Source organism: Siphateles boraxobius, unplaced genomic scaffold (genome assembly GCF_051911475.1).
Source record: "Siphateles boraxobius isolate OS27281-9 unplaced genomic scaffold, OSU_SipBor_1 19, whole genome shotgun sequence".
NCBI lineage: Eukaryota > Metazoa > Chordata > Actinopteri > Cypriniformes > Leuciscidae > Siphateles > Siphateles boraxobius.
In genome coordinates, this window is record NW_027508799.1 from 3,334,782 (window position 1) to 3,478,960 (window position 144,179).

General features: G+C 41.9%; 1 protein-coding gene, 1 long non-coding RNA gene and 1 pseudogene across 12 annotated transcripts; 1 reads left to right on the plus strand and 2 right to left on the minus strand.

The window, feature by feature from the left end:
• Positions 1 to 11,963: 11,963 nt before the first annotated feature.
• On the plus strand, positions 11,964 to 21,592 carry LOC143741597 (uncharacterized). Of its 2 annotated transcripts, none has more exons than XM_077233868.1 (5): positions 11,964 to 12,068; positions 12,183 to 12,293; positions 12,409 to 12,519; positions 12,635 to 12,745; positions 20,925 to 21,592. In XM_077233868.1, the coding sequence occupies exons 1-5, from the start codon at positions 11,993 to 11,995 to the stop codon at positions 21,176 to 21,178; spliced, it is 663 nt and encodes a 220-aa protein (XP_077089983.1). In that variant the 5' UTR covers positions 11,964 to 11,992; the 3' UTR covers positions 21,179 to 21,592. The 2 variants fall into 2 exon arrangements, with proteins under 2 accessions (XP_077089983.1, XP_077089982.1); XM_077233867.1 differs by lacking the exons at positions 11,964 to 12,068; positions 12,183 to 12,293; positions 12,409 to 12,519; positions 12,635 to 12,745 and adding exons at positions 12,867 to 12,971; positions 13,087 to 13,197; positions 13,313 to 13,423; positions 13,538 to 13,648.
• A 16,203-nt stretch (positions 21,593 to 37,795) lies between these two features.
• On the minus strand, positions 37,796 to 62,885 carry LOC143741603 (uncharacterized). 9 transcript variants are annotated; one of them, XR_013205153.1, is made up of 5 exons: positions 62,101 to 62,885; positions 61,603 to 61,694; positions 60,893 to 61,071; positions 42,797 to 42,874; positions 37,796 to 38,043 (listed from the first exon to the last, which is right to left on the minus strand). It is a non-coding gene; the product is annotated as an uncharacterized LOC143741603 (long non-coding RNA). The 9 variants fall into 9 exon arrangements; XR_013205151.1 differs by having other exon boundaries at positions 61,598 to 61,694; XR_013205159.1 differs by having other exon boundaries at positions 61,603 to 61,664; positions 62,092 to 62,885.
• A 21,090-nt stretch (positions 62,886 to 83,975) lies between these two features.
• LOC143741605 (uncharacterized) lies at positions 83,976 to 102,474 on the minus strand (annotated as a pseudogene). The gene is made up of 4 exons (XR_013205160.1): positions 102,439 to 102,474; positions 92,667 to 92,842; positions 86,254 to 86,736; positions 83,976 to 86,093 (listed from the first exon to the last, which is right to left on the minus strand). The product of XR_013205160.1 is annotated as an uncharacterized LOC143741605 (transcript).
• Between the last annotated feature and the right edge of the window lie 41,705 nt (positions 102,475 to 144,179).

Below are 144,179 nucleotides of genomic sequence, written 5' to 3' on the forward strand. Positions count from 1 at the left end.
CCATAGTTTGTGTCTGAATGTCCTCATAATCACTGCTTGTGTCATATTGTGTATTGTGAAGGATGGACAGAAGTTCAGTACAGTCAGATTGGACCATAGTCTGTGTCTGAATGTCCTCATAATCACTTTCTAGAGTACAGTCACTACAGAACACAGTGTTTCTCTTACCACAGTACAGTCAGATTGGACCATAGTCTGTGTCTGAATGTCCTCACAATCACTTTCTAGAGTACAGTCACTACAGTACACAGTGTTTTTCTTACCACAGTACAGTCAGATTGGACCATAGTCTGTGTCTGAATGTCCTCATAATCACTTTCTAGAGTACAGTCACTACAGTACACAGTGTTTCTCTTACCACAGTACAGTCAGATTGGACCATAGTCTGTGTCTGAATGTCCTCATAATCACTTTCTAGAGTACAGTCACTACAGTACACAGTGTTTCTCTTACCACAGCACATTCAGATTGGACCATAGTCTGTGTCTGAATGTCCTCATAATCACTGCTTGTGTCATATTGTGTATTGTGAAGGATGGACAGAAGTTCAGTATTCCAGTCAGATTGGACCATAGTTTGTGTCTGAATGTCCTCATAATCACTGGTTGTGTCATATTGTGTATTGTGAAGGATGGACAGAAGTTCAGTATTAGAGTCAGATTGGACCATAGTTTGTGTCTGAATGTCTTCATAATCACTTACTAAAGTACAGTCACTACAGTACACAGTGTTTCTCTTACCACAGTACAGTCAGATTGGACCATAGTTTGTGTAAAAGCATTTGTGCACATTTATGTATTTATAATCAAACTGTTTTCTTTGTTCCTCATAAGAATTCAACTGAGACAGATCCTCAATTGAGACTTAATGACACCGCTCAACAGGTAACTAATGTACTGTTTAAGTTTCGGCAAAATGATGTAGAAGTTCCATACGTTGCATAGTTTGTTTCTTGTAGATAAGATACTGTCCTCACAAAAAGCCATACCAGTGAGGACTGTGTGCTAGTGTACATTCTCACACATATTAATTGTTAATCTATGAATTCACCTGTATTATCTGTTATTCTGAAATTAATCTTTATTAAATCTCTCCCACAAGATCTCTACACCTGATCCTCAGCTTACACTTCATGACCCCTCTCAACAGGTAATGTGTTTACCATTGGAAAAATGCATTTATTTCTAATGTTTTTCAATTGTCAAAGACGTATTGATTTCTGAATCCAATAAGGCTTTTAGAGTAAATGGTTAGTTATAAGAAATGTTTTATTTACTTTTTTTTCATATTTCTCATAAAGCAGTACACATGATTTTCTGCTTATCTGTGTTTACAAATGTTTAAAAATATTTCATAGGGAATATCTGAGACAGAGCAACAGTCCAATGGTTGTGTCAGCTGTGAAGCAGATGATGGATCAGAGAAGGTGATTTGTAATTTGTGTGTGTGAATGTAACCTAGAAAGGGTGTCCCTAAGGTAAGGGAACCCTGCTCCTGGAGCCTCTGGAGCAATTAGGGGTTAAGTGTCTTGCTCAGGGACACATAGGTGTCTCGCAGTGGATTCGAACCCAGGTCTCTCACACCAAAGGCATGTGTCTTATCCACTGCGCCATCACCCCCTCAGATGATAGTACAGTCAGATTGGACCATAGTTTGTGTCTGAATGTCCTCATAATCACTGCTTGTGTCATATTGTGTATTGTGAAGGATGGACAGAAGTTCAGTATTACAGTCATATTGGACCATAGTTTGTGTCTGAATGTCCTCATAATCACTTTCTAGAGTACAGTCACTACAGTACACAGTGTTTCTCTTACCACAGTACTGTCAGATTGGACCATAGTTTGTGTCTGAATGTCCTCATAATCACTTTCTAGAGTACAGTCACTACAGTACACAGTGTTTCTCTTACCACAGTACAGTCAGATTGGACCATAGTTTGTGTCTGAATGTCCTCATAATCACTTTCTAGAGTACAGTCACTACAGTACACAGTGTTTCTCTTACCACAGTATAGTCAGATTGGACCATAGTTTGTGTCTGAATGTCCTCATAATCACTGCTTGTGTCATATTGTGTATTGTGAAGGATGGACAGAAGTTCAGTACAGTCAGATTGGACCATAGTTTGTGTCTGAATGTCCTCATAATCACTTTCTAGAGTACAGTCACTACAGTACACAGTGTTTCTCTTACCACAGTACAGTCAGATTGGACCATAGTTTGTGTCTGAATGTCCTCATAATCACTTTCTAGAGTACAGTCACTACAGTACACAGTGTTTCTCTTACCACAGTATAGTCAGATTGGACCATAGTTTGTGTCTGAATGTCCTCATAATCACTGCTTGTGTCATATTGTGTATTGTGAAGGATGGACAGAAGTTCAGTATTACAGTCAGATTGGACCATAGTTTGTGTCTGAATGTCCTCATAATCACTTTCTTGAGTACAGTCACTACAGAACACAGTGTTTCTCTTGCCACAGTACAGTCAGATTGGACCATAGTTTGTGTCTGAATGTCCTCATAATCACTGCTTGTGTCATATTGTGTATTGTGAAGGATGGACAGAAGTTCAGTATTACAGTCAGATTGGACCATAGTCTGTGTCTGAATGTCCTCATAATCACTTTCTAGAGTACAGTCACTACAGTACACAGTGTTTCTCTTTCCACAGTACTGTCAGATTGGACCATAGTTTGTGTCTGAATGTCCTCATAATCACTTACTAGAGTACAGTCACTACAGTACACAGTGTTTCTCTTACCACAGTACAGTCAGATTGGACCATAGTCTGTGTCTGAATGTCCTCATAATCACTTTCTAGAGTACAGTCACTACAGTACACAGTGTTTCTCTTACCACAGTACAGTCAGATTGGACCATAGTTTGTGTAAAAGCATTTGTGCACATTTATGTATTTATAATCGAACTGTTTTCTTTGTTCCTCATAAGAATTTAACTGAGACAGATCCTCAATTGAGACTTAATGACACCGCTCAACAGGTAACTAATGAACTGTTTAAGTTTTGGCAAAATGATGTAGAATTTCCATACGTTGCATAGTTTGTTTCTTGTAGATAAGATACTGTCCTCACAAAAAGCCATACCAGTGAGGACTGTGTGCTAGTGTACTTTCTCACACATATTAATTGTTAATCTATGAATTCACCTGTATTATCTGTTATTCTGAAATTAATCTTTATTAAATCTCTCCCACAAGATCTCTACACCTGATCCTCAGCTTACACTTCATGACCCCTCTCAACAGGTAATGTGTTTACCATTGGAAAAATGCGTTTATTTCTAATTTTTTTCAATTGTCAAAGACGTATTGATTTCTGAATCCAATAAGGCTTTTAGAGTAAATGGTTAGTTATAAGAAATGTTTTATTTACTTTTTTTTCATATTTCTCATAAAGCAGTACACATGATTTTCTGCTTATCTGTGTTTACAAATGTTTAAAAATATTTCATAGGGAATATCTGAGACAGAGCAACAGTCCAATGGTTGTGTCAGCTGTGAAGCAGATGATGGATCAGAGAAGGTGATTTGTAATTTGTGTGTGTGAATGTAACCTAGAAAGGGTGTCCCTAAGGTAAGGGAACCCTGCTCCTGGAGAGGCTCTGCCCAACAGAGTTTAGGTTCCACCCTAATTTAACACTGCTGTTTGAAATGGTCATGTTCACATTAGCTAGACATGTAATCGTTTCTATGAGCACTCAACCAATATGTACCATGGTATTTAGCGAAGTCTCTGCCGATTTTTATAATAAGGAATTAGGCTGAACTTTGTTTATATAAGTTAAATTCTTTTTTTTTTCAACAGAATTGCAAACATGACATAATCTCCTCGGTAGTATTACCGAGCTTAGATAAATGTAACAGCTGTACTGGACCCTTTTCTCCTTTTAAGTGGATTGGTGTAAGGTGTAAGGGTAAGTATTTTGTTCTTGTAAGTAATTTTTTTTTTTTTTTAAAGAAAGGAAGAAAGAACGAAAATACAAGACACTCCATTTGTCTGCCTGTGTCATACTTTCTCAATGTCTGCCTTAAGTTTTGTTTTATGCTCTAAGTAATCTGTTTAGTGGCATTTCTTGTTCTCTCATCTTTCTTATTTCTTATTGTTACTTTCATTCACACTGATTATACACTCTTATGCCTTAACAAATTTCAAATGACCTTTTTCTTTTCCTGGACCACTTTCTTTTACCCTCAATATATTTGAATCACTCACACCCTCCTGTTTTTCTAGTAACATTCTCTCATTTTTACTCAAAATAAATAAAAGAAAAGATTGACAGTATAGATTATTTCTGTCCATCCATCATAATTTAATTTACACTACCTCTTATACTGCTACTTTAACATTTTCTCTTCTGTCTTTGTCGCACATGCTTTCTCCATTACCTCTAGCTTTTGTCTTCCATCCATCTATCTGTCATACCATCAGTAACATGCTCTGCCTCTATGGACCTATTACTTTCTTTACAACTATCACTTTTTTCCTCTTTCACATTTTGTGCATTCTTCCATTGAGTCTGCAACAGCTTTTCTTAGTGTTTTAAATGCTATTAAAGAAAAGTTTCAAGTGAATCACATCAAACGACCATATGTTTATTTTATCCTCTGTCTAGTTTGCTCTTGCTTTTGGCATAAAAGTTGCTATGATAAGCACGTGAAGCCCAAGCCTGACCCTTTAACACCGGTAAGTGTATTTAATCAAATTCTCTCTAAATGAATTGATCAACCCAAAAATGAATATTTTAGTCATTATTTCCTAACCCATTATACACTCACCTAAAGGATTATTAGGAACAACTGTTCAATTTCTCATTAATGCAATTATCTAATCAACCAATCACATGGAAGTTGCTTCAATGCATTTAGGGGTGTGGTCCTGGTCAGGACAATCTCCTGAACTCCAAACTGAATGTCAGAATGGGAAAGAAAGGTGATTTAAGCAATTTTGAGCGTGGCATGGTTATTGGTGCCAGACGGGCCGGTCTGAGTATTTCACAATCTGCTCAGTTACTGGGATTTTCACGCACAACCATTTCTAGGGTTTACAAAGAATGGTGTGAAAAGGGAAAAACATCCAGTATGCGGCAGTCCTGTGGGCGAAAATGCCTTGTTGATGCTAGAGGTCAGAGGAGAATGGGCCGACTGATTCAAGCTGATAGAAGAGCAACTTTGACTGAAATAACCACTCGTTACAACCGAGGTATGCAGCAAAGCATTTGTGAAGCCACAACACACACAACCTTGAGGCGGATGGGCTACAACAGCAGAAGACCCCACCGGGTACCACTCATCTCCACTACAAATAGGAAAAAGAGGCTACAATTTGCAAGAGCTCACCAAAATTGGACAGTTGAAGACTGGAAAAATGTTGCCTGGTCTGATGAGTCTCGATTTCTGTTGAGACATTCAGATGGTAGAGTCAGAATTTGGCGTAAACAGAATGAGAACATGGATCCATCATGCCTTGTTACTACTGTGCAGGCTGGTGGTGGTGGTGTAATGGTGTGGGGGATGTTTTCTTGGCACACTTTAGGCCCCTTAGTGCCAATTGGGCATCGTTTAAATGCCACGGCCTACCTGAGCATTGTTTCTGACCATGTCCATCCCTTTATGGCCACCATGTACCCATCCTCTGATGGCTACTTCCAGCAGGATAATGCACCATGTCACAAAGCTTGAATCATTTCAAATTGGTTTCTTGAACATGACGACGAGTTCACTGTACTAAAATAGCCCCCACAGTCACCAGATCTCAACCCAATAGAGCATCTTTGGGATGTGGTGGAACAGGAGCTTCGTGGCCTGGATGTGCATCCCACAAATCTCCATCAACTGCAAGATGCTATCCTATCAATATGGGCCAACATTTCTAAAAAATGCTTTCAGCACCTTGTTGAATCAATGCCACGTAGAATTCAGGAGTTCTGAAGGCGAAAGGGAGTCAAACACCGTATTAGTATGGTGTTCCTAATAATCCTTTAGGTGAGTGTAGATGTATATGGCTTTTTTGATGAAAAATAATTTCATGTGCATATTTGATGGCCAGGGATTGATTTAAAAAATTTTTTTTTACTTTTGGGTTAACTTTTCCTTCCTGAAGTTTTTATTTTTTAGATGTGTAAAAAAGATTTCTCTCCCCCCCCCTCTTCAGAGTTCTGAAGAACAGTTTTCCTGTGAGGACTTGTCTGATCAGGACTATATACCTGATTCTTTAGACAGTTCAGAAGAGAGCACAGATTCTTTAGAACTTGAGAATCCTAAACAAATCTTGAACAAACAAGATGTGTACTCCATTGAATCAACTGGAGAAAATGGCAGGCAATGTCAAGAGAACCACATAGTTACACATTCTCTGCTGAAAGGACGGAAACCCAAGAATAAGTATAAACCTGAAGATTATGTTCCTTGCATGTACTGCCATGCCATGTTTCTTCGGAGAGATCTGTGGCGACATATTCGTAATTGCCTTTCCAAACCAGTGGAAGTGGAAGCGGAAACGGATCGTACAGAGCCAGGAAGGACCAGGGTCTTATCATTGGCAACCATGTCTAACGCAGCCCTCTTTCAACCAATATCACAGGGTGTTTGGAAGCTGTTGATTGTAATGAAGGATGATGACATCTCTGCTGCTGTCCGGAGTGACTTCTGCATTCTGCAGCTGGCCCAATCATTTTTTAATAAACATGGACAGGATCCCACTAAATATGAGTATATTCGTCAGAAGCTCCGGGAAGTTGGTAGACTTCTCCTGATAATGCAAAGAGAATTTACAATACAGACGCTTGAGGATGCTGTAAAACCTGCAAATTTGAATGTGCTTATCTGAGCTGTAAAGAAGGTCTCCGGCTTTAATGATGAAAATCACACCTACCAGACTCCAAGCCTTGCTCTCAAGTTGGGCCACTCACTGCAAAAGATCTGTGACATTGTACATTGCAGAGCTTTGATGGCAGAAGACACTGAAGGGATAAGGTCAACCCAGACATTTCAAAAACTGTACCGTGCAAAGTGGGCTGAACTTATTTCCCACTCAGCATTGACTACTTTAAGTGAGGCACATTTCAATAAACCATCCACCATCCCATTCACAGAGAATGTTCAGTGTCTTCACCAGCATCTTGAAAAGGTTTCTGATTCAGCATCTGAGAACCTAAAAAAAACCCAATCAGCACAAGCCTATGGGGAACTTTCCAGAGCAACACTGGCAAAAGTCATTCTTTTCAACCGCAGACGTGGAGGAGAGGTTTCTAAGATGAAACTAAAAAACTTCCTTGAAAGGGACACAGCTCCCCTCCATGCGGATGTCGCTGCTGGCCTAACAAAATTCGAAAAAAAACTCTGTGCGCATTTTAGTCGGGTGGAGATCAGGGGTAAAAGGGGTCGAAAGGTTGCAGTTTTGCTATCGCCAGACATGGTTGATGCCTTAAAACACCTCGTTAGCCGAAGAAAAAAGTGTGGAGTTCCTGAAGAAAATACATTCCTCTTTGGGAGACCAGGTTGTTTGACTCCTTATCGAGGACAAGATTGTTTGAGGATTTACGCCAATGAGTGTGGAGCAAAAAACCCTGAATTCCTCAGATCAACACAACTGCGAAAGCATGTTGCAACTCTGTCTCAGGTGTTAAACTTAAAAAATCACGAGCTCGACCAAGTTGCAGACTTTCTGGGCCATGATATTCGTGTGCACCGAGAGTACTATCGACTTCCAGAGGCCACAACACAGTTAGCCAAGATATCAAAACTGTTACTTGCAATGGAGAAAGGCAACCTTGCAAATCTTCAGGGGAAAACACTGGAAGAAATTGAAATCGAAGGTATGCAGGATAATCCTTTATATGCAGACCTTAGATCAGGGTTCTCTAACCCTGCTCCTGGAGAGCTAATGTCCTGAAGACTGCAGTTCCGAGCCTTCTCCAAAACAGCTGTCTGTAATTATCAAGCAATCCTGAACACCTTGATTTAACTGATTTAGGTGCATTAGATTGAGGTTGGAGCTGAAATCTTCAGGACGGGAGCTCCCTCTGCCTTAAGCCCGGGACACACTGCACGATTTTCGTCTGTCCCAGACAAAAGATTGCCATCGTGAAACTGTCACGATACGCACACAAACAGATATATCCAAGTGCAATTTAATAGGGTAATCCGTAATCATAAGTCATCAAGGCAAAGGGTCAAAATCCATACAAAAGCAGTCCAAAACAAGAAAACAAACAGGAATAGATCTCCGAAGTGCAGCTGACATTAAACAAGGATTCCATAACCGTGAATGGAACGGACAGGGTATAAATAGGCAGATACAAACAATGTGAGTGGGAAAAGCTATGTGCAATGAACAGTAATGAGTACAGACAAAGGATATTGGAAAATGGTGGACCAAAGAGTTCAGGTGGCCATGGCGGTGCAACCTCCATTGTCTTATAAAGGGACCCACTGCCCCTCCCCAAAACTTTCTTCGAAGCGGCTATGGGATCATGGGCAGGAACAGACACCGGCTCAGGAACAGACACCGGCGCAGGAACAGACGCAGGTGCATATGTGGCCATCTTGTCCGACGTCTCTGAATCGGCAGAACTGACGCAAAGAAGCACTGGCTTGATAGGTTGAATCGGTGGAGTCGGAAGGCTGAGGCGCTGGGGCGGTACCGGCAGGGCAAGACGCTAGGATGGTGCCGGCAGGGCGAGGCGCTGGGGCGGCGCCGGAAGGCAGAGGCGATGGGGTGGCGGCGAGGCGCTGAGGCAGGGTGATGCCCTTGGGGATGGCCTCAAGGTCATGTGGAATAGAAGACGTCTTCCTCCTCCGCTTACAAGAGTGCGGCGGTGTTGCAGTCTCTTTGGCCCTGGGGGTGCAACAGGGAGAGTGGACAGCTCTGGAACAACCAAAGTCGGATCCTCCTGGACCACCGGACTTGAGACCCCCGGAGTCGGGTCCTCCTGGACCACCGGACTTGGGACCCCCGGACTTGAGACCTCCGGACTATAGACCCCTGAAGTCAAGTCCTCCCGGACCACTGGACTTGAGACCTCCGACATCGGTCATCCCGGACCACCGGACTTGAGACCCCCGACATCGGGTTCTCCCGGACCACCGGACTTGAGACCCCCCAAATCGGGTCCTCCTGGACCACCGGACTTGAGACCTCCGACATCAGGTCCTCCCGGACCACCGGACTTGAGACCCCCGACATCAGGTCCTCCCGGACCACCGGACTTGAGACCCCCGACATCGGGTCCTCCCGGACCACCGGACTTGAGACCCCCGACATCGGGTCCTCCCGGACCACCGGAATTGAGACCCCCGACATCGGGTTTTCCCGGACCACCGGACTTGAGACCTCCGACATCAGGTCCTCCCGGACCACCGGACTTGAGACCCCCATAGTCGGGTCCTCCCGGACCACCGGACTTGAGACTCCCGACATCGGGTCCTCCCGGACCACCGGACTTGAGACCCCCAAATCGGGTCCTCCTGGACCACCGGACTTGAGACCTCCGACATCAGGTCCTCCCGGACCACCGGACTTGAGACCTCCGACATCGGGTCCTCCCGGACCAGCGGACTTGAGACCCCCGACATCGGGTCCTCCCGGACCAGCGGACTTGAGACCTCCGACATCAGGTCCTCCCGGACCACCGGACTTGAGACCCCCATAGTCGGGTCCTCCAGGACCACCGGACTTGAGACTCCCGACATCGGGTCCTCCCGGACCACCGGACTTGAGACCCCCGACATCGGGTCCTCCCGGACCACTGGACTTGAGACCCCATAGTCGGGTCCTCCCGGACCACCGGACTTGAGACCCCCGAAGTCGGGTCCTCATGGATGATAGCAGGCTGCTCGGGGCCGGTCTCCGGAATGACAGGGGACTGCTCGGGGTCGTCCTCTAGTGGACACCCAGGGAACACCAACCAGACACTGACAGAAACTATCATGGCGATTTCTGTGGTCGTGGCTCCCAATCGGTGGTCCTATGTCATTACAGTGAGAGAGGTTCAAAGATGGTCATTGCCGTAGGCTATCTTTGGTCTCAAGACTGTATCAGAAATTTAGCATGATCACCACACAGTGTGTTTGCTGCTACGACCTACGTCAACTTATCAGCCAATAACGATGCGACATGACATCAGTGCGACATGGTGCTAAAACTTAAAACTGCTTACCTCAAGCTCTTTACCTTCCTCTTACGCCGCTTCCTCTTTTTTTCAGCATACATAAAAACTACAACTGCCAAAGTGTGATCATGGTCTTTTTTTTTTAACCTCAGCTATTGTGAACCGTTTTTTTTTTTGCTTTAGCCACGAGCAATAACACCGCATATGATGCCTGTAGTGCTTTAGCTGATGTTGTGGAGACTTTTCGCATTGTTTCCTGTGATGATCTAAACTCAGCAAGTTTTCTCTTGAAAAATTCTGGTGGCTTTCCGACATGACACTGATGTATGGTGCTGAGATGTCTGGAGGAGCGCCGGTTTCATCGAGATGTTAGCTAGTTTCTCCCCACAGAAAAAAACACAATGCCTGGGAGGGTTGCCGTTTGTTGCCGTGAATCCCATCAAAACATACCCCTCCTGATATTGACGGTATTTTGTTGGCTCCAATTTTGGCTTTCTTTTTTTCTTCATCCTCCCCATTCTTCGCTGTAGTATTGCTACGTTTTAACCAGGATTTCATTTAAATGTCTGTTTGTTTCCAGTAAAGCAACTGGCTTCCCGCTCAACGTGATTCAAATTCTTCTTCTCTGATTTAGGTAGTTTAAAATAGAAACATTTTATGGCTTTTGTGGTTTACATAAACATTTTATTAAACTTATTTTCGTATGATTTTTTTAGTAATTATGGATGATTTTGTATATCTTTTAAATTAATGCATAATTTAAATTTTTATTTTTTTTATTTTATAAATCTCACGTACCCCCTACAGTACCGCAACGTACCCCTAGGGGTATGCGTACCCCCATTTGAGAATCACTGCCTTAGCCTACGAGTCAATAGGTGTCATCATCGTACAGTCTAAATACATGTTGTACCCAAGTTTAATAGATTCATGTCGCACAGTGTGATTTGTATTTATCTTATAGGATTGCTAAAATTGTGCAGTGTATCATGGGCTTTAGATCTTTCACAAGTGTAACATTCATCAAATTTCATTGAACATTATTTAACATTGGCAATGTAAACTTTTTTTATCCTTTTTTTTTGTCAGATAACTTGGACTTTACTGATTCAGAGCAAAGTGAAGACAGTGATGCTGAGACATATCCACAGACAATAACAGAAACGAGTAAAAGCACACAAATATGCAAAGATCGAAACATTAAATTCAACATATGACATCTACCATATAGTGCACCAAGTTTATACAGTAGTTCAGATATGCATAAATGTTACTGAAGTAACATGGTGTTAAAATTTAAAATAACAGTTAATAGGCTGAGTTTGAATTGCTTAATTACACTTATCATAGACCTACCCCAAAAATGAGCTGAATTATACTGTACCTGACAACCAGTTCCACAAAGTTAAGTGGTGACCAAATCACTGCCCAACAAAACAAAATAAAAAGTGCTTACAGTTTTAACTTTTTTTGTTTGTGATGCATATATCTTTCTAGAGATTTGCAGTTTCATCTTAATGTAGAACAGTTTGTTTGTGTGTGAATTTTCTGAACCTGTGACACCAGTATTGAGCTCTACTGTTTAAACCACAGGAACGAAGAGAGCTAGGGGACCTGTTGAGGAACCTTTATGCACCATAGATGGTATGAGCATCTACAATACCTCAGTTCACCAGCATATCATGAGGGAAAAGTCTGGACAACCAGGTAAAAGCCAACAAATACACTGCACTAGGAATAGGTATAGATCAAGAATCAGTTCATGTAGGCAAAGCACAGCTACTGTTTACTTTTTTTTTAAAGTGTTCTTTGTCCATTCACAGATTGTGACTATGCCTTGGGAGACTCTTCTCAAGGTATGACAGGAATATATGACCACACTGGTGGTAAGAAGGACAAAAAGCGCTTCAGGAGGGAAAAGTCTGGACAACCAGGTAAAAGCCAACAAATACACTGCACTAGGAATAGGTATAGATCAAGAATCAGTTCATGTAGGCAAAGCACAGCTACTGTTTACTTTTTTTTAAGTGTTCTTTGTCCATTCACAGATTGTGACTATGCCTTGGGAGACTCTTCTCAAGGTATGACAGAAATATACGACCACACTGGTGGTAAGAAGGACAAAAAGCGCTTCAGGCAGGAAAAGTCTGGACAACCAGGTAAAAGCCAACAAATACACTGCACTAGGAATAGGTATAGATCAAGAATCAGTTCATGTAGGCAAAGCACAGCTACTGTTTACTTTTTTTTAAAGTGTTCTTTGTCCATTCACAGATTGTGACTATGCCTTGGGAGACTCTTCTCAAGGTATGACAGGAATATACGACCACACTGGTGGTAAGAAGGACAAAAAGCGCTTCAGGAGGGAAGAGTCTGGACAACCAGGTAAAAGCCAACAAATACACTGCACTAGGAATAGGTATAGATCAAGAATCAGTTCATGTAGACAAAGCACAGCTACTGTTTACTTTTTTTTTAAGTGTTCTTTGTCCATTCACAGATTGTGACTATGCCTTGGGAGACTCTTCTCAAGGTATGACAGGAATATACGACCACACTGGTGGTAAGAAGGACAAAAAGCGCTTCAGGAGGGAAGAGTCTGGACAACCAGGTAAAAGCCAACAAATACACTGCACTAGGAATAGGTATAGATCAAGAATCAGTTCATGTAGGCAAAGCACAACTACTGTTTACTTTTTTTTTAAGTGTTCTTTGTCCATTCACAGATTGTGACTATGCCTTGGGAGACTCTTGTCAAGGTATGACAGGAATATACGACCACACTGGTGGTAAGAAGGACAAAAAGCGCTTCAGGAGGGAAGAGTCTGAACAACCAGGTAAAAGCCAACAAATACACTGCACTAGAAATAGGTATAGATCAAGAATCAGTTCATGTAGGCAAAGCACAGATACTGTTTACTTTTTTTTTAAGTGTTCTTTGTCCATTCACAGATTGTGACTATGCCTTGGGAGACTCTTCTCAAGGTATGACAGGAATATACGACCACACTGGTGGTAAGAAGGACAAAAAGCGCTTCAGGAGGAAAGAGTCTGAACAACCAGGTAAAAGCCAACAAATACACTGCACTAGGAATAGGTATAGATCAAGAATCAGTCCATGTAGGCAAAGCACAGCTACTGTTTACTTTTTTTTTAAGTGTTCTTTGTCCATTCACAGATTGTGACTATGCCTTGGGAGACTCTTCTCAAGGTATGACAGGAATATACGACCACACTGGTGGTAAGAAGAACAAAAAGCGCTTCAGGAGGGAAAAGTCTGGACAACCAGGTAAAAGCCAACAAATACACTGCACTAGGAATAGGTATAGATCAAGAATCAGTTCATGTAGGCAAAGCACAGCTACTGTTTACTTTTTTTTAAGTGTTCTTTGTCCATTCACAGATTGTGACTATGCCTTGGGAGACTCTTCTCAAGGTATGACAGGAATATACGACCACACTGGTGGTAAGAAGGACAAAAAGCGCTTCAGGAGGGAAGAGTCTGAACAACCAGGTAAAAGCCAACAAATACACTGCACTAGGAATAGGTATAGATCAAGAATCAGTTCATGTAGGCAAAGCACAGCTACTGTTTACTTTTCTCAAGGTATGACAATAATATTTATTTTTTTACTTCTAATCCATTAATATGATTGATTTAATACGATCCATTGATAAATATACATGTAAGGATGTATATTTATGTTAATCAAACAAATTTTGAAGCTACAAGCACTGATGTAAATCCTGTTTTTTACACATTTTGTATTAGATTTTTCATTGTTGTTTGTGTATTTTGTAAGTTATTCAACTACACAATAGCACACAGAACAACAAGCTGAATAGGTGTCCGATATGTTAACCCTCTGGGGTCTAAGGTGTTTTTGGGGCCCTTGAGATGTTTTGACATGCTCTGACATTTGTGCTTATTTCAGTTACTTACAACATACCATTGGCCAACATATAATTATGCTGTATTCAACACAAACTCTGCTGCAATAATATGTGAGCAAAATGGATGTACATGTTTGCATTTTATAGAAAAGAAATATTATGCGTGGTTAGTACGTTTTGGGAAAAAAAATCACCGCAATAAGGCCATTTAACAAATACTGAATAGTTGTCCACAAGACTTTTCAGTTACTATTCTTGTAGGCTAGAATTTTTACTACAAAATGATGTGAAAATCATTCTGACCACTCTTTCACAAACAACGATATAACAATTTAAAATTTGCAAGTCAGTTTTTGTGTCAGCACTGCTGTATGCGTGGGAGTGTCGATGGCTATGAATATTAATGAGATTCACACCAGGGGAGACAAAAGACACCCCCCCCCCCCAATGGCTAATGCCCCATCCAGGTGCTGTGAGCCTGAAGAAAGAATGATGAACTAAGAATGATTCACTGATGAATAAAAAGAACAGCATTTATTCAAAATAGAAATATGTCCTAACAATGTAAAGACATAACGTCATTACTATCACTTAACACATCACAAGAAAAAAAAAAAACTTGTTTTTTTTTATAAGGGTTAGGGTACGGAGAAAACCCTGCTTTGCCGCCAGTAGTCCCTGATGGAGCTGACCTTCACCATTGCCATGTAAAACAGCAGCCCAATGTAGCGGTACATCTCATGGATGCTAACATCTGTCCATTTATATTTGCAGCCTTTTGCAGTTGCCTTGGCAGCCTGAGCATTGGTGTTGTGACCTCTGCGACGTGCTGGCGAATGAGAATGTGATGCAGACACATTCCTAAAAAAATAAAATAAAATAAAAAAAACTGTTAGCATACATTATCCAATTTAAACTGATGGACAATTAATGGGTATGGATGCACAATGTATGTATATATCTGTTGATGGGCCATGGGACAGATAAATATCTATTGATGGGCCGTAGACCGCGTCACCGCGAGTTATCTGTTGATGGGCCATATAGACCGCACGCATTTACTGATACACTCAATGAACGACATCGCGAACGACACATCACTACATGTCAAACATTTACACATGTATTCACAAACATCTGTGCATAAGGCAGTAGGCATGATAAATAGTGTCATAAGTAGTGTCAAAACTGAACATTTATATATCTGTTGATGGGCCATGGGACGGAGAAATATTGATGGGCCGTAAAACGCGTCACCGCGAGTATCTGTTTATGGGCCATATAGACCGCACGCATTTAGGGATACACAATGAACGGATTGTATGTGCATTACACATAAGGCAGTATTTACGCATGATAAGTAGTGTCATAGGCTAACCAAAATTGAACATTCATATATAAAAAATATATTGTATTTAGACAGTATCACATATTTTACCGGAGGCTGAAATATATTTCACTAAATCATTATACAACCTAAGCAGTTATTTGCAAACAAAATACATTACGCATAAGGCAGTATTTTAGCATGATAATCAGTGTCATAAGCTAATTAAAACTGAGTGAAATATATATAATATACAAATGTGTTTAGAGAGTAATATCACATTAAAAAAGTTTACACGAGCGTACACGAATGTTAGGGATATTGTGAGGCAATCTTTCCTGTTAGATGTCAAAAGCTAGCCAAAACAAGGCAAAATATAGTCTGAAAATTCATTTGAGCTCTATATGATCAGAAAAGGAATTATATAACACTAAACAACTTACTCCGAACTTGTATACTCGGCGGGATCAATTCGTTCTTCAAAATGCAGCCGTTCGTCGTCTGAGTTGCAATCTTCCTCTGAGGAAAAGGTGAATTCTTCCTCGCTGTCCAGCATCATCTGAAGGGCCTCTTTGTCGGAGTACCGTGCCATCTTCAAAACGCGATGAACTATCAGTGAATCTGATGAAGAAACTTCGTGTTTGTATGCCATTGATCGGTGGGCGTGTGGTATGCATAACGTTAGATCACCTATTTACATGTGAAAAGCGCTGGGGACGTGGCGGCCTCAGCTCATTAAAGATAATGAACTGAGAACGAAAAAACTGTACCTCTCCTTGGTTTCAAACGGATTACATAAACTGGAAATATTTCTTTTTTTAATAAATTACTTCATTTAAAAGAAGAGAATACAAGCTTTAAAAAGACATATCTCTCGTGTCTCTGCAACAAGTATTGACTGAGTTACAGTTAATTTTTCGGACGCGTTTCAGAATGGACTTAACTGACAGAGAGAACGCAAAACTCGCATCATGTTTATTTTTCTTTATTTGACAAAAAGCACAACACTTTGTTTTTATTGTGAGTATCCACAAAAAAACTACACACTTAACAGGATCTAATGATGTACAACACTTATATGTAAGATCAAAATCAACAGAGTAATTTGAGTCTCTTTTGCACTGATAAGAAAAAAAGTGAGCCCTTCGCGCCGGCGCCACCGCCGACCCCAGAGGGTTAGCGTAACACATTAACAGTTTTTCAGCTACACAATAACATAAAGAACATACCTGGGAGGCTGAATAGGCTAAAATAACATAACAAGCCAGCGAGTCCAACAAGCAAGTTACCGGTAAGCAAGTTCACCAAGCTCCCGAATCTCATTCCACATCACTGAATCCATTGAAATCTTCATCCTCGGTGTCGCTTCTGAAGAACTCCGCCAACTCCGGTGGAAGATGAAGCGCCGTCTCCTCTTCTGCGGGGCTGTCGTCAGACTCGGCATCAGTTCCAGTTATTCCACCCTTTCTGAATCCCGACAGGATGGTTTCGGTTGTCACTGAAGTCCATGCTGTGTCGATCCATCCAAGGACTTGCTGGAAGTTGCATGGCGCATCCTCCCGGTTGCCGTGAAGCTGTGCTCTCCATCCAGCATCCACTTCCCCCACAGGCGACGCAAAACTGCCTTAAAGGTCTGGTTCACTGAGATGTCGAGTGGCTGGAGAACTTTGGTTAAGCCTCAAGGGATGATGACAGGTATAGAGTTGCAAGATTTTATTTTATCTTTGAACTGTGGCGTTATGTGCACTCGCATACTGTTCATCACAAGCCACCCTTTCTCATTTACTGCCACGACAACTGTGGGGAGATTCTTCATTTGGGATGGTTTTCTGTTTGAAAATGACCATCGGTGGCAATTTCGATCCAATCTCCACAACATGCCAGAACCACTGTGAAGTCTGATTTTCCTCATGACCAGTTGACACTATATTCACACTTTTCTGCCCTTTCTCTGCGACACTTCGGCCCATGGGGATGTCAAACGTGAGGGGGACCTCTTCCATGTTGATAATATGATCCGGTGACACGTTGTGTTCAGTTACCTGCTTTTCAATGAACTCACGGAAACTGTCAACCTTGGCTTGGAAGTCTGCTGGCAGTTTCTAACACAACGTTATCCATGCAGAGAGGCGCCCATCTGTGGACTTGTTCCTCCAGCTCTGGCCATCTTGCTTTCAGCCTGCCATTAGCTTTCTTTGTTTTCTTCACTACAGTTACATTAGAGTAACCCCTGCTTTTCACCAGTCCCTCACAAGTTTCTCACTCATTCCAAACTTTCTTCCCGCTGCTTGATTACCGTTTTCGGGCTGCATATTTTACTACCTGCAGTTAGTAATCTGCAGAATAGGATTTTCTTTTTGGGGGCATTTTGTTCGTGTTCAGTCTTTCTCAGCTGTCTTTAAGTTAATGTTTCAGTTAACAGTTTTTCAGTTTTCAGTTAACCCTCTGAGGTCTCGCTTTTTTTCTTATCAGTGCAAAAGAAACTCAAAATACTCTGTTGATTTTGATCTTACATATTAAGTGTTGTACATCATTAGATCCTGATAAGTGTCTATTTTTTTTGTGGATACTCACAATAAAAACAAAGTGTTGTGCTTTTCGCCAAATAAAGAAAAACAAACATGATGCGCGTTCTGCCTTCTCTCTGTCAGTTAAGTCCATTCTGAAACGTGTCCGAAAATTAACTGTAATTCCGCGAATACTTGTCATACAGGCACGAGTGTTTTTCCATAATGAAGCTTGAACTCTCTTCTTTTAAATGAATTAATTTATATAAAAAACAAATATTCTCAGTTTATGTAATCTGTATGAAAAGAGAGAGATGTCAGTATTTTTCTTTCCAGCTCATTATACCTCATTACGCGTTAATGTGCCACGCCCACGGAGAGCGCGCGGTATTCAAACGCAAATGATCTAAGGCAAGCCATGCAAACATGCCAACGCCCACCAGCTGGATTATAAAACACATCGTGTTTAGTAAGTATCTTGTACAGCTGTGTACACAGCGTATCCTTTCGCTGTGAGGAATAATACTATCTAATAACCCTGGAATAGAAGTGCTGGTAGTTTCATTTCGAGGAGCAACGGATCCAGCTGATGTAGTAAGTCATTTATTCTTAAGTGCTTTGTTCTAATCGCGATATTGAATAGTGTCTGACTGTAAACCGCAAAAAGACTGTTTAAATATGAATTGCGTGTCTGTGTGTGGGCTAAATGATGAATGAACGGCATGCAGGCGCGCGCGCTTTGTTTACTACAGTTATACAGCGCGTGTCTGTGCCGTTCATTCACTCTCGCACCTACATTAGTAAACGTTATGTTTACATGAACACATCCAAACTATATTGCTATAGCCTACTAAGATGAGTAAAAATAGACTGAAATATGTTGAAATAAAATGTCTGTATAAGCAACAAGCTGCAAATTCACATGTATATACTAATATATCATACACAATATGTTACAGACTAAATATGAATGTTTAGACAAGATTTTGTGATTAGTTTTGGATAGATTATAAAGTTTTGACTGTAAAAAAAGACTACTGTCACATTAAATAGTTAAGCTTTTGTTCACCAATTTCTGCTCATAGTTAAATATACTATAGTATGATGTTTTGTCAAAAATAAAGTAGGTATATTGAATTATCAACTAAGATGTTATTATAGTGTTTGTTCCAATATTCAAACTAATGAATCCTTACCTTTTTTAATACGTATGATAAAATGTATACTTTTTACAAAGAAATACACTTGAAATATTGTTAAAATTGTAATTGTTGTTGTAATTGTAACCTATTTGTAATTGGTTACAATTTCTAATTGTAAAATATGTATATATAGATAATTTCTTTTGTCCTTGCATTCTTTGGGACCCTGTGACACACCTGTGTGAAAGGGCTAATTAATATGCAGCTCATTATAGGGCTCATTATTCGGCCTTTGTCTTCTCAGGTGTGAACACGCCTCCACGCATATTGCCTTTCCAAACAAAAGGTGTCTTATAAAATTTAAATCAATGTATTGTTTTGTGTAAATGATTAGGCAGGATGATTTTCAGATCATTTTGAAGCAAAAATTCTAGGCAACAACACTCATTAGTCAAAAGTCTTGTGGACACATTTAGTATGTGTTTTGTGGCCTTATTTCAGACACTTTAAGTTTTAGTTTTTTCAATAACCATGCATAAGCAATATTCTCTCAAAAATACAAACATGTACATACATGTTGCTCACATATTACGGTAGCCCCGTTTGTGGAGGGTTAATTTGTTCAGGGGTAGGCTAAAGGAGCACCATAGAGTGTCCTCTCGCGGCTGTAGGTGGTAATGTTTTCTCTTGATTCATGTCAGTCAGTTTGAATTCATTTTGATATATAAGTCGCACCTGACTATAAGTCGCAGGACCAGCCAAACTATGACAAAAACTGTGACTTATAGTTTGGAAAATACGGTAACTTAAATAATATAACAGTTAAATATTTAAAAAACATTTTTTTTAATATTTCCACACAAAGACGCGTGATATAGCCTAAGCCTACCGCTCTGCGCTTTGAGAGGGATCAGGGACGTGGGACTCGAGCAGGAAAGAGACCTCTTTTCTAATATCTTCATGTTTTCTACTTGTTGTAAAAGGTCTGAAGAGCGAATTTTATCTTCCACAAGAGCAAGACATTTAAGCTATGTTTGATTTTGTGTTGCCAGAGAAAGCGAAACTTAAATCACCCGCGAATTTCAAAAAGAATTTGACGTGCAAGTAAAAAGGGTACCCATCTTTCCTACAGCGTTTTGCGAAACAGCGAAAATGGGTGAGACGTGAGTGAAGATTTGGGAAAAGAAACAGATTCCATTGTCCAGTGGAATAACTAATGGAATATTGTTAAATTCGCTGACAATCGGGGGACCAGATCGCAAAACGTAATACAAAGCTTAAATGTATGGGCTCAAGCACAACTCTCTCATTCGTCATGAATCCAAACGTTTCCATGGCTGCGATGTAACATTTAATTGCTAACCTATTATTTATTTTGTAAACAAAGCGTTGTGCTTCACTCCTGTCATAATATTCATGTAAAACAGCATTCACGTACAAAAAACATAGTTTTGGCGGGCCAACGTGGTGGTGCGGTTGTCAAGTTTACCGGGACAGCCCTAGTTTAGATTGCTTTGGTGATTTTCTGTCAGTCTGTCTGTCCGTTCATCCATCTATCCAAATGTTTATTGCATTATGTGCAGTATTTTACATTGAGTAGTCGGTTGCTAACAACAGGAACTTAATGAGTGGAAGCACTTCCCATCTTTAATAGCAATCAATCTGCTCTTGTAATTCAAGCAGAATGATTGATTTTCACCTGACTAATACAGTTAGCTGTTAATTTTGTATCGGGACCAAAAAACTGAAAATTGTTTAATAAAAACAGTAGCCCATCACTCTTGACTCAGATTAGAAATCATCAGTAAACTAGACTGAAGACGAAGGTGAGGAAAGTGTGGTTAGTTGAGAGTTGAGACAGACTGAATATATGTTCTTGCCTTTGTGGTGTTCAACCTAATCTGTTCTTCTCTTTTGTAGTGATTTTTGATGCAGCCAAAACAGATGATGTAAGAAAGAAAGCAAAACAGATATGGGCTCCAACAGAAATTGCTGCAGTTATGAAACATTTCCAGAACCACATTGCAAGGGGTAAACTCGTCAGTAAAGTTCAATGTCAACAGTGCAAGACTGCTGAGCATCCTGCTTTAGCTAGTCGCTCTGTGCAAAACATTAGAGACTTTGTTAGGAATCGGGGCGTGTCACTGAAAAGGAAACGGGTGCAAAATGTTTAAGTATTTTTGTCCCTGCTGTTTTGTTCTAATGTGGGAAAAATGTTTTTGAAGGCTGTAAAATGGATAGTTCACCCAAAATGTTTTAATTGTCATCATTTTCTCACCTTCAAGTTGTTGTAAACCTGTATGAGTTTTTCATTTTAACATAGTAAAATATATTTTAAGGAATGTAACTATCCAAACATTTGACAGTATAAAATAATACTACAGCAGTCAGTGGCTACTTTGGAAATCAATGGCTACTGTCAACTGTTGTACAGGTTTGGAACAGCATGAGGGCGAATAAATGCTGACAATTATTTGTTTTAAGCAGTTTTCGTTACCATGTATGGTTTTGAAAGGTTTTAAATTATCTCTCCTTGCATTGTAATGTGAAAATAAGCACTAATTAAACATTGATTCTTGTTCACTAAATGTGCATACTGTTATATGTCCTCATGTCTTTTAAAAGGTTATGTGGATATCATATCACACAAATATCAGATCCTTGAATGCACCCTATAAAAGACATGGCTGAATCACTATTCAAAATATCAGAATATCATAGTTTTAAATGTTTGGCTCTGTTGTCTGTTGGAGTATGAGTCCACAGGTGAAGGATGTATAAAGTGCATAGTACTGTGTTTTAGTCGAATCGTTTGTCCTCATAAATCAGGTATGTCCTTTTAATGCACAATGCTATCACTTTTGTGTTTGTGTTTAGCCATGTCCCCTTAATTCATGTTTGTCCCTCTAATACACTTTAATGACATTTATATGTGTTGTATAGCCACTGTCCTTATAATTACAGTTAGTCCTTATAACTGTGGTTTGTGTCATGGGCGGAGTTTAGACACCTAATTATATTTGTTCTCGTAATTAAGTATATTTCCAGGTTGTTACATTATAAGTTGTGTTGTGTGTAAACAAACTCTGAAGTGAAATCTGTGTTGTATGGCTCAAAACAGATTTTTTGATACCCTCCTCATCTCAGTAGAGCATGTGGAAAGGGGTGTCCCCCTAATACACCAACAGACTGGTTTGGGCTGAAGTGTCCTTGTAATTCACATAAACCAGTGTGTGTGTGTGTGTGTGTGTGTGTGTGTGTGTGTGTGTGTGTGTGTGTGTGTGTGTGTGTGTGTGTGTGTGTGTGTGTGTGTGTGTGTGTGTGTGTGTGTGTGTGTGTGTGTGTGTGTGTGTGAGTGTGTGTGTGTGTGTGTGTGTGTGTGTGTGTGTGTGTGTGTTTGTGTGTGTGTGTGTGTGTGTGTGTGTGTGTGTGTGTGTTCACATTGCAAGTGCCAAAACCTTTACCAAATTTCGCACCATTCCAATAAAATAAAAAATTCTAAACAAACAAAATGTAAAAATTGTAAATGTAAAAATGTCTTCAGTGCTATGAGTTTGCCATGAGACAAAGTGCTGGGACAGATGGAGACAGTGAGATTCTCAAACAATGCTCGCATTAGATCAGATACAAGCCATTAAAAGCACTTTCAATTCCTTTTGGGATTATGAAACAAAGTCTGTCATTTAAATAATAAAAATTGGATTATTCTCCAGGACCAGCCTTCACATTCTGTTCAACTGAGATAATAAACATAAACGTCATATACATCCATAGGTGTCAGTGTGAAGTCCAAAAAATAAGTGCGCTTCAATGTATTGAATGTGCACTTTGTAGTACATAAGCGTATAAAGAAATCTGTACTTGGAAATGTTTCCTAACACACTTAAGGAACTTAAACTTGAGTAAAGAAATGCACTTTGAAATAATGTAAAATAAAAAGACAATTTTAAATAATGTTTTAATAAAGAAGTGGACTTATTTTGGTAAGTAAGGTTTTACTAACATACTAAAGCACATGCGAAATACTTTTAACTGTAGTGTGTTAATTAAAGTTCATATATTTTAAATGTACTAAATTGCACCTTCATCATTACAAATGTGCAAATACAAATATTTTTAAATACAGGTTTCAATACAAATGACGTTAACATTTAGTTATAATAAATTCTTCTCAGTACATTTGTCAGTAGCCTACACTTATATTTTAAAGACTAGAATCATGCCATTACATATAAAGAGGAACTTCGGAGTCCGGTTTAAGTATGTCAAAAACACTCTAAACTTATTGAATTACATATAAATTTAAACTAATACACTGTATAAAAAAGTCAGTAAAAATAGGGCATTGCATTATTGTGCATTGCATTGTCTTGCATTTTAGTGTTAGTAGAAATTTCCTTAAAATTATTGGATAATGTCCAGTCATTTTTTATTTTTTACAGTGCAATACATTTTAATTTAATTGCAAATACCATGCAATTAAGTGTCCGAACTTACAGTTCCCCTGTAGTCAATAATTGTATACCTTAAAACTCATCTTTGATCATCAAAATGACATATTTAAAAGTTTTTTTCTTAAAAGTTTTTTTTCTCCTTATCCCTTGTCTTAAAGCATATTAAAAACACCACATAGACATATTAACAACATTAAAAGCTGGATTTTCACCACAGGGGGACTTTAATGCATGATACAGAAGTTGCGACAGTCTTTTTTTCTACAGAAATGATCAAATGAAATCAGAATAATTAAAACATAAAATAAAATACAGTGCAAACAGTTGGACGAACAGGGGCACAGTGCTCATTCAGTAAATGCACAGTTAAACAGATGTGTTTTGAGTCTGGATTTGAATGTGACTACTGTAGGAGCACATCTGCCTTTCTGCTGTTATCTCGGGACGCTAGTCCCGAGGTAAATAGCGTTCGTCAGCTCCAGTTTGTATCCAGCCTCTCACGGAGACTTCAGATGCCCCAACGCCTGTGAAGAGACGACTCGACGCCTGTGAAGAGACGACTCAAAGCCGGCGATATGTTATGCCATAAATTAATACTTGATTAACTAACTGTATTTTTCTATGTACATTTCCGGAATGCAATTTCTGTAAAGCTGCTTTGAGACAATGTGTATTGTGAAAAGCGCTATACAAATAAATTTGAATTGAATTGAATTGAATCTGATCTCTTCTGGAAGCTGGTTCCAGCTGCGGCTGGCATAGTAGCTAAAAGCAGACTCGTCATGCTTAGAGTGAACCCTTGGTATTTCTAGCCGATGTGATCCTAATGATCTGAGTGATCTGTTGGGTTTATATTCACTGAGCATATCTGCAATGTATTGAGGTCCTAGGCCATTGAATGATTTATATACCAGTAATAATACTTTAAAATCAATCCTAAATGTAACTGGCAGCCAGTGTAAAGACCTGAGGACTGGTGTGATGTGTTCATATTTTCTGGTTCTGCTCAGAATCCTAGCAGCAGCGTTCTGTATGAGCTGCAACTGTCTTATGGTCTTTTTGGGAAGGCCAGTGTGGAGTCCATTACAGTAATCCACCTACTGGTGATGAAAGCATGCACAAGTTTCTCTAAGTCTTGACTGGAAACAAAGCATCTAATTCTTTCAATATTTTTCAGGTGATAGTATGCTGATTTAGTTATTGCTTTGACATGACTACTGAAACTACGGTCTGACTCCAGAGAAACACACCAAGATTCCTGACTTGATTTTTAGTTGTTTGACCCCTAGACTGAAGGTATGCGTTCACCTTGAGAACTTCATCTTTGTTTCCAAACGCAATGACTTCAGTTTTGTCTTTGTTTAACTGAAGAAAGTTTTGGCACATCCAATTGTTTACTTCATCAATACATTGGCAAAGGGAGTCAATGGGGCTGTAATCGTTAGGCGATAGGGATAAGTAGAGCTGTGTGTCGTCTGCATAGCTATGGTAAGCGATTTGGTTCTTTCTCATTATTTGGCTCATTGGGAGCATGTACAGGTTGAATAGGAGTGGCGCAAGAATTGAGCCTTGAGGGACTCCGCATGTCATGGATGTCCACTCAGACTTATGGTCTCCTATACTCACATAATAACCTCTGCCTCCTAAGTATGACCTGAACCATTTTAGGACTATCCCAGAAAGCCCCGACCCAGTTTTCCAGCAAGACGTATTTTGTGATCGACAGTGTCAAATGCAGCACTGAGGTCGAGTAGTACCAGCACTGATAATTTGCCTGTATCAGTATTTAAGCGAATATCATTTATAATCTTTATGAGCGCGGTCTCTGTACTGTGGTGCGGTCGGAAACCAGATTGAAAATGGTCAAAGTATCCATTCGAGCTTAAGAATTTGTTCAGCTGATTGAAGACAACTTTTTCAATCATCTTGCCTATGAAAGGAAGATTTGAGATCGGTCTATAGTTGTTTAATATGGTCTTATCCAGATTGCTCTTTTTCAGGAGGGGCTTGACAACAGCAGTTTTCAGGGAGGTCGGAAAACTCCCAGAGAGAAGTGAGGCATTTACCACTTCTAGGAGATCTGCTTCTAAGCTGTGTAACACATTTTTGAAAAAAGATGTGGGAAGTGCGTCAAGGGCGCAGGTTGATGTTTTTAGTTGCTGTACGGTTTCTTCCAAAATTTTGCCATCAATTTCTTCTAAATCAGACATAGTGGCTACTTTCTCGTGCTGTTGTCTGATCTGCCTGACTGCAGCACAACTCAAGGATGAGCTGATCACCTTTCTGATATTATTGATTTTCTCAGAGAAGAAAGAAGCAAACTCACTGCACTTTCTCACTGAGAGCATTTCACTGGGAATCTGGCTTGGGGGGTTTGTCAGTCTCTCTACAGTAGCAAAAAGAGTGCGCGTGTTGTTTATATTGCTGTTTATAATATTCGAGAAGAAAGTCTGTCTAGCTTTGCTTAGTTCCTTATTGAAAGCATGGATGCTGTCTTTGTAGATGTTATAATGGACTACAAGTTTTGTCTTCCGCCACATGCGCTCTGCTTTTCTGCATTGTCTTTTCATATTTTGCACTGCTGTTGAGTTTCTCCAAGGTGATTTTTGTCTGCCACTCTTCTTCCTGACTTTCACAGGAGCAATATCATCAATTACACTCTTAACTTTTGAGTTAAAAGAATCAAGGAGAAAATCAACAGAGTCAGCAGATATGCTTGGTGTTAAAGATATAGCCTTCATAAATAGTACACTAGTGTTCTCATTTAAGCATCTCTTCTTGACAGACACAGATCTAGCTTCAATGGCAGGAGAGATCAAAATATCAAAGAAAATACAAAAATGATCAGACAGTGCTACATCCTTAATAACAATTGATGAAATGTTTAGACCCTTACTGATAAGTAAATCTAGAGTGTGTCCACGATTATGTGTGGGTCCATGTACATGCTGAGTCAGATCAAAAGTTTTTTAAAACAGTTTTGATTTCTTTTGCCATATTGGTTTCTGCATTATCTATGCGAATGTTAAAATCTCCAGCAATGGCAAAGCAGTCAAACTCTGAGGAAATTGTTGATAACAGTTCTGTTAAGTTCGCAGCAAAAGCTGGAAAGTATTTTGTAGGCCTGTAAACAATGATAAGTAAAATGCGTGGAGCACCTTTTAACACAATACCCAGATATTCGAAAGACGGGTAATTCCCAAATGATATTTGCTTACATTGATAGACATCTTTATAAAGAGCAGCTAAACCTCCGCCTCTTCTGACAGCTCTGCAGACACTCATCAAAGTAAAGTTAGGAGGGGCTGTTTCATTGAGGACTGTTGCACTGCAACTTTCTTCTAGCCAAGTTTCATTTAGCAACATAAAATCCAGGTTGTATGTGGTTATTAAGTCGTTGACTAAAAGTGATTTATTTTTAAGTGAGCGGATGTTTAAAAGTGCTAACTTAACAGTCTTACTTTTTGTCCCCACAGCAATCTTGGTATGTCGTGTAATAGGCACCAGATTAGATGGGTTTGCTGTACGGCTTTTGAAGGCCTTAGACTTTCTATCATGTAATCAAACAGCAATAGAAAAAGATACAGGCACACTGGGTTCCCGCTTGTTCTGTAAACATTTGAGAAAGTTATTGTTATCATATCGGGGACCCGACACATATCACAGCAAAAGAGTGGGATAGTCTAGTTCCAGCATGCACCAGTTGTTCCATTTTCTCTGTGAAGCACAGAAGTGGAGATGCTGGAGAGAGTGATAATGTTTCCGGTGAGAGGGATTGTTGCTCTGGTGTTATTGGAGGCTGTAATATGCTGTCCTGGTTTCCCTGGCTGTTTTCCAGAAAGTCGTCTATGGGTGCTGTATCTTGGAGCAGTGCTGGTATGTCACAGTCTGTCTGTGGTGAGCTCTGTGGGCAGGGCTCAGCTGAGATTGTGTCCGTGAGCAGAGGTTGTTGTGGCTGAGTGGTGTTGTCACTCTCCTTGTGTGATGTGTCAACCGCATGTCCATTCAGGTGCTGAAGTGAAATCCTGTGGTCATTCATACTGTATCCAGGTGTGTGTGTGCCATTCAGGTTGAGTGGATTGGCACACATTGCAAAAGGATGACGGAGGGAGAAGTAGATATTGTCCTTTAGCACTCTTGAACCAAGTTGGTTTGGGTGGTGGCCATCCTGTTGAAACAGTTGCCTCTGACTCCAGAAAAGATTGAAGTTGTCTATAAAGTTCACTCCTTTTATATTGCAGGTTTTTTGCAGCCATGTATTAAGCCCAAGCAACCGTGAAAACCTGTTTGTTCCTCTTGCTGGGAGTGGTCCACTGATGAATGTTTGAACTTTCAGTCTTTTAAGTGTTTAAAAAATTTCATTGAAATCCTTTTTAAGAAGTTCCGACTGCTCTTTATGAATATCATTCTTCCCCACATGAATGATGAGTCGATTCGCAGTCTTATGTTTCATCAGAATGTTCTCAAGTTCCCTGTTTACATCAGATGTTGTTGCTTGTGGAAGGCAGCACGTTGTTGTATCCCTGCTATTAATGTTTCTGATTACGGAGTCGCCCACTATCAGAGTCCTGGGCTCGGCTGCACTGTGAGCTGAGTGTCGCTGTCTGCTGGACCTTGAGCCCCAGTTAGCATCAGTGTTAGCTACTGGCTGATTCAGTCTGTGTGCGATCACATTCATCAAATTTGGGGATTCCTCATTCATTAATACTTCAAATCTGTTCTCAAGATGTATAGGCGGTGGTAGGAGACCAGTGTTTGCAGTCCTTGTCAGAGCCGTATCTGGGGTAGAGGATGCTACTGCAGTAATATGTGATGCTCGTGACAATCTGATGTCTCGAGTGCCTTTGGGTCTCGCACCCTGTTTGTGCCATCGATTAGTAAAACGATCGGCTTGTTTCTCTACACTCAGTATGGCCTGTCGAGAAGCACTAGATTCATGGGACTCACCGGCTGTATGCTGAGGACGTGCATGACGAAGCTCTGTTGTGTGTTCCGTCTGGTTTGGTGGTCCCGCAATTAACTTTGTTTCAAGAATTGCAATCCTTTGTAAAAGTCTGTGGCAGTTGGAGCAGCAAGTAGATTCCAGAGGAGGCATTTTCTTATCCTTATGAATGTAGGCAGTTGTGTTTTCTCTTCCCCGGAATGTAAGCTTTCAGTGGGAGGCTGGTCGAATAAAATAATTCTAAAAATAAAATAATAAGTAAAGCGATCTGTTCGTGTAGGAAAAATATCCATATTTAAACTTTATCAACTAAAAGATGAACTATCCCTTTAAGGGACTTGCCTGGTTAAAGGACAATTCCGGCGCCAAATGAACCTAGGGCTAAATAACACATGGGTACCTAGTCGACCGTTCTCTGGGATGCGTTTTCATGATAATCGAATGTATGCAGTTTTAACGTTAGTTTTAGTTTAACCACAGATTAGCTTATAACACTAGTGTATAGGGCATAGAATAAGTAAAAATAAAAATCGCTAGTTAATACCACTAACAAGGCTCAAAATAGCCCCACACTAACACGCTAGCATAATGAGGGTCCCTACCTGCAAACCGAAGAATTGAGAACTTTGTAAGTGTAGAGAGTTTAATAAGAAGATACTTTATAAAGACAGTACATTTCGCATATATAGGCATATATCCGCAATGCTTCAGTTTGCAGGTAGAGACCCTCATTATGCTAGCGTGTTAGTGTGGGGCTATTTTGAGCCTTGTTAGTGGTATTAACTAGCGATTTTTATTTTTACTTACTCTATGCCCTATACACTAGTGTTATAACCTAATCTGTGGTAAAAACACATTGAAAACATAATGAAAACACATCCCAGAGAATGGTCGTCTCGGTACCCATGTGTTATTTACCCCTAGGTTCATTTTGCGCCGGAATTGTCCTTTAAATAAAGGTTAATATATAATGTCCTGTGCAATAACCCGTGATTCATCTGACCTCCTCCCAGTCTTACGGCAGGGGACGGGACTGCATCTTCACAGAGATCGTTCTGGAGAACAACTACACCGCTTTCCAGAACACTCGATACGAGGGCTGGTTCGTGGGCTTCAGCAGAAAGGGTCGACCCATCAAGGCCTCCAAAACCAGGGAGAACCAGCGGGAAGTTCACTTCATCAAACGCCTCCACAAAGGCCCTCTTCCCTTCCCCAACTCAGAGCAACCCAAACACTTCGACTTCATCAGCTTCCCCCCTATCCGACGGGCCAAACACAACAGAAAACATTCTTAACACCAACACTTACACACACTCAGCGGACTATTTCCCCGGCCCGCTCACACTAAATGCGTCTCTATAGCACGCATTGTGTGTTTCGTGCAATTTATATGCGAAAATTAGTTTTTTACGTGCATATGGGTAGATTTAGTAGTGGTGTGGGGTGCGCGTGTATTACATGCAATAAAGTGCGTATCATATGCACGTGTAGCAGACTTCAAATGGCAACCTCCGGACACCACAGAAACACGACCACACAATGACTGGGATGATGGACACATGGAATTTATTCACCTTTAACAGAGTAGTGAGTCAATAATTAGTATACAGACATCGGATGGCCTACTCTCTCATTCCTCTGCTTCCCCGTTCGCATACACTATGCGTCTGCCGCGAACGCTTTAACAAGGGCAATACATATCATTTAACCTGTTAAGGTCCTAAACCCGGTACCGTCTTGGAATTGCGTTATTAAGTTCGTTATTATGATCGCCCTTTAATATTTAAAGGTCCTGATGAAACATTAACAGTCATATGTGATATCATTACAAAGCTTAGAACCTCTACTTTTCCCACAAAACCATCATTTTTTAATTCATTTTACATATTGCATAATTTAAATGTTTAAATTCCTCCACCCGCAACCGAAATACCGATCAAAAGTAAGTGTGATTATGAATTTGAATATTGATGGCATTGGTCAAATTTGATGAACAAAGGCAAGTCATATATCAAACAAAACCTTTCTTTCTCAGGATTTGTACTATATGGTTTATTTAGTTGACATAATACAACAGATCAAATGATTGCAGAATTAATCTAAGTAATCAGATCTTCTGCGGCGCGCAGTTTTGACGCACTCTTCTCAGATCTCATTTTTTTTCTACCCCATTACTTATTTATTGCATGTATTGAGTCTCTTTTGAGAAGAACATGAAACATATATGGGAATATTTGTATTTATATGGGATAAGTACTTTTAGCAAATAGTAAAAGTGAGATTTTTGGTGTAATTTTCTTTTTTGCAGTCTGGACCCAAAAAGACACTAAAAAGCCACTTTGTCTCCCTTTGGTTTCATAGCAATAACTTTTGAAAGCAAAATGTTAGACACATAATATTTTTTTTCAGTGTTTGGTGACATCTAGTGGAATCAAATGGAACTTATAATATGTAGCTGTTGCACACAATACCAAAAATTATACACTTTCAAAGAAAGATTCAAAGAAAAAAACACACAAAAAAGTAGGCGCTTTTGTGTGTTCTTTTCTTTGAATCTTTTCTTTCTTCGGTAGAACAGACCACAAATGTGCAGTATATGTTGACCTTTATCATACTATTACAGCGAAATTCAAAAGTAAAAAAGAAAATAATCATGAGGAAAAGAATGCAGAGCTCTTACTATAGATATTCTTGTTATAACCTGTCTCGATAAAATACCAAGTGTTACGTTATTCTGATGTTATTCTTAGATAAAACATGAAAGAAAACTGATAGCTCATTAAGTCAAACTGACGGATCAGCTTTATTTGTAGGGCAACCTTATGATTTGAAATGATTCGTTTCAGTCTTTTTGAATGGGAGTTCCCCAAACCGGAAGTGCCACCCATAATTCAGAACGCAGTAAGCTCGTCAGGAATAAGGTGGATAATTTCCTTCGGTGTCCCACTAATTAAGGCCCCACATACAACAAATAATAGGAACTCCCGATCGGAACTATTGAGAATAGTACATTGAACACAAGTTTTGCTGAAGTTAACAGTTTAAACAACATTTCTCCTTGCACATAAAAAAAAATATAAAATTAAACTCAAATGTCTAAATTGACCGGCTACACGCGAAAACTGCGTATCATATGCACGTAAAAATTTTCGCATATACATTGCACTATAAACACAATGCATGCTATAGGGCATTTCAGAATGTTTGTAAACAATAGGCACCAAGATACTTCCGTGTGGCAGAACGCGAGCGGCTTCTACTGACCAACTGAAGAGATCCAGCTGGCTACTGTAAACGGTTACATATTAAAATCATTGTTGTTGATCAAAGTTGAAACAATGGCGAAAATGTGTTGTGTTTGGGGTTGCGCCGCCAGATATACAGCAAAAGGTGTAGGGTTTTATCGATTTCCTTCAGAAAAAAGTAAATCTATCCAGCGGAACCTGTGGGTGAGGTGGTTAAAGCGAGTGGACGTCGTCAAAAGTTGTGCATGTCGTCTTCTTTGTGCTTCCCGGCCCGACACATTAACTGTGATTATGAGCCCGATTTAAACCCAACCATTTTTAATACGTGGGTCGTTATAACTGACGTTCTCAACTACTTTCTATGTTACTTTCCACCGTTTTATTCTCCCGCAACCCGCACACACAGAGTGAGTGCGTGCATTACTGCCCGCGCTCGCACTCGGCTGTCAAATCTAGTCCCGCGCCGCACTCTTTTGCGTTGGGAGTGCACTTTCTAGATCAAAGAATCTAAGCTCTAATTATCATGTTAACTATGTCTGAATTTCCACCACGTCTGTTTTTTAATCAACTGTTCAAATTTAGATTAGACTACTGCCGACGGTGTGTCTCCGTTCCAAACAATTTACTGAACGCTTCGGCTTTTGCCACCCGGAAGAACATGTATTACTGTTGTGACGTCATGGTGAATTATCGTGTAGACACGCATTTTCATGAGATCAGGCTGATTCCCCTGTTAATGCTAAGAAGAGGCAGCTTTATTTGTATATCTTTTCGTACTTAATGGACTTGAACACTGAACAGATGCTTGTTGTAAAGGGTGACTTGTAAATATGGTAAGATAGTAAAAGAGAATGTATATATTTAATTAAGGTGGTATTTGTACGTGTGTTATGTGAGCGTTTTTAGACAGTATGCTCAATATTAAACACAATAAAAGAGACATTTTCCTTTAAGGGGAATGTAAATGTACAATGAAATATAAATCCACATCGGTTTCAACCGAAGATGCTTTACATTATACCTCATATGTCTGAAATGGAAAGAAAAATAAATATGAGTCTCCAACTGATCCTCATATTTAGCAACAAATGAGAAGAAATGAGAAAAAAATATTATTTTTTTATTCAGCAAGGATGCATAAAAACATTTTTTTTAAACAAGTTACAGTAAGGACATTTATAATGTTCCAAAAGATTCCTATTTTAAATAAATAGCTATAGTAAAATACATTTTTAAACATCTGCAGATGCTAACATCCAGCTAACATGAGTCCAGCGGTCCAGTGGTGGACCACCGGTGGCAAAGTCGGCGGCCCACTGGCGGACGCCGCCGGCGGATCACTGGCATTTTGCTCATCGTTATTCTAGCGGACCTCCAGCGGCAGATGCCGCTTTCCCGACGGTGGTCCGATATCGTGCCGCTGGTTTATAATAACTGTTTTCTGGCGGACCACGGTCGGTCCACGGTTTATATAAACAGTTACTCATGCTAACCAAAATGCCCTTACACTATAATGGATTAAAAAATAAGCAATGTACACCAGTCTCAATAGCAGTTGCAAATATATTTTTATTAGATTAATTTTCAGTGGCCAGATTAAATTAATACATTTATATTTATCAGAGTATTTTACTCAACGTGACTATTAGTCAAGAACATTATAGGATAATTTAAGTATATTTGTACCCTTGTGAAAATTAACCATGTGGTTTTACCACAGCATTTGCAGTAAAATTAGTAGCTAACAAAATTAACCATGGTTTCACAACAACCAAGGTTTAAAAACCTATGGTTATAGTCATGATTACCATAATTTTACAGCAATTATTACAGCAATATTACTAGTTGAACCATGGTTTTGAAAAAAAAAAAACATGGTTGGTAGTTTTACCATAGTAAAACCATAAAGTGATTTTCACAATACAAATCGTTTCAAAGAAGCTTTACAGAAAATGCATGTTCATGGTTACTCTTGGTTACAAAATATGGTTCGAAAAATATCCTTTAATCAGCCAGAGGCGACTGCTACTCACTGGAGAGCATCTTCTGGCAACAAAGTAAAGTCCATAAGATAATACAAGTCATGAGTTTAAAGTCATGTTCAGTTAGACAGACAAATTTATGCTAGTCTTCAACATTTCTAAAGGGCAAGTTTGCAGATTTTCAACCCGCTATTGTTACAATGTTGGTAATATGTAAATGAACAATGTTTACTCTTTCTCTGAGTTACGTGTACTGAGATATTCCTGTTTATGTGTCAGCAAAACTGTCATGCAAACCTTCCCTTCCCTTTCCCGGTTTCACAGAAAAGGCTTAAGTCCATGTTAAACCTGTCTTAACTGAAAGCGGCTTGCACTGACATATCTTAAAATATTTCAGTGCCATTGTTTTGTCTCAAGATGAACACCATATGTTTTTTTTTTTCTAAAGCCTGGTTCAAGGCAGGATAATTAGGCCGATTTTAGCCCCGATTTACCCCTTCTGACAATCTTAAGGACGCTCCGATTATCGTAAAATAATCTGATCAGATATTCCTGCCATGTGTGGTGTGTTAAGAGTGCTCTCGTCTGCTCGGAAGGACGTCGGGACCGGTCTGATCTCAAATCGGGGATATCCAACATGTTGGATTTTTTTGGCCTGATTTCTCCTCGTGTGTGGTGTCCCCCGGGGACAAACGAGCATGCAGCCTGTGGACTGTGGTGTGTAGCCAATCAGAAAGCGAGGTGACGAGGCACAGAGGAAGCACTGGGAAACAAAATCAAAACAGCCCGCGGCATGGCGCACCAGAAAGTCCGGTGGACGTCGGAGATGGATTCGGTTAAAAACAAACTACAAACTATCGCCACTGCATCCTCTTCGTTCGCCATGATTGTTTACTCTGAAGTCACGTTTGTCGAGGGATTTTGCAAGATTTTCCGTCTGACCTGGGAATGCTCGGGAATCAAATCGGTTCGTGTGTGATGTGTTGATTTTGCCGTGTGGCTGCGCACCACACACTGTACGACCAAAACTGTTAGACCCGTGTTTTTTTATCGCCGTGTGTGGGGTCTCTCAGGTTTGGAAAATCGGCCGATAATATGTCACGGAACGTGCAAGATAAAAAAGGTGTGAGGACTCAAATGCAGAGAATGGTAATTTATTACAAAAATAAACAAACACAAAGCAAAAACCCACGAGGGGGAAAAACACAATAAATAAGAATGAAACAACTGAACCTTAACATGAAGTGGGGAACGGGGAATCACGGGGAACAGGAGACATTAGACAACGATCCGACAAAGACTGCAAACAAGAGGAGACTTAAGAAGGGAACAAATCAAGAGGGGACAGGTGGAAGAACTCAAACAATAATCAGGTAACGAGGGGGAGGGATCAGACAACGACCAGAGCACATGGCCCAAAATAACAAAACACCCATGTGCAACACAAGACAGGACAGGCATGTGACACTACCCCCTCCCTACGGAGCGGCTACCAGACGCTCCATAAGACCAGGGTCGGACAGGAAGGAAACACCAGGGCGGGACGGAAGGAAACACCAGGGCGGGACGGGAGGGGTAGACCAGGGCGGGACGGGAGGGACAGACCAGGGTCGGACGGGAGGGACAGGAGGGACAGACCAGGGTCGGACGGGAGGGACAGACCAGGGTCGGACGGGAGGGACAGACCAGGGCGGGACGGGAGGGACAGACCAGGGCGGGACGGGAGGGACAGACCAGGGCGGGACGGGAGGGACAGAACGCTTACTCCTGTGAGGCCAGGGCAAAGCAGACAGTCCATCGGGCGGCCAGGGCGAAGCAGACAGTCCATCGGGCGGCCAGGGCGAAGCAGACAGTCCATCGGGCGGCCAGGGCGAAGCAGACAGTCCATCGGGCGGCCAGGGCGAAGCAGACAGTCCATCGGGCGGCCAGGGCGAAGCAGACAGTCCATCGGGCACCCAGGGCGAAGCAGACGACCCCTCGGGCGGCCAGGGCGGTGAAGACCCCTCGGGCGGCCAGGGCAGTGAAGACCCCTCGGGTGGCCACGACGGTGGCTCAGGAACAGCAGACACCGGCTCAGGAACAGCAGACACCGGCTCAGGAACAGCAGACACCGGCTCAGGAACAGCAGACACCGGCTCAGGAACAGCAGACACCGGCTCAGGAACAGCAGACACCGGCTCAGGAACAGCAGACACCGGCTCAGGAACAGCAGACACCGGCTCAGGTACAGCAGACACCGGCTCAGGTACAGCAGACACCGGCTCAGGTACAGCAGACACCGGCTCAGGTACAGCAGACACCGGCTCAGGTACAGCAGACACCGGCTCAGGTACAGCAGACACCGGCTCAGGAACAGCAGACACCGGCTCAGGAACAGCAGACACCGGCTCAGGAACAGCAGACACCGGCTCAGGAACAGCAGACACCGGCTCAGGAACAGCAGACACCGGCTCAGGAACAGCAGACACCGGCTCAGGAACAGCAGACACCGGCTCAGGAACAGCAGACACCAGCTCAGGAACAGCAGACACCGGCTCAGGAACAGCAGACACCGGCTCAGGAACAGACACAAGAACTGTAACAGTCACAAGAACAAACACAGAAACAAACACTGGCTCTGGCGCTGGAACAGGCGCTGGCTCTGCCTCCGGCTCTGGAACGGGCACTGGCTCTGCCTCCGGCTCTGGAACGGGCACTGGCTCTGCCTCCGGCTCTGGAACGGGCACTGGCTCTGGAACGGGCACTGGCTCTGGAACGGGCACTGGCTCTGGAACGGGCACTGGCTCTGCCTCCGGCTCTGGAACGGGCACTGGCTCTGCAATGGGCACCGGCTCTGGAACGGGCACTGGCTCTGCCTCCGGCTCTGGAACGGGCACTGGCTCTGCCTCCGGCTCTGGAACAGCAGACACGGGCATGTCCAGGATCCGAGCCAGACGCTCCAGATAGTCCGTGAGTGCCTTGGCGGCCACACAAATGGGCATTTCCAGATCTGTCTCAGACTGGGCAGACGGAACGTGAACAGTCTCTCGCTGGGCAGACGGGACGTGAACAGTCTCTCGCTGGGCAGACGGGACGTGAACAGTCTCTCGCTGGGCAGACGGGACGTGAACAGTCTCTCGCTGGGCAGACGGGACGTGAACAGTCTCTCGCTGGGCAGACGGGACGTGAACAGTCTCTCGCTGGGCAGACGGGACGTGAACAGTCTCTCGCTGGGCAGACGTGACGTGAACAGTCTCTCGCTGGGCAGATGTGACGTGAACAGTCTCTCGCTGGGCAGACGTGACGTGAACAGTCTCTCGCTGGGCAGAAGTGACGTGAACAGTCTCTCGCTGGGCAGACGTGACGTGAACAGTCTCTCGCTGGGCAGACGTGACGTGAACAGTCTCTCGCTGGGCAGAAGTGACGTGAACAGTCTCTCGCTGGGCAGACGGAACGTGAACAGTCTCTCGCTGGGCAGACGGAACGTGAACAGTCTCTCGCTGGGTAGACAGAACGTAAACAGTCTCTGGCATGGCCCCTCTTCTCCACTGAGTCCTCATTTGGTCGGATCGTTATGTCACGGAACGTGCAAGATAAAAAAGGTGTGAGGACTCAAATGCAGAGAATGGTAATTTATTACAAAAATAAACAAACACAAAGCAAAAACCCACGAGGGGGAAAAACACAATAAATAAGAATGAAACAACTGAACCTTAACATGAAGTGGGGAACGGGGAATCACGGGGAACAGGAGACATTAGACAACGATCCGACAAAGACTGCAAACAAGAGGAGACTTAAGAAGGGAACAAATCAAGAGGGGACAGGTGGAAGAACTCAAACAATAATCAGGTAAAGAGGGGGAGGGATCAGACAACGACCAGAGCACATGGCCCAAAATAACAAAACACCCATGTGCAACACAAGACAGGACAGGCATGTGACACTAATCACGGGGAACAGGAGACATTAGACAACGATCCGACAAAGACTGCAAACAAGAGGAGACTTAAGAAGGGAACAAATCAAGAGGGGACAGGTGGAAGAACTCAAACAATAATCAGGTAACGAGGGGGAGGGATCAGACAACGACCAGAGCACATGGCCCAAAATAACAAAACACCCATGTGCAACACAAGACAGGACAGGCATGTGACATAATTTTAAAATCGTCCCGTGTGAACCAGGCTTTAAGTAGATTTTAAAAAGCTACTAAAATATCCTAATTTAACTAAGGCCTAATCCTGGCTTAATCTAAGGCCTGTCTGTGAAACCGGGCCAATGCAATATAAGGTTAATATCTGGCAGTTTTGTATGTCCATCTATAGTTGTCATCATCTGAAGTCTTCAAGAGTGTTGGTGTCATTAGAAGTCTTCACAAGTGAGGCTGGATCCAAACTGGAGCAGCTGTAATCTCTAGTAAACTTGCTGAGCATCCTGGGCCAGTTGTTCAGAGGTAAATTGATCGGATTTTGGTTATCGGATTGGATCAAATCTTGAAAATGGGTTGTTCAAAAGGGAAATAAGAAATCTGAGAATCAGATTAGATCAGGGAATCCAATCCTAGTTTTAATCTGGATCAAACCTTCAGTTTGTGTTGTTCAAAACTTGTCAGTGGGATTTGGATAACTTTGATCCAAAAAAACAGGATTATCCTGATCCCAACAGGGGGTAGGATTTCAAGGTGGATTTCAGGAAGAAAATGTAGTAAAACTTTAAAATTGGTCAAATAATACATTTGTATCATTTAGTGTATATACTTTTATTTATATTTTGCACTTGACTTGTGTAACCGTTGTAAAAGTGATAAAGTAGACATAGGCTAACAATTAAGCTATTCAGTATAGTAAAGTAAAAATAAAATAAAAATGATCTTGTCCCGATGAAATAATCCCCCAAACAGTTCACGACAGAGTTTGTGATGATGAGGTCAGCATCGCCCACAAGTTGATTGTTGATGCTGCGCCTCCCCTTTCGGTTGATGTACTCCCAATCCCTCTCATGAGGTGCTTGGATATGCACATGAGTGCAGTCAATAACCCCAATAGTATTGGGCATGTTCCCCAAAAACTTGTGCTTGGTCTGGGCAATTCGGACATCCTTTGGAAGTGAAACAAACTGATTGACCAGGCTGGCCAATGCAATTGACACAGCTTTCACTACATCACTCACAGTTGATTTGTCCACTCCCATACATATCACCAACAACTTGGTAGAAAGTCCCAGATGCATAGAAGCGCAGACCAATGAGGACCTGTTATTCTTCAGACAGACTGTGACTCCTTCAGGTTCTCCGTTGAAGTTTTGGCCTGACAAGGTCTGCAATGTACTTAATATCAGCATTCCCAAAGCGAAAGCGAGCATACAGTTCTTCAGTGGTGTATTGCTCCAGTGGTTGTGCACGCTCAACATACACCCTTTGACGGTATCCTCTTCCACCAACACGGTGGTAGCGATGGACAACACCTGCCATGTAAGTGCCTCTCTCTAAGTCTTCTGAGAAAGGCTGAATATAAGATGGCTGTCAAATACCCACACACCAATTGGCTGACGTGCTGTGGCTTGTGTTCAATTAAATCAATCATGCCCAAGGCCTATAAATACTATGTTCACTACAACAGAAGCGGCGAAACCATGGACTCAAAAGGACCTAATTTCACTGTTGCAGAAATCCATGCACTGCTGGAGGGTGTTAAGTGCCATTATGCCTCAATAGTAGGAAGCTCTGTTGCGGGTGAAATGGTGACTAACAAAAGGAAGAAAGACATTCGGGTTGAAATCACCCAGAATGTGAATGCAATGGGGTCTAGCCAGAAGAGACCTTGGAGCAAGTGAAATTTAGATGGAAGTATCTGAGGGCAAGAGCAACAAAGGACCTTGCTGAAGCAAAAAACACCCAAACAGGCAACAAACCCTTTAAGAAAGGTGAATACACAGATGTGGTTCTGGACTTTATTGGAGGTGAGAACTCTAAAGCTCTGCACGGGATTCAAGGTGTTGTAGGGGATGGCGAGCCTACGATTGCAGAGGAAAGTGAGCCAGTTCCTCCTAATGCAGAGGAAACATTCATTCTGGATCTCAGCCCTATTATTGAAGAACAACCTGGATCCTCACTGGTAGAGCCAGCAGTCACAGGAGCTCAGAAAAGAGGCTTGAAGCGTCCTTTGCCGAATAAAAATGATGATTTCTATGAATCACTTCTTAAACGAGAAACTGAAAGAGCAGAAGCACAGATATTCCTGGCAGAGGAACAAATCAAGCTGACCAAACTACAGCAAACCAAAGCGAAACTTCAGATCCACCTCCTAAAAGCGGGGCTTGGAAATGCTGGTCTCTCCTCCTCAGAGGAAGAAGAACCCTGAACAATCTTTATTTCGTTAACTATTGGATATTTAGCCATTTCATTTTTTTAAGACGTTTTCAAAATGTGCACAACGTATTTGTTAATGTATGTTTGTTGTTTATTTTGTTGTGGTTCAGATGTGGGTCATAAAATAAATTATGATTAGAAGTGGATGTTTATGTTATTTTTGTGTTTTGTCTCAAAATAAAAAACACTTACAGTGACCCCATGTTGGCTCTTCTACCTGTTCTTTACATAGCTGGTAGCCCACATTGTGATATGTTGTCCCATTTAGAGCACTGGTAATCCGGATTTGGTAATCTTGAAAACTGTGTATCTTGATCAGGGTGATCCAGTCCAATGTTGCTTTGAAAAACCGGCATAAAAGTAAGACGGATTACCTGATCCTGGATAGGAAAAAATGGGATTTCCAAATCCGGATAATTTTGATCCAGATTAAATGTTTTGAACAACTGGCCCCCTGAGATAGAAACAGGGAAACAACAGAAGAAAGATTAGCGTAGCTGCTGTAATATTTCAGGCAAAAGATGATCATGTGCATTTTTACTATTTTATAGTCTTATAGTGCAAGATTATGAGATGTGTTAATTGAATGCTTGGATAAAGAGATGTGTCTTTAATCTAGATTTAAATTAGGATCGTGTTTCTGGGCCCCAAACATTATCAGGAAGGTTATTCTAGAGTTATTCCCTCACATTCAATTGAATTAATAGGAACTCGTCTGATTTTAATGAGAAAACATGACCTAACGAGTCAGCATTTTATATTTGAACACTATACATTATTACAATGCAAACGTCCTAAACATTTCTGAGTATTATCAATGTTAAAAACAGTTGTGCTGATTAATATTTTTGTGTAAACCAGTGTAACAATGTATTCCATTTTCTTTTTTTTCTCTCTCCAGAATTAATTGTTAAATAGACCCAACATATGTAAATGGTAGTTTACACTACTGTTCAAAAGTTTGGGTTCAATAGAATTTAAAAAATTAAATAAATTCTTATTTTTATTCAGCAAGGATGCATTAAATTGACCAGAAGAGAGAGTAAAGATTTCTGTTTCAAATAAATGCTGCTTTTTTTCTTTCTATTCATCAAATAATCCTGAAAAACACAAAAATATGAAGCAGCACTGTTGTGAATTAATTTGAATAGAAATGTTTAATTAATTATCTTTAATAATAACAGAAATAGGTGTTGTCATTTACAAGGTTGTTCAGCTTTAAGAAAAGTCTACCCAAAATGCATAGAGGGCGAGAGTGCGCAGGTAGAATAGCAGACTGATCTAATGAAATGGCGTATGTATGACACGCCAATTCGTTTTTCCATTTTTGGCGTGCTATCAACACACACAATCACTTTTCAGCGTGTTTATCAACGCCGTTGACTTAACGTTACATCACTGTATATATAAATATATGACCTACCCCAACCCCCGTCCCTAAACCTACCCGTCACTGGGGTTAATACCATTTATGAGTCTTCCCCTACCATCATAGGAAAAAAATATCGCTCCCCAGATGTAGATATACATTTTGCTTCGTTTCGCTCGGACATTTAACGGCGTACACATACACGCGGAATCACTCGGACATTTAACGGCGTAGACATACACGCGGAAGATGACGATTCGTTTCGGCGTGGACATACACGCGGATGGATAAAAATGCGTATAAATAACACGCCACTTAACTTGAAAGTGGCGTGTATGTTTACGCAAAGTCATGATGTCATGTTGAGAATAGAAAGAGAAGAGTGATGATATTGACATCCATGTGTGTGCGCTGTATTCATGTCTAATCCTGTTCGTAAACTTCAGTAAACAGTTCGTTTTATGTAATTCAAGTCGTCAGTGGTCATTACTGCTTGTTAAGGATGGAAAGATACTACAATCCCGGGAAAACTCGCAGGCAACATCCCTGAAAATGAATGTCACCCGCCCCTCCCATTCGTGCGCAAGCGCTTAGGTTTCACTCACGGTCAAGCTGTTATCACGCGTCTGTCTATCAAAGATAGGGATGTCTCCCGCATATTGATAGCGGCTTACTGATGCCCGCAAATTAGTTCAAATCTCTCCCAAGAGCGAGCGAGCGAGCAAAAGCTCGTGCTCCAAACCGTGTAGCGCGCGCATGCCAGACAGGGAGAGAGCAAGAGACCTTGTGTGTGTGTGCTAGTGTGCCACATGAAGCCCATATAAGACCCACAGTCCAATTTTCTGTGTGTATAGCAGTTACATTAAAATTTGCGTAACACTGCACAACTGTGTTTCCTAAGGCTACATAGGCTTACATGTTGTTTACAGTTTGAGTTTGGATTAAGTTCTATTGCGGTTTTTGCACTGTTGTTTTGCATTGTTTTGCACAGCAATTTAAAATCTAAGTAAAAAATTGTTAACATGCAGCAGCAGAATAGAGGCCCACTGCCATCCTGTGATTTTGTGTGCAGTTATTCAGATAATTGTGGTTCTTTTTGCACAACTGTTAAAAAACTATTTTATTTGATGGAACATAAAACTTGAAGAATAATATTATTTGGTATTATTATTTATATTTATTGATAAAAATATTTTAGGTTTTGTACTGTATATATATATATTAGTATAAGTTTTTAAAAGAAGCCATTTTCGGCTTCAGTTTCGGTTTTTGGCGAAGTGCATCCTAAATTTTCGGTTTCGGTTTTGGCCCAGAATTTTTATTTCGGTGCATCACTATAAAAAATTGTACAAACAACATTAGTGTGTGTTTAATATTAGTGTATGTTTGAAGTTTTAGTTTAGTTCCTTTGTCCACAAGTGGAAATTTGTCTTTGGTTTAGTTTTACTTACTAGTCATATGGTTGGTAGCACCTTAGAGATGATGATCAGCTCAACTCTGCTACGATGCAGGGCATCAGCATGGAAGATCTAGGAACACAACAAACCATTTGTTACAGAGCCAACAATATTATACAATAACAGGTTTATTAAAAGGAAAGAAGCTACAGCAGAAGTGAATTGCAGAAAAGAGAAAGAATATACAGAAATTGATTTCTTAATTAGGATAACAGAATTTATGTTTTTAGGTTTACTTATCCATTATGTTGTGTTCAAACCCCTATAACACTTGTGGTGTTCCTGGTAAAAAATGAGCGGCCTTTAAAGAAATAGCTTATAAATCACTTGTTATACATATTATCACCCAATATTGGATTCAATCTTTTTGTCAACTTGTTCTCTTTTAATTAGTACTGGTTTTATTATATTTCTGTTTGCATCTGATTAATCATAGGCCTAATTTATCTAAGAGTAGGCATCTCATTTTTTTTGGGTAAAAAAAGCATTATTTATAAATAATTTTGAAAATATTAAATAAAATATGAACATCTTCATGTACACATATGTACATGTGTGCTTGCAAACATTGAGCCCTTGGATCTGTGCATGTGTCAATACATGCATACCCACGCTACCCAAACAAACACACACATTAAAACACACAAACTATTTTGATTATTACATTCTTTTCCACAGAAAGAAACTTGATCCTACCCTGAACTGCATCTAATATCCATTCATCCATCTGACATTCACACACACACACACACACACACACACACACACACACACACACACACACACACACACACACACACACACACACACACACACACACACGTGCAAACTGGCTTTAGTCTGCAGTGACCCTGTTTCAAAAGAATCTTTCATGTTCTTTGTTTCATCACAGTTTTCAGACTAAATATTATGACATTGTGTTTTGGGACTTTGATGTTCTCACACAGAAAAAGATGAAAATTTACAGATATAGATGTTATAGCACAGACACATACAGGTCCTTCTCAAAAATTAGCATATTGTGATAAAGTTCATTATTTTCCATAATGTAATGATAAAAATTAAACTTTCATATATTTTAGATTCATTGCACACCAACTGAAATATTTCAGGTCTTTTATTGTTTTAATACTGATGATTTTGGCATACAGCTCATGAAAACCCAAAATTCCTATCTCAAAAAATAGCATATTTCATCCGACCAATAAAAGAAGTGTTTTTAATACAAAAAAGGTCAACCTTCAAATAATTATGTTCAGTTATGCACTCAATACTTGGTCGGGAATCCTTTTGCAGAAATGACTGCTTCAATGCGGCGTGGCATGGAGCCAATCAGCCTTTGGCACTGCTGAGGTGTTATGGAGGCCCAGGATGCTTCGATAGCGGCCGTAAGCTCATCCAGAGTGTTGGGTCTTGCGTCTCTCAACTTTCTCTTCATAATATCCCACAGATTCTCTATGGGGTTCAGGTCAGGAGAGTTGGCAGGCCAATTGAGCACAGTAATACCATGGTCAGTAAACCATTTACCAGTGGTTTTGGCACTGTGAGCAGGTGCCAGGTCGTGCTGAAAAATTAAATCAGATGGAAGCATGAAGTGCTCCAAAATCTCCTGATAGCTAGCTGCATTGACCCTGCCCTTGATAAAACACAGTGGACCAACACCAGCAGCTGACATGGCACCCCAGACCATCACTGACTGAGGGTACTTGACACTGGACTTCAGGCATTTTGGCATTTCCTTTGTTGTGGTTTTCAATCTTTCTGAAAAATAACTTCGCAGAGATCTTTGATGCCAGAAATAATTAGACTTTATTTTCGAACGCCGTCCCGTTCCATAGAACGGCGCTCTAACGCTCTCTGGCCCTCTGGCCTTCCAGTGCGCTCCCGAGTATCTTTTGGTTCAGAGTTATATACATACATCTTCTTCCAAAGAAGGTAACACACCCTATAGATAGTTTTGGGTAAAGGTCTTTTACCATGTGACTTCTCAGAATAGAATTTTCTGCAGCAAACAACATTCCATTCAAGGTCTTTCACATACACAGAGGAAATCCAAAGTCACAGACAGAAGAAATAATTGTGTCCAAATATATAGCAAAATTACTTGTTTTCTAAATAATAAAATCTTCAACATTCCCTCCTCTGAGGCTTATCTAAGCCTCACTTTCACTAGCTTTTTCCAGAGTGTAGTTTCAAAATCCAGCTCCCTCAGTTATGCTACCTAGTGACCCAACTGAGTCACTCATTCTCCTTTCCAATTACTGGATTAAGCCACCACACTCCAGAGGAGCACTCGAGCCAAACATCTTCTTCCATACATTTTATTTCTTTTAGTTGTTCTTTCTTTTTTGTTTAATGGAAAAAGTAAAAGAATCGAGGTCTCCTAGTCAGACAAACTGAAACATTGTTATAAGTGTGTGTATACCTTTGTTCTTGCATTGCATGTTATTGTCACAGTTATGTAGAGTATATCAAACATAAAAGTCTCTTATACTATTGAAAGTTTTCTTGCGGTGCAGATATCCTCTAGGGTCTGGCTCATCAATCTTCTTCCTCCTCAATTCCTCATTTAATGGGATCAACATCCAGGGTTTGTAAATATCAATTTGGTTGCCCTCTCAAATTAGTTTTCATTATCTTTTTTCCGCATTTCCATTCGTTTAACCGTGGTTTTCCAACTAGTGATCTTAATATACAAAGTCACAACAGAATAATAACCCACTTTTAATGTCCCTAATTGAGCAAACCTTAATTTTCAAAACTTTTCATTAAGTTTTCCTTAACTTCTGCTCTTAAGTTTTTCTTGACTCAATCGTAATTGCTAAATTTTCCTCCCTGCACAATATTATTTAGTAAAAGTGCAACACTGATCACCAAACATAAGTCAGTTTACTTTTTTCACATAATTGTTTTTCTCCTAATGCAGACAAAGCATTATAATAAATATCTGCTTATTATAGTAGTCTAATTGATTTATTATGCATTTTTGTTCTACTTGATCCATATGACAATTAATTCAAAATATGGCTGGGTAAACATAACTTTTATCACTTCTTATGAGAGAATATAATTTCTTAAATTCGAAGAATCCATCTTTTAGTCAGTCAATTTTAGTGAACAGAACACTTTACACCTATCTAATAAATTGCAATACATTTCGCTTACTGTCTATTTTATTACCAAATTTAAACAATAAATTCCATTTTGACCTTTTTAATCTCGCATATTGCTTCCTATTCTCATTGTAGCTCCTCAGTTTAAGACTAAACTGAATACATTTTTTTTTTCATTTCTACTAATTTCTAAATAAGCTATCATGAATAAACTAATTATGTGTCATGTAATCACTCTAAGAAAGCTTCAGAGCAATGTTACATTTATCTCATAAAAGTCATTCAATAAACTCATTAGACAATTAGAAAAATAACTCTAGAAAATAACTTTTTGCACTCTTACATATTCCTTATATGTACATTTCTTTTTCTTTATATCTAACAATCTAAAAGTTTGTCTATCAATTTAAACCATTAGCATTATAACTTAATTATTATTAAAACTTCCTTGTGTTCGTATGCAATTTATTTTTAATCTTCAATACTTCTGTTTAGTTGACATATAATCTGACGTTATTTCTGATAGACTTCCAATCTAGGATTACTTCTGTTAGAAATTTAATTCCTGTTCCTGTCCTCCTCTACTGATTTCATTGCTTTTACCCATCTATATCATGTCCACATGGTATACTGATATATGGCCTATTTTTGTCGCTGTTCTTTTCTTAACTTTGTTTTTGTCACAAATTTCACAAAACTTTGCAAAAATGCCTTTTAATTTAAAATGCCTATAATTTTATATTCATTTTAATTTTTTAATTTCCTTTCCTTACTCCCCCCTTTGCGCACTGGTTTAAAACCATTGCGCATCTGGACTGAGAATATTCAAAAGTATTCATTGGTTCAACAATCTGTCCTTCATGTGAATTCTAAATATCTATTTTTGACCCCCCTCTGGTGCCATTTAGATTGTTCACAAGGGCCTGTTAGTTATTGGATTTCAATAACTTCCTCTAAGTCTATAAACTTTCTATCGAGCACTACTTGATATAATTTTAACTAATCAATTGCATATTGAATCAAATTGTATTCTTAATTTAAATCTAATATTTGTTAATACCCAATGTTAATACTTGCTTTAATTTCAACTGTAGCCTTAAATTAATTAAGTATACCCTTGTATTGACAAGTTACATCTGAGTACCCCTTAAAATGTATTTTAAAGTTATTTTTAGTTCTAATTTTTTCCTTCATGAATTGTCTTAATTCCCATTATGCTATATTAATTGTTAACATTATTTTAGTTTCTTTTCTTATATAGTCATTATCATTGTTTTCTATGTTGCGTTAATATATTTTTACTTTCAATCATTTTTGCTATGATGGGGTTATTATTAAGTTGCTACTGAATCTATTCAATGGCTGAACATCCAATCATAGGAAAGTTGGTTGATGTTTGAGCTTGTACTCATCTCTGTTGATTCTCTTTTCTGCACAGTTCTTCTCATTACTGTGTTTCTGGTCAAGTTTGTCTTTTCTTCCATTCATGATTTGATCATTCTGTTAACCTTGTCATCAATCATTACATCTTTCACCAGGGTGTCTCCAGTGAGTCGTTCGTTGCAATGGACTCTTTCTCTCATTGTCAGCATGTCCTTGATCCCTCAGTTCAGTTGTGGGGGGTTGCTGAAGTCAGTTGGTTTATTTTAAGTTGAGAGACATGGACTCAAATGTCACACTGTTGATCACTTCCTCTGAAATTACAAAGCACAGTTACTGGTTCTTTTTGTTAGACTTGTTCCAGAATCCTTCCTGGAATCGAGCTGCAGCTATCTGTAAATTAAAGCTTAATCATTTTTGTTAGTGAAAACATCATGTGATTTCAATCATCTGCTAATCTGTCCCATTGTACTTCTCGCTGTTACCTGTAGAAAGGTCATGGGCTGAGTGGTGTCCTTTCTGCCTTCATTAACAGCAGGACTTTAATCCATATATTCTCATTTGTTTTTCATAAATTTGACTTTTCATCATTATTTGCAACTTTTTGCATTTTTCTCACAATAAATTTCAATGTACTCTTATAATTAGTCAATTCAACTCAGTTATCTCTTTGTCTTGAGTTCCACTATCAACCCACTATTTATTAGGCATCTTGGACAATACTCAACCCACTTTGACAAAAGTTACAAGACAATATTTCATACTTTTGACAAAGATCAGCTCCATCACGATATGCTGAAAAGAAAAGCAGACGTGTTATGCTGAAAAGAGAGTCAGATATGTTATGCGCTGCGCAAATGTGGCACTGTTTTTTCTCTTTTTATTTTTCTCTTTCCATTCTTTGTTTTTTCATATTGTTACTTCAGTTCCTGACCAGGAAATTTAACCAAATGCATCCATGGTCATTATTTTACTGGGCAGAATTTGCCCTGTGGGCCCACATGTTAAATTTTAAATACAGCTGTATTGGCAAAATAATTGATTTGCCTTAGTGTCTCTTCAGACACCATCTCTCACTCATTCACACTCAGTGTCTCTCTCACACACGCTGGCCAGCATACACTCTTACAGGTTGTGCTCTAAATGTGGCATCCTATAATTTTAGCCAAGGGTTGATCAGGTCAACACAGCTATGTCAAACACTACTGAGAAGTGTCAATGATCATAAGGTTTAGTTTATCACCGTTGTTATAATCCTTTTTTTCTTTCTTTTTACAAAATCTAATAGACTAAGTATTTTAGAATAATAAGCCTGCCATTGTAATTTTTCAAATACATTTTGTCATTTGTTTTTCTGATTTTTCCTATTCTTTTTTTGTTTTGTTTTTTGCTCATGAGCTGCTTCATGAAATAAATTGGAGATCTCTGCATAATCTTGGATCCATGGCCAACAACATTTCCATCTCATTATCCCAGTTTTGACAGCATTTTTTGCAATTTCATAATTTTGGACTTTTGGAGTAATTTTTTTCTCCAATCTATATCTCTAAAAACTTGCCAAAACAAAATGGAGTGACCAGTATCATTGTTTTGCAAACAATAATAATAATTCTTTGACATTTTGCGTCTATCTTTTTCTTTGCTACAGAATAATTGTTCATGCTTTTAGCCCTATAATTGTTTCATATAATCCTCACTATACCAAATCCAGCCTCAGTTTGAACTATTTGGTGAGTTGAGCACCCACTTCTCTCTTTCAGTGTATTCTCTTTCTTTTTTATATGGCTGGACTTGAACCTACTGGAAAAGCAAAGAGGGTTAGTTTAGCAGAGAATATAAAGAATTGCTTATGAGACCAGTGAATAATCAGAATGAATAAAGTTAATATAATAACTAAATTGAAGCAGTCTCTAGAGTGATCATTGAAGTTGCCACACCTGTGTTGCCCGTAAGGGAAGGGTTTCGGTCAGTTCTTCTGTTTTTAGATTATCAGTCTGTTAAAGCTTCTTGGCTGTCGCTCTGCATGTGTCGTCAGCCTAGCTGTCACTCAAGGCTTGGTGTAAACTGGAATATTGGCTCTGTTTTTTCTCTGCCTCTGCTGAGTTTGGGCTTTTGATAGATTTTGCCACAGCTTTGCATCTCAGGATTTTCCTCTTGTCCTCAGGAAAAAGTCTCCAGTGAAATAGTGAACGTTTCACCTTTTCCAGCATTAAATCAGTCTTTCTCCATGCTGAGTTTTCCAGAGAGTGGTCATCTTCAGAAGGGGAGCTGAACGCCCCTCACCCTCTCTTCTTCTTCTCTCTGCAGTCGTCTTTGACCTTTCACCTCTTCCATTCGACACTGAAGCCATCTGAAACTTGAACACTCAGAGAGCTGCATAGATCAAATTAGTCTTTATAAATATTTGTTCCTGAGCTATTAGCTTTTTATCTAAATTCCACTTTTAACCATCTTTTTCCTAGTTCTTTTTTACTATATAATAATCACTGGTTGACAACAGCAGTTCTCCCATTCTGTTTTTAGTAAAGCAAGTTTTCGTTGCAGGAAAAAGCAAGCTATTTCTTCATTGCAATATCAGCAATAATCTAACTTTGATTTTCTGAGTATAATACAATTAAATAATTTTCCCTATCATAAAATCAGCCTTCAATCTTTCTCCTATATTTGCATGCTGTGCTCAAAATAATCTAACATGGTGAATAAACTTTTCCTCACCCATTCCCAACAATTCACATTTACTACAATTCTAAGATTGCTGTAAATTATTTATGACTGTTGAAACTTGGTCACCCAATCTTGTTCACTTTTAGCACACTGCACAAGTTATTTTTTCCTTAGCACAAACTTAATTATCTACAATGGAATCATTTTTCTCTCATTTTGTCTTCAGGGATAATGAGATACAAATTTTAGACGTCTTCAGATATAAGATATAATATATTAAGCACATGCATTTTTATTTATTTATCCATTAATATATATCAGTCCATTTATTAATTAAATATATATTTTATAACTTTAACTTATTTCATACTACAGTAATCTGCAAGATTATTATCTTGAAACAATTGTTTTCTTTTACTATTTCCTTTACTTTTAATACTCATCATTTATAAAGTACTTGTCTCTCAAGCACATTCACACATTCCTTGTCACCTATTTTTAACCACAGTCACAGTCAAGCAGACACACAGGACAGGATCCTACATTCACTCTACTCACACAACACATTGACAATACAATAACTTTAAACTATAAGACATCTGCGATTCACTTCCTCCGACACAACAGAGTCATATACTACATAGCTTTTCCGTACAGTCCCTTGTTAACCTATAACAAGGCGGTAACCAAAAGCTAAACTTATCTGGGCAATATTCGCCATCCTTCCAGGCCCTCTTGGCGAAATCCACATAAATCTTACCCAGTCCCTTGTTAACCTATAACAAGGCGGTAACAATAAACCAAACTTAATCGGTGCACATGCAATTAACTTATTATCCTCAAGGCCCTCTTAATAAGTAACACAGAGTTCTGGTAACCTTTACCAGTATACTTAACTTCATCTGTGTACATGCTATCCCATTATCCGTCAAGGCCCTCTTAATAGGAAACACAGAAACCTGATACCCTATATCAGTATACTTAAATCTATAAAAAACTGATAACCTCTATCAGTACACTTGTCATCCTCAAGGCCCTCTTGACAAGAAAAAACAATAACTGTTATCCTTTAACAGTAAACATAAATTCTTACGTACATACGACAAAACCTTTAGCGGCACATCAGCATCCTACCAATATTCACACAATCTGCATCAGATTATATAAACACTGGCAAACACTAACGGGAGCTCCGCCGCGCTATTACACATTACTTGACATCATCAACAACAATAGACACTTATTTCTAGAATCAAAGATCCTCTTTTCAATTTTTTAGTTCTTTAAACTTGGAGAAGCATTTTAAAGGGTCTTACCACTCTGGCTCACTGGTGACAACACATACTTTTTCAAAAGCAAAAATTGCTCACCTCAAAGTACAGTGGCCACTGTTGTCTGTGTCGGTCACCAGAGTCGCCTTTCGTGGTTCCTTTTGCTTCAAAAACCAAGTCCTGCCGGGGTCGCCAAATGTTGTGGTTTTCAATCTTTCTGAAAAATAACTTCGCAGAGATCTTTGATGCCAGAAATAATTAGACTTTATTTTCGAACGCCGTCCCGTTCCATAGAACGGCGCTCTAACGCTCTCTGGCCCTCTGGCCTTCCAGTGCGCTCCCGAGTATCTTTTGGTTCAGAGTTATATACATACATCTTCTTCCAAAGAAGGTAACACACCCTATAGATAGTTTTGGGTAAAGGTCTTTTACCATGTGACTTCTCAGAATAGAATTTTCTGCAGCAAACAACATTCCATTCAAGGTCTTTCACATACACAGAGGAAATCCAAAGTCACAGACAGAAGAAATAATTGTGTCCAAATATATAGCAAAATTACTTGTTTTCTAAATAATAAAATCTTCTACATTCCCTCCTCTGAGGCTTATTAAGCCTCACATTCACTATCTTTTTTCCAGAGTGTAGTTTCAAAATCCAGCTCCCTCAGTTATGCTACCTAGTGACCCAACTGAGTCACTCATTCTCCTTTCCAATTACTGGGTTAAGCCACCACACTCCGGAGGAGCACTCGAGCCAAACATCTTCTTCCATACATTTTTATTTCTTTTAGTTGTTCTTTCTTTTTTGTTTAATGGAAAAAGTAAAAAACTCGAATTCTCCCTAATCAAAATTAAACCAAAGAATAAGACAGTGTTATAAGTGTGTGTATACATTTGGTTCAGCATTGCCTGTTATTGACACAGTTATGTAGAGTATATCAAACATAAAAGTCTCTTATACTATTGAGAGTTCTCTTGCGGTGTAGATATCCTCTAGGGTCTGGCTCATCAATCTTCTTCCTCCTCAATTCCTCATTTAATGGGATCAACATCCAGGGTTTGTAAATATCAATTTGGTTGCCCTCTCAAATTAGTTTTCATTATCTTTTTTCCGCATTTCCATTCGTTTAACTGTGGTTTTCCAACTAGTGATCTTAATATACAAAGTATACAACAGAATAATAACCCACTTTCAATATCCCTAATTGAGCAAACCTTAATTTTCCAAAACTTTTCATTAAGTTTTCCTTAACTTCTGCTCTTAAGTTTTTCTTGACTCAATCGTAATCGCTCAATTTTCCTCCCTGCGCAATATTATTTAGTAAAAGTGCAACACTGATCACCAAACATAAGTCATTCTACTATTTTCATATAATTGTTTTTCTCGAAATGCAGACAAATCATTATAATAAATCACTGCTTATTATAGTAGTCTAATTGATTTATTATGCATTTTTTTTTCTACTTGTTCCATATGACTATTAATTCAAAATATGGCTGGGTAAACATAACTCTCTCATTTTTATCACTTCTTATGAGAGAATATCATTTCTTAAATTCGAAGAATCCATCTTTTAGTCAGTCAATTTTTGTGAATAGAACACTTTACACCCATATAATAAATTGCAATACATTTCAGTTACTGTCTATTATATTACCAAATTTAAACAATAAATTCCATTTTGACCTTTTTAATCTCGCGTGTTGCTTCTCATTCTCATTGTAGCTCCTCAGTTCAAGACTAAACTGAATACATTTTCTTCGTTTCTACTAATTTCTAAATAAACTATCATGAATAAACCAATTATGTCTCATGTAATCACTCTAACTAAGAAAGCTTTAGAGCAATGTTACATTTATCTCATAAAAGTCATTCAATAAACTTATTAGACAATTAGAAAAATAACTCTAGCAAATAACGTTTTGCACTATCTTACATATTCCTTATATGTACATTTCTTTTTCTTTATATCTAACAATCCAAAAGTTTTTCTATCAACCTTTTAAACCATTAGCATTATAACTTAATCATTATTAAAACTTCCTTGTGTTCGTATGCAACTTATTTTTAATCTTCAATACTTCTGTTTAGTTGACATATAATCTGACCTTATTTCTGATAGACTTCCAATCTAAGGATTACTTCTGTTAGAAATATAATTTCTGTTCCTGCCCTCCTCTGTTGATTTCATTGCTTTTACCCATCTATATCATGTCCACATGGTATACTGACATATGGCCTATTTTTGTCGCTGTTCTTTTCTTAACTTTGCTTTTTGCCACAAATTTCACAAAACTTTGCAAAAATGCCTTTTAATTTAAAATGCCTATAATTTTATATTCATTTTAATTTTTAATTCCTTTCCTTACTCCCCCCTTTGCGCACTGGTTTAAAACCATTGCGCATCTGGACTGAGAATATTCAAAAGTATTCATTGGTTCAACAATCTGTCCTTCATGTGAAATGCCAAATATCTATTCTTGACCCCCCTCTGGTGCCATTTAGATTGTTCACAAGGGCCTGTTAGTTATTGGATTTCAATAAGTTCTTGTAAGTCTATAAACTTTCTATCCTTTCTATCAAGCACTACTTGATATCATTTTAATTAATCAATTGCATTTTGAATCAAATTGTATTCTTATCAATTAAAATTAAAATTTAATATTTGTTAATACTTGCTTTAATTTCAACTGTAGCCTTAAACTAATTAAGTATACCCTTGTATTGACAAGTTACATCTGAGTACCCCTTAAAATGTATTTTAAAGTTATTTTTAGTTCTAATTTTTTCCTTCATTAATTGTCTTAATTCCCATTATGCTATATTAATTGTTAACATTATTTTAGTTTCTTTTCTTAATTAGTCATTATCATTGTTTTCTATGTTGCGTAATATATTTTTCTCCGCAATAATTTTTTGTTTTGATGGGGTTATTATTAAGTTGCTACTGAATCTATTCAAGGGCTGAACATCCAATCATAGGAAAGTTGGTTGATGTTGACTATTGTTTGAGCTTGTACTCATCTCTGTTGATTCTCTTTTCTGCACAGTTCTTCTCATTACTGTGTTTCTGCTCAAGTTTGTCTTTTCTTCCATTCATGATTTGATCATTCTGTTAACCTTGTCATCAATCATTACATCTTTCACCAGGGTGTCTCCAGTGAGTCGTTCGTTGCAATGGACTCTTTCTCTCATTGTCAGCATGTCCTTGATCCCTCACTTCAGTTGTGGGGGGTTGCTGAAGTCAGTTGGTGTATTTTAAGTTGAGAGGCATGGACTCAAATGTCACACTGTTGATCACTTCTTCTGAAATTACAAAGCACAGTTACTGGTTCATTTTGTTAGACTTGTCCCAGAATCCTTCCTGGAATTGAACTGCTGCTATCTGTAAATTAAAGCTTAATTATTTTTGTTAGTGACAACAACATGTGATTTCAATCATCTGCTCATCTGTCCCATTGTCCTTCTCGATGTTACCTGTAGAAAGTTCATGTGGGCTGAGTGGTGTCCTTTCTGCCTTCATCAGCAGCAGGACTTTAATCCATATATTCCTATTTGTTTTTCATAAATTTGACTTTTGATCATTATTTGCAACTTTTTGCATTTTTCTTACAATAAATTTCAATGTACTCTTATAATTAGTCAATTCAACTCAGTTATCTCTTTGTCTTGAGTTCCACTATCAACCCACTATTTATTAGGCATCTTGGACAATACTCAACCCACTTTGACAAAAGTTACAAGACATTATTTCATACTTTTGACATAGATCAGCTCCATCATGATATGCTGAAAAGAAAGGCAGACGTGTTATGCTGAAAAGAAAGTCAGATATGTTATGCGCTGCGCAAATGTGGCACTGTTTTTATATTTTTTATTTTTCTCTTTTCATTCTTTGTTTTTTCATGTTGTTACTTCAGTTCCTGACCAGGAAATTTAACCAAATGCATCCATGGTCATTATTTTATTGGGCAGAATTTGCCCTGTTGGCCCACATGTTAAATTTTAAATACAGCTGTATTGGCAAAATAATTGATTTGCCTTAGTGTCTCTTCAGACACAATCTCTCACTCATTCACACTCAGTGTCTCTCACACACACACACTGGCCAGCATACACTCTTGCAGGTTGTGCTCTAAATGTGGCATCCTATAATTTTAGCCAAGGGTTGATCAGGTCAACACAGCTATGTGAAACACTACTGAGAAGTGTCAATGATCATAAGGTTTAGTTTAACACCGTTGTTATAATCCTTTTTTTATTTTTACAAATGCTAATAGACTAAGTATTTTAGAATAATAAGCCTGCCATTGTAATTTTTCAAATACATTTTGTCATTTGTTTTTCTGATTTTTCCTATTGTTTTTTGTTTTGTTTTTTGCTCATGAGCTGCTTCATGAAATAAATTGGAGATCTCTGCATAATCTTGGATCCATGGCCAACAACATTTCCATCTCATTATCCCAGTTTTGACAGCATTTTTTGCAATTTCATAATTTTGGACTTTTGGAGTAATTTTTTTCTCCAATCTATATCTCTAAAAACTTGCCAAAACAAAATGGAGTGACCAGTATCATTGTTTTGCAAACAATAATAATAATTCTTTGACATTTTGCGTCTATCTTTTTCTTTGCTACAGAATAATTTTTCTCATGCTTTTAGCCCTATAGTTGTTTCATATAATCCTCACTATACCAAATCCAGCCTCAGATTGAACTATTTGGTGAGTTGAGCACCCACTTCTCTCTTTCAGTGTATTTTCTTTCTTTTTTATATGGCTGGACTTGAACCTACTGGAAAAGCAGAGAGGGTTAGTTTAGCAGAGAATATAAAGAATTGCTTATGAGACCAGTGAATAATCAGAATGAATAAAGTTAATATAATAACTAAATTTGAAGCAGTCTCTAGAGTGATCATTGAAGTTGCCACACCTGTGTTGCCCGTAAGGGAAGGGTTTCGGTCAGTTCTTCTGTTTTTAGATGATCAGTCTGTTGAAGCTTCTTGGCTGTCGCTCTGCATGTGTCGTCAGCCTAGCTGTCACTCAAGGCTTGGTGTAAACAGGAATATAGGCTCTGTTGTTTCTCTGCCCCTTCTCAGTTTGGGCTTTTGATAGATTTTGACACAGCTTTGCATCTCAGGATTTTCCTCTTGTCCTCAGGAAAAAGTCTCCAGTGAAATAGTGAAAGTTTCACCTTTTCCAGCATTAAATCAGTCTTTCTCCATGCTGAGTTGTCCAGAGAGTGGTCATCTTCAGAAGGGGAGCTGAACGCCCCTCACCCTCTCTTCTTCTTCTCTCTGCAGTCGTCTTTGACCTTTCACCTCTTCCATTCGACACTGAAGCCATCTGAAACTTGAACACTCAGAGAGCTGCATAGATCAAATTAGTCTTTATAAATATTTGTTCCTGAGCTATTAGCTTTTTATCTAAATTCCACTTTTAACCATCTTTTTCCTAGTTCTTTTATACTATATAATAGTCACTGGTTGACAACAGCAGTTCTCCCATTCTGTTTTTAGTAAAGCAAGTTTTTCGTTGCAGGAAAAAGCAAGCTATTTCTTCATTGCAATATCAGCAATAATCTAACTTTTGATTTTCTGAGTATAATACAATTAAATAATTTTCCCTATCATAAAATCAGCCTTCAATCGTTCTTCTGTATTTGCATGCTGTGCTCAAAATAATCTAACATGGTGAATACATTTTTCCTCACCCATTCCCAACAATTCACATTTACTACAATTCTAAGATTGCTGTAAATTATTTATGACTGTTGAAACTTTGTCACTCAATCTTGTTCACTTTTAGCACACTGCACAAGTTATTTTATCTTAGCACAACCTTAATTATCTACAATGGAATAATTTTTCTCACTTTGTCTTCAGGGATAATGAGATACAAATTTTAGACGTCTTCAGATATAAGATATAATATATTAAGCACGTGCATTTTTATTTATTTATCCATTAATATATATCAGTCCATTTATTAATATATATTTTATACTTTAACTTATTTATACTACAATAATCTGCAAGACTAATATCTTGAAACAATTGTTTTCTTTTACTATTTCCTTTACTTTTAATACTCATTTATACATTACTTGTCTCTCAAGCACATTCACACATTCCTTGTCACCTATTTTTAACCACAGGCACAGTCAAGCAGACACACAGCACAGGATCCTACATACACACACAGAGCTATATTCTACTCACAGTGTTTCTCACTGTTTTTACAAACAATACTTCACTGAATAACTTTAAACTATCACAGACCTCTGCGATTCAATTTAGCTTACCCGAGCAGTCCATTGTCATTCCTATAACAATGCGGTAACCATAAGCTAAACTTCTAATTCCCCTGTTCCATAGGATTTAACTTAACCCGAGCATTCCCTCGCTAGTCGAGGCGGTAACTGTTAAGCCAAACATAACTTCCCCGAGCAGACTTTTGCTAAATCTTTAACAAAACGGTAACCGGAAGTTAACCTTGATCTGTACGCATGCTATACTTGTATCCGTCCAGGCCCACTTACAAGTAAACACAGATCAACACTGATATCTTATCAGTACTTATAATCCTCTGTGTACATGCTATCTTATTATCCGTCGAGGCCCTCTTAATAAGAAACACAGAAACCTGATACCCTATATCAGTATACTTAAATCTATAAAAAACTGATAACCTCTATCAGTACACTTGTCATCCTCAAGGCCCTCTTGACAAGAAAAAACAATAATTGTTATCCTTTAACAGTAAACATAAATTCTTACGTACATACGACAAAACCTTTAGCGGCACATCAGCATCCTACCAATATTCACACAATCTGCATCAGATTATATAAACACAGGCAAACACTAACGGGAGCTCCGCCGCGCTATAACACAGTACTTGACATCATCAACAACAATAGACACTTATTTCTAGAATCAAAGATCCTCTTTTCAATTTTTTAGTTCTTTAAACTTGGAGAAGCATTTTAAAGGGTCTTACCACTCTGGCTCACTGGTGACAACTAGGAGTGTAATTATTAATCGATTCGTATCGATGCATCGATTATACAGCCGACGATTCGATGCATCGATCCGTCCGCAAGAGTATCGATTAATGTGTTTGTTTTGCCGCCTGACTATTTTCAGCATCCGCTCATATGCGTATAAACGATTGTTGTTATGCACTGGGCTAACGTAACTAAACTGCCAGTGTGAATGCACCGTCAGTCACTTAGTCGGCGAATTCCAAGCTAGCAGTTACTAACGTAAACAAACAGGCGCTAACGTGTACAAAAGGCTACTTCAACAGCTTTCTTGAAAAGTCTAGGGTGCTTTCACACCAACTCGGAACGGGCACGGTTCGCATGAAAAATCACTAATAATGTGAACGCTGTCTGTCATGCGGAGCCGGGTGCACACTGGAATACCGAACCCGAGACTGCCTGGAGGTGCGCTGAGTTCGGTTGCACTCGAACCGTGCCGCGGCTCGCGTGAATGTGAAAGCATCACGGACTCGGGTGCGCACTTGTTCAGGAAGTAAGTGACCTGCGCATGCTTTTTAGCTGATTATGATGTATTTAGTTAAATAAAACACATGTAAGGGCTGATAGTGTTGATAATTTACCTTGGATAAGAGCGAGAGAGAGTCTGCAGTGTATTCGCACACACACATAGCGCGTGGACTCAGGGCAACACATTAATGGAAATCCACTGTCTCCTGCGTTTGCAATCAGCAAAAAGCCAAATGCGACACACAGTAAACCGGTGTTGTTCACTCAGCTGTGCATAATAGCACCAAATAAAATAAAAAAACACAATATATTGACCCGCGTTTTGTTTTCTATCATGTGTCGTGCACGTTTGCGATGACGTAAGATGCACGGAAACACACCAGGATTCGATAGAATCAAGTTTTGAACTGTATGCAGTAACTGTTATATTTGCTGTTCTATTTGCAGTGCATTGAGCACATCATACACATTATGTGAATAGAATACTGTTCCTGTATTCTCAATAAAAGGCAAATTATAAACTTTTTGTTGATTTATTTGAAACTTAATAGATATCATGTAAAAATATCGATTATTGAATCGTATCGAATCGTATCGCGGGGAATTCTGAAGTATCGAAAATAATCGAATCGTTGGCTTAAGAAATCGGTATCGTATCGTCATGAAGGCTCCGATTTACACCCCTAGTGACAACACATACTTTTTCAAAAGCAAAAATTGCTCACCTCAAAGTACAGTGGCCACTGTTGTCTGTGTCGGTCACCAGAGTCGCCTTTCGTGGTTCCTTTTGCTTCAAAAAACCAAGTCCTGCCGGGGTCGCCAAATGTTGTGGTTTTCAATCTTTCTGAAAAATAACTTCGCAGAGATCTTTGATGCCAGAAATAATTAGACTTTATTTTCGAACGCCGTCCCGTTCCATAGAACGGCGCTCTAACGCTCTCTGGCCCTCTGGCCTTCCAGTGCGCTCCCGAGTATCTTTTGGTTCAGAGTTATATACATACATCTTCTTCCAAAGAAGGTAACACACCCTATAGATAGTTTTGGGTAAAGGTCTTTTACCATGTGACTTCTCAGAATAGAATTTTCTGCAGCAAACAACATTCCATTCAAGGTCTTTCACATACACAGAGGAAATCCAAAGTCACAGACAGAAGAAATAATTGTGTCCAAATATATAGCAAAATTACTTGTTTTCTAAATAATAAAATCTTCAACACCTTCTCCTCAGTCTTCCTCCAGACTCTGGCACCTTGATTTCCGAATGACATGCAAAATTTGCTTTCATCCGAAAAAAGTACTTTGGACCACTGAGCAACAGTCCAGTGCTGCTTTCAGGTCAGGCGCTTCTGCTGCTGTTTCTGGTTCAAAAGTGGCTTGACCTGGGGAATGCGGCACATGTAACCCATTTCCTGCACACGCCTGTGCACGGTGGCTCTGGATGTTTCTACTCCAGACTCAGTCCACTGCTTCCGCAGGTCCCCCAAGGTCTGGAATCGTTTTTTGCCACACTTTTTCCTTCCCACTGAGGTGCCTTGATACAGCACTCTGGGAACAGCCTATTTGTTCAGAAATTTCTTTCTGTGTCTCACCCTCTTGCTTGAGGGTGTCAATGATGGCCTTCTGGACAGCAGTCAGGTCGGCAGTCTTACCCATGATTGTGGTTTTGAGTAATGAAACAGGCTGGGAGTTTTTAAAAGCCTCAGGAATCTTTTGCAGGTGTTTAGAGTTAATTAGTTGATTCAGATGATTAGGTTAATAGCTCGTTTAGAGAACCTTTTCATGATATGCTAATTTTTGAGATAGGAATTTGGGGTTTTCATGAGCTGTATGCCAAAATCATCAGTATTAAAACAATAAAAGACCTGAAATATTTCAGTTGGTGTGCAATGAATCTAAAATATATGAAAGTTTAATTTTTATCATTATATTATGGAAAATAATGAACTTCACAATATGCTAATTTTTTGAGAAGGACCTGTATAAATGATTCACAGTGTCTTGCTTGTCATTTATTTTGTAGCAGCACAATGGCGAAGAAGCTCTCTGTGCATGATGTTCTTCATCAGATCATTGATCGAGATTCTAGTGAGGATGAATCTCAGAAGAAAAACTACCTTGCCTCGTGGGGATGAAGACCAGGCCAAACTTACATCTTTGGACCAGAATGTAGCCGTAGCATCAGCTGGCCCTCATCATCAGAAGACTGCTGCTCATCAGTTGTTTCAAGGTCTGCTCAGTGGTGGCTTCTTCTAAAACATCTTTCTAATGCTCCTTCACAGCAAAATTCATCCTGCATCGCCTCCTCCTCACTGGTGTCTCGATCAATGATCTGATGAAGAACATCATGCACAGAGAGCTTATTCGCCATTGTGCTGCTACAAAATGAATGCCAAGCAAGACACTGTGAAGCATTTATATGTGTCTGTGCTATAACATCTATATTTGTACATTTTAGTCCCAAAACACAATGTCATAATATTTTGTTTGAAAACTGTGATGAAACAAAGAACATGAAAGAAAGATTATTTTGAAACAGGGTCACTGCGGACTAAATCCAGTTTGTGCATAGATATATAATCTATACCCTTTGTGAACAAAGTCACTAAGTTTCAGTCCAATGCGATGACATTAACTAGTATTTTAGGGAAAAATAAATCTTCGCTGGGTCAAAATGACCCAAACAAAAAATTTTGCTCATACAGTGTCTCTTACGTTTGGATGTCAAAACCTTAAAATAAATTAAACAAATAAAAATGTAAATATGAGAAATTTAAAAAATGAGAACAGATGCATGGTGATATAGGTGAAAAATATTGTGAAAAATTGATATGAGGTTATTTAATGAGCTTCCTCACTTCACCTGTGTTTCCCACTTCTCCAGCAGCAGCTTTCTTCAGAAATGTTGAAGTCGTGGAACTTTCCCTTTGTTGTAGAGGGATTATTTTGTTCCTGCTGAAATCACAGAACAATTTTTATCAATATTTATTAACCATTGAGCTAGTTTCAGCCGTGTGAGTGAAGTCATTGATTAACAGTACTTTTATGTTAAATACATACGTTTATGTTAAATAAATTAGCTCACTTCCAAGCAAAATCTTTACAAAACTATCACAACCTCTCATCTAGACATAAGATGTGATTAAAAGCCCAAACCTTCATAAACAAAAGCTCAAGCTATAAAGTTAGCCTACCTCTTCTGAAAACGGTTGAGATGCTAACGGACTTTCTCGAAGACACTAAAGTTAACTAAACCATTTCTATAAAGTAAATATTCAACAGAAGCGTATCAATTACAAGTAAGAGAAGTTTCAAGAACAGTTGTGTGTATTATTTGTGTGATTTTAGAGACTAAACTCACCTGAAAGCAGTGAAAACAACAGCGAGAGTCGGAGTTTTGCTGCTTGTCTGTTGCACTGGTGCCGCGTCCTGCGCCGTTTCCATGGTAACTCATCTCTGCTCCAGTGTTTGAAGGCTAATCGAATATTCACGCGCACGTCCATTAAAACGCGTCAAAGTCACGCAGCATTTACAAACATAAACATCTAGAATTAGAACCTTACTTGAATAAAAATCTCATTATTAAATCATGAATTTAAAACTTATTTTGAAGTTATATGACCCGTTCATAGGTGCAAATTACCACTCCAGCACGTGATAGTGGGACAATTGTGGCACTTTTATAATTTCAGATTTTTTTTATTATTGTTTTTACGAACACTCAAACCCCATATTTCATTTGAACGCGTACGTGCTAAAAATGCTTATAGGCAGTATTTTTTATACCACCAACATTTGCTTTTGATATAGCTACTGCAGCTATGTCAGTTTCACAATTTTTTTATTCAGTGCTGTCAGATTCTTTTTAACTGTAAAAAATAAATTAAAATAAATATACATTTATAAATTAAAGATGTCCTGTAAGTGCTCAGCAGTACTGGACCGACTATCGACATGCCACTGGTGTACCGATGGTGGCCCAGCCGCGGAAAACCGCTGGTGGCGTACCACCCAAAAAACGCTGGCGGACCGACCGCATTTTCAGATTGGTCGTTTTGCCAATGGTGTGCCGCCGGAGGTCCGACCGTGTCAAGCCGCTGACTTTGTGCCGCCCAAAAAACGCTGGTGGACCGCCAGGTCATTGTTAGCTGGTGTTTTTATTCATAAAATAATTCAGGAAAAATGCACTCCAATTTCCACAAAAATATGAAGCAGCACAACTGTTTTTTTAACTCTGATAATAATCATAAATGTTTCTTAAGCAGCAAATCAGCACACACACACACACACACACACACACACACACACACACACACACACACACACACACACACACACACACACACACACACACACACACACACACAAGCACACACACACACACACACACAAGGTGACGGAATGATGTTGTTCAAATTCAGTTTTTCAATGCAATTATTTAAGTTTAGCAATTCAAATTCAAATATAAATGATTGAAATTCAGTTTCTGGTGGCGCATATTTCAGCCCATAGAAGTCTTTTATGCTCACCAAGACTGCATTTATTTTATATTAAAAATACAGTAATATTGTGAAATAATATTAAAACATTTAAATAATTGTTTTCTATGGAGAAGCATCACATTATCATTCAGAAATCATTCTAATATGATGATTTGATGAAACATTTATAATTATTATCAGTGTTGAAATCAGTTGAAACAGAAATATTTCCACTCCTTTCTGGTCAATTTATTGCATCCTTCCTGAATAAAAATATGAATTTCTTTTTTATTCTATTGAACAGCCAAACTTTTGAACAGTAGTGTAAACTACATATGTTGGGTCTATTTAACAATTAATCCGGGATAGAGAAAATCCCATTAATTCAATTGAATGTAAGGGAATAACTCTAGAATAACCTTCCTGATAATGTTTGGGGCCCAGAAACACGATCCTAATTTAAATCTAGATTAAAGACACATCTCTTTATCCAAGCATTCAATTAACACATCTCATAATCTTGCACTACAGTTATATGATGAAATAGTAAAAAGTGCACATGATCATCTTTTGCCTGAAATAATATTACAGCAGCTATGCTAATCTTTCTTCTGTTGTTTCGCTGTTTCTATCTCAGGATGCTCAGCAAGTTTAGTAGAGATTACAGCTGCTCCAGTTTGGATCCAGCCTCACTTGTGAAGACTTCTAATGATGACAAATATAGATGGACATACAAAACTGCCAGATATTAACCTTGTATTGTATTAACCTTATATTGTATTAACCTTACAGGCAGGGCTTAGATTAAGCCAGGATTAGGCCGTAGTTAAATTAGGATACTTATAGCTTTTTAAAATGTACTTCAGAAAAAAACACATTACTGGTGTGCATCTTGAGACAAAACAATGGCACTGAAATATTTTAAGATATGTCAGTGCAAGTCGCTTTCAGTTAAGACAGGTTTAACATGGACTTAAGCCTTTTCTGTGAAACCGGGAAAGGGAAGGGAAGGTTTGCATGACAGTTTTGCTGACACATAAACAGGAATATCTCAGTACACGTAACTCAGAGAAAGAGTAAACATTGTTCATTTACATATTACCAACATTGTAACAATAGCGGGTTGAAAATCTGCAAACTTGCCCTTTAGAAATGTTGAAGGATAGCATAAATTTGTCTGTTTAGCTGAACATGACTTTAAACTCATGACTTGTATTATCTTATGGACTTTACTTTGTTGCCAGAAGATGCTCTCCAGTGAGTAGCAGTCGCCTCTGGCTGATTAAAGGATATTTTGCCATTGTAACCTTGAACATGCATTTTCTGTAAAGCTTCTTTTTAACGATTTGTATTGTAAAAAGCACTATATGGTTTTACTATGGTAAAACTACCAACCATGTTATTTTTCTTCAAAACCATGGTTCAACTAGTAATATTGCTGTAATAATTGCTGTAAAATTATGGTAATCATGACTATAACCATAGGTTTTTAAACCTTGGTTGTTGTGAAACCATTGTTCATTTTGTTAGCTATGATTTTACTGCAAATGCTGTAAGGTCCGCTAGAATAACGATGAGCAAAACGCCAGTGATCCGCCGGCGGCGTCCGCCAGTGGGCCGCCGACTTTGCCACCGGTGGTCCACCACTGGACCGCTGGACTCATGTTAGCTGGGTCTCTCTCTGTCTCTGTCACTCACACACAATCTCTCTCTCTCACACATACAAATCATAAATGTTTCTCGAGCATAAAATCATCATATTAGAACGATTTCTGAAGGATCATGTGACAGTGAATACTGGAGTAATGATGCTGAAAATTCAGCTTTAATCACAGGAATAAACATACTCTCTGCTGCCCATAGCAGTCGTGTGTGTGTGTGTGTGTGTGTGTGTGTGTGTGTGTGTGTGTGTGTGTGTGTGTGTGTGTGTGTGTGTGTGTGCTCTTAAAGTAAAGGCATGTCATGCATGTCAGCATCACTAACATCATTCAATTCTGTCATCATTTAGGAGTGAGCGAGGCACAAACTAACGCACGGCTAGTTGTAACACACATGGTTAAAACTTTCCACACATGCCAGCATGACGAAACTTCGTGGATTTACTGGCTGCCATATCAACACTATATAGAGAAAAATTGCGCGAAAATTAAAAAAAAATCTTTGGAAGATATCACTGAACATTTATGTAATCTACATTTCTTAAGTTTTCATTTCAGTTTTTTTTTGTGTGTTTATTTAAAATTAGACTAATCTGATATACGTTTTATCTCCAATATGTTATTTAACAGTTGATATGGTTCTTTAATGCTTCGCTAACCAGCAGAAGACACTTGCCGGGTTTAAACCCCAGTTGTGCAGGCGGGGCATGTTGTCACACTGCGTTACAATGAGCCCCTATTGGAACTATGATATTCTATTCTATACTTTTATGAATTCTATTGAGAAACCATGAGAAAAATTTGAATACAGACTGAGTCAATGTTCAGAAATGTTTAATTATTATTATGTTGTGAACTATCCTGTACAGCTGTGTTTTATGGTTTGTTTGTCAAACTCAAAATTCGTTTATTTGTAATTATTAAAAAAATGCCATTATTTTACATGAAAAAGGTAATAATTGTATTTTATTGACAATATATTTTAGTTTGTCTTTTGTGTTTGTTTTTATTAGATAACATTTTAATCTGTCATATGGTCATGTTATAATGTACGTGGGGCATGTTGTCACATTTCACTTCCATTCGTTCAAGGTAATTCAAGAAAAAAGTATTCACTGTATTATAGTACGGTGGCCAGTAGTGCACAACACAACGAAATTTAAAAAGCAAACATAAATTAACAACACAACGAAATTAATCTACAACACAACGAAATTAAGCCACCCCACAACGAAATTAATCCACAACACAACGAAATTAATCCACAACACAACGAAATTAATCTACAACACAACGAAATTAAGCCACAACACAACAGAAAATGTACAACACAACGGAAATAAGCCACAGCACAACTAAATAAAACCCACAACGAAATTAATCCACAACACAACGGAAATGCTGCCGACCACCAGAGGGCTCTCGGAGCGCAATAAAGTTAGTTTTCATTGCCATTGTTCTATAGTGTCAGCAGTCTAAAAAATAGAGTTGGGGTACTCGAATTCGGACTCGAGTCCAATTTTGTACGAACTCGGACTTGTAACACACTCGATGAATTTGTACTCGGACTTGACACGGACTCGGACATTTTAGACTCGGAAAAATGTCAGTGTCCAGTCGAGTCCGGGCACCGGAGGACACAATATTATTCGAAAACGAAACGAAACAACTTGTGTTGTTTCCGCGTTGAGCATTAACCAATCACAGACAAGTATATTAAGCGCATGAACACAGTGGCAAATATAGCCAATATTTATAAATATAAATATATAAATATATAGGCATTTTAGAGTCAACATGTAGAGAATTCGCTTAAAATGTATGTTCAGAATCAGCACGAGCTTTATCCTTTCACAAATCCCCTCATAAACAAAGTCTAGACGCGATATAAATGAGAGATTCACTGTGCAGTGTGGACAACTTCAGTGTTTATGACGAGAGTTTTAGGGAGTGCAGAACGCGGTAAAGTAAATGATGGCTTAAAGGGAGCGCTATTGACAATCTAAATAATATTTTTGTTTTTCGTGCTTCTAGAGGACCAGTGGTTACGTTCACACTGTAAATTATAAAGAGTGATACATGCATTTAAATGTGGGAGTGAATCTGCTACATTTTAGTCCTGTGAGTCTTGAAATTGCGATGATTGACATAGTAACCATAGCAACATGAGAAAGTGAAAACCATAGCAACATTTTGGTGTCTAATAATTTTATGATTTTTGTTACATTTACACTTTAGTCATATGTTTACATACACCTTTCAGAATCTCCAAAATGCAATTTTTATTAATTTATTAATATAAGAATCATAAAAACATTGTTTCTGTTTAGTACTGCACTGAAAAACTTTTTTACATAACAGATGTTTAATAGCCTAGTCCACAAGACAAAATACAAACACAAAATGCAAGACAAATTACTTGATTGTATGATCAACAACTGTTTTTTTTTGTTTGTTTGTTTGTTTGTTTTGTTTAGTTTTTTTGTAATGGTTGTTCATGAGGAAAAATCCTCCAGCTCCTACACATTCTTTGCTTTTCCAGCATCTTCTGCATATTTGACTCCTTACTAGCAGTGACTATGATTGTGAGATCCATCTTTACGCACTGGTGACAACAGAGGGACTCATAAACAACTATAACAAACCCTGCAAACATTTAGTGACGCTCAAGAAGTCTGTTAAGGATGGAACTGGATGTAAATTGTTCTTATTTTGTTGAAAAATTATATTAATTTAGTTCTGCCCTTCAGAGGCTAAAAAAGATATAAGCATGTAAAACAAGAAAAATTTAAACATCATCTTGCTCAAAAGTTTACCCCTGGCTCTTAATGCATCGTGTTGCATTCTTGAGCATTACCTTGCAGATTCTGAAAGATGTAGAATAGGTAAACGTATGACTTTGACTATACATTGCAATCATTTTGTAAGGTTTAAAATATTAATTTAAGAGCTCAGTGTTGAGACCTTTTGCCGGAATTTGATTGACAGCCGATCTGACCAATCATAATGCAGTTACCCGCCATTTTTGTCCGACAAACAAACCAAACCAAGTTAGTAGATTAAAGTCAGTGGACTTTAACTTGAAAAAAGGTGTGTATTGATTTCTTTTTGCAGTTCTGATTTTCATTCATGTTTAATTTGTGCTATAACTAGAAGAGATTATCAGTTCATGTGCTGCTTGAACTGAGGCCTACACATTAAAGCACCACAAAACAGTATTTATTGTTTGAATTTCATAATAATTATAAAAAATTGAAAGATGAGACTTTATGTCATACCAAAAGTAGGCTGCTCTGTCTTGTATGTTGGTGCATTGTCAGTGTCCTCTTTGCTCCGCAATATATTTTTCACTGTGTGAGAACATGTGGAGTGAGAGCGGAACGGCTTGTCGGACGTAGCAACAGTAACTCATACCCCTTTTCCACCAAAAAAGAACTGGTTCGGAACTGGTGCTGGTTCAAAGTTGGTTCGGAGTTGGTTCAACTTGCGAACCTTCTCAGAACCTGTTTGTTCCCTTTCGTAGTCACTCCGAGTTACGTCGGATGGCGACGAATGGGGGTTTTGCCTAGAAAGCCAATCATCTTCGAGTATTGTAAAACGAGCCAAAGGCGATGAAATGCCATGGGTCTGCGGAATTTGCATAGCGTATCTCCGCCCCACCGCATGGGTATAAAATGAGGACGCCGGCAACATGCAGATATGTTTTCGCTTCGGAGCCAAGAGCTTTCTTCACTCCACAAGCCAAAATCCTGAGTTTCAGTGACATCATCTTCTATTCGAGACGAGCGAGCTCTATGGTGTTGGTGTGACGGCGGTACCCAGCGAGTTCACATTGCTTGCGATCTGTGGAGTGGTCTGCCAGTCTGTGTGTTTCTCCCTGGTCGCCTCAGCATCGCAGAGTTTTCCTCTCTAAAAGAGCTGCACGTGGCACGTCTTTTCAAAGATGTCTCACCCGTGTTCTTCTGGGTGCGGTCGATTTCTGTCTTCCTTTGATGGGCACAATCGCTGCTTTGTGTGTCTGGGCTAAGAGCACGCTAAAGCAGCGCTTGTGGATGACTCATGTTCTTTCTGTGGGAACATGACCATGGCAACACTGAGGTCGAGACTCAATGATCTCACTCGAGAGAGAGTCCCCTCATCCACACCCCGATCTACACCCTCCACGAGAGGTGGTACTTCGGGTGGTGGACAGGGTGATGGTGTGGAACAATCCGACGATGCGTCCTCAGACCACGCCCCCCTCTACAGTGTTGCAACCCGCGAGCGCCGCGGTGATTCTACCGGGTCTATCTTCTGATGTCCCCCGTGTTTCATTCGGCGCTCCAGAGGAGGATGCGATGTCGATCGCGGCATCACAAGGCGGGCAGGAGTCCTCGGGAAGCGACCTTACCGCTGGGTTGCCTCCTTCCGGAGTGCCAGCGTTGCCCGTGTCAGATCCCGAGCTGACGGCCATGCTTTCCCGGGCCGCCGCGAGCATCGGGCTGGAGTGGAACCCTCCGCCCTGCCCTCAGCGCTCGCGGTTGGATGATTGGTTTTTGGGTGCGGCTGCGGCCTCACGCCCGTAGCCAACCCCAATACCATTCTTCCCGGAGGTGCATGAGGAATTGTCGAAGTCATGGAAGGCTCCCTTGACCTCCCGTGCATGGGGCGGTCGCCCATGGGTACACTGGGGTTCCCCCGGTTGAACGCTCTGTTGCGATGCAACTGTGTCCTCAGAGTGCTTCATATCGTGGTAATCCTAAGCACCCGTCCAAGGCCTGTAGATTTTCGTCTACTCTGGTGGCGAGATCTCAAAGAGCTGCAGGACAGGCGGCCGCCGCTCTGCATGCGATGAGCACCTTGCAGGTCTACCAGGCCCAGCTGCTCAGAGACATGCAGGAGGGCGGGACTGACCCCGGGCTCTTTGATGAGCTGCGTGCCGCCACTGACCTCGCTCTCCGAGCGACGAAAGAGGCCGCACGCTCCCTGGGTCAGGTGATGGCCACCTCTGTGGTCCAGGAGTGTCACTTGTGGCTGAACCTGGCTGATATGCGGGACGCTGAGCGGAATCGCCTGCTCCACGCCCCCATATCCCAGGCCGGCCTCTTCGGCGGAGCGGTTGAGGACTTTGCCCAGCAGTTCTCGACCGCACAGAAGCAGTCTGAGGCGATTAAACACATTAACATATTATGCTGCCTTCACCCTGCCGTCGGTTCAGACGCCTCAGCCTGCTCGCCGCCGAGGGCACCTTCCCGCAGCTCCCGCCCCTCCCGCACGGCCCCAGCAGCAGCCTTCACCCGAGCCGCGTTGTGGAGGACGCCGCAGGAAAGCGCCTCAGCCCTCTCCAGCCCCGCGCCCCACTAAACGCCAGGCTAAGCGGCGCTCCTGAGACAGGCTGCTCAGTGATGGCCTCGGTTTTTTCCCAGGAGGCGGTTGCAGGCCCCCTCCTTCCCCCGGTGGAGGGCCGGAGGAGAATCTTTTGTTCTCCACTTCCCGCTGCTCACCCATGGGTGGGCAGTACCCTATTGTGGTTAATGAAAGAACCGACACTCCCATCACTGAGCACACAGAGCCGGGGGACAGTGTGCGACGCCCCCCGGGCCTCGCCGCTCTACCGTCTCCGGACCTCACCACTCTCGTCCCCCTCTGTCGCCAGACCCCTGGCAGAGCAAACCCCCGTGGAACGCTGGTCCTTCCCTGGTCGAACACTCTCGAGTTCAGCTTTGCGAACACAGAGACCTAGTGCTCCGGCACCTAGCCCGTCTGGGCCTTCGGGTCAACTGGGAGAAGAGCAAACTTTGCCCCGTGCAGAGGATCTCTTTTCTCGGTATGGAGATCGACTCGGTCGCCATGTCCGTGCAGCTTACGAGCGAGCGCGCACACTCACTGCTCACTTGTCTTCGACAGTTCGAGGGCAAGAGTGCAGTCCCACTGAAATTGTTTCGGAGGCTCTTAGGGCATATGGCATCTGCAGCCACGGCTACGCCGCTCGGATTGCTTCATATGAGACCGCTTCAGCTGTGGCTTCGCGATCGAGTCCCGAGGTGGGCATGGCACCACGGCACGTTCCGAGTCCCAGTGACTCTGACCTGCAGTCAGACCTTCAGCCCATGGAGGAACTTCAGTTTTCTACGGGCCGGAGTTCCCCTAGAACGAGTTTCCAGGCATGTTGTTGTCTCCACAGATGCCTCGTCCACGGGTGCAATGGGCATGCTTTCTGCATGTCAATTGGCTCGAGTTGCTGGCAGTACGCCTTGCCCTGCACCGTTTTCGCACGTTGCTCGAGGGTCAACACGTACTAGTCAGTTCAGACAATACCGCGACTGTAGCGTACATCAACCGTCAGGGTGGTCTACGCTCCCGCCGTATGTCGCAACTCGCACGCCACCTCCTCTTATGGAGTCAGAAGCACCTGAGGTCCCTTCTTGCTGTTTACATTCCGGGAGATCGGAACTTTGCAGCCGACAAGCTGTCACGGTTTCAGCCCATCTCCGGCGAATGGCGACTCCATCCCCAGTCGGTCCAGCTGATTTGGGACCAGTTCGGGGACGCACAGGTAGACCTGTTTGCCTCCCACGACTCATCCCATTGCGCCCTGTATTACTCCCTGACCGACGGCACGCTCGGCACGGATGCACTGGCATACAGCTGGCCGCGGGGCCTACGCAAATATGCGTTTCCCCCAGTGAGCCTTCTCGCACGGACCCTGTGCAAGATCAAGGAGGACGAGGAGCAGGTCATTCTGGTTGCGCCGTACTGGCCCACCCGGACCTGGTTCTCCGAACTAGTACTCCTCGCGACAGCACCTCCATGGCCAATTCCTCTGAGGAAGGATCTCCTTTCTCAGAGACGGGGCACCCTCTGGCACCCTCGACCCGATCTTTGGAGACTCCACGTGTGGCTCCTGGACGGGACGAGGCAGGTTTGAGTACCCTGCCACCTGTGGTGGCGGCTACCATCACTTCCGCTAGAGCGTTGTCCACGAGACATGCCTATGCGTTGAAGTGGAACCTCTTCGTCAACTTGTGCTCTTCTCTCCGAGAAGACCCCCGGAGATGCTCGATCAGCGTTGTGCTTTCCTTCCTTCAACATGGGTTGGAGCGAAGGCTGTCTCCCTCCACCCTGAAGGTCTATGTTGCTGCTATTGCCGCACACTATGACCTCATCGAAGGTAAGTCCGTAGAGAAGCACGACCTGGTCATCAGGTTCCTGAGAGGAGCGAGGAGACTAAATCCTCCTCGCCCTCCTCTCGTTCCCTCTTGGGACCTCTCAGTGGTGTTAAATGCCCTGCAGCGGGCTCCCTTTGAGCCTCTGCAATCAGTGGAGCTTAAGTTCCTGTCGATGAAGACAGCGCTCCTGGTTGCATTGGCTTCCATCAAGAGGGTAGGGGACCTGCATGCATTCTCTGTTGACGAAGCATGCCTGGAATTCGGGCCGGGTTACTCTCACGTTATCCTGAGACCCCGGCCTGGATATGTGCACAAGGTTCCCACCACTCCCTTCCGGGACCAGGTGGTGAACCTGCAAGCGCTGCCCCTGGAGGAGGCAGACCCAGCCTTGGCACTGCTCTGTCCAGTATGCGCAGTCCGTGCTTATGTAGACAGGACGCAGTGTTTCAGGACCTCAGACCAGCTCTTTGTCTGTTATGGTGAGAAGCTGAAGGGAAAGGCTCGCTCCAAGCAGAGGTTGTCTCACTGGATAGTGGACACCATTGCTTTGGCATACCAGCAGCAAGGTCGACCGTGCCCCCTTGGTGTGACAGCGCACTCCACCCGGAGTGTGGCTTCCTCTTGGGCTCTAGCGCATGGCGCCTCGCTGGCAGACATCTGCAGAGCTGCAGGCTGGGCGACACCTAACACATTCGCCAGATTTTATAATCTCCGAGTGGAGCCTGTGTCCTCTCGTGTTCTCGCTTCAGTCAGCTAGTACTGGCCCCGCTAAGGTGTCTTCGCTTGATACGTGCAATATTTTTCCTCAGGTGAGCCTTCCTCTCTGAAGCCCTGAGTTCCTCCAGCACTGTTGACGCTGACGTGTCTATTGCCTGTGCGTCGGCTAGATGCCTCCGTGTGCATGGTTCCTCCCTGAGTAACCCCCAAATGTGTATTTCCACTGTAAGCCTCCTTGAGCATGTGTCTTTCCCTTGGCAAGCCACCTTGCCACCCCTGGGGTTGAAATATTCCACCTGCGGCTGGACACCCCAGTGTTCTCCATATGCATCCTTCGGGTCATATGTGTATTCTCTAAGTCCCCCCCGTTTGGGCTGGCAATATTTTGCATATTTCCTCTAAACTATGGAATATGCCCCCCAGTGTACCTTGGTATTCCTGTGTTAAATAGGAGTCCTTGCTAGTCTTACGACAGGGATCTCAGATTTACGCAGGGCACTAGAAGACAGCTGTGAAGGTGGCGTCGTCGTCGTCCGACGTAACTCAGAGCGACTACGAAAGGGAACGTCTCGGTTACGTATGTAACCCTCGTTCCCTGAGTAGGGAACGGAGACGTTACGTCTCCCTGCCACTTCCGCTGTACCGCTGGGTAGACGCCTGAGTTCAGTCTCGGCTCCTCAGCAAAGACATATCTGCATGTTGCCGGCGTCCTACTTTTATACCCACGCGGTGGGGCGGAGATACGCTATGCAAATTCCGCAGACCCATGGCATTTCATCGCCATTCACTCGTTTTACAATACTCGAAGATGATTGGCTTTCTAGGCAAAACCCCCATTCGTCGTCATCCGACGTAACGTCTCCGTTCCCTACTCAGGGAATGAGGGTTACATATGTAACCGAGATGTTTTTCCACCGACTAGAGCACCCAGCGAACGACGTTGTTACGTCACTGTGTACGTCGCCATACGTCCTAGCTAGAAACGCTTGCAAGTACATTACTTTGGGATTATCTCTAACTCGTGTACCAAGAATGCTTTAAAAACAATTGAAATATGTAAATCTTTTAATCTTTTCCTTTGATATGTAATCTTTTCTTATTAGTTATGTGCCCCTGTCTTGTGTCTTTTTTTTCTTTCCGTTTATTTGTTGTATTGTGACTGTTTTCTTCTTTGTTTACATAATGTTTTCAATAAAAAAATAAAATTAAAAAAAGCTAGAAACGCTTGCGCCAACTTCAAGCATAACAATTACAATGGCGGACTACATCGTGTTTCTGCAACTGTTTCTCCTGGCTTTGCGGTCAGAAAAGATATTTAGAACACATCTAAACCCGCCCCCAGCCCCCAACATAAGCATGGCGTGGTAAAAGAACGGTTCTAGTCCAGCAAAGAGTTGGTGCCGCTTTGGAACCAGTTTTCCTGGCCGAGAACCGGTTCGTTGGCTGTCGAAACACAAAGAACTGGTTCGCGAGTAGGCACCGGCTGCGAACCGGCTCTCAAAATGCTTTGGTGGAAAAGGGGTATAAGAGGGGCAGGTCTTTGTGAAAGGTAAATTTCAAATCATTTAAATATTTGTGGACTCGGCCGGACTCGACTCGGATTCGGATGTTAAGGACTTGGACTCAAGTCCGACTCGGCCTTCTTTGGACTCGGACTTGGACTTGGACTCGATTGTTAAGGACTTGGACTCGACAAAGGTGAACTCGGACCCAACACTACTAAAAAATATATCAACACTATGATTAGTTTCATCAGGATGTAGCTAACCATTGTATATCAATATTTATTAATTCAAAATCACCTACGTGCATTATAGCAGCATATTTATACTCTAGAATGCTTTGGCCCGCTTCCACAGTGGATCTTCACTGTCACACGATCCTTCAGAAATCATTATGATTATTTGATGCTCAAGAAACATTTATGATTATTATCATGGTTGAAAACAGTTGTGCTGCTACTTCATTTTTGTGTGGAAACTTTGATCAATTTTATTATGAAAAGTGTTAGGAGGGCTATTTGCATAGGCGTCGATTTCGGCGGGGACACGTCTCCACCAGATTTCGTCATGAGTCATTTTGTACCCACAACTTTTTTTTTTTTTAAAAGACAGATAGAGAGAGGCACTCAGATCAGCCACTCTAAAAATTAGCTCCTGAAAAATTATAAAAGATTAGGCCAAAAAAGTGAGACAGAGAGCGAGATAACGACAACAAAAAAGAACAAACAACAGAGGAACAACTTGGATTCGGGTAAAGACTGATTTTTCTTACTAGAAAATAAATTTTAAAGAACAGATAAACTTTCACCATTTTATTTAAACTGAAATGCTTGCTTCAGTGAATAGTTCTACATTTATTTTAAACTTTTTGTGTGAGGTTTTATTTTATATTCTTTTATAGGACAGATAAACTTCCACCATTTTTTCTTATCACTTTCACAGCTGCCCTTGATAAAGCTCAGGGATATTTAGGGGATGCGGTGACCAAAACACCAACTTCAAACAATCAAACTAACTGTCACCATCAAAGCCAATACATCTCAAACTAACTGTCACACTTTTTCTTGATCAAACTAACTGTCACATCACTTTGTAACTGTAACATCAAAGCTTATGTTAACATCAAAACCCAATACCTCCCCTTTCTTGATCAAATGAACTTCAAACGATCAAACTAACTCTCACCATCCATCATTTTGACAGAAGCTGTAACCGCAAGGGGCGGAACTAGGTCAAAGGTAACCATCCATCATTTTGACAGAAAGTGTAACCGGAAGGGGCGGAAACTAGGTCAAAGGTAACAGGAAGGGGTGGAACTAGGTCAAAGGTAACAGGAAGGGGAGGAACTGGAAGGGGCGGAGGAAGATCACAGGAAAGCCACGCCCACCTGTCAATCAATCATTTTGACAGGTGGTGTCTGATATGAACTACTAAGGTCAGACAGTCCCATGGATTTCAACCTTTCACATTTGCAGATGTCAACTGGGCCCCGCTGTCAGACAAACCCATGGGGCAACTGACAAGGAGAGGATTGACTGCATCCACAAAAAACAAAAAACTCTCACATTCAGGATCCTTTGATGTTGGGCCAGTCACAGCACTCCAGAAACCCTCATACTGCTTAAAATGTTGCAGGATATGTTTGATGACATTAGTTCCAATTATGAGTTTGTCATTTTGGCCTGGAACCACTAGAGTAGGTACAATCATTTTCAAATCATAAACTTCCATAGTCATAACAAGGGTTGAAAACTGATTTAGGCTTGACACGCAATCCGCCACAGGCCACAAGGACTACATCAGTGCTCAGCTCACTGCTTCCGTCAACTACTCCTGCTTCTCATAGCTTCATTTCAGCATTGTCAATTAAGGTGCATGCCATCGCTCCGCTATCCATCATGGCTCCCAATATCACTTGTTCTTCGATTCTCACAGGTGTGTAAAAGAGGCTATTGTGTCCCCCAACTGATACACAATATTTAGTTAATCAATAGTGTTCTCAATCAATTGGCATACACATTTACACTCAGTAACAACTTGGAAGTTGCAAGAATGACCCGCACTGCCTCCCTCCAAATACAAGTCCTCAAGTTTCCCTCCATATCGTCTCAGACAGAAGGACGTTTTGGACAATCACGTTTTGCATGACCGGGTGAGAAGCATTCAAAACACAACTTATCTGTCATGCAGTGAGTCACTGTGGTCTGCTTGCTGTTACCGCATACCTGACAGGTATTTCTGTAAAGTGGTCTTACAACCCCATCAGGCATATGCTGCCAGGGCTGCAGCAACAGGGATGGTGTCTGAGGAATACATCAACATGTATCAATACACCTGGGGCCTATACCATGAAGCCGGTTTAGGTGGCTAGCCAGGTATGTTTCAGTTTAGTTTACGTCAACACTGGGTTTCAGCAGTGTTCATCGCCATCGCTCCACTACTAACCTGGTCCGGGGAAGGTTATGTTCCAGGTAAGAGGATGCAAACCAAACTTGTACCAATCAGCTGTGAGCAAAGTGACACACATCTGATGCGATATAGTCACCTGTTTCTACTCCAATTTAAAGGTCAATACATAGCAAATGATTTTTAAAGACAAAATCGTCTGGCTTTTAGTAATGCTTATTTAGAATAATAATTTTGTATGATTAAGATATTATTGATGTAATTATTATACACTTTATCGATCACACGTACAATTTTAGTTTCTCAATTATTATTATGGACAGTTTAAATGAATAAACATATAAAGGTCAAATAAAGATGTAAAAACGGCACTTTCTAGTTATATCTCATATATTTATTAATACCATGTCCACACAGACGCGTTTCAGCCTAAACTATCATCAGTGTGTGGTGTGAAACACCAAAGGGATTGCTTTTAAACATCACAGGTGAACCTCATTATTCATCAAATCATCTGCACCGTCAGGTGCATCAGGTTACCAACATTGTAGACACACACTAGAAATAATACAACAAAACAGGCCATAGATAATGCTCACATGTAACCCTTATGAACAATTACCAAAAAGTAAAAAAAAGAAAAACAAGAAAATAATAATAAAATGAAAATAAACACAAATTTAAACATTAGAATTAAATGGATTAAATTATTTTCAGATCAAATAGTTCGACAAGAAACAATTTAAAGCCAATTCTTCATTTAAACCATTGGGGTATACCGTTTGAAGCGTATAAATCCAAAAAGCCTCTCATTGAAGGAGATGGTGCTCCCTATCTCCACCCCATTGGAGTGATTTAACTAACTCGATGCCTTGAAATTCCAAAGTACAAATATCATGCCCAAATTCATTAAAATGTCTAGCCACAGGTGACTAAGGGGGCTTTTACACTGGGCTTGTTTGCTGCGGTCCGAGCCCAGGCGCGATTGTTCCCGGCGCCCCCAGTAGCGTTGGTCTGGTGGTTTCACACTCAACTTGATTCTATCGAACTCTGGTGCGTTTGCGTGCATCTTACGTCATTGCAAACGTGCACGGCGCATGATAGAAAACACGACGCAGGTCAATATATTGTGTTTTTTATTAATTTGGTGCTATTATGTAGGGCTGCAACTAACGATTATTTTAATAATCGATTAATCTGTCGATTATTTTTTCGATTAATCGATTAATCGGATTAAAAAAAACAGAAGGAAAAAAAGCATTAATTTCCAACCCTTTATTCAAAAACAGAACTGACAGTGCAAATTCACAGTGCGAAAGTGCACAAACAGGTCACTCCTTGAACATCCCTGAGCTGTTAAAGTAATAATAATAATAAAAAATGGACTAACACAAAAAACATACACATGTATGCTTTACATCTGCCAAATATATAGGCTTTTTTAAAATAGTGAACAAAAAGATGTATATTTTTGTAAAAAGGGACCTGAGCTGTTAGAACAATAAATAATTTGATTTTAAAATGATTTGTTTGAACGTCAGAACTTGCTCTCTACACTACACTCACAGACGCACACACTCACAAAGTCTCACACTCACAGACGCACACAATCACAAACTCTCACACTCACAGACGCACACATTCACAAACTCTCACACTCACAGACGCACACACTCACAGACTCTCACACTCACAGACACACACACTCACAAACTCTAACACTCACAGACGCACACACTCACAAACTCACACTCACAGACGCACACACTCAAACTCTCACACTCACAGACTCTCACACTCACAGACGCACACACTCACAAACTCTCACACTCACAGACGCACACACTCACAGACTCTCACACTCACAGACGCACACACTCACAGACTCTCACACTCACAGACACACACACTCACAAACTCTTAACACTCACAGACGCACACACTCACAAACTCACACTCACAGACGCACACACTCAAACTCTCACACTCACAGACTCTCACACTCACAGATGCACACACTCACAAACTCTCACACTCACAGACGCACACACTCACAAACTCACACTCACAGACGCACACACTCACAAACTTGTGTGTTGTTTTGTTTTTTGTCAAATATGTTGTAATCTAACAAAATGTTTGACATTATTTGACAAGCACATGCACACAAAAGACAAGTCTCGTGCAGTCGGATAATAGGTAATAATAATAGCAACAATAATAATTACAACAGAAGATAATATCTCTAGTCTATCCTAATATTAATTATAAATACAATGTATATAAAATATATACAATGGATTGACTACCTCATATGGTGTGTAAGGCCTATTTTGCAGCTCATCCATTCGGAGCATATAGTGAAGTTTCTCGGAGTCATTTAGAATGAAAAATTCAGTGCTGCAAATTGTGGAAAAAATATTCCTCTTGTAGTGGTACTTGGGACAGACAAGAAAGTGTTTTCATCTTCTGTCTATCTGATTGAAATCACAGTCTGCTAATTCAGTGGTAAAAATTTAATTGGTTTTATTTATTGTTGTCCATTTATCGAACTTCCATGCCTCTTAATAATTACATTCCTATGTACCAATTTACCAATGCTCGGACACACTCGGTCTCTCTCGCGCGCAGACACACTCGGTATCTTTTGCACACTGTTGCTCGCGCGCTGACACACTCGGTCTCTCTCGCGCGCAAACACACTCGGTATCTTTTGCACACTGTCGCTCGCGCGCTGACACACTCGTTATCTCTCGCGCGCAGACACACTCGGTATCTTTCGCACACTGTTGCTCGCGCGCTGACACACCCGGTCTCTCTCGTGCGCAGCGTCCAGTCCGGCGCCTCATAGCTCTGCTCCGCGCTGAACACATTTTTTTATACTCAAACATCTCCGCGACTTATTGATAGTCGCGCGACACAACGAATCGATAATGAAATTCGTTGCCAACTATTTTAATAATCGATTTTAATCGATTTAATCGATTCGTTGTTGCAGCCCTACTATTATGCATAGCTGAGTAAACAACGCAGGTTAACTGTGTGTGTGTGTCGCATAAGCTGTCTTTCCGCTGCTTGCAAATGGACTCTTTTGAGGAGACAGTGGATTTCCATTAATTTGTTGCCCTGATTGCACGCACTATACGCGAATACACTGCAGACTCACTCTTGCTCGTATCCAGGGTAAATCTTCATCTCTTATGTATGTTTTATTTAACTAAATACATCATAATCGGCTAAAACGCATGAGCAGGATACTTTACTTCCTGAACAAGTGCGCACCCGAGTCCGTGTTGCTTTCACATACACGCGAACCGCAGCACGGTTCAGGAGGAACTGAACTCAGACCACCTCCTCCAGGTAGTCTCGGTTTCGGGACCCAATGCGCACCCAGGTCCACATGACAGCGTTCACATTAGCGATTTTTCATGCGAACCGTGCCCCGTTCCGAACTAAACTGCCAGTGTGAAAGCCCCCTTAATGTTGTGATTACGTATGTTACTTTTGTGTTCGTGTAATCTTGTTCTTAACTCTCTTTTTGTTTCACCAACATAACAAAGCCCACATGGGCACAAAAGTAACATACGTAATCACGACATTAAGTCACCTGTGGCTATACATTTTAATGAATTTGGGCATGATATTTGTACTTTGGAATTTCAAGGCATCGAGTTAGTTAAATCTCTCCAATGGGGTGGAGATAGGGAGCGCTATCTTCTTCAATGAGAGGCTTTTTGGATTTATACGCTTCAAACGGTATACCCCAATGGTTTAAATGAAGAATTGGCTTTAAATTGTTTCTTGTAAAACTATTTGATCTGAAATTAATTTAATCCATTTAATTATTATGTTTAAATTTGTGTTTATATTCATTTTATTATTATTTTCTTATTCTTGTTTTTCTTTTTGGTAATTGTTGTAATGTGAGCATTATCTATGGCCTATTTTGTTGTATTATTTCTAGTGTGTGTCTACAATGTTGGTAACCTGATGCACCTGACGGTGCAGATGATTTGATGACTAAATGGGGTTCACCTGTGATGATTAAAAGCAATCCCTTTGGTGTTTCACACCACACACTGATGATGGCTTAGGCTGAAACGTGTCTGTGTGGACATGGTATTAATAGATATATGAGAAATGACTAGAGAGTGCGGTTTTTTCATCTTTATTTGATCATTTTTTTTTATGACTTGCCCCCATAAACGGTTTGGGTGTTGAGCGCGCCTATTCTCAGCACTAAACATATAAAGGTAACATGACATTAATACGGTCACAATCACAACTAGTAAAAATGCCTTTTCAGATATAAATAAATATGTGTATTTTTTTAGTTAATGACTTAACAAAAAACACAACACTGCAATTTCTTTCCAGAATGAGTTTGCAAATTATGCTTCGATGTGTGATATGTTTTCATGCTGAAAACATGTGTAATTACTTTCTCCAGTGAAAGGTTTCCTTAAAGTAAGAAACAGTTGAGAAGCTTCTATCCAGTGTGAACCTCAAGTCTTTTTCTCACAATGATTGCATATGAAAGGCTTCTCTACAATGCAATCATATGATTCCTAAGGTGTTTCTGGTTTGTGAAAATCCTTCCACACTATAAAGCTGCTCTCCCTTGAGTAAATCTTCAAGTGGTACTTAAAGCCTGGTTCACACGGCAGGATAATTAGGCCGATTCTTCCGACAATCTTAAGTATGCTCCGATTATCGTAAAATAATCTGATCAGATATTCCTGCCATGTGTGGTGTGTTAAGAGTGCTCTCGTCTGCTCGGAAGGACGTCGGGACCGCTCTGATCTCAAATGGGGATATCCAACATGTTGGATATTTTTTTTGGCCTGATTTCTCCTCGTGTGTGGTGTCCCCCGGGGACAAACGAGCACGCAGCCTGTGGACTGTGGCGTGTAGCCAATCAGAAAGCGAGGTGACGAGGCGCAGAGGAAGCACCGGGCTCGCGTTGTCTCCACTTCTTTGACCATCGCCTTTTCTTTTGATAATGTTTTTTTTTTCGGTTAAAAACAATCTACAAACTATCGCCACTGCATCCTCTTCGTCTGCCCGCCATGATTGTTTACGTTCTGAAGTTACGTTTGATCTCGAGGGATTTTCCGTCTGACCTGGGAATGCTCGGGAGTCAAATCGGCTCGTGTGTGATGTGTTGATTTTTACCGTGTGGCTGCGCACCACACACGGTACGACCAAAACTGTTAGACCCGTGATTTTTTATCGCCGTGTGTGGGGTCCCTCAGGTTTGGAAAATCGGCCGACAATTTTAAAATCGTCCCGTGTGAACCAGGTTTTAGGTTTACTTTACATCTGAACTTCTATCCACTCTGACCACACATAAACAGCTTCCCTCTGGTGTGAATTCTCATGTGTCTGTTAACCCCTTAACTGTCCCTCCCTAGGGGTTAAGTAGGGCATAAATTACATACCCAAAATAAAAAAGTTGCTGCTCATAAGTCATTCTGAATAGACACATAACCAACATATATTTAGAAAGCCAACACTTGAGAATGTACAGTTCAAGACTCATAATGTTATTAATTTGGAGATATATAAGCTCAGAGTAATTCTAACATAACTAAAATATTAAGAATATATAATTGTATAAAAGTAATATTTGAATGTAGTATAACCACAATTAAAGTGAAACCACAAGTGTGGTCATGCTTTATTTAAAATCTGAGGATATCTCTAAAACCATGCATTTTATGAAGCATATTGTTTACACCCATTTGCAGTATATTGTCTAATGTCTCCTGGCGAGGTGAACTGCTTAATTACTGTTCTATTGTTCTCACTCAACGAACCTTTCACACCTCTGCTGAGAATGAGACTTAATATTCATTATTCTTTTTGTATCATTATTCAACACCACTTTTATCCCACTATACATAAATCAACCTGTTATCTTAAGTCTTTCTAGAAAACAAACAAAAAAATTATTCTTGGGACTTATGTGAATTATGGTAATAAATAGATCATAAAATAGATATAGCTCCTGGTGTGACAGGTGCATTACAGCTACAATTAGCATCAAGCTACATAATTTAAAATATTACCTGATAACACATGTACATCATGGAGACGTCTATTTGATGTGCATGTTTACATCTGGAAAACGTATTTTTTGTTTTTGCTCATCTGCAATTCGTCTATAGGACGTATCCTGTCAGATGTCAAATAGACATTTAGAAATTTTATTTTAGATGTTTATGTAAAACTGACATCTTAAAGACGTCTATCAGGTGTTAGTAAACAGCAGATGCTTTCCAGATGAAGTGATCTCCGCAGACATGTGTGTGCTATCTGGGTAATATTACACTTTTACTCAAAACTCACTTTAAACCACCATCGAGTGTTTGTATTAAAGGTGCTGTAAGCGATGTCGGGTGACATCACTTCTTGTTGACGTACAAAGTATTGTCAAACAAAACGAAGGCTAGCTAGACCCTCCCTCCTCCTCATCCACGCACTAACACCCCAAACCGCACCCCCAAACCCTTCTTATCGGTTATTGGCTGGAACAGTTTGTTATGTTTCGTGGTGCGGGTAAGCCCAGTTTGTTTTTGTTGCCGTTTGTGGAGCCTGGGGTATCTGCAGAGACCGTGTTTTTTTACAGTGTGTTCAGGGGACAGGCAGCTAGCGGATAGTGAGGAGATGTTTGTTGCATGTGACAAACTGTTTTGGCCTAAAAAACGCGTGACATCGCTTTGAGCACCTTTAACTTCCGATCGCGATCTAATGCGGATTTTAGTCATATGTTGTTCAAATGTTATATTTATCATATTATATGGAGCTAATAGCTAAACCTTCTAAGCATGTATAATGTAAACATTCATTCATATGAATATACCCCAATTCGCATGAAAATCACACACAAACCATATACCATCGTATTCGTATGTTTATTAGCTTCTTGTTTCATGTGTTGAAAGGTTTCTTTGGGTTTGTTCTTCACGGAGTTCCAAAGGACGAAGTGTACATGACAGCGTCATGCAGAAGGGCTGGAATTTAGTCATGTAAGATGGTTAATAGCTCTACGCCAAAATGAGAGAGCACTGAGATCATATCTGCCACAAACCAGGAACAGGAGAGACAGACAGCGCTGTGTATGCCGTTTTAGCTCCTCAGATTGCAAAACTCAGAGTAAAATTAATAGAAATGGTATTCTGTATGATAAAATATTTTCCAAGCATATGAAAAATCAATATTTCTTCAAATTTGCACACTTTTGTACTAAGAGCCTTAAAGGACGCTGTTCATTGAAGCTGGGTGAACACAAATAAACCGGAGCAGACATAAGTGAATATGAAAGAACAGATTGTAATTATTGTTACAGAAGAAATTCTGCACTCCTGACAGAAATTAAGAAATGAATGTCACTGCAACCCAGTTTTTTCATAAACAGTGGTCAAATATCTAGTGTCTTTAATCTTTCTAATGGTACTCAATTTGCCCAGATCAAGTAAGAGTCTGATGTTTTAACATGAGGTGAATGTTAAACATAAAAAATCTGGGGACATCTGCGATCTTTGAACCTAAAGCGGTTAAGAACTCCTTTCCGGTTGAAACTTCCACCAGTTCTTCAACAATGTTGGCAGGTAAAATGCTTCTCTCCAGTGTGAATTCTCATGTATACTTCAAGATTTGCATGTTGATCAAAACTCCTTGTTTCTACTGTGAATTTTCATGTGGTATTTAAGGTTTCCTTTTCTGTTGAAACTCTTTCCACACTGTTGGCAGGTAAAAGGGCTCTCTCCACTGTGAATTTTGAGGTGAACCTTAAAGTTTCCATGTTGATCAAATCTCTTTCCACACTGAGTGCAAGTGTACGGCTTTTCTCCAGTGTTAATTCTCATGTGGACTTTAAGGTTTCCATGTTGATCGAAACTCTTTCCACACTGAGGGCATGAATAAGGTTTCTCTCCGGAGTGAATTCTCATGTGCCTGTTAAGGATTCCTTTTTGAGTGAAACTTTTTCCAGACTGTTGACAGGTGAGAGGGCTCTCTCTGGTGTGAACTTTCATGTGATAATTAAGGTTTCCTTTTCGTTTGAAACTTTTTCCACACTGTTCACAGGTAAAAGGCTTATCTCCCGTGTGAGTTCTCATGTGGACCTTAAGGTTTCCATGTTGATAGAAACTCTTTCCACACTGAGGGCATGTGTAAGGCTTCTCTCAAGTGTGAAGTCTCATGTGGACTTTAAGGTTTCCATGTTGATAGAAACTCTTTCCGCACTGAGGGCATGTGTAAGGCTTCTCTCCAGTGTGAAGTCTAATGTGCCTGTTAAGGCTTCCTATTTGAGTGAAACTTATTCCACACTGTTGGCATTTGAAATGGCTCTCTCCATTGTGAACATTCATGTGGTAATTAAGGTTGGCTTTTCGGTTGAAACTTTTTCCACACTGTTGGCAGGTGTAAGGCTTCTCTCCAGTGTGATTTCTCATGTGGACTTTAAGGTTTCCATCTTGATCAAATCTCTTTCCACACTGTAGGCAGGTGTAAGGCTTCTCTCCAGTGTGATTTCTCATGTGGACTTTAAGGTTTCCATGTTGATAGAAACTCTTTCCACACTGAGGACATGTATAAGGTTTCTCTCCGGAGTGAATTCTCATGTGTCTGTTAAGGATTCCCTTTTGAGTGAACCTTTTTCCACACTGTTGACAGGTGAAAGGGCTCTCTCTGGTGTGAACTTTCGTGTGGTAATTAAGGTTTCCTTTTCGCTTGAAACTTTTTCCACACTGTAGGCAGGTGTAAGGCTTCTCTCCCGTGTGAGTTCTCATGTGGACTTTAAGGTTTCCATGTTGATAGAAACTCATTCCACACTGAGGGCATGTGTAAGGCTTCTCTCCAGTGTGAAGTCTCATGTGGACTTTAAGGTTTCCATGTTGATAGAAACTCTTTCCACACTGAGGGCATGTGTAAGGCTTCTCTCCAGTGTGAAGTCTAATGTGCCTGTTAAGGCTTCCTATTTGAGTGAAACTTTTTCCACACTGTTGGCAGGTGAAATGGCTCTCCCCAGTGTGAACTTTCATGTGGTAATTAAGGTTTCCTTTACGGTTGAAACTTTTCCCACACTGTTGGCAGGTGAAAGGCCTTTTCCCGGTGTGATTTCTCATTTGGTCTTTAAGGTTTCCATGTTGATCAAATCTCTTTCCACACTGAGGGGATGTATAAGGCTTCTCTTTAGTGTGCATTTTCATGTGGCTTTTAAGGTTTCCATGTTGGTAGAAACTCTTTCCACATTGAGAGCATGTGAAAGGTTTCTGTCCAGAGTGAATTCTGATGTGGTAATTTAGGTTTCCTTTTCGGTTGAAACTTTTTCCACATTGTTTACAGGTAAAAGGTTTCTCTCCAGTGTGAGTTCTCATGTGGACATTAAGGTTTCCACGATGATCAAATCTCTTTCCACACTGAGGGCATGAAAAAGATGCACATCTAGTGTGAATTCTCATGTGCCTGTTAAGGATTCCTTTTTGAGTGAAACCTATTCCACAATGTTGGCAGGTGAAAAGACTCTCTCCCATTTGAATTTTCACATGGACTTTAAGGTTGATTGATACTCTTTCCACTCTGATGTGATATGGAAGGCTTCTCTACAGTGTGAATTCTCATATGATAATTAAGGTTTCCTTTTCGGTTGAACCTTTTTCCACACTGTTGGCAGGTAAAAGGGCTCTCTCCAGTGTGTATTCTCATGTGGACTTTAAAGTTTCCATGTTGATCAAATCTCTTTCCACACTGAGTGCAAGTGTACGGCTTTTCTCCAGTGTGAATTCTCATGTGGATTTTAAGGTTTCCATGTTGATAGAAACTCTGTCCACACTGAGGGCATGAATAAGGTTTCTCTCCGGAGTGAATTTTCATGTGCCTGTTAAGGCTTCCTATTTGAGTGAAACTTATTCCACACTGTTGGCAAGTGAAAGGGCTCTCTCCAGTGTGAACTTTCATGTGGTAATTAAGATTACTTTTTCTTTTGAAACTTTTCCCACACTGTTGGCAGGAGAAAGGCCTCTGATCTTTCTTTTCCATTTCATTCAGTTCTTCACCCTCCTCTTTCAGCGCCATAAGTTCTAAGGCAAAAAAAAGTCAATCTTTAAAGACATCAAAAACATATAAACATGTAAAACATCAAAACCAACATACATGTAGGGCTGGGCGATATGGGCAAAAAAAATTCTCACGATAATTTTTTATATCAGTCGATATCGATAATTATCACAATAAATGTCAAATCTTTATTTCTTTCAAGTTTAAAAGCAGATTTTTGCTCCTAAGTGAAAGTTGTACAAACCAGAGCGTTAATTGTGGTTTTAAATTACTCTTTATTGTCAGAACATATCATGACAAACACTTGCCAAACAGGTGAACATTTGACAAATCTGAGGTAGAACATTCAAACATTTGTCATTTTTCCTTAACAAAATAAAAATCTTAATAGAAAAACTAATTTCTTAGTTTTTGCATGTGCTAAAGGGGGATATTATTTCAAGTCTTGAAACAGGTTTTTGTTGCCTGACTTTGATGGCATGTATCTTCAGCACAGTTTGCAGTGCAGGCTGCAATATTAATATTACGTTTTGTCTCCAAACGCATATTTGACAGTGATTTCTCAAGCAGAGCCCTATAAAATCTGTTTTATTTTTTTTTCCAAATTTCGTTTTTTTTTTCTTTCAAATTACGTTTTTTTTTTTTTGAAGCTCGACGCTCCTCCGCCGCCCGGTGGACGGCGACGGCTCCTTGGGCTCTAGGGCAGCCGGCAGGAGTCCCCCGCTCCCTGCTCCTCCCCTTCACTGGTGGACGGCAGCAGGCTCCGGCCCACGGCGAGCGGCGGCGACTCCCCCGCCCCCTCCCGGACGGCAGCCGCCCCTCCAACTCCCAGGCGGCCGGCAGCGAGCTCGACCGTCCCACCGGCAACTCACTCCAGTGCACCGCCTCGAGCGTCCATGGCCGCGAGTCCCCCGCTCCCTGCTCCTCCCCTCGTTCGGCGGATGGCAGCAGGCTACGGCCCACGGCGAGCGGCGGCGACTCGCGCACCATGCTCGATGGCACCGCGGATTCCCCACGGCGGCGAGGACTCTCTAACAGCGTGTTCCTCCCCCCTCCCGGGTTTCGGCACCAGTGTAACAATGTTCAGGGAAGAAGGAGGCGGGAACCGGCGTACAATCAAAATATACTTTATTTAAAATAAAATAAACAAACCAAAATACCGCCAGCAGCCCCTCGCGGACGACTGCTGGCTACCGGAAATAAATAAAACTGCCAGCAGCCCCTCGCGGACGACTGCTGGCTAAAATAAAATACAAATACAAAAACCAAACTCAACTAAAACACAGGCCTGTTCCTCTCTTGATCATCAATGTCGTCGCTCCCCCTTTATGCTTCCGCTCCTCCGTGAGAGATGCGAGACTGGTGTGCTTCACAGGTGCTGCTCATTAGCAATCGCACCACCGGCCTCGCGCCGCTCTCTCACATCCCTCGGCCGTCCTGTTCGCCACAGACCTTAAATTTATTGAGGTAACAAACATCACATTTAGATCATGATAACCACAGATAAAACCAGGCATAGTCTATCACTATCATGGCAAAATGTAACTTTATGGTTTCTATGGTATTTGTATGAAAAACAGTAGCGTAAATACATTATTAAATACTGTAATTATATTCCATTAGTCATTTAATACATTGTCTACATTAATAATATAATACAATTCAATATGTTTATCCCACATTTCATGGTGCAGTTAATATTACTAGGCTAACGTGACAGTAAAACCATGGTAAATGATGGGAATTTGTAGACAGAAAAGCCTTCTGACTGTATTGTTGCGCAGTGTTTCTCCTGTTTGTCAGCGCTGTTTCATCTGCCTTTAAACTGGTTTAAATCAGAGACATTCGTGTTCTTCGCTGAATTCAAGCGCCTCTCACTGGATCTCGTGAGCGAGACGATCAGAGTAAACGCGTCTGCTCTAGTGAGCTCGCGCTGCGCTGCCGTTTGGACTTAGAGCGAGCTGATAAATGGTCCGTGTGCCGCACGGTTCAAATGAGTTTCGTTTTGCTTTTGGCGCATAAACATTATCGAACATTTATCAAACTCTTGATATCGTTTTATTGAGAAAAATTATATCGCAATAATTATCGTTTTATCGCCCAGCCCTACATAAATGTATGAGAGTGAGTGAAGCGGAAATATTTCCTGCGGAGTAGAGAGCGCCTTTCTGAAGATTCTCTCAAATATTGTTTTAAAATGAAGGTGCGAAAGAAATTGAAGGAGTGTGGAGAAACTTGTTTGCAAAGATTCATTTTTGGGGTATACTAACAGCAAAGTTTGAAATACCGTTGCAGCGCTATAGTGGTAACAAACATCCTGACACTGATGACCACACTGATGAGAATGCCGTTTAGACGAATATGTAAATATATGCTGCACGCTTTCCTCTGAATAACAAAAATAAGAGAATCATTTGATCATAGTGTTGTGGATATATATTTGCATGAGCTCTGCAATTCGACATTATCCAGTCACGTCACGTTTATTTATATCCTACTACTTTTAAAAATATTGCTTTAAAGCCACAATTTCATGAATTATCTATAGGCCCACTGTACTTCAGACATTTATTCAAGAAAACAAAGATGCATAATAAAGAGAAATTTATTGTCAGAGTGGAATTTGTGTGGAATACTGTATTTCCGAGTGGAACGTGAACGATCAAGTGGACAAACGACTGCTTTTAAATGCTCATGTGCACTTTGTGAAGAGCGCTCATGGCATTCGTCTGTGTACAATTTAGCGATGAGTTCCCTCAAAAGGGAACCGGTTACACTTTGCTGACCATTAACGCTATGGGAAAGCTTATGCATGCATTGTGAGTGTCTCTCTATGAGACTGTTCTGTTGCTCCCGCTTTGATATTTTCTCTGAAGAGAAAGGCCAGGCTCGTGTTCACCGTAGTTTGGGGTAGATCAGATCATGGGGGTCACAAATGGAGTTGGCGATCGTCATGTTCTCTGCTTTTTCTCAGTTCTCACCAGCCAACCCAGAAGCCTTTGTTTCAGACCCAGAAGCCCCCAAGCAGTTTCTTCTGATCTGAACGAAGGCCCGGTGGTTGGATATTTCTGGCTCTGAGTTGGATGTGGGAAGCCAGGGAAATTCAAGGAAATGCCATTTCTCTACCCTGCTCATGAGGAATTACTGGAGGTTTTGACTCAAGTTGTAGAGCACAGGTGTCAAACTGAGTTCCTGGAGGGCCACAACCCTACACAGTTTTGTTCCAACCCTGCTTCAACACACACACACCTGCCGTTTTCAAATAAGCCTGAAGGACTTGATTAACTGATCAGGTGTGTTTAATTATGGTTGAAGCTAAACTCTGCAGGGTGTGGCCCTCCAGGAACTGAGTTTGACACCCCTGTTGTAGAGAAACTCGAGTTGACTCTTGACTGACCAGCTGAAAAGCAGTAGCGTAGGCTCTCTGGTAGAGCACAACCTCACTGGGTCAGAGCCTTCCGTTTTCCCCAAATCCTCAAACATTGCAGGGCTAAACAACCACTGGTACAATGCCTAAGGTTGAAGAGACGCTAGTAAGTTCACTCTCACCTGAATCAGAATCGTCCTTGAAAGCGCCGACTTTGCCCACCAAACTAATTTTGTCAGCTATTTATTTATTTAGTTTTAGTCCTGAATCAAACGTACTTTCTAGTTTTAAAAAAAATCATATTTAGTTAACCTTATGTTTTGTTTAATCAAATTTTAGTCGACTACCCCCAAGTTTCACAGACAAGGCTTAAGCCTAGTCGCAGACTAAAATGCATGTTTGAGCTGTTTTACTAAAAGCAACTTTCACTAGCATATTTTTAAATATATCTGTGCAATTGTTTTGTCTCAAGATGCACACCAGTAGTTTAAGGCACGTTTATAACAGCTACTTGAATCTCCTATTTAAACTAAAGCCTAATCCTGGCTTAATATGAGCCCTTAATCTTGAATCCTGTTATTGATCTGAACTAAACAACACCGGCTTGCTTAGTTGGGGTCTGAAAGACTTACCAACTTAACTTTCAGTAATTTATCAATATGACCACACTGACTGACACCATCGGATGAGAACAAAAGTCGAACTGAATTAGGCTGGATGATGGCATTATCGTTTTAAGTAGATCTGCTTTACAGACGAATCTCATCTTGCAACATCAACACTGAGATTAAACTGAATTGAATCAACATTAGGCTGCCTCAAACTGAATAACAACATTGCTGCCTTTTGTAGAACTGCTTATATCTAAATTCAACATTTCAAATTGATGAGATTCACACTTTTAAGGTGGTCACACACCAGACGAGAAGCACTGCACCATCGCACACCGGAGTCATCCTTTTCATTATCGCTATGCTACTCCACGGCATTGAACTAATTCTAAAGTGTGTTTTGACCTGGTACCTCCAGTAGATGGCAGCACATAGCAGGGAAACGTATATACTTTTACACTCAGGTTAGTGTATGGGGAAAAAAATGGAAAAACAAAAGATTAATGGCAAAATGAAAATTTAGAAATGGCTACGTTTATTAGGCCTGTACATTATTCCTTTATATTTAGATTTTTAATGACGAATATAGGACTGACCTGAAGGAAAATGCTATATTTACTGTAAATGAAGGTATACTCGGTTACTCGATCTCTCACAATACTTTAATGTCATGTCATAACAAATACCCAATGTGGAAGTAGGATCTTCTGGGCTGCACTTAAAGGGATAGTTTACCCAAAAAGGAAAATTAGCCCATGATTTACTCACCCTGAAGCGATCCTAGGTGTATATGAAATTCTTCTTTCAGACGAATAAAATCGGAGTTATATATAAAAAAATGTCCTGACTCTTCCAAGCTTTATAATGGAAGTGAATGGGTATATTTTTTTGAAAGTCCATCAAAGCACATCCATCCATGATAAAAGTGCTCGAAACGGCTCTGGCGGGTTAATAAATGTATTTTGAAGCGAAGTGATTCAAGTTTTACTCTTTTGGCGTGAGTCTACTTGCGTCTGGCAGAAGCTAGTTATTTTAGTCAATAAAGTTTTGAATATTGATATTTTTCTTACACGAAAGTATCGCTTCACAGAAGACCTTCATTAACCCCCCAGAGTCGTTTTGAGCACTTTTATCATGGATGGATGCGCTTGACGGACTTCCAAAAAAATATACCAATGGACTCCCATTATAAAGCATGGAAGAGCCAGGAAATTTTTTAATATTACTCCGATTGTATTCGTCTGAAAGAAGAATGTCATATACACCTAGTATGGCTTAACGGTGAGTAAATAATGGGCTAATTTTCATTTTTGGGTGAACTATCCCTTTAAAGACAGCATTAGTATTTTTCTGGTCATGTGATCAATATGTCTGTCAACATGTGGGACCTGCTCCGTGTCAAATAAAATTGCTTTAAAGGTGCAGTCTGCATCTCCCAAAATCATTGTTTACGAATGTTGATATTTGAAATCAACCCAAAATTCACTAAAACTTTACCACCTGCAGAAACAATGCAACTTCGGCGCCCGTTTTCAGCCCTTCACGTGTAGGCCTCTCTAGCGCTGGAAAGCTTTATATTATATAAATATATAATTATATATTGGATAAAGCATTAATATTAACGCGGGTCCTAGAGATCTTGCCTGATTATAACCCTTTTGTTTCCAGTGTTGTTCCTCTGAGATTTTCTCTTATGTATAGTCTCTTATCTCACTTTCAACAGTCTTTCTTCAAATCTCCCTCTTGCTTGTTCTCTCTCCTCCACCATCATACGCCCCCTAATGTTGATTGACTACATGTTTGTTGTGGTGCTCGGTACGAAAGCTTTTCAACAGCGTTTTTGAAAAATCAATTATTGCACCTTTAATTAGGACACTCATATGACATTCTTCAAAACATTATAGTTCATTTCTGTATAGCTGGACCTTTTAATAAGCATCAAATGACTGAGTTCAGCTTTGAGAATGAAACCTACCTGTTTGTTCCTCAGTATCTTCTTGTTTCACACTGAATACTTCTTCAATCTTCATGTTTTCACTCTCCACTTTAATAAACGCCATGTCTTCACTCTCCACTTTAATAAAGGCCATCTTTATAATAGTGTCACATGGATCTCAGCTGCTTCACCAGGAGTTTTTCTGTGTGTTTGTCCTGTTTAAGATGAGAATAATTAACAGAAAGAAAAATAAATCCACACTTAGGGTCCCAATCAGCTCTCTAGTTAAAAAAAAATAACACTCAAAACTAGGACTACAATTTCATAAAGGCAAATTTAGGTCGCTTAATATTTAGTTATGCTTAACATTAGATATTTAAAGATGTGCAGATTACATTTAATAGATAACATTTGCAGTTGGAATGTTAAAGAGGTCATATGATGCTACTTTCAAAGATCATTATCTTGTGTATTTTGTGTTATAGAACATTTCCATGTTTTAATGTTCAAAAAACATATTTCACATACTGTACATTATTGGAGCTCCTCTATGCCCCATCATTCTAAACCGCGCCGATTTCTACAAAGCCCCTCCTTCCCAAAATGCGTAGTGTGCTCTGATTGGCCAGCTGACCCAGTGCATTGTAATTGGCCGAACACCTCAAGCTGGTGTTGGAAATTGTATGCCCCTTACCCTAATCGCAAGCTTCAGCTTCCAAAGCAATTATAAAGACAGTTAATTATGTCATCAGTTTTACCTTATAAGTTCGAGCCCGAGTCAGATTCTGAAAATGCAGATGACCAAGCCCAAGCCGATCGATCAGTTTGTCATCTTTTCAACAAGTTATAAACAGAGAATAGAGGATACTATGTTTGTACACATAAATCCATCTCTGCACTTTTGATCGCAAAAACAACAAACAATATGTGTCACTACTGCACAAAAGAAATAATAAAACATAGGCTACTTGCATGCTCTGATTCAGAAGCGCCAGATTGCCATGGCAAAGTTGGAATTATGCCTTTTTTCTTTTCTTTTTAGATATAGCCTTTGTTCACAGCCGGTCATTTACTCTTTACTGTTCTTTACTGTTCAACAGTGTTGAAAATAAATCTTATCCACTGATTGTCCATCCTAATTGTCCCAATAAAGTGCTGCATTTGCTTTCGCATAGAAACACACAGCGTCTCCACAGCATAGCGTCAACAATAACACTGACAACTGAAGCCACGCCTTCTTTATGTATGCATTTGGGTGGCATTATGTAAATATTTCCATCCAGTGACGCAAGTCGGTGAGGGAGGATGTTTGAGGCCTTTTAGCTAGGTCTGGATCTGCCTTCTCTTTTAGATAAAACTTTTTGTGAGAGACTATGAGCTTTGTAATTTGGTGATGATTTGGTAATTTGGTAATTTGGTGGTGATGGCGCAGTGGATAAGACACATGCCTTTGGTGTGAAAGACCCAGGTTCGAATCCACTGTGAGACACCAATGTGTCCCTGAGCAAGACACTTAACCCCTAGTTGCTCCAGAGGCGTGCGACCTCTGACATATATAGCAATTGTAAGTCGCTTTGGATAAAAGCGTCAGCTAAATGAATAAATGTAAATGTAATTTTCAAGTCAAAATCAGTAGGAACTCTTAAGTGACACTAGCCTCACTTGTTGTTGTGACCTTTATTTTGACGGCGCTCAGAACGCCAGAGCCTGAGCACACGAACAGTGCTCGCATTCTCCGTGTTCATTAGTTTACTATCTGTCCAACACGTTATTAGATAGAACTGTTATAGAAAGTAGAGAGTAAGGGTCCAGTGTTGCTAGCTGAGCAGAAATGCATAATCAAGTTTCTCTTGGTCCCCTTAAAGTTGCGCTGGATTTTCTCCCTAAATTAGCCCATTATTTACTCACCCTTAAGTCATCCTAGGTGTATATGACATTCTTCTTTCAGACGAATACAATCGGAGTTAAATTAAAAGATGTCCTGACTCTCCCAAGCTTTATAATGGAACTGAGTGGCTATATGACTTTGTAAGTCCATTAAAGCACATCTATTCATGATTAAAGTACTCCACACATCTCAGTGGGTTAATAAAGGCCTTCTGAAGTGAAGCCAGAGGTGGGCACAAATACATCAAAAACAATTTTGTTACAAAATACAAATACAGGCTCATGAAATGTAACAAAATAAAATACAAAATACTGATGTGAAAAATGTATTTAAATAAAATACAAGTAATTTATTAGTTTTAGTATTTAATTAGTATTTTGAAAATACAAAAATACTCCCACAATAATCTTAAGTCTTTTTTTTATTACTGAAAGGTCAATAACACAAATAGTAGCAATAACACAAATATGAGAAATGAGTAAATTCAAAATGGCGAAGAAGCAAAATAAAAAAGTATGGGCATTTCACTAAATCTCTACAGGGCCTGAAATAGCTCCCTCTGACGTAAATGGCATGTATAGATAAGTTCACATCAATGGTGTGGTAGGCTGCCTTTAATAGCAAAGAGTTTTTGATGTAGGCTATGTAGCCATATTATCACCGTTACTCTACTCGTGCCTTAAAGGACAAGTTCGGTATTTTACACTTAAAGCCCTGTTTTAAGATCATTTCTGATGATATAGAACGGTTAAGATTGAAATTTGGACAAATGCTGCTGTCCCGGGAATTTTGTGTTAGCACGAGAAGGCTCACTGGGGGAAACGCATATTTGCGTAGGCCCCGCGGCCAGCTGTGCGTCAGTGCATCCGTGCCGAGGGTGCCCTCGGACAGGGAGTAATACAGGGCGCAATGGGACGAGTCGTGGGAGGCAAACAGGTCTATCTGTGCGTTCCCGAACTGGTCCCAAATCAGCTGGACCGACTGGGGATGGAGTCGCCATTCGCCGGAGATAGGCCGAAACCGTGACAGCTCGTCGACTGCAAAGTTCCAATCTCCCGGAATGTAAACAGCAAGAAGGGACCTCAGGTGCTTCTGACTCCATAAGAGGAGGTGGCGTGCGAGTTGCGACGTACGGCGTGAGCGTAGAGCACCCTGACGGTTGATGTACGCTACTGTCGCGGTATTGTCTGAACGGACTAGTACGTGTTGACCCATGAGCAACGTGCGAAAACTGTGCAGGGCAAGGCGTACTGCCAGCAACTCGAGGCAATTGACATTCAGAAGGCGCTGGGGTCCTGTCCAGGAGCCCGCGGCAGCATGTCCGTTGCACATGGCGCCCCAGCCCGTGGACGAGGCATCTGTGGAGACAACAACATGCCTGGAAACTCGTTCTAGGGGAACTTCAGCCCGTAGAAAACTGAGGTTCCTCCATGGGGTGAAAGTCTGACGCCAGGTCGGAGTCACTGGGACTCGGAGCGTGCCATGATGCCATGCCCACCTCGGGACTCGATCGCAAAGCCACAGCTGAAGCGGTCTCATATGAAGCAATCCGAGTGGCGTTGCCGCGGCTGCAGATGCCATTTGCCCCAGGAGCCTCTGAAACAATTTCAGTGGGACCGCACTCTTGCCATCGAACTGTCGAAGACAAGTCAGCAGTGAGTGTGCGCGCTCGCTCGTAAGCTGCGCAGACATGGCGACCGAGTCGATCTCCATGCCGAGAAAAGAGATCCTCTGCACGGGGCAGAGTTTGCTCTTCTCCCAGTCGACCCGAAGGCCCAGACGGGCTAGGTGCCGGAGCACTAAGTCTCTGTGTTCGCAAACCTGATCTCGAGAGTGAGCTAATATTACCCAGTCATCGAGGTAATTCAGGATGCGAACCCCGTGTTCGCGTAGGTGAACAAGGGCTGCCTCGACGACCTTCGTAAAGGCGCGAGGAGACAGAGTCAACCCAAATGGGAGAACCGCATACTGGTATGCCTGCCCCTCGAAAGCAAACCGGAGAAACGGTCTGTGTCGAGGTAAAATGGAGACATGAAAGTAGGCGTCCTTCAGGTCTATCGCTGCAAACCAATCCTGTGGCCGCACGTATTCAAAAATGCGTTTGGGCGTGACCATCTTGAACGGCAGCCTGTGAAGGGAGCGTTTCAAGACGCGCAGATCCAGGATCGGCCGTAACCCACCGGTCTTCTTGGGGCAATGAAGTACGGGCTGTAGAACCCTGACTTCATCTCGGCTGGATGGAGAGTCTCGACTGCACCCTTCGCCAGCAGGGTAGCAAACTTCGCTCTCATGATAGGGGCATTGCCACCGACCATAGTGAAGCGAACTCCCCTGAAGCGGGGAGGAGACCGTGCGAACTTAATCGCATAGCCGAGCCTGATAGTTCGGGCGACCCAGCGGGACAGGCTGGGGAGCTCTAACCAAGCTGCCAGGAACTGAACCAGCGGGGTCAAGCGAACCACAGACGTCCCCCCGGAGGGGCAGCGAAGCTGAGTGACCGGCCCAGGCGTGGGTGGCATAGCGGCCCGGAGCAGGGGCGCGGTCATGCTCCGCATCCTGACAGAGGAGACCAGGGAAGGACCAGCGTTCCACGGGGGTCTGCCCTGCCAGGGGTCTGGCGACAGAGGGGGACGAGAGTGGTGAGGTCCGGAGACGGCACGCACTGTCATCCGCACCCTCTGAGACAGAGGGGGACGGGAGTGGCGAGGCCCGGGGGCGGCGCACACTGCGGTCCGAGAACCCTGTGACAGAGAGGGATAAGACCGGCGAGGCCCGGGGGCGTCGCGCACTGTCAACCGGCTCTGTGTGCTCAGTGATAGGTGTATCGGTTCTTTCTTTAACCATGATAGGGTACTGCCCACCCGTGGGTGAGCAGTGGGAGAACAAAAGATTCTCCCCCGGCCCTCCACCGGGGGAAGGAGGGGGCCTGCAACCACCTCCTGGGGAAAAACCGACACCATCCCTGAGCAGCCCGGCTGTGGCGCCTTCCTGCGGCCTCCTCCGCGAACGGCCCGGGTGAAGGCTGCTGCTGGGGCCGTGCGGGAGGGGAGGGAGCCACAGGAGGGCGCCCTCGGCGGCGAGCAGGCTGAGGCGTCTGTACCGACGGCTGAGTGGAGGCAGCAGCAGGCCGTCGGAGCAGAATATGTTTGATCGCCTCAGACTGCTTCTGTGCAGTTGAGAACTGCTGGGCAAAGTCCTCAACTGCTCCACCGAAGAGGCCGGCCTGGGATATGGGGGCGTCGAGCAGACGAGAGCGCTCAGCGTCCCGCATATCGGCCAGGTTCAGCCACAGGTGACGCTCCTGGACCACAGAGGTGGCCATCACCTGACCCAGGGAGCGTGAGGCCACTTTCGTCGCTCGGAGAGGGTCGATGAAATCTACAGGCCTTGGACGGTTGCTTAGGAATACCACGAGATGAAGCGCTCTGAGGACACAGTTGCATGGCAACAGAGCGTTCAACCGGGGGAATCCCAGTGTACCCATGGGCGACCGCCCCATCGAGGGGGGGAAAGGCGGAGAAAGCTGACAAACGTACACGGGAGGTCAAGGGAGCCTTCCATGACTTCGCCACCTCCTCATGCACTTCCGGGAAGAATGGTATTGGGGTTGGCTGTAGCCGTGAGGCGCCGCAGCCGCACCCAAAAACTAGTCATCCAACCGCGAGCGCTCAGGGCAGGGCGGAGGGTTCCACTCAAGCCCGATGCTCGCGGCGGCCCGGGAGAGCATGGCCGTCATCTCGGGATCTGATACGGGCAACGCTGGTACTCCAGAAGGAGGCAACGCAGCCGCATCGTCACTTCCCGATGACTCCTGCCCGCCTTGTGATGCCGCGATCGACATCGAGTCCTCCTCTGGAGCGCCGAATGAAAGATGCGGGGCATCAGTAAATGGACCCAGTAGAATCACCGCAGAGCTCGCGGGTTGCAACACTGTAGAGGGGGACGTGGTCCGAGGACGCATCGTCGGATTGTTCCACACCCTCACCCTCAAGTCACCCTGTCCACCAGCCGAAGTACCACCTCTCGTAGAGGGTGTAGATCGGGGTGTGGATGAGGGGACTCTCTCTCGAATGAGATCATTGAGTCTCGACCTTAGTGTTGCGATGGCCATGTTCCCACAGAAGGAACATGAGTCATCCACAAGCGCTGCCTTAGCGTGCTCTAAGCCCAAACACGCATAGCAGCGATTGTGCCCATCAAAGGAAGACCGGGATCGACCGCACCCAGAAGAAACCGGGCGAGACATCTTTAAAAAGACATGCCACGTGCAGCTCTTTTAGAGAGGAAAAACTCAGCGATGCTGAGGCGACCAGGGAGAATGTGAAACTCGCTGGGTACCACCGTCACACCAACACCGGAGAGTTCGCTCGTCTCGAAGAAGATGATGTCACAGAAAACTCAGGATTTGGCTTGTGGAGTGAAGAGAAGCTCTTGGCTCCGAAACGAAAACATGATCTGCCTTTGCTGGCGTCTCTCATTTTATACCCACGCGGTGGGGCGGAGATACGCTATGCAAATTCCGCAGACCCATGGCATTTTATCGCCATTGCCATCGCCAATTCGGAGTGAGTATGAAAGGGAACAATCATTCATAAAACGCATTAAACTTTAGTTTACAAAGACGTGAAACTCACCGAGTGATCTGGGGTGCTCACTGATATGCTTACACAAAAATCGCTGCAAAAGATGCTTTCCAACAGGTGTTTTACCATTCGTTGTAAAACTGTGGACCTATTTTTCCAAACGCCTCACAACCGGACATTCTTCCATTGAGAGCTTGAATAATAGACACTCCAGCCCAGTTGGTGGCGATAATGCACCTTTACCAATGTTTGGATAGCGTAGCCTACGATACCGCAACTGCATAACTACAGAAAGAATACAAACAACCCCATTTCCGTCTCCCGCGGCGGAGTAATACCGTACCTCACAGAACATCAAATACAAGTCAATGGAGTTGGACAAAAACTACGATAAAACCTTTTGGAAAGCATCTTTTGCAGCCATTTTTGTGTAAAAATAACAGACCGAGAATTTGTCACAAAATTCCAAATTTCATTTTAATCATAATATATATGATTAATCATATTAATCATATGTGTGGGTTTGTTTTACACACGAGACTCTAACTGTCCTGACCGCGTATGCCTTTTCCATAGTAGAATCGTGGTGCGTGCGCAATTACTGAAAAACAATAGGATTGATGATTATTTTATACAAAATCAATATCTCTCATATGTAAAACATTTAAAAACGTGTAAAAACTGCAGATGGATGTTATATTGTGAACGCTTGCTTAGCATGGAGATTTCAGTGGAGTTACGACACGCGCTGTTTCATAATAGGGAGGCCCTCTGATGTCCTTTTATGAATGACAACACAGTGCCTTGATCTCATAAGGCACAATTATTTTCTCTATAATGCCGTTCAGTGTGCAATATGTGAGTGTGTAGACTGTATATTTTTCAAAAAACACTTTACCTTAATTCCCTTTTTTAAGAGTTCAAAACTCATTCACTTCTTGGGGGGAGCCCGGTCTACAGGGTGTCACGTGATTTTCGTGCATAACCTGGACATTGCCAACATCAGAAAATATGGCAAAATCATTTACTATGTTGATTTTTTAAAAGTATTTAAGTATTTGAAATACTCTAAATACACTCCCTCAAAATATTTTGTTACAAACAACATTTTATTTTTTCCACACCTGCAAAATACAAATTACAAAATACACTTAATTAAACGTAATTAAATACGTATTTAAAATACATTTAATTGAAATATTGCCCATGTCTGAGTGAAGCGATGCGTTTACTATTTCGCCAAAGTTCTAGGAACTATGAAAAAGTTCCTCCGATGCGAAAGCCCCTTATGTTACTGTCTAGGCTATTAAAAAGAAAATCTTAAAGCCCATGTTGCAGGTTAACCACCACTGTCGATTAATGGGTACATAAATGACTCAAGATATGTATACAATTTTTAAAATGTCTCAAAAATGGTCTTAAAGACCAGTTTTTTACATGCAATTCGGTGATGACGTCACATTGGGGAGAAGTGGAGGAAAGGTAGTCTCAGCCTAGTATTATAACTATGGCGACTGACTGGGATGAGGAAGTGGTTGCAAGAGCCAACATGTATGATGGCCCGCAGCCTTATAATTTCGAACCTGCCAGACGTGAGAGGGCAAATGAGGAATTGCCAAGAACTGATGGCCGTCAAAGCCAATTAAATGAGTGGAGAGTTGGTGAAGTGTCCTGGTGAGTTGCTATCATTTAGAAACGCAGCAATGAGCACTGGAGCTAGTCTACGAGCAGCAGTGCACAATAACAACACTTTTTTTTTTTTACTCTCATTGAATAGCACCGAGTGAAAACCAACGTTTTCTTTATATATATATATATATATATATATATATATATATATATAGTGGCAGTGATCATGACATTAGTTCAGATAAGTACCGGTAACCTTTGTCATAGTGTTGTAGTACTGGTAAACTTTGTCTTTGTCATCTAGAAATAGAAGGCATCATGCTAGCTATTGGCGTTTCTAAGCGTTTATCTCTTCCTCCGGTGAAAATGTGGTTGCAAACGTAGCCACCACGTGTCTGTCGCTGTGTTTGGCAGGTGCTTGTGTGGGCGGTATAGAAAGAGATAGGTAGACAGCCAGATAGCATAACGTTAGCATAGATAGTTATATAGTAGGTAGATTGACAACGTAGAGTTGGTCGCACATCAGAGGCGCCCGCGCCATTGGATGTGCAGTTGCCGCATATTCTAGCCTATCTATCTATATCTATATATCTGTCTGTCTATCTATATATCTAGTCTATCTATGTATCTATATCTATGTATTTATCTATAATCTGCGCTATCTGAATACTCTCGCCTACTACTTGTCTCTCTAGTCACTCTCAATGCGGGCTTTGGTAAATTCTCTCCCCAAGGTGACGTAATGTAATGCATTGTGGGGGAAAGGAGAATCGTTGCAAACCGCTGTAAGATAGTACCTACTTTTTTGTATTATATTCCGGTTTGTGATACCCAACAACATAAAATACAATGGATAACAGTTTAAATGTTTATTGCCAACAAGAAAATTGCACAAATTCATTGAAAAATTAACCCTGCAACACGGCCTTTAACATTTAATTCACAAACAATATATATGGTTTAAATTATTGCTGCCTTCAGTACTTATTTTGGAATAAATGTTAAAATGTGTAAAAATACTAACTTGAAATGCATAGTTTTAGTAAATAGTAGAACATTACATAGTTATCGCAAAAAAAGAAAATAATTGTTTTTGATTTCTCAATTGTTTTTTAATGTAATATTTATTTAACCAGGAAAATGAAGTGTAATGGATGTAAATGTACATTTGATACAGTATAAAAATATGAGGACTTCATTTGAAAACACCACCACTGGTTTAAACATACGTTTTGGTTATTTTCTAGATAAATAATGTGCACATAATGTGATGTGTATGCTATATGCATTTTAAATTTTTAAGTACAGTAAATTACAACATTCATGTTATAACTGCGCGACCGCGTCGCAATGTGTGCCAAATGAGCAATTATTGTCAGTGCAGTTCATTTCAACGGATAGGCCCTATCCCGAGCTCATGGAGTAGTGAACAATGTACCTTTAGTTCACGTTCAGTTTTGAAAAGCTCCGTTTCTGCTTCTCTGCTTGTCAGTGGCCGAAATTGCTTTTACATTTAAACTGATTCACGATGACGTTATAGGGAACAAAACTCACGCAACTTTTTGTGAACGCGCTTTAACGTACATAAATGAAAGCATCACAACGTTATATTAAATTATAAGTAATTCACTTTGCATTCCTTGTAAAAACTATACGATTCATTGAACTGTTTGTATGGATCTAAACACCTTTAATGCTTAAAAATACAAACCTCACTACAGTCGAATCACAACAGATGCATGGTCGCCTCCTAATGACGTTACATCGCCAGACCAACATAAAAGTCCTTCACAGATTAATCGATGTACATACAAAATGTGCAAAACGTATATTTCTTATATAAATGTATATATTAATCTTCTGCTAACCAAGGCTGCATTTATTTGATCTAAAATACACCAAAAACAGCAATCTTGTGAAATATTTTTACAATTTAGAATAACTGTTTTCATGTTTAATATATTATAAAATGCAATTTATTCCTCTGGTGGTAAAACTGAATTTTCAGCATCATCACTCCAGTCTTCAGTGTCACATGATCCTTCAAAAATCATTCTAATATGCTGATGTGTTGCTCAATAAACATTTATTATTATGATCATGTTACAAAATATTCACTTCATGGATGTGCAGCCAACAAATCTGCAGCAATTGTGTAACGCCATCATGTCAATATGGACCAACATCTCTGAGGAATGTCTCCAGCACCGGGTTTAAGTTATGCCATAAGAATTAAAGGGGTCATATGATGGTTCTAAAAAGAACATTATTTTGTGTATTTGGTTTAATGCAATGTGTTTATGCGATTCTAGGATAAAAAAAAAAGCACGATGTGCTCTGATTGGGCAGCGATCCAGTGCTTTGTGATTGGCCCAAAAACCTTTAAAGTCCCTGTAAAGGCAATTAAAAAAAAAATTATAAACAAATTATAAATGTTAGAAATGTATTGGTAAAGCATATTACAAAGACTGTGAACGGTGAAGTACTGAATTGTGGAGTTAGACCGTTAAACAGTTTTTCACCATTGCTATTTTCCGGATTTTTTGGGCGGGTCTAAAACGGGGCTCGATGACGCACTGGAGCCCTGAGCTCCTGGCTCCGCCCCTACTTGATGACGCACTAGAGCCACTGAGGCTTGCTGCTCCACTAACAATATAAATAGAGCACATTCGCATCAGTTTGGCGCTCAATCGCGAGTTACTGTCAGTACTGTTATTTGTTACTACAGAGTACAGTTCACTAGTTAGCTATGTCTTTGTCACGAAAATACGTACTACCTGGATGCGATCATGTACAAAACAGATCGGTGTCCTTATTTAAATTTCCTAAAAACGATCACATCAAGAAGAGGTGGATTAATTTTGTGAAGAGCCACCTTGATAGAGAGCTGAGGATCACCACCAAAACCAGCCTCTGTAGTGATCATTTTACACGGGATAGTTTTATAAACTTTCGTCGGAGACAACTGGGATTCACTGATAATCCGCTGTTACTGGTGAATGGGGCCGAACGACTATCTCCCGCCTCGCACTTCATCCTCCCGTCGCGCCGACAGCTGGTGCCATCATCGGTAGTGCGTGCCCACCAATGACTGTAAGTTGCCTTGTGTGCTTATGTTATAATTAACCTAATAAGCTGCTAGGAGCATCCATTCCGGCTGTAGCGGGTGACAGTTGAGTGTGGCAATGGTAGCTGTCCCGCGAGTGGGCGTGGTTACAGCGCAGCCAGTGGACACGCCCCCAGCGTTTGAGAGCAGAGACTACTGCACATTTTGTCAAGATTTTGATAGCTTATTTTATGTACTTGCCAGCTTTTTTTATCATTCAAATTTGGCTGGGTGGCTAATAACACATTTTTCTGTGATATGACAAACTCAGATCACATACTTCATTTTGACTTTACAGGGACTTAAAGCGTGTGACGGAAATGTCACGCCCCTTACCATATTTGGAACATCAGCTCCCAAAGCAATAATGACAGGTGATAATGTCGTTACTGCCTTATCAATTCGAGCCCGAATCCGAACTGGAAAATGCAGATGATTGATTAGCTTTGCCAGTGCGACTGGACCAGATCTTTTGGGGATTGGGGACATAATTACTGATTATAATGAATTATACTGTCTTTTTACGCGTCGCACTACAGGTGTTAGAGCACTATGTTAAAGAGCAACGTGCAGGTTGGACACCCCTATATAGCATAGTGTATGTTGATGATAAAACAACTAGATTTTCAGAACTGGAGTAATATATAACTATGCCATTAACAATAGTTTGAGATAAATTGTGATAAAATAACTTCCACGTCTATAAAGCACTAACCGGAAGTCATGATGGGCGAGGGAGTCTGGTCAAGTTCAAGCTCAGGTTGCAATGGATGTGAATGAAGAAACCGAGTTCCCTTTCAGTCGATAACGTCAGACGTAGTCGACGGTCGACTGAATGGGAATCTCGCTAGAGAGCCTATCCTCTTCGAGTACTATTGAACGAGCCAATGTAATTGGCGTGCGTGATTCGCATCACACACTCCGCCCCCGCGGCGCGGGTATAAATACGGAAGTGGATGCACGCACTAGTTGCCTTTCGCTTCGGAGCCGATCGTTTGATGTCTATGAGAGTGCTGTTGTCTACAACGAGCGAGTGTGTCGGTGTTCTTCAGGAAGACTCTCCCAGTGCTGGTGTTCTACAGCGCGAGTGCAGCGGTGATCGCGAGCTTTGAGCTCTCAACTGCTGTTTTAACAGCAACAAATTTCTAAATGTTTGTGTGTGTTGATGGCTGGTTAGAGGGCGGAAAAGTGAGTGCTTCACTGTTTCAGTTCTCTGTTCAGTGTTGCCGCGGTCATTCCCCTGTGTGCTCCGGCACTGGTGACGGTCCTATTTTCTGAAAGAGCAACACGGGTGCATTTGCGTATTTTTCAAGATGTCATTCCGCCCGTGCGTTTCTGGGTGCGGTCGTTCTCTGTCTCTCTCTGATGGTCACAACTGTTGTGTCACGTGTTTGGGCTTACAGCACGCTGAGACAGCTTTTGTGGACAGCTCATGTTTTCACTGTGGGAACTTGACTGTCGCAGTGTTGAGGGCGAGACTCGCCTTCGTTAAACGCGGAGAGCGAGTCCCCATTACCATGCCCCACCCTGCACGGGTGCTGTGTGGGATGGGTGACCGGAGGATAGTGTTGGATGTCCCGCCCGGTAACCATTCCCTGTGGGCTCCTCACTCCTCCCTTCCACTGCAACCACTGGAGCCTCCTGTGTTGTCTGCTGGTCCATCTGTAATGGGTGGGCCAGCGGTTTCACTCTGGGCTCCCCTGGAGGACAGGACGTCGATTGCAGCATCGGAGGGTGAGCTGACTTCTAGAGATGATGACTCGGCTGAATTGTCTCCCTCCGGGAGTTCAATGTTGCCCGAGCCGGATCCAGAATTATCAGCTATGCTGAAATGGGCCGCCGAGGCTGCCGGGCTCGAGTGGAACCTCCACCGTGTCCCGTTCAGTCTCGTTTGGAATCTGGAGTTTGGTGTCTTGGGGCGGGCCGCGCTGGTTCTCAGCTCGCCGCCCCAGTGCCTTTCTTTCCTGAAATGCATGGAGAGCTTATCAGGTGGTGAACAGCATCTTTCTCTGCCAGAAACTGCCTGAATAGCTTTTCCCCCTCATTACCCTTGATGGAGGAACGGTGAAGGGTTGCGAAGGGTCCCTCCATTGGAGCGGTCTGTCAACACAGGTGCACCTGTGTCCGGCGGCCTCTGCCTTTTGGGGGGATCCTCGTCTCCCCCCTAAGGCCTGTGAGTTTCGTCCGTTCCAACGGGCAGAGCTTACAAAGCCTGTGGGCAAGCCGCTTCCTCTTGCATGCCATGGCGTTGCTGCAGGCTAGGGCACCCATGGCATGCACGAGGGTAATCCAGACCGTGCGCTCATAGGTGAGCACCACACTGCATCCGACCTCCGGTCTGGCGATCTCCAACGTGGTGGTCCAGTAGCGCCTTCGTTGGCTCAGCCTGGTTGGTATGGCGGATGTGGACAAGGTTCGGTTCCTGGTCTCCCCAATTTCCCAGGTTGGGCTGGTCGGCGACGCAGTGGAGAACTGCATCCAACAGTTCTCTGCCGCTCAAGCGCAGACGGAGGTCATCCGGCACATCCTGCCCCGGTGGCCAGCTGCTGCCTCCACCCGCCGCCGGTGGCAGCTCCTCCGCCTGCTCGTCGCCGTGGGTGTTCCCCGGCCGCCGCTCCTGCTGGGCCTCCGCAGCAGCCTCCACCCAGGCCTCAGCATGGAGCCGGCCGCAGTAGAGACGCCCAGCCCGCTCCAGGCGCTGCCAAGCCAGGTGGCAAGCGACAGCGAAAGCATTCCGGAGCGGGCCGCCCAGGAATGGATGAGAGGCTCTTGGAGTGGCACGATCACTCCCTCCCCCCGGGTGAGGGCCGGGTGGAGCCTTTTGTTTGTGTGTGTGTCTGTTCCGCCGCTGGCTCCCTAAAAAAAAAAAAAAAAAAGCGGAGCAAGTGGTACCCACACTTCAAAGAAAGAGCAATTTCATCTGTTCCTGGCTCCAAAGAGGGCCAGTCTGGCGGGTGTGACCCTGTATAGCCTTACACCCCTCAGCCCCCCCTTGATCGCCAGCAGGCAGCTTGTTGCGTTCGAGGACCCGGTCATCCGCCTTCTCACGCGCCCCCTGCCGCTAGTGGAGACAGGTAAGTGTTGCACAGCACACTAACACCACTCTCTCTACTTTGCTGCCCCACCTCAGGCTCGACTACCCCGCTCAAGTCAGTGATAATCATCACATTAGGTGTTGAGCAGGCGTGCTCCTGAAAATTCAGTGATATTCATCACACCGAGTGTTGAGCAGTGCTCCTGACTTGTGCGTGCTTATCTTATCCTGCTGGCGAAGGATTTGATATAGCTGCTCCTCCAGCCGGTACGAAGGCCAGTTGTAAACTCGTTCTTCGTGCTACTAGGTAGTGGGTCGTGACCATCTTGGCCCAAGATCGGTCTGCAGCTCCGACCTGAAAGACATGTGCTTCAGATCTCTACCTTCCGCACCGCAGGCCATCCTGTGTGTTGCGTGTAAGTGTGGAGTATCAGTACAGTGTCCTTCCCCTCGAGTGCTCCAGAGCCCGTTGGGTCTTCAGGTCAACTGGAAGAGAGTAATCTCGCCCACGGGCTGAGTATCTCTTTTTCAGTTTTGGAGATGGACTCGGTCTAACACGTCTCTCCAATGAGAATGTGTTCAGCTGGTGTTTGAAGTGAGAAAGGGTCCCACTGAAAGAACTTTCAGAGGCTCCTGGGGTATATGGTAGTTGCAGCCTTTGGCTTCCTCCTCCCGCTTCAGCACTAGCTTCATGATCGAGTCCCGAGGTGATCGTGGCAGAGCAGCTCACCCTGTGTGACTATAGTTCATCCCGGCCTGCTGCCAAACCCTCTTCAACAGAGGGGCCATGTACAAAGGGCGTGTTTTAACAGGGGCCGGGGCGACCCTCGACTACACGGGCATTCGTGCCTCGATTTGTTAGATATTGCGACCGTTGCGCAAACTTCCCTTGCATGTCACAACTCACCCGTCAACTCCTCCTTGGAGTCAGAAGGTTCTGAGGACGCTTTGTTCCACTCTTCCCGCTCTACTCAATCGTGCCGCCATCGAGCCTAACGACAGTTATAGCCAGGGCAAGTGGAGACTCCATCCCCTGGGTCCAGCTGGGTCATGACCATTCCGGGGCCGCTCAGTTGCCCCTCCGGTTTCGTCTTCCTGCCAGTGTTTGTATAAACCGAGCGGACTACCCTTGGACAAACACTGGCTCTCAGCTGCCCCAGGGGCCCGCAGAAATGCGTTTAACCCCAGTGAGCCTTCTAAAAGCGACTGCGACTCATGGTCGCCTTGCGCCTGCTCAAGTCAGTGAATTCATCACACTTCATGTTGAGCAGAAATGCTCCAGAAACTCAGTGAAGTTCATCGCACTCAGGTGTTGAGCAGCAATGCTCCTGTAGCTCTCTGAGTTCATCACACTCAGGTGTTGAGCAGAAATGCTCCTGTAGCTCAGTGAATTCATCACACGCAGTGCTGAGCAGAAATGCTCCTGTTGCTCAGTGAAGTTCTTCGGACTCAAGTGTTGAGCAGAAATGCTCCTGAAGCTCACTGAGTTTATCACACTCAGGTGTTGAGCAGGAATGCTCCTGAAGCTCAGTGAACTTATCACACTCAAGTGCTGAGCAGAAAATGCTCCTGAAGCCCAGTGATCTTTACATGTTGTGTTGAGCAATGCTCCTGTCTTTTTGCGCCCGTCGCTTGCACCTACGTGCCAAGTCAGGAGAGGAACAGGTCTTCATAGTTGCCCCTTATTGGCCCAACTAGACCTGGTTCCCATCGACAGCCTTCCTGACTTCCCCTGAAAACTCTTTCAGGGACGGGGCACGATGGCACACGCGTTCTTCCCCCGGAGATTCCGGGCGGTCTTACATCTGAACGCGGAGATTCAGGTGGCTATCACAGGCATGCGATAGTTACCATCACTTCTGCGAGCACCCCCTAGAAATGGGTAGCGTGTTTACGCCTTTAGAAGTGGAACCTAGTCGTTGAGTGCGTCTTCTCTCCAGAGGAGATCCTGAAAGCTTTTCGATCACTTCAGTGCTCTCTTTCCTGCAAAATGGGTTGGAGTAGGCTGTTTTCGTTCACCCTCAAAATGATGTTGCCTCGGTGTTTAAACGACGCTCATCGTGTTGCAGAAGTGTGCAGAAGCACGTTCTGATCGTCAGGTTCCTGAGGAGCAAGGTCTTGTAAATCCTTGCGTCCCTCTTTATCCTCTTGGGCCTTGTCCTTTGTGCGATGCACTGCAGAGACCGCCCCTGAGCCACTGCAGGCAGTGAGTTAAAAATTCTGTTATATCAGTTCTCCTGCTCGCGTGGTCTCTACTAGAGGGTAGGGACTTGCTCGCTTTCGGTCAACGTATTGTGCCTGGAGTCTGGGCCGGCTATCTCTCACAAGCTGAGACCCCGGCTCGGATTGTGCCCAAGGTTCCTACTTCTCCCGTAATAGGAGCAGGTGGTGAGCCTGCAAGCGCTGCCCTGGAGGAGGCAGATCCAGCCCTGGCTTCTCTGTCCGTTCGCTTGGACGTGTACAGAACGCAAGCCATAGACCTCAGACCAGCTCTACAAATATCTGTTGGAATTCAGCAGAGAGGGAAGGCTGTTTCCATGCAAAGTCGCACTAGTGCTTGCCTTCATTTCGGTAAAAATCCGAGATGCAACATGTCCACTTAGGTGTTGAGCTCCTCTATGATGAGTGTGAAGTGCTCCGCCTGGGCGTTGACGATATGCTTTGCTAAAAAAGATTCTAGAGTTGGGGGCTGGACGACACCTAGTTGAACCGCTGCTTCCCGTGGGCTCCCTTCTCATGAAGCCAGTTTCACCGTGAGCCCGGTTCAAGTGTCGGCTTGCTGCGCCATTCCCCTCCTATGGACTGGATACGTGCGCCTTTGTGCTCCAGTTGAGTTCCCTTAAAATTGAACCCTGTTGAGTTCCTCCACACCCCTCCGACGTCGGACGCGCGGAACGTCTGGTGTTAGGCTTACCACTCGTAAGCAGTGTGGAACCTGTGTTAGGCTGGGTCCATATGTTTGCGGTCCCTACGGCGACCCCATATGTGTATTCTTCCACGATACGGCTCCCTGCAGTGAGCCCGTGTCTTCCCTCGGCAGAGTCTCTCTGCCCTCACTGTCCGGTGTGTCTCCCCCCAGGTGTCTCTGGAGCCACCCCAGTGACATTCCATATGTTAGACTGCCCGGTTTCCGCTCAGTTCATATGTGTATTTTCCACGTTACCTCCCTCTGGGTTCGATATGGCTTCCGCAGCGTCCCTTCCTTCCAATGTACGGGGAACGCTTTCCCAGTGGTCCTGTAGGAACAGCAGTGACTTCCCTGGCCTAAGCCCTGTCCTTCCCAACCTTAAATTTGTGGGGGCATCAGGAGGCTTTGGTTTAGGCACTGGAAGGTGGCAGCGTTAGTGGCGTTTTCAAAGGTTATCCCCATTCAGTCGACCGTCGACTACGTCTGACATTATCGACTGAAAGGGAACGTCCTGGTTGCGTATGCAACCCACCGTTCCCTGAAGGAGGGAACGGAGGACGTAGTCCCCTTGCCACTACCGCTGGATGATGTGGTTTTCAATCTTTCTGAAAAATAACTTCGCAGAGATCTTTGATGCCAGAAATAATTAGACTTTATTTTCGAACGCCGTGGCGCTCTAACGCTCTGGCCCTCCGGCCCACTGGCCCTCTGGCCTTCCAGCGCGCTCCCGAGTATATTTTGGTTCAGAGTTATATACATACATCTTCTTCCAAAGAAGGTAACACACCCTATACATAGTTTTGGGTAAAGGTCTTTTACCATGTGACTTCTCAGAATAGAATTTTCTGCAGCAAACAACATTCCATTCAAGGTCTTTCACATACACAGAGGAAATCCAAAGTCACAGACAGAAGAAATAATTGTGTCCAAATATATAGCAAAATTACTTGTTTTATAAATAATAAAATCTTCAACATTCCCTCCTCTGAGGATTATTAAGCCTCACATTCACTATCCTTTTCCTGAGTGTAGTTTCAAAATCCAGCTCCCTCAGTTATGCTACCTGGTGAATCAATTTGAGTCACCCATTCTCCTTTCCAATTACTGGATTAAGCCACCACACTCCGGCGGAGCACTCGAGCCAAACATCTTCTTCCATACATTTTTATTTCTTTTAGTTGTTCTTTCTTTTTTGTTTAATGGAAAAAGTAAAAGACTCGAGTTCTCCCTAATCAGATAAACTTAAACATTGTTATAAGTGTGTATACATTTGTTCTTGCATTGCATGTTATTGTCACAGTTATGTAGAGTATATCAAACATAAAAGTCTCTTATACTATTGAAAGTTTTCTTGCGGGTTATAGATATCCTCTAGGGTCTGGCTCATCAATCATCTTCTTCGTCCTCAATTCCTCATTTACTGGAATCAACATCCAGGGTTTGTAAATATCAATTTGGTTGCCCTCTCAAATTAGTTTTCATTATCTTTTTTCTGCATTTCCATTCGTTTAACCGTGGTTTTCCAAATAGTGATCTTAATATACAAAGTACACAACAGAATAATAACCCACTTTCAATATTGCATCTCCAAAAAACATCCCTAATTGAGCAAACCTTAATTTTCCAAACTTTTCATTAAGTTTTCCTTAACTTCTGCTCTTAAGTTTTTCTTGACTCGTAATCGTAATCGCTAAATTTTCCTCACTGCGCAATATTATTTAGTAAAAGTGCAACACTGATCACCAAACATAAGTCAGTTTACTTTTCTTTTTTTTTCACATAATTGTTTTTCTCCTAATGCAGACAAAGCATTATAATAAATATCTGCTTATTATAGTAGTCTAATTGATTTATTATGCATTTTTGTTCTACTTGATCCATATGACTATTAATTCAGAATATGGCTGGGTAAACATAACTCTCTGGTTTTTTTCACTTCTTTATGAGAGAATATCATTTCTTAAATTCGAAGAATCCATCTTTTAGTCAGTCAATTTTAGTGAACATAACACTTTACACCTATCTAATAAATTGCAATACATTTCACTTACTGTCTATTTTATTACCAAATTTAAACAATAAATTCCATTTTGACCTTTTTAATCTTGTGTATTGCTTCCTATTCTCATTGTAGCTCCTCAGTTCAAGACTAAACTGAATACATTTTCTTCTTTTCTACTAATTTCTAAATAAACTGTCATGAATAAACTAATTATGTCTCATGTAATCACTCTTTCAAGAAAGCTTCAGAGCAATGTTACATTTATCTCATAAAAGTCATTCAATAAACTCATTAGACAATTAGAAAAATAACTCTAGCAAATAACTTTTTGCACTCTTACATATTCCTTATATGTACATTTCTTTTTCTTTATATCTAACAATCTAAAAGTTTGTCTATCAACCATTTAAACCATTAGCATTATAACTTAATCATTATTAAAACTTCCTTGTGTTCGTATGCAACTTATTTTTAATCTTCAATACTTCTGTTTAGTTGACATATAATCTGACCTTATTTCTGATAGATTTTCAATCTAAGGATTACTTCTCTGTTAGAAATTTAATTTCTGTTCCTGCCCCTCCTCTGTTGATTTCATTGCTTTTACCCATCTATATCATGTCCACATAATCCATTACCAAGTGATTTAATAGTTCTTCTGGTATACTGACATATGGCCTATTTTTGTCGCTGTTCTTTTCTTAACTTTGTTTTTGCCACAAATTTCACAAAACTTTGCAAAAATGCCTTTTAATTTAAAATGCCTTTAATTTTATCTTCATTTTAATTTTTAATTTCCTTACCTTACTCCCCCCTTTGCGCACTGGTTTAAAACCATTGCGCATCCGTCATGTGAATGCCAAATATCTATATTTGACCCCCCTCTGGTGCCATTTAGATTGTTCACAAGGGCCTGTTTGTTATTGGATTTCAATAATTTCCTCTAAGTCTATAAACTTTCAATACTTTCTATCAAGCACTACTTGATATAATTTTAACTAATCAATTGCATTTTGAATCAAATTGTATTCTTATCAATTAAAATTAAAATTTAATATTTGTTAATACTTGCTTTAATTTCAACTGTAGCCTTAAATTAATTAAGTATACCCTTGTATTGACAAGTTACATCTGAGTACCCCATAAGATTTCTTTTAAAGTTATTTTTAGTTTTAAATTTTTCCTTCATGAATTGTCTTAATTCCTACTATGCTATATCAATTTCTTACATTAATTGTTAACATTATTTTAGTTTCTTTTCTTTTTTTCATTATCATTGTTGTCTATGTTGCTTTAATATATTTTTCTCTTCAATCATTTTTGTTATGGTGGGGTTATTATTAAGTTGCTACTGAATCTATTCAAGGGCTGAACATTCATTCAAAGGAAAGTTGGTTGATGTTGACTATTGTTTGAGCTTGTACTCATCTCTGTTGATTCTCTTTTCTTTGCACAGTTCCTCTCATTACTGTGTTTCTGGTCAAGTTTGTCTTCTTTTTCCATTCATGATTTGATCATTCTGTTAGTCTTGTCATCTTTACATCTTTCACCAGGGTGACTCTTGAGTCGTTCATTGCAATGGACTCTTTCTCTCATTGTCAGCATGTCCTTGATCCCTCACTTCAGTTGTGAGGGGTTGCTGAAGTCAGTTGGTGTATTTTAAGTTGAGAGGCAAGAACTCAAATGTCACTCTGTTGATCACTTTTTCTGAAATTACAAAGCACAGTTACTGGTTCTTTTTGTTAGACTTGTTCCAGAATCCTTCCTGGAATTGAGCTGCTGCTATCTGTAAATTAAAGCTTAATTATTTTTGTTAGTGAAAATAACATGTGATTTCAATCATCTGCTCATCTGTCCCATTGTTCTTCTCGATGTTGCCTGTAGAAAGGTCATGTGGGCTGAGTGGTGTCCTTTCTACTTTCATTAACAGCAGGACTTTAATCCATATATTCCTATTTGTTTTTCATAAATTTGACTTTTCATCATTATTTGCAACTTTTTGCATTTTTCTCATGATAAATTTCAAATGTACCCTTATAATTAGTCAATTCAACTCAGTTATCTCTTTGTCTTGAGTTCCACTATTAGCACATTATTTATTAGGCATCTTGGACAATACTCAACCCACTTTGTTACAATACAAAAGTTACAAGACAATATTTCATACTTTTGACAAAGATCAGCTCCATCATGATATGCTGAAAAGAAAGGCAGACGTGTTATGCTGCAAAGAAAGTCAGATATGTTATGCGCTGCGCAAATGTGGCACTGTTTTTTCTCTCTTTTTTTTTTTTTTTCCTTTTCATTCTTTGTTTTTTCATATTGTCACTTCAGTTCCTGACCAGGAAATTTAACCAAATCCATCCATGGTCATTATTATTGGGCAGAATTTGCCCTGTGGGCCCACATGTTAAATTTTAAATACAGCTGTATTGGCAAAATAATTGATTTGCCTTAGATGTTTCTTCAAACATCATCTCTCACTCATTAACACTCAGTGTCTCTCTCACACACACACTGGCCAGCATACACTCTTGCAGGTTGTGCTCTAAATGTGGCATCCTATAATTTTAGCCAAGGGTTGATCAGGTCAACACAGCTATGTCAAACACTACTGAGAAGTGTCAATTATCATAAGGTTTAGTTTAACACCATTGTTATAATCGTTTTCTTTTTTCTTTTTACAAATTCTAATAGACTAAGTATTTTAGAATAATAAGCTTGCCAATTGTAATTTTTCAAATACATTTTGTCATTTGTTTTTCTGATTTTTCCTATTCTTTTTTGTTTTTTGCTCATGAGCTGCTTTATGAAATAAATTGGAGATCTCTGCATAATCTTGGATCCATGGCCAACAACATTTAGTTTAGACAGCATTTTTTGCGATTTCATAATTTTGGACTTTTGGAGTAATTTTTTCCAATCTATATCTCTAAAAACTTACCAAAACAAAATGGAGTGACCAGTATCATTGTTTTGCAAACAATAATAATAATTCTTTGACATTTTGTGTCTATCTTTTTCTTTGCTACAGAATAATATTTCTCATGCTTTTAGCCCTATAGTTTTTTTCTAAAAGCCCTCACTATAACAAATCCTGCCTCAGTTTGAACTATTTGGTGAGTTGAGCACCCACTTGTCTCTTTCAGTGTATTCTCTTTCTTTTTTATATGGCTGGACTTGAACCTATACTGAAAAAGCAGAGAGGGTTAGTTTAGCAGAGAATACAAAGAATTGCTTATGATACCAGTGAATAATCAGAATGAATAAAGTTAATCTAATAATTAACTAAATTTGAAGCAGTCTCTATAGAGCGATCATTGAAGTTGCCACACCTGTGTTGCCAGTAAGGGAAGGATGCCGGTCGGTTTTACTGTTTTTAGATTATCAGTCTGTTGAAGCTTCATGGCTGTCGCTCTGCATGTGTCGTCAGCCTAGCTGTCACTCAAAGGCTTGGTGTAGCAGACTGTATATTGGCTCTGTTGTTTCTCTGCCTCTTCTGAGTTTGGGCTTTTGATAGATTTTGCCTCAGCTTTGCATCTCAGGGTTTTCCTCTTGTCCTCAGGAAAAAGTCTCCAGTGAAATAGTGAAAGTTTCACCTTTTCCAGCATTAAATCAGTCTTTCTCCATGCTGAGTTTTCCAGAGAGTGGTCATCTTCGGAAGGGGAGCTGAAAGCCCCTCACCCTCTCTTCTTCTTCTCTCTGCAGTCGTCTTGGACCTTTCACCTCTTCCATTCGACACTGAAGCCATCTGAAACTTGAGCACTCAGAAAGCTGCATAGATCAAATTAATCTTTATAAATATTTGTTCCTGAGCTATTAGCTTTTTTTGTCTAAATTCCATCTTTAACCATCTTTTTCCTAGTTCTTTTATACTATATAATAATCACTGGTTGACAACAGCAGTTCTCCCATTCTGTTTTTAGTAAAGCAAGTTCTTCGTTGCAGGAAAAAGCAAGCTATCTCTTCTTTGCAATATCAGCAATAATCTAACATTTGATTTTCTGAGTATAATACAATTAAATAATTTTCCCTATCATAAAATCAGACATCAATCTTTCTCCTATATTTGCAAGCTGTGCTCAAAATAACTCCATGGTGAATCAACTTTTCCTCACCCATTTCCAACAATTCACATTACCACAATTCTAAGATTGCTGTAAATTATTTACGACTGTTTGTCACTCAATCTTGTTCACTTTTAGCACACTGCACAAGTTAATTTTTCCTTAGCACAAACTTAATTATCTACAATGGAATCATTTTTCTCACTTTGTCTTCAGGGATAATGAGATACAAATTTTAGACGTCTTCAGATATAAGATATAATATATTAAGCACGTGCATTGTTATTTATCATTATCTATTAATATATATCATTATATCAGTCCATTTATTAATTAAATATATATTTTATACTTTAACTTATTTCATACTACAATAATCTGCAAGACTAATATCTTGAAACAATTGTTTTCTTTTACTATTTCCTTTACTTTTAATACTCATTTATACATTACTTGTCTCTCAAGCTCATTCACACATTCCTTGTCACCTATTTTTAACCACAGGCACAGTCAAGCACACACACAGCACAGGATCCTACATACAAACACACAGAGCTATATTCTACTCACAGTGTTTCTCACTGTTTTTACAAACAATACTTCACTGAATAACTTTAAACTATCACAGACCTCTGCGATTCAATTTAGCTTACCCGAGCAGTCCATTGTCATTCTTATAACAATGCGGTAACCATAAGCTAAACTTATCTGTGCGCATGCTATCTTATTATCCTTAATAGGAAACACAGATAAAATACCTCATAACTTTATGAGTATCGTTATCCTTAACGAGCAGAAAATTATCACAGTCCTCTGCGGTTCACTTTAGCTTCCCTGAGCAGGCCATCATTATACCTATAACAATGCGGTAACCAGAAGCTAAACTTGATCTGTACGCATGCTATACTTGTATCCGTCAAGGCCCACTTACAAGTAAACACAGATCAACACTGATATCTTATCAGTACTTATAATCCTCTGTGTACATGCTATCTTATTATCCGTCGAGGCCCTCTTAATAAGAAACACAGAAAACTAATACTAAACTTCATCTGTGTACATGCTATCCCATTATCCGTCAAGGCCCTCTTAATAGGAAACACAGAAACCTGATACCCTATACCAGTATACTTAAATCTATAAAAAATTGATAACCTCTACCAGTAAATTCAAACTCTTGCTAATCATCCATCCAGGCCCTCTTGATTTAGCAAACACAGATCCTTACATACGTACGACAAAACCTTTAGCGGCACATCAGCAGTACCAATATTCATACAATCTGCACCAGGTTATATAAACACAGGCAAACACTAACGGGAGCTCCGCCGCGCTATAACACAGTACTTGACATCATCAACAACAATAGACACTTATTTCTAGAATCAAAGATCCTCTTTTAAATTTTTTAGTTCTTTAAATTTGGAGAAGCTTTTTAAAGGGTCTTACCGCAATGAGCAAATGTCTGGGCGAACAACACAAACCTTTTATCAAAACTGCTTACCTTGTGGCCACTTTTAGTTTGTGTTGCTCGTCCAGCGAAGCTCGCCGCAGTTCGCCATCAGCTCCTGAACCAGCCCCACGTTGGGCGCCAAATGATGTGGTTTTCAATCTTTCTGAAAAATAACTTCGCAGAGATCTTTGATGCCAGAAATAATTAGACTTTATTTTCTAACGCCGTCCCGTTCCATAGAACGGCGCTCTAACGCTCTGGCCCTCCGGCCCACTGGCCCTCTGGCCTTTCAGCGCGCTCCCGAGTATATTTTGGTTCAGAGTTATATACATACATCTTCTTCCAAAGAAGGTAACACACCCTATACATAGTTTTGGGTAAAGGTCTTTTACCATGTGACTTCTCAGAATAGAATTTTCTGCAGCAAACAACATTCCATTCAAGGTCTTTCACATTCACAGAGGAAATCCAAAGTCACAGACAGAAGAAATAATTGTGTCCAAATATATAGCAAAATTACTTGTTTTGTAAATAATAAAATCTTCAACATGGATCACCGCTGACCCCGGGTTACTCTCGGCTCCTCAGCGAAAAGCAACTAGTGCGTGCATCCACTTCCGTATTTATACCCGCGCCGCGGGGGCGGAGTGTGTGATGCGAATCACGCACGCCAATTACATGGGCTCGTTCAATAGTACTCGAAGAGGATAGGCTCTCTAACGAGATCCCCATTCAGTCGACCGTCGACTATGTCCTCCGTTCCCTCCTTCAGGGAACGGTGGGTTGCATACGCAACCAGGATGTTCTCCGATGTTGACGAGCATGCCTATGATGGCCCACAGGCCTATAATTATGAGCCTCCTAGGCGAGATAGTAGTCAGGGGGAGATCAGGGGGAGGAACAATGGGCAGAGGAGAGAAGTAGAGTTGTGGTGTCAAGAAAACCAGTGGCGAATAGGGCAAGTGACTTGGTGAGTTAATGTAAGTTAGCACCGTGGCTAACGCTGGTTCATCTACTGTAGGGCTAGTACCTTGGTGTTATGCAATATATCTGCTTTAGCAAACATATGTTCAACCTTGTTTTTGATTAAACATCCATTTAGATTGTCTTAATTTAAGCCAGCAACGTTTTGTCTTCTCATATTCTACAACCTAAGATTTAAACGCTGACAATGATTATGCAGTCCATCCAAGCTGGGTAGCACTATCTACATTGACCTAACGTTAGCTACATTGACTAATGACCATGCCATAACAACATAAATAATGACAATACCTAAGCTATAATAACAACAGTCTAACAACAATATCTGTATAAAAATCCAGTACGTGGTTGCCTGCAAGAGGGAGGGAGAGAGGGGCAGATTAGGAAGAGAGGCAAGGGTCTCTCTGATGGCTTTTTGTTGGCTAGGTGCTTGTGCGGACATTGTGAGTCTATGGCGGCGGCGGTGGACAGCATGTGTTGTCGAGAGGTGGATGCCTATTGGGCCGTAGTTGAGGGTTTAGTTCCGGCCACGGATATTACCTGCCTGACGCTCCATCCCGGCTTTGATGCGTGTTGCCTCAACCCGTTTTCGCTGCAGGTAGCATACCTCAACTTCAGGCAGGAGCATGGCCCTCTCCAAGTCAACAGACCAGAGTATGTTTAGACAAAGTTATAACACCACTATTATATTATTATACACCTAATCTATTATAGTTGTCAGTTTTCTACACAAATAACAAACTTTGTGTCAAAAGAATGTGCATTATTGATGCTGAGGGTTTAGCAGATTTTCAAAGTCAGATGTGCATACATACTTGAGGCTCTACAATTAACGTTACCATTATGGAATAAAATAACAGAAAATTTTACATCAAATACTTATATCACTTGATTGTAGTGACTATAACAGGATTGTAATATCATGATTGCCCCTTCATTGCTCTAGGCAATTCCAATACACAGCCTACAGGCAGGCGGTCCGATGGGCATACACTCTAAAAAGAGATGTGTTAAAAATGACACATGTTGTGTCAGTTTTAACACCTGTAGTGAGCGTGCTCAGGGACTACACATGTTGTGTCAAATTTAACACAGTAAATGTGTAAGTCATTTTAACACACAAATTGTGTCATTTTAAAAAATAAATCGAAAGGGGCAGATGTAAAAATATTAATCATTTAATCAATAGTCGAGTTGTCACAATCTCGGATTCCGTAACCTCTCTCTCTGGCCATCAGAGGGCGCCCTCGTCCGAATATTGACTTCCAAATTCACTACATTTCCCAACTAGCCCCATCTCACTCTCTGATCGTCATGCCGGACTGTAGCCTATCTATCAGCCTATTTAATGGCACCACACGCAGCCCTCAGTGCGAAGTCCTGTCTTACTTTTGTGAACATTACTGAGCATTCTTTTCCTGTTTCTGCCTAATCGGTTCTCAACCTCTTTCTGCCCCGGATTTCTCCTCATTTGCTGCCTGCCTACGTTTCTTTTGCCTGGATATCGGACTCTGCCTGTTCTCCGCCTGCCCTGATCATCTGCCTGGTATACGACTACGATTTAGCCTTCTCTCTTCTGCTGAACTTGCTGACGTTGACCCTTGCATGCCAAGACAATGTTTCAAACTCAATGACTGGACAGACTCACTGTACAGTACATTATTCACGCAGGTTCGTCGTCTTAATTTTCATCTCGCTCCGGGTCCAGCTCTGGCTCGAACATGTAAGGCTTGATGGACAAGTCTTCCGTTGTTGACATTTTGTTAATAACGTGTGAATAAAAAGTTTCTGTGCAGCTAGATAATCGTACCTCTGCTATCAAACTACAAAAATGGCCGAACGGGGTGGAGTTGAAACGAGTGTCACCTCTGCAACCTGGAGAGGGGGCGGGGTATGAAGTGTCTCATTTGCATTTAAAGAGACCGCACCAAAACGAGTTGCTCTCATACCCCCTTTCCACCCAAAAAAGAACTGGTTCGGAACTGGTGCTGGTTCAAAGTTGGTTCTTGCGAACCTTCTCATAACCTGTTTGTTTTTCCACTGACTAGAGTGCCCAGCGAACGACGTTGTTAAGTGTACGTCGCTATACGTCTTAGCTAGAAACGCTTGCAAGTACAACATTACTCTGGGATTACCTGTAACTCGTGTACCAAGAAGGCTTTAAAAACAATTGAAATATGAAAGTCTTTTAATCTTTTCTGATTAGGATTCAGGATTTTATGTACCCGTCTTGTGTCTTTTTTTCTTTCCGTTTATTTGTTATGTATTGTGACTGTTTTCTTCTTTGCTTACATAATGTTTTCAATAAGAAATAAAAATAAAAAAAAGCTAGAAACGCTTGCACCAACTTCAAGCATAACAATTACAATTGCGGACTACATCGTGTTTCTGCAAATGTTTCTCCTGGCTTTGTGGTCAGAAAAAATATTTAAAACACATCTAAACCCGCCCCCAGCCCCCGACGTAAGCATGACGTGGTAAAAGAAAGGTTCTAGTCCAGCAAAGAGTTGATGCCGCTTTGGAACCAGTTTCCCTTTCCGAAAACTGGTTCTTTGGCTGTCGAAAAACAAAGAACTGGTTCGGAGTAGGCACCGGCTCCGAACCGGCTCTCAAAATGCTTTGGTGGAAAAGGGGTATCAGACGCACATCAGAAAAGGGGCCTCTGGAGCTATAATAATGAGGAATTCAGACCCAAGCATTGCAGTTCCGCTTTATATAGACCACAAATGTATGATTTATATGTAAAAAGGAACGATTTAAAACCATGATATGTCCCCTTTAACAAAACTACATGATGATAATATTATCATCTGATGATATTTTTCTCATGGTAATTTCTGCTGTTTCAAATGTGCAAAATAAATACACAGACACAGCAAAGAGAGAAAACTAATTTGACTCTTGTTACAGAGTCAAGAGTCCAAATAAAGCTGACAGTAATCACGATTCGGGTGACTTCAAATGAAAAATTCAATGAATCGTCAACACAAAACCTGGTGATTCTCGATAAGAGCTTCTGTAGATGTCTGACAGAAATAAAGTTTGTTATAATAAATTGGTTATTAACCCTCTGAGGCCACGATTTTTTTATTATCAGTGCAAAAGAAACTCAAAAAACTCTGTTGATTTTGATCTTACATATTGAGTGTTGTACATCATTAGATCCTGATAAGTGTCTATTTTTTTCTGAATAAAAACAAAATGTTGTGATTTTCGCCAAATAAAGAAAAATAAACATGATGCTAGTTTTGCTTTCTCTATGTCAGTGAAGTCCATTCTGAAACACGTCCAAAAATTAACTGTAATTCCGCGAATACTTGTCATACAGGCACGAGTGTTTTTCCATAATGAAGCTTGAACTCTCTTCTTTTAAATGAATTAATTTATATAAAAAAACAAATATTCTCAGTTTATGTAACCTGTATGAAAAGAGAGAGATGTCTGTCTTTTTCTTTCCAGCTCATTATACCTGATTACGCGTTAATGTGTCACGCCCACGGAGAGCGCGCGGTATTCAAACGCAAATGATCTAAGGCAGGGGTGTCCAAACTCGGTCCTGGAGGGCCACTGTCCTGCAGACAATTAAAGCTCCAACCCCAATTAAACACACCTGAAACAGCTAATCAAGGTCTTGATTAACTGTTGAAGGTCATTAGGCATGATAAAAACTTACAAGCAGGTGTGTTGAGGCAAATTGGAACTAAACTCTGCAGGACAGTGGCCCTCCAGGACCGAGTTTGGACACCCCTGATCTAAGGCAAGCCATTCAAACATGCCAACGCCCACCAGCTGGATTATAAAGCACATCGTGTTTAGTAAGTATCTTACTACAGCTGTGTACACAGTATCCCTACGGTGTGAAGAATAATACTATCTAATAACCCTGGAAAATGTACCAGAAGTGCTGGTAGTTTCATTTCGAGGAGCAACGGATCCAGCTGATGTAGTAAGTCATTTATTCTTAAGTGCTTTGTTCTAATCGCGATATTGAATAGTGTCTGACTGTAAACCGCAAAAAGTCTGTGTCTGTGTGTAGGCTAAATGATGAATGAACGGCACAGGCGCGCGCGCTTTGTTTACTACAGTTATACAGCGCTTGTCTGTGCTGTTCATACATCTACATTAGTAAACGTTATGTTTACATGAACACATCCAAACTATATTGCTATAGCCTACTAAGATGAGTAAAAATAGAAATTGTTACGGCACAAAGGAAACAAGCAAGGATTCAATAGCAAGTATAACTGGTGTTTGTATTATACAAAGTATAACCTTGGTATTGAACAGACATAAGAGGTAGTGTAAGTCCAAAGGCAGACAGGCAGGCAGCAGATGTCAAGGCTAGGCAACGCAGGACTCCGTGGGCAGACAACGAGACCAGTCCAGCAATAATCCTCCGATCAGGCAGAATCCACATCAAGGGAAAGAACAGGAACTGGAGAAAAGACAGTAATCCAACCGGAGACCTCCACAACCATCTGACAAAGACAAGACGAAATGACAAACAATATATAGGACATCCTCATTCAGAACAGCTGGCGCTGATCGGCTCATCAGCTGAGATAACGAGCCGTGCTGATAAGCCGCGCCCATGCATTACGTAAATCCAACTTTGTGAAGATTGATGCTCCCTGCAACCTCTCGAAAGCTGAAGACATCAACGGCAAAGGATATGTATTCTTTAGCGTGATGCTGTTCAGCCCTCGGTAATCAATACAAGGTCGCAGAGAACCATCCTTCTTACCTACAAAAAAGAATCCCTCCCCCGCTGGAGAAGAGTAAGGGCGGATGAACTCAGTTGCTAGAGAATCAGAAATATATTTCTCCATAGCCTCCCTTTCTGGAACAGAAAGCGAATGTAACTTGCCCTTAGACGGAGACGTACCTGGCAGTAAATCTATAGCACAGTCATAGGGACGATGCGGAGGAAGAGAAGCAGCCCGGGACTTACTGAACACTTCCTTCAGGTCGAGATACTCGGGTGGCACGTTAGACAGATTCACTGGCTCCTCCTGCAACACAAAACGAGAAACAGACGGGACGGCAGACGAAAGACATAAGGCATAACATTGATTACTCCAGCTGGACACAGAGTTATGACCCCATTCTATTCTGGGTCAGTGTTTCGCCAACCACGGATGACCCAGGACAATAGGAGCGTGAGGTGACTGGGTGAGGTAGAGTGAGATCTTCTCCGTGTGGTTACCCGAAGTGATGAGTGTGATGAATCCAGTGGCGTGAGGGATGCCCGGGAGTTCCTGTCCGTTAAGTGCATGGATAGTGATGGGGTGTTCGAGAGCGGTGATGGGGATGTGAAGCTTCCTCGCCAGAGAAAAGTCCAACAGGTTTCCCTCCACTCCTGAATCCACCAGCGCCTGGCCGTTGAAGGATTGGTCTGCCCATTGGAGTCTCACCGGAAGGAGGGTGGCGTTCGAGGGTCTAGTCATAGAAAGCCCGCCCGACAGTAGTCTCCCTCCTACCGCCGGGCTTGGCCTTTTAAAGGACACGTGGAGACGAAATGGCCGGGCTCTCCACAGTAGAGACACAGACCCCTCGAGCGGCGGTGTTCTCTCTCCTCCCGAGAGAGCCGAGCTCGACCTACCTGCATGGGTTCAGGATCGTTCGGGGGGCTGACCGTGTTCGCACCTCTGAGCCCGGGAAACTCAACGAAATCAACCGCTGGATTCTGGAATGGTCGTCTCTTTCTTTGTTGTAGTCGTGCATCGACTCGTAGTGCCAGATCAACCAGTCCATCAAACGTCTTGGGTAATTCCAGTGTATATATCTCTTTTTGAACACGGTCAGCCAACCCATGCAGGAACATGTCCCACTGCGCCTCCTCGTTCCATTTGCACTCGGTGGCCAACGTCCGGAACTGGATGGAGTAGTCAGACACGGAGTTGTTGTCTTGTCGGAGATCGGCCAGTTGACGAGCCGCCTCGCGTCCAGCGACCGCGTTGTCAAATACACGTCCCATCTCCTGCTCGAGTGCTTGGAACGAGGAGCAGCAGTCGTGTTGATTCCGCCACACCGCTGTTCCCCACTGAGCCGCGCGTCCAGACAGTAGCGTCATAACTAGTGCTACTTTACTCTCCTCGGAGGAAAACGTCACAGGCTGGAGGGAAAAGAAAATTGAGCACTTGGTTAGAAAAGCTCTGCACATTGTTCGGTTCTCCCGAATATCTCTCAGGCGTGGGGATGCGCGGCTCAGGTCGATTGAAGTTGGGAAGTTCCGGGGGAACAGGCGGGGGCGGAGCTGGCGCAGTGGGACCTCTCAGCCGTTGTATTTGAGAGGTGAGCTCGGACACCTGCGTTACCAAAGCCTGTATTGCCTGGCCCGAGGCTCCAATCTGCTCATCTTGACGATCCATACGGGCACGATTCTCAGAAAATATATGCCCGAGTTCGGCAGCACTCGCTGAATCCATGGTCTGGTCAGATGGTTCTGTTACGGCACAAAGGAAACAAGCAAGGATTCAATAGCAAGTATAACTGGTGTTTATTGAACACACAAAAGAGGTAGTGTAAGTCCAAAGGCAGGCAGGCAACAGATGTCAAGGCTAGGCAACGCAGGACTCCGTGGGCAGACAACGAGACCGGTCCAGCAATAATCCTCCGATCAGGCAGAATCCACAGCAAGGGAAAGAACAGGAACTGGAGTGAGGAGAAAAGACAGTAAGCCAACCGGAGACCTCCACAACCATCTGACAAGACAAGACGAAATGACAAACAATATATAGGACATCCTCATTCAGAACAGCTGACGCTGATCGGCTCATCAGCTGAGATAACGAGCCGTGCTGATAAGCCACGCCCATTCACTCAACACGCACACACATAGCGGGAGAGAGTCAATGAATCCATGAACCGTGACAGATATATGTTGAAATAAAATGTCTGTATAAGCAACAAACTGCAAATTCACATGTATATGCTAATATATCATACACAATATGATACAGACTAATATGAATGTTTAGACAAGATTTTGTGATTAGTTTTGGATAGATTATAAAGCTTTGACTGTAAAAAAAGACTACTGTCACATTAAATAGGTACGCTTTTGTTCACCAATTTCTGCTCATAGTTAAATATACTATAGTATGATGTTTTGTCAAAAATAAAGTAGGTATATTGAATTATCAACTAAGATGTTATTATAATGTTTGTTCCAATATTCAAACAAATGAATCCTTACCTTTTTTAATACGTATGATAAAATGTATACTTTTTACAAAGAAATGTGTTAAAATTGTAATTGTTGTTGTAATTGTAACCTATTTGAAATTGGTTACAATTTCTAATTGTAAAATATGTATATATAGATAATTTCTTTTGTCCTTGCATTCTTTGGGATCCTGTGACACACCTGTGTGAAAGGCTAATTAATATGCAGCTCATTATGTATGTGGCACATTATCCGGCCTTTGTCTTCTCAGGTGTGAACACGCCTCCACGCATATTGCCTTTCCAAACAAAAGGTGTCTTATAAAATTTAAATCAATGTATTGTTTTGTGTAAATGATTAGGCAGGATGATTTTCAGATCATTTTGAAGCAAAAATTCTAGGCAACAACACTCATTAGTCAAAAGTCTTGTGGACACATATTTAGTATTTGTTTTGTGGCCTTATTTCAGACACTTTAAGTTTTAGTTTTTTCAATAATCCCGCATAAACATTATTCTCTAAAAAATACAAACATGTAAATACATGTTGCTCACATATTACGGTAGCCCCGTTTGTGCTATATAGAGTGAATTTACACCTTTGCCATTAACATGTTTATAAATAACTGAAAAAAGCACAAATGTCAGAGCATGTCAGAACACCTCAAGGACCACAAAAAACCCTTAGACCTCAGAGGGTTAATAACAAGTGAAAGCAGCATTTGAAAAAGACATTGCAAAAGAGGCAGGATGTGTTAAAAATCTACACAACATGTGTCAAAATGCTATCTACACAGTCATATGTGTTGTTTTTTGACAATGCTCATTAATGCTGACATTGGCTCTTCTGGATTCTCCTCATCAGATGTCTCACTACTCATCTCCTCATCTGGGATCCATGACAGATCAGAATGGTCCATGACATCAGAGGATTATTCGTCCTCATTTTTGACAGAACTGGGCAGTGGAGTGGATGTTTGTTGCTCAAACCATTCAGTCTGAGTCCCCACACTAAACTTTCAGGCTTTACTTGAACAGCTAAGATGAAAATAGATTAATGTTGTTAGTTGCACAACATCACATAGTCAGTGGTCACAACACATGCACAGCCACAACACTACAGTCCAGTATGAAATGTCTTCTTTCTACCATTAGAAGTAATTTGTAAATGTTTGTGCCATATACAGCTAATGATAGATACAAATTACACTACCTGATGAACGTTGCAGACATTTGATGTTGCACTGTGACCCACAATGAAGGACTAATGGTTCAGTATTGTGTAGAGAGAAGCCCACTGTATCTTCAAAATCTACAGTTTTAGGTGCATCTATCCCTTCATTACTGGCTGCACTCTCTGCCAAAATCTGAAAACACAGAAGAAAAAAAAATCACACAATAACATAGGATACAAGCATAGTTACCAACTAGATCAGTAATAAATCAGTAAACAAAAAAGAGATATAAAACCAAAGCAACTCTGACATGTCAAAAAATTCTAGGGGATTTCTACATCTTGAGTAATACATTTGGACCTTGCAATTTACTGGAGAGTATAACGTTAGCCTATGTTGATACAAAATCAGACGGGAGGAGGGCGGAAGAACAGATTGAATTGAAATGTGGGGGAAATGGGAGAGTTGGGCTAGCTGCCTGCCAATAGCTATAGCATTGTACAAACTGCTAAATTCATGTCAGAAGTCAGACAATTACGACAACCTGTCCTAAAGCTCAGTCTCTCTCCCTCTCTCTGTATTATTATACTAAAACATTATGAAATTACACAAATTAAGAGTTAAAATAATTAAAAGTAAGACTTACTCTGCTAAGAGGTCGTTTTCGTTGCACAGAATGACTGCTAACGTTAGTGCTAACGTTAGCACTTGGTCCTCCAGTCCCGCCTGCACCAAAATCAGGTGTAAACTTCGATGGTGGACTTGATTCCATCGAGTGCACCGGGGGAACAGCATCAGTAATCAGCCTCACGTGGTCCTTACTCCGAAATCCCATCCAAGACTCCAAAAAATCTCCAGTGAAATGTGCGTCACAAACGACCGAGTGTGTGGTGACAGACGCGGCAGTGAAGTCTGCTCTCTTCACCAGCACAAAACGCACCCAACAACGAAAAGCCTTGTTCCCTTTCGAAGGGAACTCAACAATACGTCATCGACGCTATGGGGAACGCCTCAGGCGTGACAGGTGTCTGAAATCACTATCAAATCACGTCAATCACATGGACCGGCGACAGCCCGTGAATCATTAGAGTAAATGATTAACGTGCGACCTGGAAGTATATAAGGGCGCCTTGCAAACATGACAAATCATCTCATCGTCTTCAGGGACTGTTTGTTTGAAACGCTTTTCAAAGTATACGGAAGAGTAAGAGAAAGATGTTACGCACAGCTAAGGCAGATTGTTTTCGTAAGTGTGCCGACCCGTGTCCGAGGTTTCTGACACCGGCCGACACACACGAGCTGTGCGTTTTTTGTTTGGGAGAAGAGCACGCACGGGAGGTTCTCGAGGGAGCCCTCTGTGCGAACTGCGAGCGTTTTTCTCTTAAAACGCTCCGCTCTAGTCTGACCCTCTTCTCGAGTGAAGGGGGTTCAGCGTCTGGTCCTCATGGTGCGGGTCCCCCTCGTGCCGAGGCCGAGCGGCGACTTACATCATGGGGCTCCCAGATGGAGATCGTCGAGAGGGCTGTAAACCTCTCAGATGATTCGACGGCTGACGAGGGTGAACTGCAGGTCGATGGGGAAGATTACTCACCGACTGTACCTGCAGTTGATGCTCTTCAGGACGCGCAGGAGATGGCTGAGGAGGTTTATGATCAGGTAGATCCTGAACCTCCTCAGCCATCCTGCCCCGTGTATGCAGAGCTGGTGGATGTGATGGAGCGCGCTGCAGACAGGCTGCAACTGCCTTGGCAGCGCGCTAGAGGAGAGACCGCTCGCGGTAGGCTCGATGATCGGTTTCTCCCCGGCCATACACCACCAGCTCAGGTGAGCCTTCCATTCCTTCCTGATCTTCATATGGAGATCGAGAGGGCATGGAAGAACCCATACTCTGCCCGTATCCATCGACATCAGCGGGCCAGTTTCGCTGATGTTGAGAGGATCGGAGAGCATGGGTATGTGTCAATGCCGCCCATTGACGAGACGTTCGCGAACTATCTCGTGTCTGGGCGGGCAGCGACACTGAAAAGCTCCCACCCTGCCATCCAAACCGCTGAAAACAACGTCTCGTTTGAATGGCAGAGCATATTGAATGGCAGAGCATACGTCAGGCCTGTCCTGCACTGCACACCATGGCAGTGTTACAGGCGTACCAGGCCGACCTGCTGGGGGATCTCGACCAGGGGGCAGGGATGACCCCTGAGGCGGTGGCTGAGCTGCGCCGCACCACAGATCTGGCTCTCCGGGCTACCAAGCAAACCGCTGCCGCGATCGGACGGTCGATGGCGGCGATGGTGGCCACGGAGAGGCATCTGTGGTTAAATCTAGCCGACATTGGGGAGAAAGAAAAAGCCTTTCTCCTCGATTCGCCGGTTTCGCCTTCCGAACTCTTCGGCACCTCCGTAGAGGCGGTGGTGGGGAAGTTCAGGGAGGCGAAGGCGCTCTCAGCAGCATTCAAAACCTGTATACCGCTGAGATCCGCGTCCGTACCCCGGCAAGCGGGAGGGCCTGGCCCTTCACGGTCTGAGGACCATAGGCAGTGTGTTGCCTCTCGTGCGCCCCCTCTCTCAAGGAGCAGGTCGCAGAGAAGGCGTGACTCCCACAACAGGAGAGATCTGAGGGAGGTTATCCAGTGCAAACGCACACAGCGTCGGTGATGGATAACCTCCCCGGAGGGTCATGAAATCTGGTTCTTAAAAGAACTATCTGGCGGGTCTTTACTTCGCACGCCGCAGGTGAGCTGACTGGTCTTTTGAAGAGTATTTTTTGTGATTAAAAAATAAAATGTTTCTCTTTACAGACAGCGTTCCCTGTCTAGAGGCATGGGATCATGTCAAAGTATTAAGGTAAGAAGACTTTATTGGATTATTAGGGCCCTGAAGTTCCCTGTTAGGTGGCCAGAACGGTAACTGTGTTAGCCTTTGGGCTGCTAAGCCACCTTAGGGTAGAGTAGTTGGTCTCTCTCTTTTAGAAGTTTTTACTTAGAGTGTTGACTGAAACATGTGCTTCAGATAGATCTTATGTCCGGCCCACGGTTCGTTTTGACTTTCCCTGAGCGTTTCGCCCCTTGAGCTCTGTTTGGGTTTTCAGTAGGCTGAGCGATTTTGCAGCCCTTTGTATGGAATAATACAGACTATATTCTTTAGTGGCTGTGGCTCCTCCGAGTCCTCAGATAGATCTATGCTTGCAGGCTGGCCCTCACCAGGGCCACCTCTGTAGCTGGCCTAGGCTGTACCTGGGATATTGAGGCGCTCTGCTTAGTTTAGCATTTCTTCCTCTGACTCTTCACTTTGTGAATGTAGGTTTCTAGCATCCCTGGATAACAGCCTCCTCCCGTGGGAGTCGTTAGGCCAAGGCCCGCCCCCTTCTCTGCATTCTGGGGCGACTAGAGTAATGCAGCGTGGTGCAGAGGATGGTTTATAAGGACATGGTAGGCCTCAAACAGGCCTCTGAGATATTTATGTCTTTATTGAGCAGGGTCTCCTGCCTGACCCTGCCGTGCAGTACTGACCTACGGATTAGGCCGCCAGTATAGGCTTCACTTACCTCCCTGAGCTACGGCTCGAGCGCTGGGTTTGCAGGTGATTGGCTTTCTATCAAGCCCCACTCCCCTAGGTTGGGCAAAGATACATTTCTGTCACCCCTAGAGCCGCTGGCAGGCCCTCACCCTGGTAACCTCATTCCCCTGTGATACAGGGTAGGTCTGAGCACTTCACTCCCAGTTCTGTGTATCCCACCTCTCACCACTATGGCTCGGGTTGAGTACAAAGTAAGCCTTCACTTCTTTTTTGGTTGAAGTACGCTCCCCTGAAGCTAGAGCATTGCCCTGAGCTGACGCCCATGCATAGATGGTAGGCCCCTGACTAACTGGGGCCTCCATTGAGGCAGAGTGGCGTATGTTGTACTCTCCTTGCTTTAAGGGTGCTAGCTTTCCTGCAAAGTACACTGCCATGGACAATGTGATTAGGCACCAGGATGCTGTAGGCACTGTGTGAACAGCTTATCTGCCAACGAAGGCTGCGCCATTGAGTAGTAGGCCTCAGCAGGCCTCCTTGATTGGGCAGCCCCCAAGAGGGCGCTGTAGGCCAGCTCACTTTACGTGGTTGGCCTTGGTGGTTCGGGCAGTTGACTCACTGATGGGTAGTAGGCCTTAACCCTCTGGGGCCTGAGGTGTTTTATGGGTCCTGGAGGTGTTCTGACATGCTCTGACATTTGTGCTTTTTTCAGTTATTTATAAACATGTTAATGGCAAAAGTGTAAATTCACTCTATATAGCACAAACGGGGCTACAGTAATATGTGAGCAACATGTATGTATTTTTAAGAGAATAATGTTTATGCGTGGTTATTAAAAAAACTAAAACTTAAAGTGTCTGAAATAAGGCCACAAAACACATACTAAATATGTGTCCACAAGACTTTTGACTAATGGGTGTTGTTGCCTAGAATTTTTGCTTCAAAATGATGTGAAAATCATCCTGCCTAATCATTCACATAAAACAATACATTGATTTAAATTTTGTAAGACACTTTTTGTTTGGAAAGGCAATATGCGCAAGGGGCGTCAACGATTTCAACATCATCCTGCATATTTAGTGGTTCACACCTGAGGAGACAATGGGGCCTGCATACTTAATGAGCCATTCATTCAGGTGTGTCACTGAGCCACAAGAAAGAATGCAAGATCAACATATATGTGTATGTGTGTGTATATTCTACCAAATTGGTTCACAGTTGGAAGCATCTCATTTTTTTATATATTTTTCCATGTCTAGTAGCCATTGTGCAGTTAATTCTCATACTGTATTTTCAGTTTTGGAATATATATCCTCTCCCCAAATTTGTCACTAATAAAACTCAATAAAAATTATTTAAAGAAAAGGCTTATATTTACCTTTTAATAGTTTGTTTACATCTACCTTGTAAATATATATTTTTTATTAAAAAGGTTACAATTAAAACAACAATTCAAGTGCAATCTTTCTTTGTAAAAACTTAAGTATACATTTTATCATACATATTTCAAAGGTATAGATTCATTACTTTGGATATAGCCTAGGCTACATTGGAACAAACACATAATAACATATTATTTGATTATTTTTGACAAAACATACTACAGGCTATTTAACAAATGAGAACAAATTGGCAAACAAAAGCTTATTTGAGGTGGCAAATATTTTACAGTTAAAATGTATAATCTAGGCCTATCCAAAACTAGTCAACGAAATGTTGTCTTTCATATGTCTGTAACATAGGTCTTTCTTTTATATAAGAAATATAAATGTTAATTTGCAGTTTAATACGTTGCTTATACAAATACATTTTATTTCAACACATTTCAGTCGATTTGTACTCATCTCAGTATTGCAATATAGTTTGCTAAAAGCGGATCATTCATTCACACACAGCGATTCAAATTTAAACTGTCTTTTTGCGAGTTGTGGTAAACAGCGCATCTCTGCCGTTCATTCATTCACACACAAAAACGCGATTCACTAGAGAATGAAAAAAACTTACTACAGTATTCCTCAGCTCAGCTGAATATTTTAAAATATATTAAAATCGAATACAGTTATTTTAAATTGTAATAATATTTCACTATATTACTGTTTTGTTGTTGTTGTATTTTTAATGAAATAAATACAGCATTGGTGAGCATAAGTGACTTATTTTAAAAACATAAAAAATCGTACCGACCCAAACTTTTGAACGGCAGTGTATATATATAATCCAAATATAAATGAAAGTCAAAAGCACATTTTAGTACATAGTCATTCCTGGAGACAAATCCTGTTCAAATAGGCTATATGGGCCATTCTACAGAATTTGTTCAAAGTTAGAGTTGGAAAATTCTTGAAAAGAAAATTGTCTTTTCCCATACATTTCTTATAAAGTATTCTTTTTAAAAGTAGGCCAATACATTTTATCATACATGTTTTAAAGTTAAGGATTCATTAGTTTGATGTAGCTTATATTGTAACAAACACTATAATAACATCTTGTTGATGAGTTTATTTTTGACAGAACATAGCCTACTATATATTTAACATGAGCAGAAACGTCTCGGTTACGTATGTAACCCTAGTTCCCTGATAGGGAACGAGACGCTGCGTCAAACGCTGCGGGAACGCCCCTGCGTTGTGCGTCATGAAGCACGTATGGAATCAGCCCAATGGAGAGATGAAACGTCATAGGCGGGTGACGTCATCGACCAGGAAACTATAAAGCACCCCAAAAACACAAGCGCATTAGCTTCTGATAGGCTTGAAGGAAGCGCTAACGGGAGTGCCGGGAGTATGGCGGAGCGACGCAGCGTCTCGTTCCCTATCAGGGAACTAGGGTTACATACGTAACCGAGACGTTCCCTTTCAAGGGAACTTCGAGCTGCGTCAAACGCTGCGGGAACGCGAATACCCACGTCGCCATAGGACCAAATGACCGTCATGTGAGACTAGCGCACAGAGGACGAGAGCACCTGTGCCCCAGGGGTAGAGCTTAAGTCTAGGTCATAGAACTTAATAAAAGTATGCGGTGAAGACCATCCAGCCGCATCACAAACATCACTCAGGGAAACCCCCGACAAAAGAGCTTTAGAAGCAGCCATACTCCTGGTAGAGTGAGCTCGGACAACCAAAGGTGAAGGCTGGCCAGCCGACTCATAAGCAAGTGAGATAGCCTCAACCACCCACTTGCTCATTCTCTGTTTAGACGCCGGACACCCTTTCCTGGGTGGCCCGAAACATACAAAAAGTTGTTCTGATTTCCTCCACAGGGCAGCTCTGTGGACATAAGCGTCTAATGCCCTAACAGGGCAGAGTGAATTAAGTTTCTCCTGGTCCGATGACATAAATGGAGGAGGACAGAAAGCCTGCAGAACCGTAGGTCTAACAATATTAGTAGGAACCTTAGGAACGTAACCTGGTCTAGGATGCAGAAAAGCTTTAACCATGCCAGGTGCAAATTCCAGGCACGAGGGTGAAACCGACAGAGCCTGCAAATCTCCGATTCTTTTTAGTGAAGAGATAGCAAGCAAAAAGATAGTCTTAAAAGTGAGAAACTTCTCGGGAACTTCTTCGATAGGTTCAAAAGGAGCTAGGGAAAGACCTTCTAATACAATGGCCAGATCCCAAGTCGGCACCCTCGTACGAACTGCTGGCCTCAGCCTCAAAGTGCCACGGAGGAAACGAGTTATAAGCGGGTGTCTCCCAAGAGAAACTCCACTGAAAGGGACGTGGTAAGCAGCTAGTGCCGCCACATACACCTTTAGTGTGGAGGGGGATAACCCTGTGGAGAAGCGCTCCTGCAGGAATTCCAGCACTGCACCCACTGGGCACTTAACTGGGTCCTGCAGGTGTTCTCCACACCAAGAAGTGAAAAGTTTCCACTTCAAGGCATAAAGCTTCCTCGTGGATGGAGCTCTGGAGTTAAGAATGGTCTCAACAACCTCGGTTGAGAGACCGGAGTCTATGAGCTGGGCCCCCTCAGAGGCCAAGCCCACAGTTTCCACAATTCTGGGCGGTGGTGAAGTATCGTGCCCCCCGCCTGGGAGAGTAGATCCCTCCTGACCGGGAGCTCCAAAGGAGAACCGTCCAGGAGAGAAATCAGGTGCGCAAACCATACTCGGGCCGGCCAGAACGGGGCTACTAGTAGTAGACTGACCCCGTCCCGGCGGACCCTCTCCAGAACTCCTGGTAACAGAGCAATCGGGGGAAAGGCGTACAGACGTGACCTCGGCCACGGCTGCACCATAGCATCCAACCCCAGGGGGGCTGGAAGAGTGATGGAGAACCACCGATGACAATGAGTGGTCTCCTTGGAAGCGAATAGGTCCACCTCGGCGCGACCGAAACTCAACCAAAGGAGCTCCACCAGGAGTCTCCATTCCCCTGACCTCGGCCCCTGCCTCGACAGGGAGTCTGCTACCACATTCAAATACCCAGGGAGATACATTGCTCTCAGAGATAGTAGCTTCCCTTGGGACCACAGGAGGATCTGACGGGCCAACTTGTAAAGCCGGCGAGACCGCAGGCCCCCCTGATGATATATATAAGAGACCACCGACGTGTTGTCTGATTGAACTAACACATGATGGCCTCTCAGGTCTGTTAGGAAGTGTTTCAGAGCCTGAAACACAGCCAACATCTCTAGACAATTTATGTGCCACGAAAGATGATGATCCTGCCACAGACCTTGGGCTGGGCGACCACTCATGACCGCCCCCCACCCTGTGAGGGAAGCATCCGTCGTTAGCGTTATGCGACGACAAAGAGCCCCCAGCACAGGACCTTTGGATAGGAACCAAGTTTCTCTCCACATGACCAGAGCACGAAGGCAGCGCCGCGTGACTTTGAACGTGCGGAGCGGATTTCCCCTCGGGGAGAATCCCTTGGTCCTGAGCCACCACTGTAGCGGTCTCATGTACAACAGGCCGCAAGGTATAACGTTGGACGCTGCTGCCATCAGACCCAACAGTCTCTGAAACTGCTTGACAGTGAGTAGCTGGCCTAGCTTCACTTGTTTCACAGCTGAGAGAATCGAAGCGATGCGGGTCGGAGAGAGTCGCGCCCGCATCGATACCGAATCCCAAACGACACCCAGAAAAGTGGTCTTCTGGGAAGGAGATAATACACTTTTCTTTGCGTTCAGCCTCAACCCCAACTTTCTGATATGAGCGAGGACGACATCTCGATGCCGAACCGCCATCTGCTCGGTCTGAGCTAAAATCAACCAATCGTCGATGTAATTGAGAATACGAATGCCCTGAAGCCTCAGAGGCACTAGTGCTGCATCCATGCATTTCGTGAAAGTGCGGGGAGATAAAGCTAGGCCAAACGGAAGAACCCTGTACTGGTACGCCTCGCCCCCGAAGGCGAACCTCAGGAACTTCCTGTGTTGTGGAAGGATGGACACATGGAAGTATGCGTCCTTCAGATCTATCGTGACAAACCAGTCCTCGGACCTGATTTGAGACACGATCTGCTTGATAGTGAGCATCTTGAATTTTAGCTTCCCTACCGAGCGATTCAATATGCGCAGGTCTAAAATTGGACGCAACCCCCCATCCTTCTTTGGAACGATGAAATATCGGCTGTAATAACCTGACTCCAAACTGGGAGGAGGAACCCGTTCTATAGCCTCTTTTTGAAGGAGCGTTTTCACCTCTTGTTCCAATACCAGAGCCTGCTCGGGGCCCACCACTGTGTGCAGAACCCCTCTGAATTTTGGTGGACGACACCTGAACTGGATAGCATAACCCTTTTCTACTGTCTGCAGGACCCAATGAGATATTTTTGGAAGGCTTTTCCACTCTGCCAGAAATTCTACTAAGGGTACCAGCCTCTCGAGACTGGCCTCTGGTGTAACTTGAGCAGCAGACGCAGCGCCCTGTAACGGCGCACCGGCAGGGAACAACTGGTCTGACCGCTCTGAGACCCTCCTCAGAGGGAGCGAGCGTCCCTCGGGAAAGCGCTCGCTGGGATCGTCTGTGCCCCGGCATAAAGGCGGGGTTGGCAGAACGAGCCCCTGAGGGCACCGAGGAGGAATGGGCACCGTAAAAAGAGGTGAACACCTTTCCGCCTCGGTGGGGACCACCCTCAGCATCCTGAACGGCTTGACGTCAGGACTTCTTCTTAGCCGAAGCCTTCTTAGCCAATATAACTGTCCTCAGATCAGTTCTACTGGGAGAAGGCTTCGGCTGAGAGTGTCGCGGCTGAGCCCACTGTCCAGCAGGGGGAGCACGAGACGCGACACTCTGTCCTCTGCTGCGCTCTATGTGATGAGCTCGAAGACGGCCGGGGCTGCTCCCGCCCAGCAGCCCCAGGGACATGAACTTTAAGGGGAAGAAACTTTTTAAAAGCTGCAGTTTGTTTCTTTTCTTCTTGGAATTTATCGATAACTGAATTCACAGCATCACCAAACAACCCCATGGGAGAAAGAGGAGCATCTAAAAGAAAAGCTTTTTCTCTCTCTTTAATATTAGTCTGATTTAACCACAAATGTCTTTCTGCGGCCACCAGAGCTGCCATAGAACGACCCATTAATTTGGCCGATTCTCTGGTGGCACGCAGGGATAAATCAGCAGCCTGACGCAGTTCGCGAACTACGTCAGTACTGACCTCCTCACTCTCACTCATGTCCCTTAGCAGATCAGCCTGGTATGCCTGCAAGATTGACATAGTATGCAGACATGACACAGCCTGACCTGTTGCCGAATATGCTTTACCCACCAAAGCCGAAGTGTTTCTTAAAGGCTTGGTGGGTAATGCCGGTGCCTTAAAAGATGATGCTGCTTCGGGGGAGAGATGGCTCGCAAGCGTCTCTTCCACCCGAGGCAAAGCACCATAACCATGAGCCTTGGCTCCCATAATATTAGCGTATGTTGAAGTCTGGGGACTAAACACTCTATATGACACCGGTTTTCTCCATGATTTCGACACCTCGGTGTGGAGATCATGGAAAAACGGCAGGCACCGGCGTGGAGGCTGCACACGTGACGGCAAAAATCTCTCATCCAACTTTGATTTAGAAACAGACTCCTGTCTAGTCACTGGCCATTCAATATTAAGTTTTTCAACAGCTCTTGTTAACACCTCCATAAGCTCATCACTCTCAGGAGTGTGGGGTGGCGAATCCTCCACATCTCCCTCAACACTAACAACATCAAGTTCCTCAGAACTGGATAGCTGCAGCATTGGTGCCTCAGCCCGAGCGGAAGAAACCGCAGCGCGTGCTTCCGAACCCGGGACTGAGGCACTGGATCTCACAGGTGAAGGGAGAGATAAGGCAGAGCCCGTCTCAAACCCCGCTGTGAGATCCATCTGCGATCCCCACGATAAGCGCCGCCGCTCTGCCTCGGCAGAAGCGGGACCCGAACCGCGGGGAGCGCGCACCGAACCGCTCTCCTCAAAGAGCGATCGGCGGGAGCGGAGCGTCCTTAACGGCAAACGCTCGCAATGCTCCATGCTGAACTCCCAAACAAACAACACAAAGATCATGTGTATCCCCGCTCGTTAAATAACGCGAGCAGGGAGGAACACACTTTCTAAACTGCTGTTCGTCCGCCATAATCTCTCAATATATATATATATAGGGATAAATTGTTTGTGTGGTGCAGGGTATGTAAGACAGACAATATCACACAGGGACAGATTCACATGTAGCGCGACTGAAAGCACAGAAGCTAATGCGCTTGTGTTTTTGGGGTGCTTTATAGTTTCCTGGTCGATGACGTCACCCGCCTATGACGTTTCATCTCTCCATTGGGCTGATTCCATACGTGCTTCATGACGCACAACGCAGGGGCGTTCCCGCAGCGTTTGACGCAGCTCGAAGTTCCCTTGAAAGGGAACTGGATAACAAAAGCTTCTTTGATATTTTAGAATACAAACTTTATAATCTATCCAAAACTACGAAATGTTGTCTTTCATATTTCATCTGTAACATAGTAGGCTAAACATAAACAGTAGCGCCCATCTGTGCCATTAATTCATTCACACACAGAAACTGATTCAAATTTAAACAGTCTTTTTGCCTTCACAGACACTATTCCATATCGCGATTAGAACAAAGCACAAGAATAAAAAACTTAGGCTACTCACAATTCTCGGCTAGATCCGTCGCTCCTTGAAATGAAAAAAAAACCAGCACATGTTCTGAGGTAAATATCCCAGGATTATTCCTCACAGTCAGAGCCTCGCAAGACTAAATTAATCTGATGATTAAATATGTTGTGTTATCGCGTTTATGAGGGGCGTTGACACGTTTGCATGTGTGGCTTCAGATGATTTGCGTCTGAATAGCGCGCGCTGTCCGTGGGCGTGTCAAATTAGCAGAATAATGAGCTAAGAGAACGATAATGAGATCGGCTGACTCCTCTCTCTTTTTTTATATATTACATAAACAGAGAATATTCATTTTTATTTATTTATTTTTGAATTAGATATTTTAAATGTACAAATTTAAATGATTATAAAGATATATTGCTCATGCTTGGGTGAATAGTATTCGCTGAGTTTTGTTTAAGTTTAGAGTCCCAACATTGTTTGACATACCTATAGCGCTACTGGAAGCCCAATAGTAAATTATGCTTGTGTAGTATGGTTCCCAACAGTGTATGTTAGCATAATATGACTTGCTATCAGCTAGTAGGCCCGACCAGGCCTCCCTGATAGGCGAGTCCCCAGCTGGCTGGCCTTAGCAGGCCACCTTGTACTATCACCCGGACTCAGGGCTCATAGCTACCAGTGGTTATCAGGTAGTAGGCCACTCAGGCCTCCCTGAAGGTGAGCTACCCACATACTGTGGTAACCAGGTAGTATGCCTCACCAGGCCTCCCTGAAGGTGAGCTCTCCACATACTGTGGTTACCAGGTTGTGGGCCTCACCCGGCCGCCCTGAAGGTGAATTTCCACTTACGTTGGCAACCAGGTAGTAGGCCTCTCTGGGCCTCCCTGGATGTGAGCTCCCAAATATTGCGGCTGTCAGGTAGTAGGCCTCACCAGGCAACCCTGAAGGTGAGTTCCCACATGCTGTGATTATCAGGTAGTAGGCTCCGCCAGGCCTCCTTGAATGAGAACGGTCAGGTAGTAGGCCTGACCAGGCCTCCCTCAGGGTGAGTTTCCCACATGCTGGGTGATCAGGGTTTAGGCCCTACTGGGTCTCCCTGAATGGGAACGGTCAGGTATTAGGCCTCACCAGGTCTCCTTGAAGGTGAGTTCCCACAGATTGTGGTGATCAGGTAGTAGGCTTCACCAGGCCTCCCTGAGGATGAGTTCCCCACATACTGTGGTTTTCAGGTTTTAGGCCTCTCCAGGCCTCCTTGTGAATGGTTCCCTAATGGTGCTGGGTTTTATGAAGTTAGTGGCCTCTTGCTATCAGTCTCAGCTAGCCTTAGTAGGCAGCTGCTGAAGGTGAGCTTGCGCCCTGGCTCGCTAAAGTATTCATTCTCTGCTACTTGTTCCCTCCCGGAACCTTCCTGCCTACAGCCTGGTTTGCCTACCAGGCGGACCTTGTGCTCCCCTCACCGAGGGTCTCTATGAGCATGCGGCTTCCTGAGTCTGGTCAGACGGTCTTAGACCTCTCGTGAGGCCTCCCAGTTAGATCAGCACTTAGGCCTTCACAGGCGTTTTGAAACACAGACACTGGGTTGATCCGTGGATCGAGTAGAGAAAACTCCCCTCGCTAGCAAGGGTTGGAAAGCACTATGCTGAGTCATACTCTCCGGGATATCCCGTCTCTGAGATCCGGGCCGAGTGGTTCACTGCCAGCTTCGTAGTGATCGCAGTCCCTCGGGTTGGATGCCTTACTTAAGGCATTTGTCCAGAGGCTCTGTCTTCAGACAGACAGGATTTGGCTAGACTAAGTGTCTATGTACTGACGCGAGGTCAGGCCATCCTGGTGGCATTTCGGGGTGCGTACGTTACCCTGAATAGTGACTGGCTGGGGTTCCTTCGGGTTCCCTAGCCACATTCCCTAGAAGGGTCCCCTTCTAATTGGGAGCTGTGGTTCCAGGCCCGGAGCGGCCCAGGTAGACCTTTCATTTAACCATGTTTATGAAGGTTTTTCTGTGAGGCTGTAGCTTGGGCTATGACCGTAGGGAATGCTGTCACTGACAGCCCAGTGTGACCTGAGGGTGAGATCCTTTTTGCGCATGCGCGTGCGATCTGTGTTTGTGTTTGGAGCTCCGTCGAATTGATTCATTAATCCCTGATTTTCTTCTTTACCACTCATTTATAAACAAGCACTTTCTATTTTTATATCATGTGAACTTATCCTCGACACTATTCCTTATAAAAAACAATCGGATTGCTTTGATATCGCTACTTAGATCCAACTTTCTGAATCTCGGCTACTAGCCTTTAGCCCGCTAGCATTTCACGCGTGGCCTCGCGCCTATCGACCCTCTCATTTTACACCCGTTTGACTGAAAGGATACGGGTTATATCCATCATTTCAGTCCTAAATTAGTAGTGATATTGGTAGTATCACTACTAATTTACTGTTCATCTGTTATAATGGCGAACATATCGGATGTGTGTCTAACGTTACCTCTGAGTGCAGGTGAGGACACATTCGAGCTGGTTTCGGTACGATTGGAGCTGGAGTCGGTGGAGAAACAGATCCGCGTTCTGCTGGTGAAGCAAGCCGAGCTGCGAGATCGGCGATCAGCGCTTGAAACGTCACGCGCCGATGCTCACAAGTCAGTGGTTAGTAACTTTTTGACTCCGACTTCGTCTACTCCGTGCGTTTCTCTGCCCAGGAGGACGCGATCATCTCTGGCATCATTCACTCCGGCACCGAGGCAACACCACGGACCCTGGGTGATCCCACAGCGAAAGACACGAGCCAGGACCAGACCAAGGACTTCCCCCCCCCTCCCGGTCTTCGAGATCTCCACCCGGAACCGCTTCTCCCCTCTTCGCGAGCCGGAACGTGACGCCGCCGTGATCATCGGCACTTCCATGGTCCGTCATGTCCGTGCTACCTCAGGTAAGCGTAAGGTGCGCACTCACTGCTTTCCTGGTGCTCGTGTTCTTGATGTCGCTGCACAGATTCCCGAGATCCTGAACGGTGACGAGCGCGTCGGAGCTGTGGTCCTACACGCAGGGACGAACGACATCAGGCTGCGGCAGACGGAGGTTCTGAAGAAGGACTACAGAAGCCTGATCGAGACGGTTCGCAGCACATCGCCTGAAGCAACGATCATCGTGTCTGGACCGCTTCCCACGTACCGACTAGGACAAGAAAGGTTCAGTAGATTATTTGCTCTAAATGAATGGTTAATGTCATGGTGTAATGAACAGAAACTGCTCTTTGTAAATAATTGGAATCTGTTCTGGGAGCGACCTAGGCTCTACCGTGCTGATGGCCTGCACCCCAGCAGAATCGGAGCGGCTGTTCTGTCGGACAACATCTCCAAGACGTTACACACCATATGACTAGTAAGTCAAAGTCCAAATCACAGTCTTTGCTGTCCCAACTTAATTGATATAAGTAGTGTAGAACATTATATAGAAACTGTGTCTATTCCTCGCTTAGTGAGGCCAAACAATAAATCTAGTGTAGGATCTAGCAAAAATCTTATTGTAATTAAACCAGAAAATCTAAATATCAGTGAACAAAAACAATTTCTAAAGCTAGGTCTTCTAAACATTAGATCGCTCACACCTAAGGCGGTTATTGTAAATGAAATGGTCACAGATAATAGTTTCGATGTACTTTGCCTTACTGAAACCTGGCTTAAACCAAATGATTATTTCGGTCTAAATGAGTCTACTCCACCAGGATACTGTTATAAGCATGAGCCCCGTCTGATCGGTCGTGGCGGCGGTGTTGCAACAATCTATAGAGATATTCTTAATGTTACTCAGAAAACAGGTCACAGGTTTAATTCGTTTGAAGTACTTGTGCTAAATGTTACGCTCTTAGATGCAAGAAACAAATCCATATTATCTCTAGCCTTGGCTACCCTATATAGACCTCCAGGGCCCTATGCTGATTTCCTAAAAGAGTTTGCATACTTTCTCTCAGATCTATTGGTCAATGTCGATAAAGCAATAATTGTTGGAGACTTTAACATACACGTAGATAATACAAATGATGCGTTAGGGACTGCGTTTACAGATTTATTAAACTCCTTTGGGGTCACGCAAAACGTCAGTGGTCCCACTCATCGTCTAAATCATACACTAGATTTAATTATATCATATGGAACCAATCCAACTGATATAAATATTATACCGCAAAGTGATGATCTCACTGATCATTACATGGTAACTTGTATAATACGTACTGCTGAAATTTGTCATGTTGCGCCACGTTATAGACCAGGCAGAACAATCCTTCCAACCACTATAGATAGATTCTCAAATAGCTTACCTGATCTATCTCAGCTGCGCAGTGCACCCAAACAAACAGATGAACTAGAGGAAATGACTAGCAGTTTGAGCACCATGTTCTCTAGTACACTAGATATTGTTGCACCAATTAGATTAAAAAAGGTTAGAAAGAAAACTAAAGCACCATGGTACAACAGTGCTAAGCATGCAATCAAGAGAGAAACTCGTAACTTAGAGCGTAAATGGAAACAAACTAATTTAGAGGTCTTTAGAATCGCGTGGAAAGACAGTATGTCACGTTATAAAAAGGCTCTAAAAGCAGCAAGGGCTGAGCATCTCCGCAAACTAATAGAAAATAACCAAAATAATCCAAGGTTTTTATTCAACACCGTGGCTAGACTAACAAATAAACAAACATCACCAGAGCAAAATATTCCATTACAATATAGTAGTAATGATTTTATGAATTACTTCAATGAGAAAATAGAAAGCATCCGAAACACAATTGTAAATATACAATCCTCTATGATGTCTTATGATTCAGCCTCAATTATGGCCCCTCTAGAACAACTACACCGCTTTACAACTATAGGACAGGAAGAGCTAAATAAACTTATCATTGCATCTAAACCAACAACATGTTTATTAGATCCAATACCCACTAAACTACTGAAAGAAGTGTTACCTGTAGTCGAAGAGCCTCTTCTTAATATTATTAACTCGTCTTTATTTTTAGGTCATGTTCCAAAAATATTCAAGCTGGCAGTAATAAAACCTCTCATTAAGAAACCGCAATTAGATCCAAATAACTTAGCAAATTACAGACCCATCTCAAATCTTCCATTTATGTCTAAAATACTAGAAAAAATTGTGTCCGCTCAATTGTGTTCTTTCTTACAAGAAAATGATATCTATGAAAAATTCCAGTCGGGATTCAGACCGCATCATAGCACAGAAACTGCGCTAGTTAAAATTACAAATGATTTACTTTTAGCTTCTGACCAAGGCTGTATCTCAATACTAGTTCTACTCGATCTAAGCGCTGCGTTCGACACTATCGATCATAAAATACTCCTGGATCGACTACAAAACTACACTGGTGTTCAGGGACAGGCATTAAGCTGGTTTAGATCTTACTTATCAGACCGTTACCATTTTGTCTGTCTAAATGGGGAAAAATCAAAGATAACGTCAGTAGACTATGGAGTGCCGCAAGGATCGGTGTTAGGCCCTCTGCTATTCTCAATATATATGCTGCCACTTGGTAATATTATAAGAAAACATGGAATTAATTTCCACTGTTATGCTGATGACACTCAATTATATATCTCATCACGACCAGATGAAAACACTAACTTATCTAAATTGACCGAGTGTCTAAATGATATAAAATGCTGGATGACGTGTAATTTCCTGCTATTAAATTCAGATAAAACGGAGGTACTACTTATTGGTCCAAAAAACTACCCACAAAATCCCTTACAATACAACTTTAATTTAGAAGGATGTCCTGTTACTTTATCCACTACAGTAAAAGACCTGGGTGTTATACTAGACCGCAACTTGACTTTCGAAAATCATATTTCATATATTACAAGAACAGCCTTTTTCCACCTTAGAAACATTGCTAAGCTACGCAACATGCTATCTGTTTCTGATGCAGAAAAGTTAGTTCATGCATTCATGACCTCGAGACTAGATTACTGTAATGCTTTATTAGCT

Bases quoted from the DNA above. Each gene is read 5' to 3' on its own strand.
- LOC143741597 (XM_077233868.1), top strand. From the start codon at position 11,993: ATGACAGGAATATATGACCACACTGGTGGTAAGAAGGACAAAAAGCGC. The intron at 12,069-12,182 runs GTAAAAGCCAAC...GTCCATTCACAG, and splicing joins GGAAAAGTCTGGACAACCAG to ATTGTGACTATGCCTTGGGA. The intron at 12,520-12,634 runs GTAAAAGCCAAC...GTCCATTCACAG, and splicing joins GGAAGAGTCTGGACAACCAG to ATTGTGACTATGCCTTGGGA.